At 44.3% G+C, this 143,822-nt stretch overlaps 4 protein-coding genes across 10 annotated transcripts; 2 read left to right on the top strand and 2 right to left on the bottom strand.

The window, feature by feature from the left end:
- Positions 1-4,045: 4,045 nt before the first annotated feature.
- LOC117354554 (zinc finger protein 271-like) lies at positions 4,046-22,347 on the bottom strand. Its single transcript, XM_033932280.1, has 4 exons — positions 22,185-22,347; positions 21,767-21,893; positions 18,793-18,912; positions 4,046-7,244 (listed from the first exon to the last, which is right to left on the bottom strand). Exons 1-4 carry the CDS (start codon positions 22,230-22,232, stop codon positions 4,837-4,839), a joined length of 2,703 nt encoding a protein of 900 aa, XP_033788171.1. The 5' UTR covers positions 22,233-22,347; the 3' UTR covers positions 4,046-4,836.
- Positions 22,348-48,829: 26,482 nt separating this feature from the next.
- Positions 48,830-104,898, bottom strand: LOC117354553 (zinc finger protein 583-like). 4 transcript variants are annotated; one of them, XM_033932276.1, is made up of 5 exons: positions 104,769-104,898; positions 77,630-77,705; positions 76,931-77,057; positions 65,512-66,684; positions 48,831-50,901 (listed from the first exon to the last, which is right to left on the bottom strand). In XM_033932276.1, the coding sequence occupies exons 2-5, from the start codon at positions 77,651-77,653 to the stop codon at positions 49,448-49,450; spliced, it is 2,778 nt and encodes a 925-aa protein (XP_033788167.1). In that variant the 5' UTR covers positions 77,654-77,705; positions 104,769-104,898; the 3' UTR covers positions 48,831-49,447. The 4 variants fall into 4 exon arrangements, with proteins under 4 accessions (XP_033788168.1, XP_033788170.1, XP_033788167.1 ...); XM_033932275.1 differs by lacking the exon at positions 104,769-104,898 and having other exon boundaries at positions 77,630-77,859; XM_033932277.1 differs by lacking the exons at positions 76,931-77,057; positions 104,769-104,898 and having other exon boundaries at positions 48,830-50,901; positions 77,630-77,859.
- LOC117354567 (gastrula zinc finger protein XlCGF26.1-like) lies at positions 86,097-99,915 on the top strand. 3 transcript variants are annotated; one of them, XR_004538217.1, is made up of 5 exons: positions 86,097-86,249; positions 86,824-86,950; positions 92,188-92,307; positions 96,803-98,749; positions 99,389-99,915. XR_004538217.1 is itself a non-coding variant. In XM_033932320.1 (4 exons), exons 1-4 carry the CDS (start codon positions 86,223-86,225, stop codon positions 98,638-98,640), a joined length of 2,112 nt encoding a protein of 703 aa, XP_033788211.1. In that variant the 5' UTR covers positions 86,097-86,222; the 3' UTR covers positions 98,641-98,871. The 3 variants fall into 3 exon arrangements, 2 of the variants coding, with proteins under 2 accessions (XP_033788211.1, XP_033788212.1); XM_033932320.1 differs by lacking the exon at positions 99,389-99,915 and having other exon boundaries at positions 96,803-98,871; XM_033932321.1 differs by lacking the exons at positions 86,824-86,950; positions 99,389-99,915 and having other exon boundaries at positions 86,113-86,249; positions 96,803-98,871.
- Positions 104,899-113,894: 8,996 nt separating the features above from the next.
- Positions 113,895-131,906, top strand: LOC117354552 (oocyte zinc finger protein XlCOF6-like). Of its 2 annotated transcripts, XM_033932274.1 has the most exons (5): positions 113,895-114,004; positions 114,693-114,819; positions 123,236-123,355; positions 128,611-129,985; positions 130,238-131,906. In XM_033932274.1, exons 1-5 carry the CDS (start codon positions 113,978-113,980, stop codon positions 131,208-131,210), a joined length of 2,622 nt encoding a protein of 873 aa, XP_033788165.1. In that variant the 5' UTR covers positions 113,895-113,977; the 3' UTR covers positions 131,211-131,906. The 2 variants fall into 2 exon arrangements, with proteins under 2 accessions (XP_033788165.1, XP_033788164.1); XM_033932273.1 differs by having other exon boundaries at positions 128,611-131,906.
- The last annotated feature ends 11,916 nt before the right edge of the window (positions 131,907-143,822 follow it).

Here is a 143,822-nt window from a genome sequence, read left to right as displayed (position 1 = left end):
TTATTTCATATTTAAATCATTTTATTAACGTATAAAAAGGGACAATATTCTGTTCAACTGTTTGTAAATCACAAATACAGCCTTCCATTTCAACCTGGTTTTGGTACCACTTTCCCAATTCAATTGCTTGTCTTTTAACATCTGGGAACCTAACTGGATTGTCTTTCAACATGGAAACACAAGAGAACCAACACTGTGTAGTGGATGTTGGAAATGCTCCTTGATGCCAGTAACAATGGATGAATCTGTTGCAGTAAGAGTAAGATGAAAAGACGTTGCCGCTTAGACTCCTGTTGCCACATTAAAGGCAGATAAGACACGAGGTTATTTAACAGTAATTTATTTAAATCCAAAGCAGTTTCTTTCCTTGTCACTTCTTTGACTAACTACAAAACTTTGAATATGTGTTAAAAATGAAGTAAATTGAGAGGAGGTATTTTAATTGGTTTTATTGTTTTTCTGGATAACGTCTTCAATCTTAATCTTTTTTACAAAGCCCAATAGCACGGACCTCTGCGGTAACTGCCCTGAAGTCAGCTCGTGGTGCGATGCGGCATTTTCATTGCCGCATCTGAGTGTTTTATCTTCTGGCTGCCTCCCTCCTCCTCATTTATACAGTGTGCTTAAAGCTGCAGGCAGTGGCTCCTCGCGTGTCCCACGCCTCTTCCGGAAGCTTTCCCTCTGACATTGCGACGTCAGAGAGAAGGCTTCCGGTTCAGCACAGAACATGCTTAGGAGCCGCCACCCGTGGCTTGAATGCTATGGAAGTATTTTCCAGCACAGGACAACAATCTGTCACAGCCTGAATGGGAACGAGAGCTTCTGGCTGGCCTGATCGCCTTTGGACATACTCTCAGAACATACTTCATTTCCCAAGGCTGCATTGACACAGAAGACATAAGAGCACAGGTACCTAGGGAAGACCCTCATTCTTCTAATGAAGTCCCTCATCCCATTCCCCCAGGTTTGAACACGTGGAACATCAATGGCTACTAGGATTTCACTACTCATAGCCTAATCCTGCTTAAAGAGCTGAGAAAGCATGTGTGTAGTTGTGACGGAAGACAGATTCTAATGAAGTACAGAAAAGATTATGGCAAGCCTGTGTAGTTTAATTTTCTGGTTAATCATTTTGTGTTGTTAATAAGATTATATTGTGTGTGTATTTATGAAAAATGAATGGAAACATGGTGTTCGGAAAGAAGTAGGGAGATTGTGGATGCCTTTCAAGAGGCTCTGCTCAGACAAATGGTGACGGAACCCACAAGGGAAAAAGCGATATTGGATCTGGTCCTCACAAATGGAGAGAGTATCTCTAATGTTCGAGTGGGTGCTCACCTGGGAAGTAGCGATCATCAAACGGTTTGGTTTGATATAACGGCTAAAGTGGAGAACGACTGCACGATACTTAAAGTCCTAGATTTCAAACGTACGGACTTTTAATGCAATGGGAGAGTACCTGAAAAAAGAGCTGTTAGGATGAGAGGACATAAGAGAAGTGGAAAGACAGTGGTCTAAGCTGAAAGGAGTGATAAAAATGGCTACGGACCTTTATGTGAAGAAAATCAATAAAAACAAGAGAAAAAGGAAGCCGATATGGTTCTCCAACCTAGTGGCTGAGAAAATAAAGGCGAAAGAGTTGGCGTTCGTGAAATATTAAAAAACCCAAGAAGAGGAGAGCAGAAAGGACTACAGGTTGAAACTGAAAGAAGCCAAGAGAGAGATACGTCTGGCAAAAGCACAGGCGAAAGAACAAATGGCTAAAAATGTAAAAAAGGGAAACAAAAATTTTTTCTGATATATTAGTGAAAGGAGGAAGATGAAAAATGGAATTGCTAGGCTAAAAGATGCTGGGAACAAATATGTGGAGAGTGATGAGGAGAAAGCAAATGTGCTAAACAAATACTTCTGTTCTGTGTTCACAGAGGAAAATCCTGGAGAAGGACCGAGATTATCTGGCAAAGTTACACGAGAAAATGGAGTAGATTCTGCGCCGTTCATGGAGGAGGGTGTTTATGAGCAACTTGAAAAACTGAAGGTGGACAAAGCGATGGGACCAGACGGGATCCATCCCAGGATACTAAGGGAGCTCAGAGAGGTTCTGGCGAGTCCTATTAAAGACTTGTTCAACAAATCTCTGGAGACAGGAGTGATTCCTGGGGATTGGAGGAGAGCAGATGTGGTCCCTATTCATAAAAGTGGTCACAGGGATGAAGCAGGAAACTACAGGCCGGTGAGCCTCTCTTCAGTTGTTGGAAAAATAATGGAAGTGTTGCTGAAAGAAAGGATAGTGTACTTCCTTGAATCTAATGGGTTACAGGATCCGAGGCAACATGGCTTTACAAAAGGTAAATCATGCCAAACGAACCTGATTGAATTTTTTGATTGGGTGACCAGAGAGCTGGATCGAGGACATATGCTAGATGTAATTTACTTGGATTTCAGCAAAGCCTTTGATACAGTTCCTCATAGGAGGCTGTTGAACAAACTTGAAGGGCTGAAGTTAGGACCTAAAGTGGTGAACTGGGTCAGAAACTGGCTGTCGGACAGACGCCAGAGGGTGGTGGTTAATGGAAGTCGCTCGAAGGAAGGAAAGGTGAGTAGTGGAGTCCCTCAGGGTTCAGTGCTGGGGCCAATCATGTTCAATATGTTTGTGAGTGACATTGCTGAAGGGTTAGAAGGAAAAGTGTGTCTTTTTGCAGATGATACCAAGATTTGTAACAGAGTAGACACCGAAGAGGGAGTGGAAAATATGAAAAAGGATCTACAAAAGTTAGAGGAATAGTCTAATGCCTGGCAACTAAAATTCAATGCAAAGAAATGCAGAGTAATGCATTTGGGGATTAATAATAGGAAGGAACTGGGAGGAGAGAAGCTGATATGCATGGCCTGGGATAGGGACCTTCGGGTGATCGTGTCCAAAGATCTAAAGGCGAAAAAACAGTGTGATAAGGCAGTGGCTGCTGCCAGAAGGATGCTGGGCTGTATAAAGAGAGGTGTAGTCAGTAGAAGGTGTTGATGCCCCTGTACAGGTCATTGGTAAGACCCCACTTGGAGTATTGTGTTCAGTTTTGGAGACCGTATCAGGCGAAGGATGTAAGAAGACTTGAGGCGGTACAGAGGAGGGCAATTAAAATGAGAGGAAGCTTGCGCCAGAAGACGTATGAGGAGAGACTGGAAGCCCTGAATATGTATACCCTAGAGGAAAGGAGAGACAGGGGAGATATGATTCAGACGTTCAAATACTTGAAGGGTATTAACGTAGAACAAAATCTTTTCCAGAGAAAGAAAAATGGTAAAACCAGAGGACATAATTTGAGGTTGAGGGGTGGTAGATTCAGGGGCAATGTTAGGAAATTCTACTTTACAGAGAGGGTAGTGGATGCCTGGAATGCGCTCCCGAGAGAGGTGGTGGAGAGTAAAACTGTGACAGAGTTCAAAGAAGCATGGGATGAACACAGAAGATTTAGAATCAGAAAATAATATTAAATATTGAACTAGGCCAGTTACTGGGCAGACTTGCACGGTCTGTGTCTGTGTATGGCCGTTTGGAGGAGGATGGGCAGGGGAGGGCTTCAATGGCTGGGAGGGTGTAGATGGGCTGGAATAAGTCTTAACCCTTTCAGGACCATAAGGATCGTAGGCCAATTTTTGTGGTTTTGACGACATTTTTATGGTAAAAAGGGCTTGCAGATGCCAAAAAATTGATTTTTTTGTGAAATATCATTATTTTTTTTTTTTTTAAATCACACTTCTGGCTTATGGACAGTGTGGCAAGTGAATCTTCTCGTCAATCTGGCAACGACGCTAATGAATGAATGTCGGAACCAGTTTGTTTACATAAAGGCAGTATCATATGGAATCCGTACATATCAAATTTAGAACTGTAGACTATCCCAATCAAAATTTATAGGATTTTAAAGTTATGGGACAAATATGTCCCTTGGTCCTGAAAGGGTTAACAGAGATTTCGGCAGTTGGAACCCAAGCACAGTACAGGGTAAAGCTTTGGATTCTTGCCCAGAAATAGTTAAGAAGAAAAAATTAAAAAATTTAAATTGAATCAGGTTGGGAAGACTGGATGGACCATTTGGGTCTTTATCTGCTGTCATCTACTATGTTACAATTAGTACTATTATGGGGGCAGGGTCTGGGATGGAGATTAGGCGTGGTTTGGCCCACGACTTTGCCTGGGTTTTAGATTTCAGCCCCTTAATGGACTTCTTTTCACTGCAGCCACTAGTGCAGCTTTGTAAAGGTGTGTGTGGGGGGGGGGAATATTTGTAAATGCAATGAACTTTGCAAAGGTATTTGTGGTTTATAAACAATAATTGTAATTACAGATTTTTTATATCATTGAATTCAGTTGCCAGTTGTCTAAGATGTGTTAAGTTTTTACGTATTGATACTAGCTTTTTATAGCTGCTGTTCCATCTAGTTGGAACAGCCTGTTCAAGGCTACTAGAGAATGACACAAGGATATAGTTTGTCCCCATGTTTATGGGCTCTGTCACCGTCCCCACCCTACGGTTAACTGCAGATACCAGTCCCGATGTCATTCTCTACCTCTCAGCTTTCAACACAATGCTACCAATGTCAGATTGCAAATTAGAGAAAGTTTAAGGGAAGTGGCCCATAAGGCTTCCATGTTCACTACAGCTGGTTCCTTCCCCCTCCCCAACTCCATTTCTGGAAGATTTAGACACCATTTAAATTTAGGCTCAGGGAATCGCACGGTTCCCAGGTATAAGTGCTATTTTATGAACCAAGCCTAACTTAAAGCTTATAGAATAGATCTTTATTCAGTGCCAATTTTGTGGGTGCTATATACAGAATTTAGCCTTCTGTAAGTGTAAACAATTTGTCTACTATGTGGATCCTCTGGTGATTATTTAGATGTGAAAGCCGAGTGAAGCTTTTATTACACTCAGCACATACATATGGTTTGTCTCCTGTGTGGATGTCCTGGTGAATTTTTAGACTTGAAGGCCGGGTGAAGCTTTTATTACACTCCGTACAGGTAAATGGTTTGTACCCTGTGTGGATCATTTGGTGGTTTTTTAGCTCAGAAAACCGAGAATACCTTTTATTACACTCAGCACATGCAAATGCTTGGTCTCCTGTGTGCACCTTTTGGTGAAATTTTAAACTTGAAATATGAGTGAAGCTCTTATTACACTCAGTGCATGTAAATGGTTTGTCTCCTGTATGGATCCTCTGGTGATTTTTCAGCAATGAAAGCCAAGCAAAGCTTTTATTACACTCAGTACATTTAAATGGTTTGTCTCCTGTGTGGATCCTATGGTGATTTTTCAGCACTGAAACCCAAGCAAAGCTTTTATTACACTCAGTACATGTAAATGGTTTGTCTCCTGTGTGGATCCTCTGGTGATTTTTCAGCAATGAAAGCCAAGCAAAGCTTTTATTACACTCAGTACATGTAAATGGTTTGTATCCTGTGTGGATAATTTGGTGTTTTCTTAGATTTGAGACTTGATTGAAGCTTTTATTACACTCAGCACATGCAAATGCATGGTCTGCTTTATGTATCTTTTGGTGAAATTTTAAACTTGAAATATGAGTGAAGCTCTTATTACACTCAGTACATGTAAATGGTTTGTCTCCTGTGTGGATCTTTTGGTGAAATTTTAAACTTGAAATATGAGTGAAGCTCTTATTACACTCTGTACATGTAAATGGTTTGTCTCCTGTGTGGGTCTTTTGGTGATATTTTAAACTTGAAATATGAGTGAAGCTCTTATTACACTCAGTACATGTAAATGGTTTGTCTCCTGTGTGGATCCTCTGGTGATTTTTCAGCAATGAAAGCCAAGCAAAGCTTTTATTACACTCAGTACATGTAAATGGTTTGTTTCCTGTGTGGATAATTTGGTGTTTTCTTAGATTTGAGACTTGATTGAAACTTTTATTACACTCAGCACATGCAAATGCTTGGTCTGCTTTATGTATCTTTTGGTGAAATTTTAAACTTGAAATATGAGTGAAGCTCTTATTACACTCAGTACATGTAAATGGTTTGTCTCCCTTGTGGGACTTTTGGTGAAATTTTAAACTTGAAATATGAGAGAAGCTCTTATTACACTCAGTACATGTAAATGGTTTGTCTCCTGTATGGATCCTCTGGTGATTTTTCAGCAATGAAAGCCAAGCAAAGCTTTTATTACACTCAGTACATTTAAATGGTTTGTCTCCTGTGTGGATCCTATGGTGATTTTTCAGCACTGAAACCCAAGCAAAGCTTTTATTACACTCAGTACATGTAAATGGTTTGTCTCCTGTGTGGATCCTCTGGTGCTTTTTCAGCAATGAAAGCCAAGCAAAGCTTTTATTACACTCAGTACATGTAAATGGTTTGTACCCTGTGTGGATCATTTGGTGTTTGTTTAGATTTGAAACCTGAGTGAAGCTTTTATTACACTCAGTACATGAAAATGGTTTGTCTTGTCTGTGAATCCTCTGGTGAGTTTTTAAATTCGAAAGCCAAGTGAAGCTTTTATTACACTCAGCACATGCATATGGTTTGACTCCTGTGTGGATGTCCTGGTGAATTTTTAAACTTGAAGGCCGAGTGAAGCTTTTATTACACTCAGCACATGCAAATGCTTTGTCTCCTGTGTGCATCTTTTGGTGAAATTTTAAACTTGAAATATGAGTAAAGCTTTTATTACACTCAGAACATGCATATGGTTTATCTCCTGTGTGGATCTTCTGGTGACTTTTTAGATTTGAAAGCCGAGTGAAGCTTTTATTATACTTCATAGATGTAGATGAGTTTTCATTTTTATGATTTCTTCTGGGCATTTGGAATCCTGAAATCAAGGGTTGGGTCTTATTACCTTTAAGATGAATAATGTTGAGTCTCCTCTTAGATGCAAATCGTGTAAGTTCTTTCTGGTGTTTTTTTCCTTTCCTCTTGCTATGGTGGAATTTAGAAGTCACTATATCACTATTATTCATTTGGAAGGGTCTCTCTCTGAGGGGTCTCTGGTCCTCAGGGATGTTACTGAGCTCTCTGTCATTTCTCTCACACTTAGTGACTCCGTCTGTTGATTCTCCTGCAGGGTCTCTCTGTTCCTTTGATTCCTGCTTACAATTCTTTGTGTTAATCCTCTCAGTTCCCCGACAAACGTTCTCACAGACATTTTCTGATTGTCTTTCTTCTCTTTCTACAGGATGTTCTCCTTGTTTCTTTTCTCTCTTCCTTTCTTGTGTGATCCAATGATCTGTTGGATATAAACAAAAAGTATTAATCATGTGCTGGGTTCTAAGATATTACCAATCTATAAGAAGAAGGACTGGGATTTTCTGTTTGGCTTAAGAATTGATCTGTTCCTAATTTCAAAACCATTTGATGAAGTATTTTTCTACACGCACTACAAGTCTGTGAAATGACAAGATGTTCCTTGGAAATTGTAGAAAAGGCTGACAAGATTTTGTCTTTGACGATGGAGACGAACCTGGCCCAAAATCCATTTTCTGCCTAATTTCATTTTCAGACAAAAGGCTATAGCTATGGTTTACATTTTAGCCGAAACTGGTCATGCATTTTCAGTAGAAGGCAAAATCTGTCCTGTTCCCCCTCAGCTCTCAACATGAGTTGCTGCTTCCCCCATCCACACCATACCTGTAGATGCCGCACTTGGGCCTATCCTGCAATTCCTGGTGGTTCAGGGGTATAGTTAAGCAAGGGTGATCCCCAGTTGAAGGGACACAGTTCTGATACAAGGCCATATCAGCACTCTGATCAGAGGCCCTGTGAAATAATTATGAATCATTCCTCATTCCCTCTCCCCTCTTGACATATAGCCATTCTAAAGCAAGGGAAAATGTTAGCACCTTGTGACAGAATGCTGAAGTATTGCCCCCTCCCCTCTTGTCACAAGACCCCTGTCACACATTAACCCTTATCTAATTTAAGCTGTCCTTATTTGGAAAGGATATCAGCTGACAGGCATTGCATTGCATACGTGCAAAGACTCAGGTTCTATCCATGTGTTAATCAGGCCCTTGCCTACGTGCAGAATTGAGGGATCACGATGTAAAAGCATGTACCTTTGTATCCACTAATCTAAAAGCATGTACCTTTGTATCCACCAATCATCAGATGTGTAAACGAGGGAGTTATTGTGATGTCATTAGCTTAGAAGCATAATTAAAGGGACTCGGAGCTAGCCACTGGCAGCACCTCCATTCCGACTCATATCCTGTGTGTGTGTTCGCTGTGTTACATTCCTACACCCAGTCACTCTTTTGCATGCTGGCTATGCTCTGAAATGGCTGCCGTGACAGTTAGTAGCAATCTCATGAGACTTCTAAAAGAAACCTTTGATTATAGCAAAATAGACTCTAAAACCACAAAAGACCTAGAAATATTAACCTGCAAGGTCACCAACACCCAACTGGAAGAGGCACTAACCATGACAATATTTTATATTCCCCCCAAAAAGTGGACTAATGCCAGAGAAGAGTTCTTCGAATACCTCACTATCAACACCATAAAAGGAACGTACAACCTACTACTGGGAGCAAGTGGAAAAACCTGAAGTAATAGAAATCAACACCTTCTTAAAAACCCTCGGTTTTATAATACCAAAACCAGAAATAACACACGAAAAAGGCCACCAACTAGATATAGTTACTTTTTCCCAAAAAGAAATCCCCGACTCAAAGATCCATCATAACACAAGGACCTAGGAAAAATTCATCTGGTCAGACCACTACATATGTAATTTTGATATATATTGGCAAAAAAAATCACCCCAACAAAAACCCAAAAGAAAAATCCCAAAACCAACCACAATCACCAGAAGAGGAACTATAAATCCAACAGAATTCTGGGCCCACTATGAACTACAAAACATAAAAGAACAAGAGGGCATTTGGAAAAATTAGAAGGGGATAGATTCAAAACAAATGCTAGGAAGTTTTTCTTTACTCAGCGGGTGGTGGACACCTGGAATGCGCTTCCAGAGGATGTAATAGGGCAGAGTACGGTACTGGGGTTTAAGAAAGGATTGGACAATTTCCTGTTGGAAAAGGGGATAGAGGGGTATAGATAGAGGATTATTACGCAGGTTCTGGACCTGTTGGGCCGCCGCATGAGCGGACTGCTGGGCACGATGGACCTCAGGTCTGACCCGGCAGAGGCATTGCTTATGTGCTTATGTACAACCCAAAACAGAAGAAATACAGGACTTCCCGACCAGATGGGCAGAGTTTAACAAAGAAGTGTTAGATCAAATAGCACCATTCCAAACATATAAAAAGAAAGAAAGGGAACTAAATAAATGGTTCGACTCTGAATTACTAACTCTAAAACAAGAACTGAGAAAACTAGAAAGAACCTGGCAAAAAACAAACAAAGAGGAAGACAAAGTAAAATGGAAACAAAAAATGAAAAACTACAAAAATCGGATTAGAGAAAAACGAACAAAACACTATGCACAAAAAATAGGGACACCCGAAACAAATAAGCAAAGAACTGTTCAAACTAGTAAACAGCCTAACTGACACTACCCAAATCTTACTACAGAAAAATGAATGTAAACCCTGGCCTCTTTTTTCAACAACAAAATCTTAGACATAAGAGCGACCATACTTTCACCCTCATCCAACTTCGAATTCCAACTCCGACCCCACGAAAAAGAACCCAGAGTAGACGTGATCTGGAACCATTTCGAACCTCCTAATTGGCACCATTTCCTCACCCTGTTCAATAAATATACTAAATCAAACTGCCTCCTAGACGTATATCCCTCCAAGACCTTGAAAACAGCCACACTAGATTTTAAAAAGGACCACTCTCACGGAAGGAACATTTCACGAGGAAATGGGTCATATACTAATCACACCCATCCTAAAGATCAAAAAATCTCTCTAGCTTTGAAAACCAACTATAGACCCATAGCAAGCATCCCCATATTTACCAAGATACTGCAAGGATGTGCTGAGACTGGAATCGGTCCAGAGAATGGCCACCAGGATGGTCTCGGGACTCAAGGAGCTCCCATACGAGGAGCGGTTAGGGAAGTTGCAGCTCTACTCACTCGAGGAACGTAGAGAGAGGGGAGATATGATCGAGACATTCAAGTATCTCACGGGCCGCATCGAGGTGGAGGAAGATATCTTCTTTTTCAAGGGTCCCGCAGCAACAAGGGGGCATCCGTGGAAAATCAGGGGCGGGAAACTGCACGGTGACACTAGGAAGTTCTTCTTCACTGAAAGGGTGGTTGATCGCTGGAATAGTCTTCCACTTCAGGTTATTGAGGCCAGCAGCGTGCCAGATTTTAAGGCCAGATGGGATAGACATATGGGATCTATCCGCAAAGATAGATAGGGAGGGTCACTGGAGTGGGCAGACTTGATGGGCCGTGGCCCTTATCTGCCGTCTATTTCTATGTTTCTATGAAGGATTGGTCAATGTGGAGCTAGTGAAATATCTTGACAAATTCAATATTCTAAACGAACACCAATCAGGATTCAGGAAAGGCTTTAGCACTGAGACAGTCCTAGCCTCGATCATAAATCACCTATACGGCTTATTCAGCAAAGGAACAAGTGCTCTAATTCTACAGCTAGACTTCAGCAGTGCGTTCGATCTAGTTGATCACGAAATAATTATATACTGCCTAGATGCAATAGGAATCATTGGAAAACCTAGGAACTGGATACAGGGCTTCCTAACCAAGAGATCATACCGAGTGGGTAGTGATGGGACATATTCAAACTCCTGGAAAAACCCCTCGGGAGTACCACAGGGTTCACCACTTTCCCTTACACTATTCAACATTTACATATCATCCCTAGGGCACTTACTGCAAAAACTAAACCTGAACTACTACATATATGCAGATGACATTTCCATTTTAATCCCAGTGAACAGCATAACAAACGAAACCTCAAAATACATTTCTCATATTATGGCCGAAATAGAACTTTGAACAATCAACTTCAAACTGAAACTTAACACAGAAAAAACAAAAATCTTCCTTGCAAGCCCAACGGATAAAATTACCAATACAACGTTACATATAAAAGACCACGATTACCCGATTACCAGCACAATAAAAATATTGGGAGTCACATTGGACACACACTTGACAATGGTTGAACACACGAATATAGTGGCAAAAAAATGTTTCCTGATATTATGGAAATTAAAGACCATCAAAAAATACTTTGACCCATTATCGTTTAGATTACTTAGTGCAATCACTAGTGCTTTCTACTCTGGACTATTGCAATATCGTTTATATGGGTATACCCAAAAAAACAGTGAGGAAACTTAGAATCATTCAGAACACAGCGGTCCACTTGATATATGGATTAAAAAAGAATGACCATGTCACCCCCTACTACAAACTACTGCACTGGCTGTCAGTCGAGGCACGAATAATATTCAAGTTCTCCTGCTTATGTTTCAAGCTAGTTTGGGGACTAGCTCCTACGTACTTGCTACCACACTTTGTATTCTACAGCCCTAAAAGACAAACCAGAAACAGCTATCTTTTTGCAAACCCAAGCATTACCAATTGTAAATACAAAACCTTTCTGGACAGAACCTTCATGCACCAAACAAACAACAACATTGGCTAGACAGTTACATTAATAAAGCTGAACTGATCTACAATGCTTTTAGAAAACTCATAAAAACTACCTTATTCAACAGATATATCACCTAAACAGAATCTCACCAAACACTCTGTTCTTTTCACTTTCCCAATATGCCCTCTGAAATCCTAATCGAATGCTATTTGTAATTTTAGGACCTTTCTTCTAATATGTCCCCTCTGAATCTCTAAACAAACTGTATATTGTAATGTTCGCTGTTTTTGAAATTCACGACCTTACTTTACAAGTCCTCTCTGAAATTCTTAGCAAACAGTATATTTTGTAATTTCGCTTTCTTAAAGTCTCTGTACTCCTACATATTGTAAATCACTGAGGCCCTCGCGGCCGCCTGTCCCATCGCCGACAAGAGGATGCCCAGTCCTCCTGTCGGAACCCCCCTGGAAGCCCCCCTCCCCCTCCAAACTGGTAATCGCGGGCAGGAGGATGCCTAGTCCTCCTGCCGGAAAGCCCGACGACACCCCACCCCCCCAAAACTAACCTTTACATGTTGGTCGGCTGGATGGGTCTTGCTGCCGTCCAGCCGACGGGCCCGCCTCGTGGAAATGAGATGGGCCCGCCCCTTCCCGGCCCATCCCCGCTAAACCTAAGGCCTGATTGGCCCAGGCATAGCGGGTCCGCCCATCCCCACTAATCCTAAGGCCTGATTGGCCCAGGTGCCTAGCCTACTATGTTGCATAGCTGTTTTCCAGTCCAAAGGGACTCTTCCTGTACTTAGGGAAAGATAGAAGAGCGTGGATAACGGTTCCACCAGAACATCTCTCAACTCCCTAAGCACCCTGGGATGTAGTTTGTCTGGTCCCATGGCTTTGTTCACTTTGAGCCTTGATAGTTCATAGTAGACGCTGCTGGATGTAAATTCAAAATTTCGAAACGGGTCTTCCGAGCTTTCCCTTGTCTGCAACTGAGGACCAGATCCCGGCGCCTCGCAGGTAAAGACTGAGCAGAAGTATTCATTTAGTAGTTCAGCTTTATCGGAGTCCAATTCTACATAGTTCCCGTCTGGTTTCCTAAGGCGCAGTATCCCATTTGTGTTCTTTGCTAGATTCTCTTCCATCCAGAGTTTAGCCTCTCTGACTGCTGTTTTGACAACTCTAGACTTGGCCAGATAGTCTTCTTTAGTTTCTAGTTTTTTTGATTGTTTGTAGGAGATAAATGCTTTTTTCTTCTTTTTTGTGAAGTCCGAGATCGCCGCAGAGAACCACTAAGGTTTATTGTTCCTCTGCCGTTTACTTGCTGTTTTTATATAGAGGTTGGTTGCTTCGTGTAGGGTAGATTTCAGAGCTGACCACATTACCTCTACATTATCTGTTGCGGCCTGATTTTGCAGCGCCCCATAGACGAAATTTCCCATGTTTTCGAAGTTAGTGCCCTTAAAGTTGAGGACCTTTGTGGATGTGTTTGATCTAGTGAAACCTTTCTTGAGGTGAAACCATACCATGTTGTAGTTGCTGGAGGCCAACGTATCGCCTACCGATACCTCTGTGACACTATCTCCGTTAGTGAGTACCAGGTCCAGTATCGCCTGATTCCTAGTTGGCTCCAATACCATCTGTTTGAGTTGTGCTCCCCTTATAGAGGTTAGTAGCCTTCTGCTGCCGCTGGTCGTAGCGGAAAGTCTGTTCCAATCTGTGTCAGGCATATTGAAGTCCCCCAACAGTACCGTGTCTCCACGCAGAGTAATGGTCTCTAAGTCTTCAATTAATTCCATGTCTATGTCTTCCTGTTGTCTTGGAGGTCTGTATACAACACCAAATACAGGCACTTGTCATTTCCCCTGGATAGGTTCACCCAAAGGGATTCCCCGGTGTACTTGACATCTGTGATTCTGGTAACTTTGATGTCATCTTTAGTGTATAGTGCTACCCCTCCTCCCGTTTTGCCCTCTCTGTCTCGACAAAGTAAGTTGCATCCCGGTATAGCCATGTCCCACCCATGGGAATCCGTGAACCAGGTCTCAGATATCGCCACCGTTTCTCAAGCAACCGGCCCGCCATACATTGCCACTTGGACCACCAGGGCAGTAACATAAAAACTCTGCCTAAGGAGAGACTCCAACTTATGCAACTTGGTCCCTTAAGGCACAGCCGCCTTCCAACGGTACCGTATGCCGCTTCGCAATGGCCAAGATCATCGCATCCACCACAGGCGACCTCAAGGTGTCCTGATCCCCCTCCAGGATGGGATACTGGTGGGCCACAGAATGTGTAAAGCACAAGGGGGCCACCTGGCTCCTGCCACTGAGTGACCCTAAAATCCCGACTACCCCAAAGCCTAGGGGAAGAGCAGGAAACAGGGCTGATTCCCTAAAGCAAGGGGTCCACCACACGCAGGGGCTCCAATACGATGTCCTCGGACTGGAACACAAGAGGAGACCAGCAAAAGCATCTCATGGGGCTCGTCCCACCAAAAAACGCACCCCATGGATGTGTCGGCACTAGCAGACGGAGCGAAAAGCCACCACTAGCGGGAAAACCATATCCTCCAGAGGATCCTGGAGCACTCCCCAAAGGGTCAAGGGCCTGAGAACCAAAAGACTGCTCCTTCCAAACCAGCAGCGTTTCAAGAGACCCATGGGTGTTGGGACGCGAGAGGAGCAGAGGGGAACAGCACTGTCACTGAATGAGGCCGACCTGTAGAGGATGTCAAGGGCAAACCCCCCCCCCCCCCCGAGACCCCCCAGGGCTGCAGCAATAAAGCATGTAAAATAGGAGGAAAAAACCCCTAACTGCCCCATGGGACTCCCTGCCACAGGCCTACCAGATGGAGCCAGATTTTTCCTACCTCTACCTGTTGGAGACTGAGAAAAGACTCAACTGGTAGAGGGAGCCTCAACTAATATACTACAACCACGTTTTGGTCTCTGTCTCCACCTGCTGGACACAGTGAGATATAACCCATCTGTGAAGAATTGAACTGTACCGGTCTATCAGGCGACAGAGAATTGTCTGCTTCATAAGGACTGGTACAGTTATATGCAAGTGGCTCATTATATTAATTCCATAGAAATCTCATCTTTAAATGAAGATGCAGCAGACTTAATTATAGATACTCTCAGTCTTTCTTGGGAAACTAAAGTGAATCTGTTGTTTTATCAGGCAGGGCTACGCAGCCTGGGAGTGCAATGGGCCTACGAGGAGCCAGTGGCGTATCTAGCATATGTGACACCCGGGGCCCCCCATCTGTACAAAAAACATGATTTTTAATAACAAGCCACACGTCACACATGAGTACCTAGGAAAAGGCAGCATCTTACATATTGCAGTGAGCAGTACATCAATACACCCATTATAAAACTAAACAAACCAGACCAGTACAGATCAATCCTACACTGTCAATCCTAACAGAAAACCATGTCTTTCGAACACACAGAACACAGAAAACACCTTCACCTAGTATGGAATATGTCATCACAAACTAACCCCTCCCCCTTTTACAAAACTGTAGTGTGGATTTTAGCCACGGTGATAACAGCTCTGACGCTCATAGAATTCTGAGCATCATAGCTGCTACCACCACGGCTGGCGCTAAAAAACGCTCCACAGTTTTGTAAAAGGGAGGATAAAATAGAAATACAAAGACAAAGGTTAAATTGAACCAGCAAGAAGCTGGACTCTGCATACAATGCAACACCACAGAAACAGTGACATATGTCTCCTAAAGCAATAAATAAACAGAAAATTTTTGTTCTACCTTTGTCTTCTCTGGTTTCTGCTTTCCTCATCTTCTTGTTACTCTCTTCCTTCCATCCACTGTCTGCCATCTCTATGCCCCTCCCTATATGGCATCTTCTCTCCTTCTATGCCCCTTCCATCTCTCCTCTAGACAACCCCCCCCTTTGGTCTGGCATCCATCATCTTCCCTCTGTTCCCTCATTGTCTGGAATCTTTCTCCTTTCATCTCTCTTTCCCTCCCCCCGGTGGTTTTTAGCATCTCTCTCTTCTCATTTCCTCCGCTCAGATCTGATATCTCTGTCTCCTTCCCCATTCTCTGGCATCTCTCTCGCCTCCCTTTCCTTCTCTGGTCTTCCTTCTTTATTTTCTGCCTCCGTTTAAATTAAATTCTTTCTTACTATGCAGTCCTCAGTTTCCCTCTTTTCACTATCTACCCACAGCATGCCACCCCTTTCCTTCACCCCTCCACTATCTCACTAACTATCTTCTTCCCCCATCCACCATATGTCCTTTTTCTTTATCCCTCCTTCCATCCAGTATGTGTTCTCTTTCTCCACTTCCATTCAGCATTTGCTCTCCCTTCCCCCCACTTCCATCATCTGACCTCTTCTCTCTTCTCTTTCTACCCACTTCCATCATCTGCCCCCTTCTTTCAATCTCTCCATCCACCACAGGCCCATCTTTCTACCTTCCTCACCTTTCTGATTTTGGCAACAAGATCTGCAATGCCCCCCAACCCCAGACAACAGGCACGGTCTGACAAACCTCCCTGTCCTGTGGCCGGCGATGTCTAAACTGCCTTCTTACAGCAGCCGGAGCATTGTAGTTGCATATGGCTGCCATGAAGGTTATCTCTGATGCAACTTCCGGTTGCCACACGTAGCTTCAATGCTCTAGCTCAGGGGTGCCCACACTTTTTGGGCTTGCGAGCTACTTTTAAAATGACCAAGTCAAAATGATCTACCAACAATAAAAAAAAAAACACAAAGCACACTGTACGTTTAGAAAATGTTAATTATCATTCCTATTCTGGGGATTTTTCAAAGAGGTCAAGGCAGATGACTCTATGCACTGTCACCTCAGTAACAATCATACAAAAATAGACAAATATACCCCCTCCCTTTTTACTCAAGCACAATAGCAGTTTTTAGCGCAGGGAGCTGCGCTGAATGCCCAGGGCTGCTCTCGACGCTCATAGGCTCCCTGCGCTAAAAACCACTATTACGGTTTAGTAAAAGGGGGCCATAGTGCAAAATATAGACAGCAGATATAAATTCAGACACATTTTGATCACTAAATTGAAAATAAAATCATTTTTCCTACCTTGTCTGGTGATTTCATGAGTCTCTGGTTGCACTTTTTTCTTCTGTGTATCAAATCTTTCTTCCCTTCTTTCAGCCTGAATGCTTCCTCTCCTCCAGTCCTCAATCCCTCCCCCAACTTTTTCTTCCTCTCTCCCTGCCTCCCTTTCTTTTTTCTCTCTTGATGCCCCCTTTCTTTTTTTCTGTTTCCCTTCTGTCTCCCTGCCTGCCCCCTTTCTTTCTTTCTCCCTGCTCTCCACCAAGCCACTGCTGCCACCATCAGGGAACAGGTCCCAAAGCCACCACTGCGGCTGCCCCAAGCTCTCTCTGCTTCCCTGCGTTGGGCTGACCAGCATTCCTCTCCCCGACGTCAATTTTGCCGTCGGAGAGGAAGTTCCGCCCAGCCAGGCAGCGATTGGCTGGCCCGAACTTCCTCTCCGACAGCAGCCTTAGGGGGGGTGCACAGCTGGCCAGGTCCGGAAAATGGTCTATCGCAAAGGCAAAGTTAGTCGATCACGGAGCCCGGGATGGGCTCCGCGATCGACTCACTTTGTCTTGGCAATCAACCATGTTCCGGACCTGGCCGGCTGTGCACCCCCCCTAAGGTTGCACCCGCGGCAGACCGCCCCTCCCTTGGTACCCAACTGCGAGGAGCTGGCATCTAGATTTTACATGGAATAATTACTGAGTAACAAGCAAATAACTGGAGACAGTACACGTATTTTGGTGGAAAATAAGGAAATTATCTCAATCAGCTCTCTTAATAGAAAAACCATATAAATTCTTAATGAGAACACAGGAAGCTGCCTGAAGTGTGGACAAACAGACAAATAGAGGTTAGGGAATTTCTCACAAAGGGATGAACCTTGGTATGATCATTTTATAAGTTGGATGTTCCTCTGCCACCACACAGATGTTCATGTCCCTGTTCATAACAATGAAATGGAAACGCCTGGATGAAAAAAGGGATCTCAAGAGCGTGGACATTTCAACAAATTGGATGCCAATAAGAGACAACCTTCCACATAGAGCCTGCGCTGATGGGGGGATGGGAGTAATGACCGTCTTTTTTTCTGTTTTCTGTACTAGAAGTAGGAGTCACCATGAATGATTAAAGTGGGCGACACTGGTTTTGTCAGTTGTTTGTAAAGAGAAAACAGCATCATTTGTAGAATACACAGTTTGTAGTCTCTAAGGTAGGGATTGTTGGATGATTTTGAAGTGTTTAATGCAATATGTGATTTATGGTTGAATAAGTAAAAATATTTTCCCATAAAATGGATCTTTGCCCCTCAAATAAGAACCCGAGTATCTCATACATGCTCAGATAAAGATCAGCCAGATTTGGAAATTTAGGTTACAATGCTAGATTTAATCTCAGCAGTTTCACGAATAAAGGATGTCTGCTGCAGTACTCGGAGAGACCACCCAGGAAAGAGACTTGGGAGTACTGGTCGACAAGTCAATGAAGCCGTCTGCGCAATGTGTGGTGGTGGCGAAAAGGGCAAACAGAATGCTGGGAATGATTAAGAAGGGGATCACAAACAGATTGGAGAAGGTTATCATGCAGCTATACCGGGCCATGGTACGCCCTCACCTGGAGTACTACGTCCAGCACTGGTCGCTGTACTTAAAGGAGGACACGGTACTACTTGAAAGGGTCCAGAGAAGAACGACTAAAATTGTTTAAGGGGCTAGAGGAATTGCCGTAAAGCGAGAGATTAGAGAAACTGGGCCTCTTCTTCCCTGAAAAGAGACTGAGAGGGAATATGATCGAAACATTCAGATAATGAAGGGAACAGACTTAGTAGATAGAGACAGGTTGTTCACCCTCTCCAAGAGAGCATGAGAGGGCACTCTCTAAAATTAAAAGGGGATAGATTCCGTACAAACGTAAGAAAGTTCTTCTTCACCCAGAGAGTGGTAGAAAACTGTAGCGTTCTTTCAGAGGCTGTTATAGGGGAAAACACCCTCCAGGGATTCAAGACAAAGTTAGACAAGTTCCTGCTGAACCAGAACGTATGCAGGTAAGGCTAGTCTCAGTTAGGGCACTGGTGTTTGACCTAAGGGCCGCCGCGGGAGCGGAGTGCTGGGCACGATGGACCACTGGTCTGATCCAGCAGCAGCAATTCTTATGTTCCCCCCATCCCTCTTATTACTGCACTTACCTTCGAAGCTGCTTCTCCCAGTTTCTCTTTCCTCTGATCCTGGCTCATCCCTGACGTAGGGCTCTTCCCCTTGCTCAATGCGAGATATAATGTCAGGAGTGACGGAAGAAAAGCCTACTCCTGGGGAAAGAAAATTTTGCATTAGGTTACTCAAAAGTACTTATTGTTGGATTCCCTCAAATTCAAGACTAAACAATTTCAAGCATTAAGAATTTCACCAACTTCAATAAAACAAAAATACTCAAACCTTCAGAGGAACTGTTTTAGATCTCTGAAATCTCAATAAAATCATATAAACCCTCTTTACTCATCTTGCTAGTCTAGTTCCCACTCTAAATAGTCCAAAATATTATCAGCTTAATTTCAATATCAGTGAGCTTCCTTATCCTTTTATACAACATGTGTTCTCCTTCATCTCATCCAGAACACGTGGAATAAGGTGAAATACACCAGAGAACTCTTTCCTGCATTAAAAATCAGCCGTTTCAGAGATTACCGTAAACCAAAGCAGTAAGGATTTCTTTTCAATTCTAAATCTAAGTATTGATATTTTTAGCAACCTGTATCCTATCCCCAATATCGCAAATGACATATTCATCAGACGCAAAGTAAATCTTACCACCTCTGCCTGTCTCTGTGGCTTGTGGATACTTCAAGGCAGCTTGGCTCCACCCCTTTTCTGATGTTTCTAGCCCATAATGCTTACAGCCTAACTAGAGGCAGGATGACCCCAAGGCAGCATCAGGAAAAGGAGCAGCACATAAGAAGGAGACCCCTTAGCATTACCTCTTTGCAGTCTGTAGCTAATACTTTTTAGTCTTTATCGTGGGTTTTATGTTTATACCTTGGAAGGTTTTATCCTCTGTAAATTTTGCTTTGGTTTATTGAGGATGGAGGTAATAATCCACATTTTGTTTTAAGGTGGTTGTTTTATTGTTCTTATTTTGGTGTTGATTATGTGCCTGAAATCAATTAATACAAGTGATTATGGAGAAGGGGAAATATTGTTTCCTCACACTTTAATATTTATTAGGGAAACAGCATCAAGGTTTAAAAAGATAAGTCTTATTTGATGCGAGCTCAACAGGAACCAAAACTTTTGTTAATTTGCAGATTTAGAGCTGTACTGAATAATATATTTTACTATTCGGTGAATATGAATAATGAAAATTATTATTTGGTCAAATACTGAATACAAATAATGGGCATTGAGCCCTTCATTCTTAAGAACGTAAGAAATACCTTACTGCACCAGACCCCAGAAGCAGCTTTCCAAATTTCTGCTCTGCCCTGCCCTGAGCAGCATCAACACATCCATACATACCCTCGGAGCTCCATGACCTACCCCCCCTGCACACACCTTCTGTAACATCATATTTCCCCCATGTACATGCACCCATCCTGTAGCATCAATCCCCCTCTAATAGATACTCTCCAATACAGGAACCACCATTAAGCACCCACCATGTCTTATTGACCCCACCCTCAAAAGGCAGATGAAGTTCAACGTTGAGATATGTAAAGTATTACATGTTGGAAACAGAAACCCGAGGTACAACTATACGACGGGAGGGATATTATTAAATGAGAGTACCCAAGAAAGGGACTTGGGGGTAATGGTGGACATGACAATGAAGCCGACGGCACAGTGCGCAGCAGCCGCTAAGAAGGCAAACAGAATGCTAGGCATAATCAAGAAGGGTATTACAACCAGAATGAAAGAAGTTATCCTGCCATTGTATCAGGCGATGGTGCGTCCGCATCTGGAGTACTGCGTCCAATATTGGACGCCGTACCTCAAGAAGGACATGGTGTTACTCGAGAGAGTTCAGAGGAGAGCGACGCGTCTGATAAAGGGGATGGAAAACCTTTCATATGCTGAGAGATTGGAGAAACTGGGTCTCTTTTCCCTGGAGAAGAGGAGACTTAGAGGGGATATGATACGAGACTTACAAGATCATGAAGGGCATAGAGAGAGTAGAGAGGGACAGATTCTTCAAACTTTCGAATAATAAAAGAACAAGAGGCCATTCGGAAAAGTTGAAAGGGGACAGATTCAAAACGAATGCTAGGAAGTTCTTCTTTACCCAACGTGTGGTGGACACCTGGAATGCGCTTCCTGAGGGCATAATAGGGCAGAAAGGATTGGACAATTTCCTGCTGGAAAAGGGGATAGAGGGGTATAGATAGAGGATTACTGCACAGGTCCTGGACCTGTTGGGCCGCTGCGTGAGCGGACTGCTGGACACGATGGACCTCAAGTCTGACCCAGCAGAGGCACATGTTCTTATGTTATGTTCTTATGGCAGAAGTCCCAAATATACACACCCCATCAGGCCCCTACCCCGATACACTGCCTGGATTTATTAGTCCTTGGGATCTGGGGTCTGGTGGGGTGGAAGTAATGCCCATTCACTCCCATTTTGATGATTCCAGCTCTCAAAATGGCCACCAAAACCTCTAATTGTAATATTAGTTAGGGGTCACATTCTTCTGCAGAGCATTTTGCCCATATAAGAACATCTATCATATATCTAATAATCTATCTGTAAACTGCTCTGGATTCAGCAGGAGATAGATTGGTATATAAGACACCATTAGCACAGCATAACATAGCGTAGTCCCCATCCACAGCAGCCCCTTCCATCTAACCTGTATTTTGATTATCTGTGAATAAAAATAGTTAGGTTTGAAAGTATTTTCATTATTATGATTTTAAGCACCATCATAAGAAGACATTTTCACACATGTAACAAGTTTAACAAAATGAATAAAAGGAATATTTTTTACCTGTGATTGCTGTCTAGTTTATCACTTCTGTGATCAACCATGATGGAGCTTGTGCATAACCTTATTTTTGAGCATTAATATATATATTTTTTATGTGATTTTTTTCCTCTTTCTCCATTTGTTTTTCACCTTTATAATGATGTCTCAATACTGCTAAAAAACAGAAGATAAACTTATCCCTTACCCAGTGAGATGAGGGTCTGATAATTGTCCCTCATCACCTCCCTGTAAAGCTCCTTCTGCTCTTCATCTAAATAAGCCCACTCCTCTTGAGAGAAAGAGACAGAGATATCCTCAAACCTCAGCCGCATCTGAAACACAAACAAGAAATACACTCACAATCTTCTGAATGGCAGGCAAACGTTTGCTGGATGTCTACACTTTAGAACCACCTAAACCATGGGGTGAAATGTCTGGGGCTCAGTAGGTTTTGGGGTGTCTATTGGCCCAGAGGAGGGTTTTATTGATTTGAGAAGACAATTCAGAGTCCCAGAAGAGGAACAAAGCAAGTAGACAGCAGTGACACCAAATCTCCCTTGGGGGGACCTTGTGCCAGTCTCCAGCCCCAGCTCTTGGCCTCCCACATGACCAAACGGCAGGACCTGTTCAGAAGCTCCTGCAGGCATTTCCCTCTTTCTCTGGCCAACCATTTGTCACTTCCGGCGCTGGAGGGAGGCAAAAACTGAGATTTGTTGATGGAGATTTCCGGGTTATCTGCAAACGACTGAACAAAGACAGGAAGTTAAACAGGAGGAAACAGGAAGTTTGTTGGGCACAGGCTGATCACATCAGAACGGAGAGGCGGAGCTTCAGATTTCTTAGTGCTGATTGGTCAGAATGGTCTCTATCTCCGATTGGCAAAGAGAGGGAAGAGAAAGAGGGCGTTTCAGCTCCTTCTGCTACTCATTGGTCAAATGTTCCTGGAGGCGGGAGGACGAAGATTTTGAGCTTTAGCCTGTCCTGGGAGGGAAGAGCCCGGGCTGTGTTGTTTTCTCTAAGAGATAAAGAGATAATGGTTACTGTGGATGGGCAGACTGGATGGGCCATTTGGCCTTTATCTGCCATCATGTTATATGTGGCTGCAGCTGTTATTGTGTTCTATTTGATGGATATTGCACAATTATTTATGTACACTTGAAAAGAAACAATTACAACCACTACAACCCCCCCCCCCAAAAAAAAACAAAACCAAACCCCAACCCAAAACCAGATATCACTGATCCTTCTAAGCTGTGCAGATAAGACTGCCAGAAGTGGGGGGTTTTTTCAGGGGGGAGTCGGCCAGGGTTTTGCTGGCACTCCCGACTCCCCCAACTACCTCCTACCCAGCCACTGCATTGAAACTTAGAAACATGATGGCAGATAAAGGCCAAATGGCCCATCCAGTCTGCCCATCCACAGTAACCATTATCTCTTTCTCGCTCCGAGAGATCCCACGTGCCTATCCCAGGCCCTCTTGAATTCAGACACAGTCTCTGTTTCCACCACCTCTTCCGGGAGACTGTTCCACAAATCTTCGGGGAAGTCAGGCAGCAGCAACGAGGGAAGTCTCCTGCCCCCTTCTCTCGCCCTCCACCCCAATTATATCCAGTATCCTGCCTTCTCTCTCTCTCCTTCCACCCCATGTCCTTCCTGCCCCATCACCTTCCCGCTGCTGCTTCTGCTTTCCCAGAACAGTAGTGGAAGTAAACAAATGCAGCCATCACAGGACCTTCCTGCAACAGCCAACTCTGCTCTAGAACAAGGAAGTTATGTCAGAATGGCCTGATTATCGTGGGGAAATAGAAGAATATCTAGTGATGGCTGGGTTTAAATTTACTACTGCTGCTTCAGGAAAGTAGCAGTGGCAGAGTAGGACGGGAGGTCCCTGTATGCTGGCTACACGCCCCCTAACTTGCACCCAAGGCAGACTGCCCCCCTTGGTATGCCACTGCCCCTATCTGCTTCTTGTCTCTCACCTGCCATTCCACACCCAGTGAGTCACTACACTCTGTCGCTCTGCTGTCTCTGTGTGTCTGTACCCTGAAGAGTGACTGCTGACTGGCACCTGAGTGTGTCTGAAATGTGTGAGGCATGGGGTGCCTGAGTGTGTGTCTGATGACTATGTGCTGGAGCTAGGAGAGCGAGTCCCTGCGTGTCATCTGTCCGGGGAGGGGAGCACTATGGGTGGGAAGTCTAGGTGCACATAGTGGGGATAGTGGTGGGTGATGGATGCACTTAATGTACAAGTGGTGCTGAATGCTATGCTGCATGAGGAAGAGAGTGGTCAGGGAGATACCTCCGCAGGACAGTCTTCAAGCCCCGCACCTGCTTCTTTTTTTTTTGTAATTGTTTATTTAGAACAAAGAATCGCACATCAACACAGCAGTACAGTACCAAAACAGTACAATCAATCAATCAACAGAATATCAACCCCCCCCCCCCCGACACCCCCCCCACCCAGCATACAACACCCATCATTTCCTGTAAGCCAGAAATCCCCCCCCAACGGGCAGCTAAGCACCCGAGGAAAGGAAGGAGAAAAAGAATACATAATTAACAAAGAAAAACTCAAAACCAGAACAAACAGACCCCCAAAACCCGAATCCATATCAGATCCAGCAGGTCAACTGACAGCAGAGTTCTCTACGTCCAATTCCTCCACTGCCAGGTATCTTCCCCAAAGATCATAATATTGCTGCCAACGTCTAGTCAGCAGGGCCGAAAGCCTATAGCGTTCGCAAACCCAGCCCAATTTAGCTCTCATAAGAGGTAGCGTGGGTATAATCGTACTTCGCCAATGGCGAGCCACAGTCAGCCTAGCTGCCGTGAACGCCAACTGTACCAGACTATCCTGAGAAGCATCAACCCCACCCGCAGGAAACCCCAATAAGGCCACCTCCGCTCTTTCAGGGAGGGGCACCTGAAGGAGAGCCCCCACATAGTGAAACACCTGTCTCCAGAAATCTTGAAGTGACTGGCAGCTCCACCACATATGAAAAAAGGTTCCCCGCTGCCCACATCCCCTCCAGCACAAGGCTGAGCCCCGAGTAGACATCTTGCTCATATGAACCGGGGTCATGTACCAGCGGACCAGCATCTTAAGGGCATTCTCCACTAGTACCGGAGCCACCGCTAAATGGTGTATCCGAAGCGATATAGTTTCCCACAAGGCCTCATCGAACTCCTGCCCCAAATCCCGTTCCCAGGCCTCAAGATACGTAGGTTTCCAGGCCCCATCCTTATGCACCCATTTATACAACAGGGAAATGCAGCCTCTGCTCACTGGGGAGCCCAACAACTGCTCAAAGGCCGAACAGGAATAAACCGCAGCATCAGCCCGTTTAGCCCTTTGCAAATAACTTTTCACCTGGAGATATGGGAACAGGTCCCTAGATTCTAGCTGATAAAGGGCCTGGAGCACAGGAAAAGCCCGGATAGTCCCACCCTCCAAGAATTGGCCAAAGTACTGCAACCCGTTCCTTGCCCACCTCACAAATATCCCCCCATCTCTCCCCGGCACAAAATCAGAGGCAAAGCGCAATGGAAGAAAGTGCACCCCCTTACTCTTACCTAACAGTTTGCGAGCTGCTGCTTTCCAAACCCGCAATGTCCAGGAAGTGAATGGATTAGAAACGGTCCCCAGCTCCCTCGCCCCCAAATCCCCCCACAGCAGTGACCCCAGGGTCCGAGCTACCCCCCCCCCCGAATCATCCAGCAATCCCTGTTCCACCTGCACCCATAACTTCACAGAGGGTGCATGCCACTCCACACCCGCTCTTAACTGAGCCGCTCGATAATAATGCTCCAGATGAGGGATCCCCAGACCCCCCTCTGCCTTAAACTTAAACATGGCCCACTGAGCCACCCGGGGACGTCTGCCTCCCCACACAAACCGTAAGAGGCTGCGCTGCCAACGGATAAAATACTTCATAGGAATTTCAATAGGCAAAACTTGAAAAAAATATAAGAACCTAGGTAACACCAACATCCGAGATACCTCCATGCGTCCCATCCAAGACACATATAATTTATCCCACCGATCCATATCCCGAGCCAGGGACGCCACCAGGGGAATATAATTAAGTTGAAATAAGGACGTCCAATCCACCCCCAGCTGGATACCCAAATATTTGATAGGGCCCTTAACCCAACGAAAGGGCACCACCCGCTTTATACCAGGGATATCAGATTCCAGGACTGATATATTAAGGATCTCCGTTTTAGCCATGTTAGCCTTAAAACCCGATAAAGCCCCATAGGTTGCCATAAGTTCCTGAAGGGAACGAAGAGACTCCACGGAACCCTCTATAATTGCTAAGATATCATCAGCGAATAAAGACAACTTGTGTTCCCTCCCCTGAACCGTTACACCCCGCACCCTGGTTGTCAGTCGAATCTTTTGTGCAAGAGGTTCAATCACCAAAGCAAATAACAAGGGCGATAAGTGACAGCCTTGCCTCGTCCCCCGCTGTAATTCAAAGGGAGAGGAGTAGACCCCATTGATTTTCACACACGCCATGGGTCCATTATACAAAGATAGAATCCAGGACACATAGCGGGGCCCCAGGCCAACATGGCGTAGGACCGCCTCCATAAATCGCCAATCCACCCGGTCAAACGCCTTTTCGGCATCCACCGCTACCGCCACCCAGGAACCGCCCGAACGGCGGGCCTGCCAAACCAAGTTCAGAACTTTACGGATCCCATCCGCCGCCTGCCGACCCCCCTATGAACCCCACCTGATTGGGGTGAATAAGTGTCGGCAGATGAGATGCCAACCTATCAGCAAGCACCCGAGCAAAAATTTTTGTGTCAATACCCAGCAGGGAGATCGGCCTACAACTCCCACACTGGGTAGCATCCTTCCCCGGCTTTGGCAAAATCGTGATCCCCGCCAACCGCATGAAGAAAGGTAATTGAGCCCCGTCTCTCAGATCATTATATAAGCGCGCCAATAACGGCACCACCAAGGAAGACAACTTCTTATAAAACAACCCCGTGAACTCATCTAAGCCCGGGGATTTCCCCGGTTTCAACTGTCAGATCACATTATGCACTTCCTCCAAAGAAATATCAGCCTCCAGCCCTTGCATCACCGAAGCCGGAAGGGATGCCAAGCCCAAATCCTGAAGATAAGTCTTAATCTCCTCCTCCGACCCTTGACTCTCTGGCGTATACAGCTGCTGATAAAATTCACAGAAGCGAGCTCCTTCAGCCGTCAATGTCTGACCCGAACCATCCTTAATAGCCATGATATTAGATTGCGTCTGCTTAAGGAGGAGACGATGAGCCAACAATTTCCCCGCTCTATTACCAGATTCAAAAAACCGTAGACGAAGGCGTTCAAGATTGAATTGGACCTCCTCATCCTCCAACTTCCCCAAGTCCGCCCGAACCTCACGAATCCGAAATCCCAGGGCTGCCCCTCCCTGACCCCGCTTATGTTGACCCCACCAAAGCCCATGTCCCCATCATGCACCCCCCTCCCAAAAGTACTGCCCAACACACACACACTGCAACCACTCCCCCCTACAAGATGCCCCTCACCCACACCCCCAGGCATGCCTCCAAACACAGGATACAGTCCATGTTTTCCAAAAGTCTCAGGTCTCCAGGAGTCCTCCATAGGGTAAAACCGCCACGGTCTCAGCTTCGCCTCAAGTCGCTGGCCCTGCTCCACGTCCCGCTGAGGCCCCTATGCCTTCTCCATCTGGCCGTCGTTTGCGGGACCGCGGTGATCTAGCTTGCCACTGGAATCGCTCTGCCGGCTGGCCCAAGAATTTCCCCAGAGGGGGATCCTCCGCGCTCATGAGACCTTCCCTCCGCAGCAGCGCCCCAGCGTCGGACAGGGTTATGACTCTCTTGTGTGCCCCATTGATGGTAATCAGGAGCCCAAATGGAAAGAGCCAGCGGTATTTCAAATTATGCTTTCTCAGAATCTGCACCACAGGACGAAATTCCCGCCTCCTCTGCAGTGTAATTGCTGAAAGATCTTGAAAAACTTCCACTTTATGCCCCTTCCAATCAAACGTGCCCAGCTCTCTGGCGTTCCGCACCATCCGATCCTTGTCCACAAAAGCATGGAGGCAGGCGATGATATCTCGAGGACTATCATCCTTTTTGGGTCCCAGAGCCCGGTGGGCCCTGTCCACCTTCACCGCCCTTGCACCAACCTCTTCCCCCTCCTGCGGGCAAAGGGTCCCAAAGATCTCCTGGACCACATGTACAACATCCTGATACTCAGCCAGCTCAGGCACCCCTCTAATGCGCACATTATTTCTGCGGGACCGGTTCTCCAGGTCCTCAAGGCGGGTAAAACAGTCCTGCCAGTTCTTCCGAGCTGCCGTGAAAGCCCCACTCAGATCTTGCACCACCACCTCTTGGTCCCCAATACGCCTCTCGGTCTCCTCCACTCTCCCCAGGAGGTCAGCAAAGTCCTTCCGGATTTCTTTTACTGCGTCCTTAATCTTACCCTTCACGGCTGCCACCTCTTGTTTAATATCTAAAGCCCACTGCTGAAGATCTGCTTTGGTGACAGCCGCGGCGCATTCCTGCCGTCTCAATCTCGGAGAGGCGCCCCTCTCCGACTCGTCCTCCGATGCGCTCTCCCCTGACTCAAGCTTGGGCGCTCTGGAGGCCCCGCGCACATGACGCAGGCCGCACTGCTCACCGCCCGTGTCGGGCCGACGCCCCTCTGCAGACTGTTTTTTTGACGGCATTGTTCACATGCGATCCGCTCCGGACTTATAATAACTGGGTTCCGGGCCAGGAGGAAGCGCCAAAGCACCTTTGGGAAGGAGGTAAATGCTCACGGAGGTCAGAGCTCTTACTCTAACCATCCACCATGCTTCGTGACGTCACCGGAAGCCCCCCGCACCTGCTTCTTGAACTTCACAAATCAGGAGTACATTAATAGGTAACATAGTAGATGACGGCAGACAAAGACCCGAATGGTCCATCCAGTCTGCCCAACCTGATTCAATTTAAATTTTTTTAATTTTTTCTTCTTAGCTATTTCTGGGCAAGAATCCAAAGCTCTACCCAGTACTGTGCTTGGGTTCCAACTGCCGAAATCTCCATCAAAACCTACTCCAGCCCGTCTACACCCTCCCAGCCATTGAAGCCCTCTCCAGCCAATCCTCCCCTAAACGGCCATATACAGATACAGACCGTGCAAGTCTGCCCAGTACTGGCCTTAGTTCAATATTTAATATTATTTTCTGATTCTAGATCCTCTGTGTTCATCTCACGTTTCTTTGAACTCAGTCACCGTTTTCCTCTCCACCACCTCTCTCGGGAGCGCATTCCAGGCATCCACCACCCTCTCCGTAAAGTAGAATTTCCTAACATTGCTCTTGAATCTACCACCCCTCAACCTCAAATTATGTCCTCTGGTTTTACCATTTTCCTTTCTCTGAAAAAATTTTGTTCTACGTTAATACCCTTCAACATCTGAATCATATCTCCCCTGTCCCTCCTTTCCTCTAGGGTATACATATTCAGGGCTTCCAGTCTCTCCTCATACGTCTTCTGGCGCAAGCCTCCTATCATTTTTGTCATCCTCTGGACCGCTTCAAGTCTTCTTATGTCCTTCGCCAGATACGGTCTCCAAAACTGAACACAATACTCCAAGTGGGGCCTCACCAATGACCTGTACAGGGGCATCAACACCTTCTTCCTTCTACTGACTACGCCTCTCTTTATACAGCCCAGCATCCTTCTGGCAGCAGCCACTGCCTTGTCATACTGTTTTTTCGCCTTTAGATCTTCGGACACTATCACCCCAAGGTCCCTCTCCCCGTCCGTGCATATCAGCTTCTCTCCTCCCAGCATATACAGTTCCTTCCGATTATTAATTCCCAAACGCATTACTCTGCACTTCTTTGCATTGAATTTTAGTTACCAGGCATTAGACCATTCCTCTAACTTTGGTAGATCCTTTTTCATATTTTCCACTCCCTCTTTGGTGTCTATTCTGTTACAAATCTTGGTATCATCTGCAAAAAGGCACACTTTTCCTTCTAACCCTTCAGCAATGTCACTCACAAACATATTGAACAGGATCGGCCCCAGCACCGAACCCTGAGGGACTCCACTAGTCACCTTTCCTTCCTTCGAGCGACTTCCATTAACCACCAGCCAGTTTCTGACCCAGTTCACCACTTTGGGTCCTAACTTCAGCCCTTCAAGTTTGTTCAACAGCCTCCTATGAGGTGTACCTAGCATATGTGACACCCGGTGCCCAATGTTCCCTCTAATTTTTCACAGGCTGTGTGCGCAAAAAATTTCATCTGTGTGCATTTTACAGAAAAACTAAATTTGTGTGCACTGTAAAAATGATTGCCAGAGGGCCCGGAGTTCAGTTATGGGCAGGTCTTTGAGTTTAGTCTGAATTAACGAAAACACAATGTATTTTTAGTTACACTTTATGTAACATAAAGTCTCATTTCAATAAACATAAATTATGTTTCATTGAAATGTTTCATTGAGCGCTACCTATAAATAAGATATCATTCTACTTTATATTTAAAATTTAGAAAATAACAGCAATTTAGTTTTCAAGTTTTTTCCTGCGATCTTTCATATTTATCCAGTCCAAATAAATTCTGTCAAGATCTGTTGAGCCTCCATCTTGAAGGTGACTCTTAACATGCATCAGCATTTCCAAATGCTCTAAATGTAAACGATTCCTTTGTTTAGTCAAATTGTTCATTAGACTAAAACCACTCTCACAATCTGAACTAAATGCTAAGAATGTGGCACCAATGTCCATCAATTTTGCTAAATCTGCAAATTGATCATTCTGAAATGCAAATTTCGTCATATCTGGAAAGCTGTTTATCAGATTGCTTTTGATTTTTTCTACAACAAGGAATTTAAAGTCATTGTATTGCTGAATCATAACACTTTCCTCCGGAAGAGATCTAATATGTCCATTTCCGAAGTCAAAGTCGCATTGTGATATTGCTGTACAGTCAAAAGCAGACCATTCCTCAACTTCATTTTCAGGAAATCTTTCACCCAGATGCAAACATAGGATGTTGATGAAGGTTAATATGGAATTCGTATCCACTGAAACTTTTTCTCCAGACCTCATCCTGTTGTCAAGAAGACTGTTGACTTTATCACTCCACTTAACCTTGTCATCTAAGTATTGCATTCGAAGTTCGTTCAATTTACCCTGTGCAAGATGAAAAGCTTCCAATGGTGTGAAACCATGTTTTTGAAATGCCATGGTTAAGGAAGCCAGGTCTGATAAGACATCATTCAAAACTTCAAGTGTAATATGAAATTAGAAACATAGAAACATAGAAAGATGACGGCAGATAAGGGCTACAGCCCATCAAGTCTGCCCACACCATTTACCCACCCTCTTAAGTCTACTGACCCCCTAAAGTATAATTGTAATTATACTGTCACTCTACTGACCTGCTCATTCAAGTTCATACCCTAGTGACCCTATCCCTTGGCATAACCCTCGTAGGGATCCCACATAGGTATCCCATTTGTTCTTGAAGTCTGGGATGCTGCGTGCCTCGACCACCTGCACTGGAAGCTTGTTCCAATGCTCAATCACTCTCTCCGTGAAGAAGTACTTCCTGGCGTGTCCACGAAACTTCCCTCCCCTGAGTTTGAGCGGATGTCCTCTTGTGGTCGAGGGTCCCTTGAGAAGAAAGACATCATCTTCCACCTCGACCCGTCCTGTGATGTATTTAAATGTCTCAATCATGTCTCCCCTCTCCCTACGCTCTTCGAGAGTGTAGAGCTGCAATTTGCTCAGTCTTTCTTCATACGGGAGACCCTTTAGCCCCGAGACCATCCTGGTGGCCATCCGCTGAACTGATTCAATTCTGAGCACATCCTTACGGTAATGTGGTCTCCAGAATTGCACACAGTATTCCAGATGAGGTCTCACCATGGCTCTGTACAATGGCATTATGACTTCAGGCTTCCTGTTGACGAAGATTCTCTTGATACAACCTATCATCTGCCGTGCTTTAGATGAAGCCTTCTCCACTTGAGTGGCTGCTTTCATGTCAGCACTGATGATTACTCCTAAGTCTCGTTCTGCCGTAGTCCTGGTTAAAGTTTCTCCATTCAGGGTGTAAGTTCTGCAAGGATTTCCGTTACCGCTGTCGGTATGACCTTACATTTCTTGGCGTTGAAGCCCAGCTGCCAGATCGAGGACCAATTTTCTAAAGTACGCAGGTCTTGCTCCATAGCATCCTGTAGATTATAGCCGTTTACTATATTGCATAATTTGGCGTCATCAGCGAATAAGGTTACCTTGCCTTGAAGCCCTTGAGTCAGATCCCCAATGAATATGTTGAAGAGGAGTGGGCCCAGGACTGAACCCTGTGGCACTCCGCTAGTCACCGCCGACATTTTAGAGAGGGTACCGTTAACCACCACCCTCTGAAGTCTGCCACTAAGCCAATCTTTAACCCATGCAGTTAGAGTCTCTCCTAATCCCATCGATTTCATCTTGTTCAGCAGCCTGCGGTGTGGGACGCTGTCAAACGCTTTGCTGAAGTCCAGGTACACGACGTCCAAGGACTCTCCTGAGTCCAGTCTTCTTGTTACCCAGTCAAAGAAGCTGATAAGATTGGACTGGCATGACCTACCCTTGGTGAATCCATGTTGACTGGGATCCCGGAGATTTCCCTCGTTCAGGATCGTATCTTCTTATAGCAGTACTTTGCAATAGGATCATTATTTTTGTCTTCTTCAAAATATTTTAACAGGGGATCATAATTTCAAATAATTACTTTAAGTGCAAAGTGTCTAGATAACCAGCGCACTTCATTCAGAGGTCTAAAAGCAATTGATTCACATTCAAATGCATCTGCTATGTCTTGAAATTTGCATCGTTTAGTAGAAGACCGACAGAACACCGTGTACACAGTTCTCATTACAGTTTCTACTTCGTTCATCAATTTTACTTCTTTCCATGAATCAGAAAGTCCCAAATCTTCTCGATGTGCAACACAATGTTGCTGCACTAAATGTGGAATGTCTTTTCTCAGCTGTGCTGCAACACCATCTATTTTGTCCAACATAACAGAGGCATCATCAGAGGTGAACATAACCATTTTATTCAGGTCAAGTTGATGTTTCCTATAGAATTCCCTAATTGCTGTTACTATTGATGTAGCATCACATGCTTCCAACTGTAGCATCCCACCAAATGATGCCCTATACTCATTTGAATTGACTGGCCGATACTTAAAGTAGAGTATTAAGTACTTGTTGACAGTTAACGTATGATAAGTTGCTAATTTAATGTCTGCCATACGATCATCTTGCACGATGCCACTGATAATTCCAAGAAATCCAAACGCACAGTTTTTGCTTCTCCAGCTATCAGGTATACTAACATACTTCACCATGTGTTCATTGATATCTTGAACAGACAGCATTGAGATATTCATCTTAATGGCCAACACAACACTGTCGACAAGAACCTTAATTTCATCAGGACTGGAACGCTTCCATTCATTACTAATTTGCCTGTTTTCTTTTTTTGGTTGGGCTTTCAAGCAACATGTTAACAACCAGTCCCCCTCTTAAATTCAGATTTTTACTTCTGAGTTTCCTAATACTGTTGGTATGAGATTTACTTGATAGATGGCGTTTCACAAAGTCCAGTTTCCAAACATCATCCCATATTTTTCTAGTAGAGAATTTTCCAGTTGCTTTGACATCTTGACAATAACAACACACAACTCCATTGTCTTTGTCATAAGTAAATATTTCACACAGTCGAAGATGCATTGTATTTCGAGATTCTGGTGTCTCCGTTTCAACAATTTCTTCAAGCCATTCAGACCTAAAAGCTGTTGCAGCTCTCTTGCATTTTACACTTTTCACCATTCATGGTTTAGACGTTTTAAGAGTTATATCTGGTACAATTTAATAAACGAATACAGTTATACAACCGCAGTACCACACTGCACACTACAATTCCACGAAATAAACAATATGGCGGAACTTCAGGAAGTCAAAGAATCGAAAGTGTTTCATATCCTATGGGCCATAGGCTATAGCCCTATGGGGCACGTGACGTGTCAAGTTCAACTGCCAAAGATAATGGAATCACGTGAATGACTTAAAATTTATATTATAGCGCTTCAATAAAAGTGATAAATGGGAAATCAGAACAGCTGGTCTTCTGCAACATTTCATTTTAGCAGTGAAAATCATTTTAGGCAAAAATTTATTTTTTTGTGCGTGCTATTTTAATTTGTGTGTGCAGGTTCGGCAAGTTATGTGCGTGCGCATAAGCGCACAGCTTAGAGGGAACAGTGCCGGGGCCCATCATTTTTTGACACCACCCCATCTATATGAAAAATATTATTTTTAGTAACAATCCACATATCGCACAACAAGAGTGTACCTAGGAAAAGGCAGCATCTTAAACACTGCAGGGAGCACTAGAACACCAACACATACATTGTAAACCTAATCAAGCCAGATCCCGCACAGTCAATTGATCCTGCAGTCAATGCCAACTGAAAACTATGTTCTTTTCACACACACAGAACAGAGATACACCCTCGCCCAATATGGAATAATCACAAACTAAAAATAGAAATATGTAGACAAAAGTTAAACTGAACCGCCAAGAAACCAGAATCTGCATACAATGCAACACCACAAAAACAGTAACACATGTCCTCTAATACTGTGCAAAATATAAAGACAGTAGATGTAAATTTGAAAAAAACTGATACATAACAATCACCACTTTACAAATTAACAAATCAAAATAAAACAAATAATGAGAAATAAGAAAATACCATTTTATTGGACTAATCCATTTTTCAATTGGCTTTCAGAGGCCAAACCTTTCTTCAGAACAGTACTGTTATGGTATCCTGTCCTGACCTGAGGAAAAGGGTTTAGTCAAAAAAATTGCCTTATTTCCATTTCCTATTTATAAAATTTTATCAATACAGTTACAATACTACTTGATTCTAAGTAAAGCAACAAAAATATCTTTCTACCTTTTGTCGTTTCTGCTTTAATCATCTTCACTTTGCTCTCTTCTTTCTATACAGCATTTGTCCTCTCTCCCTTCCATGCATCATCTGCCCTCTCTTTGCCCCTTCCACCCAGCTTGTGCCCTCTCTCTCTCTCTACCCCTTCCATCTACTGTCCACCCTCTCTCTGCCACGTGCATCCACTGTCCACCCTCTCTCTGCCCCTTGCATCCACTATCCACCCTCTCTCTGTTCCAATAGCATCTTCCTTCTATGTCCCTTCAATAAACTGTATATCCTGTGCCCTAATCTCCTTTGTACATGATTCATTTTGGCTTCACCCCCTCCCTATGCTCTGGCATCTCTCTCTTCTTCCTTCCTTCCTTCCCACTCCACCCCATGGTCTGGTATCTCTATCTCCTTCCCTTCTCTCCCCCCATGCCCTGGCATCTCCATCCTATCTCTCCCTTTGGCACCTCCTCTCCTTTCTTTCCCTCTGGTCTGGCATTTTGTCTCCTTTAGTTTCCCTTCCTTCCCCCCATGCCCTGGCATCTCTCTCCTCTACTTCCGTCTCCCCATCCATTATCTAGCATCTCTTCTCCTTCCTTTCTCTCCTTCTTTCCACCTGGTCTGGCATCTGCCTCCTCCCCCTCCCCCCTGAAATCTCTCCCCCCTCCATGGTCTGATAGCTCCTTTCCTTTCTTTTACTTCCATGGTCTTGGCATCTCTTTCCTCTCCCTTCCCTGGTGTTCCTTCTCACCTCTCTCTCCCCAATTGGGTGCAGCAGCAGCACTTCTCTCTTGCCCCCTCCCCAATTGGGTGCAGCAGCAGCATCTCTCTTCCCCCCTCCCCCCCTTGGGTGCAGCAGCAGCAGCATTTCTCTTCCCATCGGTGGAGTCGCAAGCTTCCCTCCATCGCTGACCTCATGCTGCTCTTCCTTGCTACGGGCCTTCTTCGTTGCCGGGTCCTGCCTTCGCGGAAACAGAAAGTAGGCAGGACCTGGCAGCCAGGAAGGCCCGAAGCATGGAAGAGCAGCAAGGTAAGTTTTAAGTTCCCTCCGTCGCTGACCTGTCTCCCTTAGCTTCCCTCTGTCGCTGACCTTAGCCCTAGCAAACTCATGCTCTGGGGCTCGAACATGTGCGTGCCGACTTCTCTTCTCCTCCCCCCGCAGAACGTAACTTCGGGTTTTGGAGAGAAGAGAAGGGAAGCTGGCACGCACACCTTAAAGCCCCGAAGCATGAGTTTGCTATAGGCTAAGGTGGGAAACATAAAAGATGAAGGCAGAAAAGGGCTACAGCCCATCAAGTCTGCCCACTCTGCTTACCCACCCCCTGTCTATGCCCTAATGACCCAATTTCCTTATCTTGACCCTCGTAGGGATCCCACATGGGTATCCCATTTATTCTTAAAATCTGGCACGCTGTCTGCCTCGATCATCTGCACTGGAAGCTTGTTCCAATGATCAACCACTCTCTCTGTGAAGAAATACTTTCTGGTGTCGCCATGAAATTTTCTGCCCCTGAATTTGAGCGGGTGCCCTCTTGTGGCCGAGGGTCCCTTGAGAAAGAAAATATTATTTTCCACTTCGACACGTCCCGTGAGGTACTTAAATGTTTCGATCATGTCTCCCCTCTCCCTACGTTCCTCGAGAGTGTAGAGCTGCAATTTGTTCAGTCTCTCTTTGTATGAGAGACCCTTGAACCCCGAGATCATCCTGATGGCCGTCCGCTGAACCGATTCAATTCTGCGCACATCTTTACTGTAATGTGGCCTCCAGAATTGCACACAGTACTCCAAATGAGGTCTTACCATGGCCCTGTACAACTTCAGGCTTTCGGCTGACGAAACTTCTATTGATACAACCCAATATCTGATTTGCCTTAGATGAAGCCTTCTCCACTTGATTGGCAGTTTTCAACATCTGAGATTTTGGGCTACATTCTAATGTAAACACAGAATGGGGTGCGAGTAACTGCCATCTTTCCGGAGAGAAATTTCATGGTCAGAGAGCTTCTTTGATTCATTCTTAAGAAGGGTACTGGTTAAAATATATCTTTTCTTTCTAAAAACAAGGTTTGCATTTCTTTGGTAAATTGTCAGCTTAAGTATTGCTAAGGAGTTTTTTTTAAGAATATACACATTATAACATTATATGTTAAAGTTTATACTTTGTAAAACTTTTTTCTGTTCAGAACCTAAAGAATATCTTTGTTTAAATAAGTCCTGCCTTTAAGGAGACGTGCTAACTGAACATTGGGAGACTAGAGCGACATGTCTCATTGCAAAATATATAAGTAAGTCCACAGTCTCTGACAAAAGGGGAAGAACCACTCTCCATAAGGACATTTAGTCCTTGGAAAAGATCCCTCATACACACACACAGAATGCTTTACAGAGTTATGGTTTATGGTAATGCATGTAATGTATATAATTAATTGGCAATTTAATTCTAATTTTAATTTCAAGCTTAATTTGATATAAATTGAATATTATTTTTATGACATTACATGTCTGTGTATGAGTTATTAGCATAAAGTACCCTATAGGTTGGGCCGCATTGCAGGAAGCAGACTCAATGGTACAATTGAGCCATCTCTACAGGGGGAATAAAAGGAGATTTTGGAAAATTCTAGTCTTAAATTATTCTCTCTCATATGATTTTCCATAAATTTCAAATACGATTTACAAAAGTTCTTTCTTTCATCAGTCAGTTCAGATTCTTTCATAACTCTTAGCTGTTCTTCATGGTTCCTTAGTTTCTCTTCAGTAGAGAATGACACGGGGTTAAAGATTATCCACCACCCCCACCCCCATCCTGTCTCCTCAGGCTCTGTCTCTATCCTCGCCCCCTACCCGCGGACTCTGTCCTCAACTGCACAAGCCTCAAACACTAATTTCATATTTAAATCATTTTATTAACATATAAAAAGGGACAATATTCTGTTGAACTGTTTGCAAATCACAAATACAATCTTCATTTCGATTTGGTTTTGATACAACTTTCCCAAAAATTCAATTACCTGTGTTTTAACATCTGTGAACATAATTGAATTGTCTTTGAACATGGGAATAAAAGAGAACCAACACTGTGTAATGGATGAACAGGAACATGTTGGAAATGCTCCTTGATGCCAGGAACAATGAATTAATCTGTTGCAGTAAGAGTAAGATGGAAGGACGTTGCCGATAAGACGTCAAAGGCAGACAAGACATAAATGAGGTCATTTAACAGTAATTCATTTAAAACCAAAGCAGTTTCTTTGATTTCTTTTCATATCACTTCTTTGACTAACTACAAAACTTTGAATATGTGAGGGGAGTGGCCAATATGGCGGCATTTATCTGGTGTATGTGAGATCGCTCCTCGTGAATCTGTTGGTGTTTTTATTCCCTGGTTCAATGATGCCGCATAAAAGCAAGGGTAGCGTTAAGGCTGCTTCCTCTGAGATGCCTTTGCTCCCTGCAAGCCAACAGACGATCAAGCGGGTTTATCCCCAGCATCTGTCCAAGGAACAGGGAAGCGCTCCCCACAGCGAGAGAGGATGGAGAAGGCTCTATCTCGCAGGGGCATAAGATCTCGTTTTAACCCCCATTATCATTTCCTCCTTCCTGTCCGGTGGTAGCCACTGCCTAAAGAGGTAAAGACTTGATTCCCGAAATGGCTCCAGGAGTTTTTACCAAGGAGAACGCCAAGGCAGATGAGCTTCTGCCGATGGAAGTTACAGCAGAGGACTCGAATCATCAAGGGTAGGCTACACTTGAGGCAATTTGGAAAATGCTAAAAAAAACCTGAATGCTGTGACATTCTGCCGACGGAGGTAAAGGCTTGGTTCCCAAAGTGGCCCCAGGAGTTTTTACCAACGAGGATCCCAAGGCAGATGAGCTTCTGCCGATGGAAGTTACAGCATAGGATTCGGATCCTCAAGGGAGGTTACACTCGAGGCATTTTGGAAAATGCTGTGACACTGAAAACCTTCCGGAAAGGTACTGGCTCTGGGAGGGAAAATGGACGAAATCTCTAAATTCCTAGAACAGGAGTGCCCAAAACATCGATCGTGATCTACAGATAGATCGCAAATGCAATGTAAGTCAATCACGGAGCCTCTCTCCCTGCCTGCCCCCCGCTGAAGCCGCTACAAGGAAGGGCCAGGCACGTGTGATTGCACACCACTGGCCCACAAGTCTTTGGCCAGACGTCAATTCTGACATCAGAGAGGACGTTCCGGGCCAGCTAGACAGTGATTGGTTGGCCCGGAACGTCCTCTCTGATATCAGAATTGATGTGGGGGGGGGAGGGGAAGGCTTGTGGGCCGGCTTCTTGTGAAGTCACTGCACGCACCTGGCCTTTCCCTGTTGCTGGGGAATGAGGAATGGAGTGTGTCGTGTGGCAGGCAAGTAGAGAGGAAGAAAAAGTTGGATTCAGTGAGGGACAGAGAGATGTTGGTTGGGGAATGGAATGAGGTCTGGAGGAGAGGAAGCATGCAGGAGGCAGAAAGAAAGAAATACTGGATGCACAGTCAGAAGGAAGTGCAATCAGACTCATAAAATCACCTAACAACAAAAGGTAGGAAAAATGATTTTATTTTCAATTTAGTGATCAAAATGCGTCCATTTCGAGAATTTATATCTGCTTTTCTATATTTTGCACTATGGCCCCTTTTTACTAAACCATGATAGCATTTTTAGCACAGGGAGCCGCGCTGAATGCCCCATGCAGCTCCCGATGCTCAAGAGTTCCTATGAGCGTCGGGAGCAGCACGGGGCACTCAGCGTGGTTCCCTGCGCTAAAAAACGCTATCATGGTTTAGTAAAAAGGGGGGGTAATATTTGTCTATTTTTGTTGGTTGTTGCTGAGGTGACATTGCATATTTTATTTCAAAAAAGTTTTTATTGAGGGAAGCACAAAAACAACAATAAACAAACTAATACAGAACATCGCATGTCACTCAGTTTTGTACCACAGAACTCCTTCCCCACCCCTCAACAACAAACAATGGCAAATGGCCAAAAAGGATTAAAACAAAATGAGCCAGCAAGGAAACAAACCCCGTTCGACACCAGAACAGCAAAGTGCAACTATAAACAGCTGACATTGCATATTTTAAAGTCATCTGCCTTGACCTCTTTGAAAAACCCCCGACTATAAATGATAAGAAACATTTTCTCTGCGTATGGTATTTTGTGTTTTTTAAAAATTTTTATTGTTGGTAGATCATTTTGACTTGGTCATTTTAAAAGTCGCTCACAAGCCAAAAAAAGTGTGGGCACCCCTGCCCTAGAACGAATTAATATGGAGACAATATTATGTATCTGGGGTCTCTCAAGAAAACTATTCAAAGACTCCATATCATACAAAACTCAGCTGTGCGACTGATTTTCGGCCTAAAGAAATGGGAACACATAACTCCCTACTATCAAAAACTCCACTGGTTGCCCCTGGAGGCAAGAGTATTGTTCAAATTCGCCTGTCTCTTGTTTCAAATCCATTCTCGGTTTGGCCCCTCTGTACCTGGTCTCCCACTTTAAACTAGACTGCTCCACCAGGTCTACACGCAGAATACACATGTTTAGCCACCCTACAATAAAAACCTGCCGATACAAAAGATTCCTTAACAGAACGCTTGCCTTCCAAGCAAGTCTACAGAACGACTGGTTAAGCAGCATCATCATGCACTCCTCATCCTACTTCAACTTCAGAAAACTTATTAAAACCAACCTGTTCAACCGATTTGTGACCAAGAATTCCTAAAGCACAGTTACTTACCGTAACAGGTGTTATCCAGGGACAGCAGGCATATATTCTCACATGTAGGTGACGTCATCTACGGAGCCCCGATGCGGAAGCATTTTCAAGCAAACTTGATTGAAGATTTAAGTTTGCTCTACTGCTCCACGCATGCGTGCCTTCCTGCTCCACTAGGGGGTGCATCCCCTCGTGGTCTCCAGTTCACTTAACTAGCCAAGAAGCCAACCTCGGGGAGGTGGGCGGGTTGTGAGAATATATGCCTGCTGTCCCTGGATAACACCTGTTACGGTAAGTAACTGTGCTTTATCCCAGGACAAGCAGGCATGATATTCTCACATGTGGGTGACCTCCAAGCTTACTGAAGAGGGATGGAGGGAAGTTGGCAATTTAAGCAAATAGATTTCGCAATACCGATTGGCCGAACCGGCCATCGCTTCTGGACAGGGAGTCCAGACAATAGTGGGAGGTGAAGGTATGAACCGAAGACCATGTGGCAGCCTTGCAGATTTCCTCAATAGGTGTGGACCTGAGGAACGCTACGGAGGCTGCCATCGCTCGGATTTTGTGTCCCGTTACTCGACCGTGTAGTGCGAGACCAGTCTGAGCGTAGCAAAAGGAGATGCAATCGGCCAACCAGTTGGACAAGGTGCGTTTGGAAACTGGGTGGCCTAACCGGTTTGGGTCGAAGGACAGAAACAGTTGTGGGACTTTCCGGTGTGGCTGAGTGCGTTGGAGGTAAAAGGCCAACGCTCTTTTGCAGTCAAGAGTGTGGAGCGCCACTTCTCTGGGGTGAGAGTGGGGCTTGGGGAAAAACACAGGTAAGACAATGGACTGATTGAGATGGAAATCAGACACTACTTTAGGTAGGAACTTTGGATGGGTGCGGAGTACCACCTTGTCGTGATGGAATACCGTGAAGGGTGGGTCCGCTACCAGCGCTTGCAGCTCACTAACCCGCCGTGCGGACGTGAGCGCGAGTAAGAAGATTACCTTCCAGGTGAGGAATTTTGGATGGCATTTGTCTAGTGGCTCAAATGGAGGTTTCATTAGTTGAGCCAGAACCACGTTAAGGTCCCAAACCACCGGGGGAGGTTTGAGAGGGGGGTGGACGTTCAGCAGACCCTTCATGAAGCGAGTGACTAAGGGATGGAGCGAGAGGGCTTTCCCTTCCAGGGGCTGATGAAAGGCCGCAATCGCACTGAGGTGTACTCGAATGGAGTTGGTCTTTAGGCCGGAATGAGATAGTTGAAGTAGATAGTCAAGGACCAGAGGGACGGGGACCGACACCGGGTCCTGGCTGTGGGAGGAGCACCAGGTTGAGAATCTGGTCCACTTTTGGGAGTAGCAGGTTCTCGTCGAGGTTTTTCTGGAGGCCTCCAATATCTCCTTGACTGATTGAGACACGGGGAGAGCAGTCAGGGGGAGAGAAACCAAGCATTCAGATGAAGAGACTGAAGATTGGGATGTAACAGTGAACCCTGACCCTGTGACAGTAGAGAGGGAAACAGAGGCAGAGGCAGTGGATCTCTGACACTGAGTTGAAGTAGCAGGGAAAACCACGGCTGGCGTGGCCAGCGGGGGGCAATCAGGATCAGGGTGGCTTGTACTGTTTTCAGGTGGACAAGCGTCCGCAGTATCAGAGGAAACGGCGGGAACGCGTACAGGAACCTTTGTGAGGGGACGCGAACAGGTCTATTTGAGGCGTCCCCCACCGTTCGAACACTCCTCGTAGGGCCTGAGAGTGTAGTGACCACTCGTGTGGCTGGAGGAGGCGGCTGAGTCTGTCCGCCAGGCAGTTTTGTTCTCCTTGTATGTACACCGCCCGAAGGAAGGTGTTGTTGGAGATTGCCCATTTCCAGAGGCGTAGGGCTTCCCGACAAAGGGGCCAAGACCCTGTGCCCCCTTGTTTGTTTACGTAGTACATCGCTACTTGGTTGTCGGTTCGGATGAGAACCACTCGGTCGCGGAGCAGATGTTGGAAGGCTACAGCTGCGAGGTAGATGGCCCGAAGTTCTAGCACGTTGATGTGGCAGCGACGGTCTTGTGCTGACCACATTCCTTGGGTGCGTAGGCCGTCCAGATGGGCTCCCCAAGCGTACTCCGACGAGTCCGTGGTGAGTACCTTGCTGTGGGGTGGGGTGAGGAAGAGCAAACCTTTGGAAAGATTTGAAGAGTCGGCCCACCAGCGGAGCGATCGTTGCAATGAAGGAGTCACTGTCACGGAGCGGTCGATCGGGTCCCGGTCTTGACGCCATTGGGACGCCAGGGTCCATTGAGGGATTCTCAGATGGAGGCGGGCGAATGGTGTGACATGGACGGTGGAGGCCATGTGGCCCAGAAGGGTCATCATCTGTCGAGCTGATACTGAGGTCAGCCGAGAGATCCTTCGGCTCAGACTTACTAACGCCTCCAGGCGCGGAGGGGGGAGGAAGGAACGGAGGCGAACCGTGTCCAGTGTGGCCCCGATGAACTGTAGGGACTGCGAGGGGCGTAGTTGAGATTTTGGGAAGTTTATTTCGAACCCCAGACTTTGTAGGTAGGTAATAGTCTGTTGGGTCGCTGAGATAACCCCTTCCCTGGACGGGGCTTTGATTAGCCAGTCGTCCAGGTAGGGGAATACCTGGAGGCCCTGGGAACGTAAGGTTGCTGCTACCACCACGAGGCACTTGGTGAAGACCCGAGGTGATGATGCTAGTCCGAAGGGGAGGACTCGGTATTGTAGGTGCCAGTCCCCTACTTGGAAACACAAAAACTTGCGGTGAGCGGGGTGCACTGGGACATGTGTGTACGCCTCCTTGAGATCGAGGGAGCAGAGCCAGTCGCCCTCGTCGATCAAGAGGTAGAGTGTTGGTAGTGAGAGCATCCGAAACTTTTCCCGTACCAGGAATTTGTTGAGGCGTCTCAAGTCTAGTATTGGGCGTAGGTCTCCCGTTTTTTTCGGTACCAGGAAGTAACGGGAGTAGAAGCCCTTCCCCCGTTGGTCGGGGGGGACCTTCTCCACTGCTTTCAGGCGAAGCAGGTCTCGAGCTTCGGAGAGGAGTAGAGGTAGCTGAGTCCGGTTGGGAGGGCAATTCCTTGGGGGATTGTCCGGGGGAATGGCCCGAAAGTTGAGAGAGTACCCTGATGAGATCACGCCAAGGACCCATGCGTCCGACGTGAGTTGTTCCCAGCGAGGGTAAAAGGCTTTGAGTCGACCTCCGATGGGAAGGCGGCCTGGGACTATGGCGGAGGGGGCCCGCCCCCTTCCGCGTGTCCCGTCAAAAGGACGGGGATGGTTTGGTGGTCGCGGGCGGTTGAGACTTGGGCATGGCCCTGTGATGGGCTTGCGGACGTCTGGGTGGGGGCCGCGAGAAAGCAGGGGTGGACTTTTGTGGGTAGCGGCACGGAGGGGCCCTGTATGGCCTGGGCGCTGGCGGTTTGGGCTTTTGCCGGACAAGGGAGGCAAATGAGCGTTCATGTTCGGAGAGGCGTTTTGTCGCCGCCTCGATAGTGTCATCGAACAATTCCTTTCCCACGCAGGGGAGGTTAGCCAACCGGTCCTGTAAGTTGGGGTCCATGTCGACCAGGCGCAGCCAAGCTAGTCGGCGCATGGCGATAGCGAAGGCTGCTTCTCTGGAGGAGAGTTCGAAGCCATCGTAGGCCGCGTGGAATAGGTGAAGGCGCAGGTTGGAGAGGGACTCTAGAAGCAGGCTGAACGTTCCCTGCCGGGAGGCCGGTAGGTCAGTCTCAAAGGCTCTCAATAGTCCAATGAGATGTTTGAGGTATGAAGTGAAGGTGAAAGTGTAGCTTTGCACCCTAGAGGCCATCATTGCGTTTTGGTATAGTCTCCTGCCGAACTTGTCCAGGGTTCGGCCTTCTCGGCCTGGGGGGACCGCTGCTGAGACCCGGGACGGGTGAGCCTTTTTCAAGGAGGATTCCACTAGCAGCGATTGGTGGGAGAGCTGTGGTTGCTCGAATCCGGGGTAAGGTACTGTGCGGTACTTGGCCTCCATTTTGGAGGGTACGGCCGTGACCATGTAAGGGGTCTCCAGGTTCCTGAAGAAGGCCTGTTGGAGTACCGGGTTAGGTGGTAAGCGAAGGGACTCTCTGGGCAATGATGGCATATCCAGCTCCGCCAGGTACTCCTTCGAGTATCTGGAGTCGGACTGGAGGTCTAAGTCCAATGCTTGGCCCATGTCTTGGACAAAGCGAGTGAAGGATGGACGAGATGTCCCCGGGGCCCCGTGCGGGGTCGGGGAACGGGACCTTCGTCGGGTGGAGAAGGATAAGGAGGCTTCCCTCGAGTATCGAGGTTCATGCTCTGATCCATGCTCCGAGGCTGGGGAAGCACTGTGAGAGTGTTCCGGGGTTGTCGATCTTCGGCGTCTCGAGGAGCCCCTCGGGGACGATGCCGGGGTTAGGGGTACCGATCGATGTCGGATTGGTGATCTCGATCCGGACTCCCTCGGAGAGTGCGTCCGAGGGGGAGTTCGGAGGATGTGTGGGTTGGAGAGTGATAACTCAGCCACCCTTAGTGGTCCTGTACGAGGTGTGGGAGAACGGCCTCGTAGGGTTGGTGAACCTCGGGCCTTCTTGGAGGTACGGCGGTTCGAGGTTTCTGTCGTTCTAGCCCGACGTTTTGCCCCTCGGCGGTCCGCAGAGGGGGAACGTCTCGGGCGTCTCGGCGAGGAGTCCGAGGAGGATGGGATGCGGCGAGGATTGCGCACCTTTCCTCGAGGTTGTTCGGTGTGAGGCTCAGGCTGGTCTGGCACATTCGAGGTCGAGGCCGATTGAAACTGGGCCATTGCAGCGGACAGCTCCGACGTGATCATCGCTCGGAGTAGGTCCTGGAAGACGGGCACGGACAGCATCGAAGGCATGTCCCCTGCCTCGGTGCGCTCCACCGGGGGCGACCTCGTATCAGAGTATTCCCGTGTGGTGGAGGCACGGCCCGAAGGCTTGGAGGGTTTAGACGGGGCTGTAAGCATGGGGCTTCCGCCATGCGTCGCCGTTGTCCCTGAGGCTGGCTTCTTCGCTGTTACAGAACCTGAAGAGGGAAGAGGGGACTTACCCGGAGCCGAGGCTTTCTGTTGTCCCGAGGGCTTCGGGGTCGAGTCTCGAGGTGATGCCGAGGTTTCCGGGGCCGAGGTCAAGGCCGGGGCCGAGGCCAGGGCCGACCTCGAGGCCGAGGTGGAGAGTTGGTCCGGGGTGAAGAGATCCGCCATGCGGGCTTTTCTACGGCGGAGGGCCCGGTTTTGGAAAATAGCGCACTGGGGGCAGGAGTCGGTTGGATGAGTCGCCCCCAGGCAAAGGATGCACCGGTGATGCGGGTCTGTGAGAGAAAGAAGCCGCTCGCACCGGGTGCACTTTTTAAAGCTGGTCAAAGGCTGGGACATTAAATCGAAAGTAGCCGCGGCTCGATTAGCCACGCGGCCACGGTGACCCGGAAGCCTCCGGGTCGTTGAAAACGAAGCAGGAATCAAGAAAAAAGGTAAGGAATTCGCGCACAGCGACTTGATCGTGAAAAAACAAGAAAAAAATCGCGGTGCTAGAAGGCAGTTGGGGCAGAGCCTGAAAAACACGTCTTCTAGGCTCGCGGAAAATTTTGAACTGGAGACCACGAGGGGATGCACCCCCTAGTGGAGCAGGAAGGCACGCATGCGTGGAGCAGTAGAGCAAACTTAAATCTTCAATCAAGTTTGCTTGAAAATGCTTCCGCATCGGGGCTCCGTAGATGACGTCACCCACATGTGAGAATATCATGCCTGCTTGTCCTGGGATAAAGTCTTCACTGCTTATCCCTCACTGTATGACCTATCCCTTCTTATCGTAAATCGCCTCTATCTACTTCCCATTGACCAAGAATTCCTAAAGTCTTCACTGCTTATTCCCTCACTGTATGACCTATCCCTTCTTATCGTAAATCGCCTCTATCTACTTCCCATTGACCAAGAATTCCTAAAGTCTTCACTGCTTATTCCCTCACTGTATGACCTGCTCTTCCTGTTGTAAATCGCCTCGACTTACTTTTACTGTAAACCCACATCCAGAATGTTACCATACTCTGTACAAATATTCATGTACTCAAAGACTTCATTGTTTTTTCGCTGTATGTCCGGCTCTTCTTTATTGTAAACCGCCTCGAACTACTTTGGCTTTGGCGGTATATAAACAATAAAATTATTATTAAAAAAAATTATTATAATTATTATTAAAGATATGCAATGTTGCAAAGAGAAATTGAGAATATTATAAACTATAACCGAAGATTAACTCCCTCTTTTACAAACGGTGTGCTATGCTTTTTAGCGCGCGGTATTATCACGCGCTAAGCGCTAACGCGTGCATACTATCCTATGGATGCGTTAGGGGTTAGCGCATGCGTTAATTCAGCACACGCTAAATCCACGCTATAACGCTTAGTGCGCCTTTGTAAAAGAGGCCCTAAACGTATGTATTCTGAACTTCCCTAAAACTCCCGGGATACCTTCTTTTGAAATGTTTAAAAGTTATTTGGTGGAGATACTTATTCATTAACATCTATTCCTCCACTTAATAAGATTTATTATCTTTCAGTATCCGCTAAACCAGTGTTCTTCAACCACCGGTCCATGGACCAGTGCCGGTCCACAGAAATTTCCTGCCGGTCCACAGGGCCAGCACGTACATCAGGCCCAAGACAGTGTTCTTCAACCACCGGTCCACGGTGCGATCGATGCGGTGTTATCTTCGAGACTGCTCCCTCTTCCTAACTGATTCAGTGCACAAAGCCACGGGCAGTGGCTCCTATGGGTATCCTGCGTCTGAACCGGAAGCCTTCATTGATGTTACAACGTCAGAGGGAAGGCTTCCAGATGAGGCACGGGACGTGCAAGGTGCAATTAGTACTATTATGGGGGCGGGATCTGGGGTGGAGATTGGGTAGAGATGGGGTGGTCTGGCCCACAACTTAGCCCCATGTTCTTCAACCGCCGGTCCACGGACCGATGCCGGTCGACAGAATAATTCTTTTATTTCTGCCGGTCCATAGCTGTAAAAAGGTTGAAAAACATTGCGCTAAACAGTCCCAGGGAGTAATGGAAGATGAAAATATTCAATCTTCCCAAATGGATCTGAAAAATATTTCAGCTATTCTGGAAGAATCTGTTACAGAATCTTCGGTGAAGACAACTTTATTGGCTTCCTTTGTTTTTGAGCAGGACTTAAATGCCTTGATGAAACAATATTTCCGTCATTCTAAAGAACTATTCCATGGTAAAAGAATTTGGGCTTATTTAGATGTCACCAAAGCCACACTAGAACGAAGAAAGCAATTTCTTGTACGTCTTTTTTTCTCCCAGCACAACCGAAGGCCTTTCTGGAATTAAAGAAAATTACCTCCAGTGTATATACCTTTCCTATTAAAAGTATAATTTAAAAAAAACCGACCTTCTCTTTCTCTTGATAACTACTCTTAATTGTGGTCTAAGGAAGGGGAAAAAGTTGTGATATTAAGATATGTTATCCTTACTGTATTTCTCTAACAAGAAGTTCTTCTTGTATATTTATGTTGAAAACTTTGAATATGTGTTAAAAATGATGTAAATTGAGTTGAGATATTTTAATTGGTTTTATATTGTTTGTCTGGATAGCGTCTTCAGTCTTAATCCCCCTCTTTTACAAAGCCCGATAGTATGGACATCTGTAGTAACTGCCCTGAAGCCCATAGGGATGATTTCAAGGGTTTTGGGGCTTTGGCTGCAGGGCAGCCACTAGCACAGCTTATTTGTAAACACAATGAACCAGTAATTGTAATTACAGATTTAAAAAAATCATTGAATTCAGTTGCCAGTTGTCTAACATGTGTTCAGTTTTTACATTTTAAACATAGAAACACAGAAATAGACGGCAGATAAGGGCCACGGCCCATCTAGTCTGCCCACCCCAATGACCCTCCCCTACCTATCTACTTTGAATAGATCCCACGTGTCTATCCCATTTGGCCTTAAAATCAGGCACACTGCTGGCCTCAATCACCTGAAGTGGAAGACTATTCCAGCGATCAACCACCCTTTCAGTGAAAAAGAATTTCCTGGTGTCCCCGTGCAGTTTCCCGCCTCTGATTTTCCACGGATGCCCCCTTGTTGCCGCGGGACCCTTGAAAAAGAAGATATCTTCTTCCACCTCGATGCGACCCTTGAGATACTTGAATGTCTCCATTATGTCACCCCTCTCTCTGCGTTCCTCGAGTGATACTGCCATTTCATAGATGCTGTCCCATCTCGCTGGAACAGCCTGTTTAACCCTTTCAGGACCATAAGGATCGTAGGCCAATTTTTGTGGTTTTGATGACATTTTTATGGTAAAAAGGGCTTGCAGATGCCAAAAAATTGATTTTTGTTGTGAAATATCATTATTATTTTTTTTTTTTTAAATCACACTTCTGGCTTATGGACAGTGTGGCAAGTGAATCTTCTCGTCCATCTGGCAACGACGCTAATGAATGAATGTCGGAACCAGTTTGTTTACATAAAGGCAGTATCCTATGGAATCCGTACATATCAAATTTAGAACTGTAGACTATCCCAATCAAAATGTATAGGATTTTAAAGTTAGGGGACAAATATGTCCCTTGGTCCTGAAAGGGTTAAGGCTACTAGAGAATGACACAGGGACATAGTTTGTCCCCGTGTTTATGGGCTCTATCACCGTCCCCACCCTGCGGTTAACTGCAAGTTCCAGACCCTGTGTCATTCAATCTCAGATTGCAAATTAAAGAAATCAAGTTTAAGGGAGGAGCCCATAAGACTTCCATATTTTTTATTTATTTATTTATTCAATTTTCTATACCGTTCTCACAGGGGAGCTCAGAACTGTTTACATGCATTTATTCAGGTACTCAAGCAGTTTTCCCTCTCTGTCCCCAGTGGGCTCACAATCTTTCTAACGTACCTGGGGCAACGGGGGGGATTAAGTGACTTGCCCAGGGTCACAAGGAGCAGCGTGGGTTTGAACCTACTACAACTGGGGTTCCTCCCTACCCCTACCCCAACTCCTTTTCTGGAAGATTTAGCCACAATTTAAATTTAGGCTCAGGGATTCGCACCATCTTTTCACTGGCATGGATCCCAGGAGTTAAGTGCTTATAGAAGAGCTCCTTATTCACTGCTGATGTTGTGGGTGCTATATAGAGAATTTAGCCCTCGGTGAGTATAAATGGTTTGTCTCTGGTGTGGAGGCTCTGGTGAATTTTGAGAGATGAAAGCCGAGTGAAATTTTTATTACACTCGGTACATGTAAATGGTTTGTGCCCTGTGTGGGTCATTTCGTGTCTTTTTAGATTTGAAACCTGAGTGAAGCTTTTATTACACTCAGTACATGTAAATGGTTTATGGCCGGTGTGGATCATTTGGTGTGTTCTTAGATTTGAAACCCGACTGAAGTTTTTATTACACTCAGTACATGTATATGGTTTATCTCCCGTGTGGATCCTCTGGTGATCTTTTAGAACTGAAAGGCGTGTAAAGCTTTTATTACACTCAGTACATGTAAATGGTTTGTCTCCCGTGTGGGTGATCTGGTGAAATTTTAGATCTGAAAGCCGAGTGAAGCTTTTATCACATTCAATACATGTATATGGTTTATCTCCCGTGTGGATCCTCTGGTGAATTTTTAGAACTGAAAGCCGTGTGAAGCTTTTATTACACTCGGTACATGTAAATGATTTGTCTCCCGTGTGGATACTCAGGTGAAATTTTAGATCTGAAAGCCGAGTGAAGCTTTTATTACACTCCATACATGTAAATGGTTTGTACCCTGTGTGGATCATTTGGTGTCTTTTTAGAGTTGAAACATGAGTGAAGCTTTTATCACACTCAGTGCATTTAAATGGTATGTCTCCTCTATGAATCCTCTGGTGAGTTTTTAAATTTGAAAGCCGAGTGAAGCTTTTATTACACTCAGCACATGCATATGGTTTGTCTCCTGTATGAATGTCCTGGTGAGTTTTTAAATTTGAAAGCCGAGTGAAGCTTCTATTACACTCAGCACATGTAAATCGTTTTTGCCCTGTGTGGATCATTTGGTGTCTTTTTAGAGTTGAAACATGAGTGAAGCTTTTATTACACTCAGTACATGTAAATGGTTTGTCTCCTGTGTGGATGTCCTGGTGAATTTTTAGATTTGATGTAGATGTTAGATTTTTATGATTCCTTCTGTGCATTTGGAATTCTGAAAACAAGGGTTGGCTCGTATTACATTTAAGATTAATAAAGTTGATTCTCCTCTTAGATGCAATACGTGTAAGTTCTTTCTGGTGTTTTTGTCCTTTCCTCTTGCTATGGTGGAATTTAGAAGTCACTGTATCACTATGATTCATTTGGAAGGGTCTCTCTCCAAGGTGTCTCTGGTCCTCAGAGATGGTACTGAGCTCTCCGTCATTTCTCTCACACTTAGTGACTCCATCCCTTGAGTCTCCTGCAGGTTCTCTCTGATCCTTTGATTCCTGCTTATAATTCTTTGTGTTAATCCTCTCAGTTCCCTGAGAAATATTCTCACAGACATTTTCTGATTGTCTTTGCCTTTCTTTTCTTTCTATGAGATGTTCTCCTTGTTTCTTTTCTCTCTTCCGTTTTTGTGTGATCCAATGATCTGTTGGATATAAACAAAAGGTATTAATCATGTGCAGGGTTCTAAGATATTACCAATCTATAAGAAGGACTGGGATTTTCTATGTGTGGCTTAAGAATGGATCTGTTCCTTATTTCCAAACCATTTGTTGAAATGTTTTTCTACACATACTGCAAGTCTGTGAAATGGTAAGATGTTTCTTGGAAATAGCAGGAGCAGAGGCTGATCAGATTTTGGCTTTGGCGATGGAGCCGAAACAGCCCAAAATCCATTTTCTGCCCAATTTCATTTTCAGCCAAAAGGCTATGGCCATGGTTTACATTTTAGCTGAAACTGGCCATGCGTTTTCAGTGGTAGCCAAAATCTGTCTTTTGACCTGCTCCCCCCCATCCTCACCACACTTGTAGATGCCCCACTTAGGCCTATCTTGCAAATCCTGGTAGTTCAGGGCTGTAGCCAAGGAAGGGTGATCCCCAGTTGCTCCTTTGCATGCTGGCTATGCCCTGAAATGGCTGCCATGAACACGAGTAGCAATCTCATGAGACTGCCGCAAGAGGTCGTGAGAGCAATTTTGAGAGTTGAGCTGACATGGGCAAGAATAACTGGGATTCACTCATGCTCTTATCCTGATAATACCACTATTTATTTAAAACACTTGTAATCCGCATATCAACCATCTATGCGGTTAACAAATAATACATATATAATAAAACAAAACATGAGAAGCTAAACAATTAAAGGATTACAAAGTAACCAAATTTGAAAAGGCAAGTCGAAAAAGATTGGCTTTCCAAACTTTTCCGAAATGCCAAAAAAATCAGAGGTCAAGCGGAGAGCATCTGGAACCGAGTTCCATAGTAAAGGTCCAGCTACTTGGAACATATGAGATCGATTTGCACTTTGGTGACAGAACGAAGTGTGGAAACAGCCCAAAAAGCTCTGTTTTGTGATCTCAAAGAATGAGAAGGCACCTAAGTCTGCAACAGAGAAGCAATCACCTAGGGCAATAGTTCCCGGACAGATTGAAATACAAGGGTCAGAAGCTTAAGTTGTATTCTCCAAACAACCGGCAACCAGTAAAGTTCAGCCTGCACCAGATTACCAGGGATTGTTCGGGAAGGCTGGGGGGGAGGGGAGGGCTTCCCTTTGCATTCCTTTCTTTGTGTTTGTGTGTTCAATTTAATTGCAAGTAACGCAATTATGGTCTCTTATGGTAGTTTATATGGTAAACAGAGTGTTCCAAATACATGCTTTTGATACAAAAGTTTAGCAGGAATTTATGTCCGTAAATTTGGGATGATAAGATCTTTAGGAAATATCATCCCTGGAGATATATCAGCTGTCTCTCAAAATGTGGTGCAAAGTCAGCTACTGTAACAGCATTGTGGATTTTAGTTTCAGTTTTCATTAGCTGAGGTCCATATGTGAGGAGGTTATTTCGTTTGGAAGTAAAATATGGTCTTTCACTATTTAAATTATTATGCGAGTACTGTATATTTTGCCTTGGATACTATTTGGGTGCTTCTAAGAATTGCCAGGCTCTGTTGGGTGTGATGAAGATAAAGCATTATAGACCAGTGAGTCTGATGTCACTGTCGGGCAAAATAGTAGACTATTATAAAGAAGAAAATGACAGAACATTTACGTAAGCATGGGTTAATGAGAGAAAGCCAACATGGTTTTAGTTAAGGGAAATCTTGACTCACCAATCTACTACATTTCACTGAAGGAGTGAATGATTATGTGGATAAAAGTGAACCGGTTGGGAGTGACATCATCCTAATGAATGGCTGCCTGATTTAAGAGCTCCGTAGGGGCAGAAGAGGAAAAAAGTTTTTCGGCTTCCACCGCGATTCCGCTTTCGGCGCTGAGTTCGCTACTTGGTTGCCGTGGAGATGGCGATGCGAAAGAAACTAGATAAGTTTAAGTATTTTAACGAAGCGGGTGATAAAGCAGCGGGAGAAGCGCAGGGTGGTGCGGGAGACATGTCCAAGATGGCGGCGGGGCCCGCAATGCCGGCAGAGCCGGCAGAGGCTGGAGACGAGGAGCTGCCAGCGGAGCCTGGGGGGACAGCGCACAAATCTTTCCATGCTTGGTTTAAGGAGCTGAAGGATGAAATGGTTGGAGTCCAGGTAGATGCAAAAGCCGCATTGGCAGAACTCCACGTGGATGTGGGGGAGCTGGGGGTCCGAGTATCGGCCTCAGAGGACCACGTGGCAACGCTGTCTGCATCGGTGTCAGGGGTTAAAGAATCATCAGCTCGCCTCTCCTCTGAGTTACAAGATTTACAGGCACAAGTGGAGGATCTTGAGAATAGATCGCGCCGCTGTAATTTGAGATTCAAAGGAATACCGGAGGGGGAGGCATACCGTGACTGCAAACAAGTGGTGAGAGAATTTTGTCGCAGCCTGCTTGAACTGGATGGTGCTGAGGTACCCAGCGAGATTCATCTTCAGAGGGCACATCGGAGTTTGAGTCCAGTGAGAGGTCCTGGCTTCAAAGATATCATAGCCTGCTTTGCTGACTTCACGCTCAAAGAACGGGTCTTGCAGATGGCTAGGCGCCATCCCCGTTTCCGTTGGAAGGAGCTGGAGGTGGGAATATACCAAGATTTGGCCTGGTCTACACTACAGAAGCGTAGAGCTTTTAAGGAGGTCACCCAGGTCCTGCGGGAAGGGGGTCACAAGTATCGTTGGCTTTTCCCCTTTGGGGTCTGGATTACAGTAAATGGAAGGTCACGGAGAGTGTCTACTGTGGTGGAGGCCTGGTCTGCTATGAAAGAGCTGGGGTGTGTGAATATTCCTGAACCAGCGCTGGGGACGGAGGCGGCCAGTACCTCGGGGCTCCAAGGAGCCTGGTCCACGGTCTTGCGCTCTGGAAAGCGTGCAGCTAAATCGGGGACCTGATGATTCGTCCATACTACTCTATCAATGGATTGATTGAACTGTCTGGCCGGGAGCTTCACTGAGTAGTGTGCTGACTCCGGTCTTACATGGGTATTGGACTCTGCAATTGTTGCTGTTTCCTACTGCCATTCTTTGTTGTTTGACCTGTTATAATTCTAGGTTTTGTTTTGGATTTCAGGGAAGCAGCTAGGGTTAGTCACCTGGGGTAACTTTCACTTTCTACGGATTGGCTGGTCCTTCATTGAGGGGGTCAGTTTCTGGGGGGGAGGGGGTGGGGGAATTTGGGGGGGAATACTTGTAAACTTCTAACTATAGGATCCTGGAATGTGAATGGTTTGAACAGTCCAGGTAAACGGAGTATAGTGTATCGTGAATTGAATAGATTGAAATGGGACATCTGTATGCTTCAGGAAACCCATTTGAGGCCCAGACATGTGGGGGTATTGAGGTCCTCTCACTTTGAACAGGTATGGACTCATCAAAGTGCAAAGTCTGCTAAAAAAGTGGGAGGACTGGCAATTCTGGTTCGCAAGGGATTGGGCTTTACAGTTCTGAAGGTATATAGAGATTCAGGGGGACGATGTCTAGCTCTGCAGGGTACCTTGCAGGGCCGTCACATTACTGTGATTAATGTTTATGGTCCAAACGGGGGTCAAGCGGCCTTTTATGGTTCTCTTAAAGAAGATTTGGTCAACTTTGTTGGGGGGTCAGTATATTTGGGTGGGGATTTCAATGTAACGCCTGATGTGGAGCTTGATCACTCTCAGGGAGGACCTCGGCCATTTTCCCGAGCCTCTCGCAAAGCTTTTCTTGCCTTGATGTCCTCCATGGGCTTGATTGATAGCTGGCGTTTGCACCACCCTACTCAGAGGTCATATACACATTATTCATCTGTTCACAGTTCCTATGCTAGGATTGATAGTAGACCTATGAAGACTGAGACAAACCAAATTAATTCAAATGTTAATTTACTCCCTACTAAAACAACCTCCCCTGCTTATTCCAACCCTCCACAATTTCAAAAAACCAGGCCTTTAAATATAGGTCTAATCAATACTCGTTCTATGAAAACAAAATATCACCTTATTAGAGATCTTATTTTACAACAATCCTTAGATATACTATTTCTAACAGAAACTTGGCTTTCGGATGGTGAAGAAGCCTATCTTACTTTTGCCTGCCCAAATGGTTTCTCTTGTCTCTATAACCATCGTCCCAACAAAAAAGGTGGAGGTTTGGCTGCAATATTTAAAGAATCTCTATTAACACAAGTGGATAAGTCTACAGGCAACGCATCTATTGAATATTTACAATTTTCCATACAAACAAAACCAAAAACGGACGTTCTACTAATTTACTTACCTCCTCCGATAAATTCTGACAACATTACACACCTTCAGTCCTTACTTTTTGAATTTGGTAGCTCCACTTTAAATCCGTTAATCTTGGGGGACTTTAATATCCATTTTGATGATCAGAACAACAGCTATACTAAAACAATTCTTTCTCATATTAGGCAATTAGACTTATGTTCATTAATAACACAACCAACACATCAAGCTGGTCATACTATTGACACAGCTCTTATAACAGCATCTGCAAAAAACAACTTTTCTTTAAATTGTTGTCTCCCAGTCCCATGGTCAGATCATCACATGATTTCATTAGCCTATACTAGTCCAAGTATCAAATCTAAAATTAAACAACAAACAATCACTTTTAGGAATTTTAAAGAACTTTCTTCCGAGTCAATACAAGCAACACTTAAATTAGACTTTTCTGAATCAGTCACTAATTCAATTGATGATTTAACCAATCTTTGGAATATGGCCATACAATCTACCATAAATAAACTTGCTCCAATACAAAGTAAAATCATCTCTGTTCGTAAAATCCATAATCCCTGGTTTACTTCAGAACTTTTACTTCTTAAAAAACAATTAAGATCTCTCGAACGAAAGTGGAGAAAAGATAAAACCGAAAACAATTTACTAATATACAGTGAACATTCGAAGTTCTATAAAGCAAAAATAAATCAAACCAAAATGAAATATTATTCCGATAAAATATTAAAAGCTAAAAATCCTTCTCTTCTTTATACCATCCTCAACAATATAACACCAAATAATAAAAAACAATGTGAATCAAATAATACAGTTCCCACTGCTCAAGAACTGGCGGATTACTTTACTGAAAAAATTACTAACATTAGGAAATTATTTAAAAATAACTTACTACTTTTAAAAGATCTTGAACAGGTTAATCCAGATTCACTATCTTCCAAATGTTCCAAATTTAAAATACCTAGTCTAAATGAGATTGAAGCTATTCTTAAAACTCTGAATATCAAAGGTTCTAAAGCTGATCAGATACCACCACTTATTCTTAAACAATATTTTGACATCTTTGGACCTTTGATTCATACATTAGTTACCGAAAGTTTAAACCAACACATTGTACCTCTGGATTGGAAAAAGTCATACATCCGTCCCATTATTAAAGATAAAAATATCGGTCATGATGACCTATCCAATTATAGACCTATATCTAACATCCCCTTTTTAGCAAAATTAACAGAGAAAATTGTTTTCAACCAAATTTCAGAGTTTGTAGAAAAAACTAACGTGTTACATCCGAATCAAACTGGTTTTAGACAGCACCATAGCACAGAACACTCCCTGATTGGCATGACAACTTCCATTCAATATTTCTTAGATCATCATCAATCGGTGCTGTTAATTTCTATTGATCTTTCAGCAGCATTTGACACGATTGATCATCAACTTCTTCTCAATAGACTCCAATCTATTGGGGTTACAGATGAAGTTCTTGCGTGGTTTACATCCTATTTCAGTAATCGCACATCCACAGTTTTTTTCAATGAATCTTCCTCTAAACCATCACACATTGCACATGGGGTTCCCCAAGGATCTATTCTTTCTCCTTTACTTTTCAATATTTTTCTGGCACCACTGTTGACATTATGCCAATCTGTAGGCTTTCATGTTTTTGCCTATGCTGATGACATTCAGCTACTGCATCCTCTAAATAATAATGATGTACTTGAAATTTCGGATATTAATAGGAAACTTGACTAAATTTATCATTGGCTGGATGAAAACAGATTGGCACTTAATATCAAAAAAACTAATATCATGCTTTTTCCATGGAAGGATAGTTTCCCTCTTGTTACTCCTGTCGCTATTCAAAACGTTCCGCTACAATTAGTCCAAAATATTAAAATTTTAGGGGTAATTTTCGATAATAAACTTACTTTTCATGACCATATTAGTAACATCATGAAAACTACCTTTTACAGATTACGTAAAATTCGCTCTATTTCAAAATTTCTATGTCCCAAATCACTCAACATTCTGATTCACTCTTTGGTGATGCTAAAATAGACTATTGCAATTCTCTATTTAAAGGAATTGCTTTACATGAAATAAAACGTCTCCAAATCATACAAAATGCATCAATTAAATTAATAACCAAATCCAGAAAATTCGACCATGTAACACCGCTTCTTAAAAATGCTCACTGGCTTCCAGTTATTCACAGAATAAGAACATAAGTAAGAACACAAGTAGTCGCCTCCGCCGGGGCAGACCAGAGGTCCATCTCGCCCAGCGGTCCGCTCACGCGGCGGCCCATCAGGCATATTGCCTGAGCAGCGGTCCCTGACTAATTTTATACCTACCTCTACACTTAGCTCTAAACCTTCCACTGCTCTTATCTGTACCCCTCAATCCCTTTGTCCTCTAGGAACCTATCCAGGTCTTCCTTGAAACCCTGTACTGTGCTATTTCCTATCACAGCCTCCGGAAGGGTGTTCCATGTGTCCACCATCCTCTGTGTGAAAAAGAATTTCCTTGCGTTTGTTCTAAACCTGTCCCCCTTCAATTTCATCGAGTGTCCCCTTGTTCTTGTGGTTTCTTTCAAATTGAAAAATCTGTCCTTGTCAACCTTTTCGAAGCCCCTCAGGATCTTGACGGTCTCTATCATATCTCCTCTGAGTCTCCGCTTTTCCAGCTTCTTCAGTCTGTCAGTGTATGTAAGGTTTTCCATACCCTTAATCAGTTTAGTTGCTCTTCTCTGGACTCCCTCAAGCATTGCCATGTCCTTTTTGAGGTACGGTGACCAGTACTGTATAACTTTTAAACTTTGTATAATCATCTTCAAAACTCTAAATAATATGACCCCCGCTTTTTTATTTAAATTATTAATTCCATATTCTGCAAGGAGAATTTTAAGATCCAACGAACAAAACTTATTGTCTATTCCTTCATTAAAAAGTATAAATACGAGAAGGCAATTTATTTTTTCATGTACTGCACCTCAGACTTGGAATGCCCTCCCTATTTTTTTAAGGGAGGAGAAGGAATTCGGAAAATTTAAAAGTAACTTAAAAACTTTTCTTTTTAAAGATGCCTTTGCAAACTGATTTTTTTATGTTACTACTCCATTGTACTTTATTATATTTGTTTTTAACTATTACCCTTGTGTTTTTTCCCTGAATGTCTCTTCTTTACTTTGATGAATTGTATTTCATCCCTCCTTACCTAATGTCAAGAGTATGTTAAACAGTGTAATTTATTTATTTATTTATTTTTAAATATTCGTATGTATTGTACTGTTACCTAACAAATGTAAATTTTAATGTGTACATCACTTTGAAGTTTGATTAAGCGATTCATCAAGATACCTAATAAACTTGAAACTTGAACTTGAAACTTTGGACCCATTGTAATCAGTGGGGGGGGGAATACGGGCAGCTGAAATTGAAGCTATACATATCTCTGATCATGCCCCTGTCTGGATAGCTTGTGCAGGCTATTGGGATGTGGGACATCGCCGGGCCTTTTGGAGGCTTAATGAATCACTGTTAAAGCGTACGGAGGTGGACAGAGAGGTGGGGGAGGCTATTACTAACTATCTGCACGACAATGATAATGACACGGTTGGGGACTCCATGTTGTGGGACGCTCTCAAGGCTGTGATCCGAGGGGTTTTTATTAAATGGGGGGCCCGCCTTAAACGACAGCGAGAGCATAGAGCACTATTCCTTCGGGAGAGTTTGATTTCCCTGGGGAGGCAACACCAGTGTTCTCCTGACCCAGAGGTATTTGCACAGCTTTTGAGAGTGCGACATGAGCTTTCTCTTCTACAGATGGAGGATATTGACTATTATAGACTCCGATTGCATCAGACGATATATGAAGATAGTAATAAAGCGGGCTCGTGACTCGCTCGGTACATTAAATTGAAACAAGCCCGATCCGCAATTACACGGATTAGAGATAAGGAAGGGAAGATGCAGTGTACTGATGGGGCTATTAAGAAGGTTTTTCTTTCCTTTTACACTAAACTATATGGGAAAGTGGAGGGGGTACAAGTGGAATCTATCACGGCGTATTTAGATAAAGTGACATTGCCACGCCTGGAAGACTCTGATATAGCATATCTTAATAGTCCTGTCTCCTTGGGGGAGGTACTAGGGGTTATTACCAGATTGAAATTGGGCAAGTCCACGGGTTTAGATGGGTATACCAATAGTTTTTACAAACAGTATCGAGTGGTTCTAGCTCCTTTATTGGTACGGGTTATTAATGGGGTGAGGGGAGGTAACATGCTGCCACCATCGATGGGAGACGCGGGTATTTCTATATTGCTTAAACCGGGGAGGGATCCTGCTAATTGTGGAGCGTATCGGCCCATTTCACTATTGAACACCGATGCAAAAATTTTAGCAAAAGTTTTGGCACTTCGGCTGGGGAAGTGTTTGCCTAAACTGATTCATATGGATCAGTCGGGGTTTATTCAGCGCCGTCAAGTTAGTGACAATATTCGAAGAACGTTGCATCTTATTTGGGAGGCGCAGCAAACTTTGGATAAAGTAGCTCTCTTAGCAGTTGATGCGGAGAAAGCTTTTGATCAGGTGGGCTGGGATTTTTTATGGCAGGTCATGGAGTGGACGGGGTGTGGGGATTTCTTCCTGGCATGGGTGCGGGCGTTCTACCGCTCTCCGAGGGCGACCATTAGAGTAAATGGGGGTTACACGGAGTTTTTTTCAATTGAACGGGGTACACGTCAAGGCTGCCCTCTCTCTCCGCTCTTGTTCGCATTGTCTATTGAGCCCTTGGCCATCCGTATACGTGAGCATCCAGATTTTAGAGGAGTATGGATTGGGACTCAGGAACACAGGCTCGCGTTATTTGCTGATGATGTTTTGTTATATGTGCGTGACCCAGGGGTTTCCCTTCCTATCTTGTTAGACCTTTTTGCTGAATTTGGTTTGGTGTCGGGTTTTACTGTTAATCCGGATAAGTCGGAATTGTTGGGAATCACCTTGACTGCTGATGATGAACGGGGATTATCGGGGAGATTTACGTTTCGTTGGGCTTCTGGGGCACTTAAGTATTTGGGGATTTATATTTCTCGAGATATTTCTCGAGCTATATACTTTGAATTACACCCCCATAATTCGGCAGATTAGGGCGGATTTACAGCGGTGGTCTGGGTTGTGGTTGTCTTGGTGGGGACGGATCGCGGTTATTAAAATGAACATTCTGCCTCGTTTACTATTTCTTTTTCAAACATTGCCTATACAGCTCCCGTCGGTGGTGTTAAAAGACCTTCATGCCTTATTCTTTAGATTTATTTGGAAGGGGAAACCGCCTCGGATTTCTCGCCAGTGTATGTGGTTGCCTCGTGAGTCTGGGGGGCGAGCGCTTCCCAATTTGTTCTGGTATTATAGGGCGGCGCAGTTGAGACTATTGTTGGATTGGGATATAGCTGAACAGAAACGTGTGGTTCAATTGGAACAGCAATTACTGGGTACTCGGGTTTTACGATCCTTCATTTGGTCTTCTTTGTCAGCGCGTGGGGTATTTAGAACTTTGAGCAATCCTATTTTGAATCAATGATACTTTGGTTTAAGTTTACTGGGGCTGGGGGACTTGGGGGATTGTGGTTGTGGGGATAACTGCCTGAAGGAACAACAGGGAGTTGTCCACTTTGAATATTTCAATTTGTTTGGGAGGGGTGGGGGGATTTGCGATTCATTGCAGGGGATATCTGTCTGTCAATGATGTTTTCTTCTTGCTTTATGGCGATTGCTGATTTTGCTGTGTTTTTTTGTTTTGTTACATATTATGGGGTGATTGAGCTCTGGTATCCACCTTTTGCTTGTATAACACAAAACTTTTAATAAAGATTTCAAGTTAAAAAAAAAAAAAAAAGTGAACCGGTTGATATTGTACATTTGACAAAGTACTTCATGAAAGACTTCTGAGGAAATTATAAAGTCTTGGGATAGGAGGTAATGTCCTTTTATGGATTGAGAACTGGCTGAAAAACTGAAAATAGAGTGGGTTTAAATGGTTAATATTCTCAATGAAGAAGGGTAAATAGTGGGGTTCCTCAGGGGTCTGTGCTGGGACTGCTGCTTTTAAACATATTTACTTATGATCTAGAGCAGGGGTGCCCAATATGTCGATCGTGATCAACCAGTCGATTGCTCAGGCAACCCCGGTCGATCGCGGAGCCATGCGATTTCCTTTCTGTCCCTTCTGCGGCTTTCTCTCTGGCCTCCCACACATCCCTTTACTCAATTTTAGCAAAGCAGCCTGCAGAGAGGATTGCCAGTACTTTAGCGATCCTTGCAGGTTGCCATAGGCCTCAGGAACTGTCTTCCCTCTGCCGCAATCCTGCCTCTGACGTCAGAGATGGGGTGGGACCTTGGCAGAGGGACGACAGCTCCTGAAGCCTATAACAACCTGCAAGGATCGCTAAAGTACTGGCAATCCTCTCTGCAGGCTGCTCTCTGCTAAAATTAGGTATAGGGATGTGCAAGAGATCAGGGAGGAACACGCAGGCCTTCCGGGGGGGGGGGGGGGGGTTAACATGCCTTCCATCAGGGGTTCAAGGTTGACAAGGTATCAAATTAAACCGCAAAAAGAATAAACATGAGCCTATATAAATTGGATAAAATCATTGACCAAAAGTCTCTTTATAAACTAACTAAGTAGCAAGAAAGTACGCCGTGGAAAAATAAAAAATGATTTACACTAAAATCAACCAGATCTAACAGCTTTAAACTAGTTATTCCAATCTCGAGATCAGGGATCTCAAAGTCCCTCCTTGAGGGCCGCAATCCAGTTTTGTTCTCAGGATTTCCCCAATGAATATGCATGAGATCTATGTGCATGCACTGCTTTCAATGCATATTCATTGGGGAAATCCTGAAAACCTGGGATATATAGACTCCAAATTCAATGAGTTTTTACATACTAAATGGGCCCATTATCAAGTGCATGATGAAGAACATAGGTCCGATCCTATTCTTTTTTGGGAAGCAAGTAAAGAGGTTCTCAGAGGGGAGATCTTGTCCTATGGGTGTCACACAAGAAAAGCTCAGAATCATGAAATATTACAGCTCGAACAACAACTATATGCTACCCGCAAAATAAATGGCCAGCACCCTACCACAATGCTCTGATCTCAGTTGTTGACCACCAAATATGCCCTGCAAGAATTGCTTCATGAACAAACCAAAAAATCTCTAACATACTATAAATATCAATTCCATCGCTATGGTAACCACCGGGGTCGTTTTTTGGCAAGGGCGATACGTCACGTCACAGGACCATCAAAGATATTACAACTGCACACGCCGAATTGGCATATGGCAAGGACGGACAAAGAGAAACACCATATTTTATGAGTATTAATATAACATTTATGCTGTACAGCCAGATCTACTTGATAGTAAGGTTTACCTCAAAGGTCTATCTTTACCCCGTTTGCCAGTCATGTGGAGATTCTTAATGCGCCATTTACTGAAAAGGAGGTGGTGATGGTTATATGAGAAGGACCCCTTGTTGAAGGCCCCAGGGCTGGATGGTTTTCATATGGAATTCTACAAACTTCTACAGAAGATGGTTACTTTGATTTTGGCAGATACGTTTAACGCTTTGGTACGGTAGGGCCGTCTCCTTGAATCACTTACCACTGCACAAATCATAGTGTTTCTGAAGCTTGATAAGGATCCCACTCAGTCATCATCATACCACCCCATCTCGTTATTAAATGTCAAAACCAACTTGTTCGTCAAACTCCTAGCGAATATTGTCTCACTATTTGCCATCCTTGATAGCTACACTGCAAGTGGGGTTTGTTGAGGGATGGACTAGCGCCCGTAAATTTTTATCAATTTTAGCTTCTATGGAATATGTTGAATGTTTGCAAATCACAACTGTTTTAATCAGTTTTGATGCTGAAAAAGCATTTTGACAGGGTGTCTTGGTAATTTGTTTGCCGTTTTAGAACACTACAGTCTGATGGTCTTCTTTCTAGATGCAGTTCAGACCCTTTATCATACTCCTAATTTTTTTGTGTGGGCTAATAGATGTTGCTCCTCCCAGGGATGCCCCTGATACCATTATTGTTCATGCTAGCACTAGATCCTTTGATTTGAGACATCCTTAATAACGGGACAATCACAAGAGTCAACATTGGAACTGCAGAATTTAAGATTTCAGTTTTTGCGGATGACCAATTGGTCTGCCTTTCTGATCCAGTCTAGTCTCTATCTGTTTTGATGGAAACATTTTGAGACTATGGACTTTCTCCCGGTCGGAGAGAAGTTATGTGTGTGCTCCCTGCAAAGAGCTCCTAGCTCTCAGAGAACAAGTATGTTCCCTTGAGGCTAGAGTAGCAGACTTGGAGGAGCTGAGGGAGACAGAAGTACAAAGAGGAGACCTATAGGGATGTTGTAGAGAAGTCCCACCTCCAGTCTGGTAGCTCTTGTGCTGCCTTGGAGGAGAGAGGTCTCCTAGAAGGAGAGCATCACCCTGGTGAAGTAGGAAATAATCCTGTAGCTAGGACCCGCCCACCAGGGGATGCAATATCTGCTGCCCAGGAGGGAAAAGTTAGGGCAGCGGTTGTAGTTGGTGATTCAGTTATTAGGCATATAGATAGCTGGGTGGCTGGTGGACGTGAGGATCGCCTGGTCTCTTGCCTGCCTGGTGCGAAGGTGGTGGATCTCATGCGTCACATAGATAGGATTTTAGAGAGTGCTGGGGAGGAGACTCTGTCCTGGTATATGTAGATACCATTGACATAGGAAAATGTGAGAGGGAGGTTCTGGAAGCCAAATTTAGGCTCTTAGATAGAAAGCTGAAATCCAGAACCTCCAGGGTTGCATTTTCAGAAATGCTCCCAGTTCCACGCACAGGACCCAAGAGGCAGGTAGAGCTCCAAAGTCTCAATGCATGGTTGACACGATGGTGCAGGGATGAGGGATTTAGATTTGTTAGGAACTGGGCAACCTTCTGAGGAAGGGGGAGCTTGTTCCGAAAAGGAGAGACTTCACCTTAACTGGGATGGAACCAGGCTGCTGGAGATAACTTTTAAAAAGGATATAGAGCAGCTTTTAAACCGAGACAGGGGGGAAAGCCAACAGTCGCCCGGGAGCGGATGGTTCGGTGTGAGAGAGGTTCCAATAATGGTGAAAAAAAGCCAGGACGGTTTAATAGGAAGGCAGAATAAAAGACTCAAATTTTCTGTCTTCTCAGCAGCCTGTAATTGCAAGGAAAAAATACAATTTGAAGTGTCTATGCAAATGCAAGAAGCCTAAAAAAATAAAATAGGAGAGTTTAGAGTATTTAGCACTGAATGATGGGATAGATATAATAGGCATCTTGGAGACCTGGTGGAAGGAGGACAATCAATGGGACACTGTGTTACCTGGGTACAAATTATATCGCAAGGATAGAGTAGATCAAATTTTTTTTTTTTTGGGGGGGGGGGTTGCGCTATATGTTAAAGAGGGAATTGAATCAAATAAAATAAACATTCTGCATGACATAGATAGCAGTGTGGAATCCTTATGGATAGAAATTCCATATGTGAAGGGAAAGAATATAAAGGTAGGGTTATACTACCGTCCCCAGGGACAAAATGAGCAGACAGATGAAGAAATGTTTTCAGAGATTAGGAAAATTGGAAAAATAGGCGACACTATAATAATGGGTGATTTCAATTACTCAAAGTATGTAATCTTACTACAGTGGTACCTTGGATTACGAGCATAATCCGTTCCAGGAGCATGTTCGTAATCCAAAATGCTCATTTATCAAAGCGAGTTTCCCCATAGAAAATAATGGAAACTCGCTTTGATATGTCCCCACCCCCGATAACTGGCATCGCTCCTCCCCGCTCGCAAAGGCCCCCTCGCTCCAACCGGCCCCCCCACCTGAACAACTTAAACTTACCTCCCCCTGTCTAGCGCAGGCACAGATCGTGTGCCTAGAAGAACTTCCGGCTTCTGCCTGCCTGCCTTGAGCATGCATCTGCGCAAGCTCAAGGACTTCTAATTCTCCCTCTCGCGAGTCAAAAGTTTGCTGAGTGTTTTGCTCATCTTGCAAAACACTCGCAAACCGGGTTACTCGCAAACCAAAGTTTGACTGTATTTGAAAAATTGAGAAGCATATGATGTTTCACCAACATACCGTATTTTTCGCTCTATAAGACAAGCACGACCATAAGACGTACCCACCTGTAGAGGAGGAAAACCCACCCTGCCCTTTACTCCCTCTTGTGGTCTAGTGGTAGGCCAGGACAGGGTCTTATAAAGCGAAAAACCCGTAGGCAAGGTATACTCCCCCCCCCCCGTAGGTAGCAGAGGCCCCCTCTCCCTAGGCAGCAGAGGCTCCCCCGGTACCTTTTTCTGAAGTCTGTTGGAGCTTTCCCTGCTCCTGCCTGTCTCCCTCGCTGGACGGCTCTTCATCTGTTCGGGCGAGTATTCGCGTTCCTGCCTGGTCTGGCGCCGCTCCCTGACTGGCTGCAGTAAGTTCTCGTGAGTCTCTGGTGTGGATGCTCTGGTGAATTTTGAGAGATGAAAGCCAAGTGAAGCTTTTATTACACTCAGTACATGTAAATGGTTTGTGCCCTGTGTGGATCATTTGGTGTCTTTTTAGATTTGAAACCTGAGTGAAGCTTTTATTACACTCAGTACATGTAAATGGTTTATGGCCGGTGTGGATCATTTGGTGTGTTTTTAGATGTGAAACCCGAGTGAAGCTTTTATTACACTCAGTACATGCAAATGGTTTGTCTCCCGTGTGGATCCTCTGGTGAACTTTTAGAACTGAAAGCCAGGTAAAGCTTTTATGACACTCCGTACATGTATACGGTTTGTCTCCCGTGTGAATCCTCTGGTGAACTTTTAGATCTGAAAGCCGAGTGAAGCTTTTATCACACTCCGTACATGTAAATGGTTTGTACCCTGTGTGGATCATTTGGTGATATTTTAGAGTCGAGACATGAGTAAAGCTTTTATCACACTCAGTGCATTTAAATGGTTTGCCTTCTCTGTAAATCCTCTGGTGAGTTTTTAAATTTGAATTCCAAGTGAAGCTTTTATTATACTTCATAGATGTAGACGAGTTTTCATTTTTATGAGTCCTTCTGTGCTTTTGGAATTCTGAAAACAAGGGGTGGCTATTACCTTTAAGATGAATAAAGTTGATTCTCCTCTTAGATGCAATACTTGTAAGTTCTTTCTGGTGTTTATTTCCTTTCCTCTTGCTATGGTGGAATTTAGAAGTCACTATATCACTATCATTCATTTGGAAGGATTTCTTTCCGAGGTGTCTTTGGCACTCAGCAATGTTACTGAGCTCCCTGTCATTTCTCTTAGTGACTCCATCCCTTGAGTCTCCTGCAGGGTCTCTCTGATCCTTTGATTCCTGCTTACAATTCTTTGTGTTAATCCTCTCGGTTCCCTGAGAAATATTCTCATAGACATTTTCTGATTGTCTTTGGCTTTCTTCTCTTTCTATGGGATGTTCTCCTTGTTTCTTTTCTCTCTTCATTTCTTGTGTGAGCCAATGATCTGTTGGATATAAACAAAAGGTATTAATCACGTGCTGGGTTCTAAGATATTACTGGCGTATAAGAAGAAGGACTAGTTATCTTACACTGGGATTGTCTATGTGTGGCTTAAGAATTGATCTGTTCCTTATTTCCAAACCATTTGTTGAAGTGTATTTCTAAACACTGCAAGTCTGTGAAATGACAAGATTTTTCTTGGAAATGGCAGGAGAAGGCTGACCAGATTTTGACTTTGATGATAGAGCCAAAACAGGCCAAAATTGGTTTTCTGCCCAATTTCATTTTCAGCCAAAAGGCTATGGCCATGTTTTACATTTTAGCTGAAACTGGCCATGTGTTTTCAGTGGTAGCCAAAATCTGTGCTTTGTCCTGCTCCCCCTCCCCTCTCAACAGGAGTTGCTGTTTCCCCCATCCTCACCATATCTGTAGATGCCCCAATTGGGCCTATCCTGGAATTCCTGGTGGTTCAGGGGTGTAGTCAAGGCAGGAGTGATCCCCAGTTGCTCCTTTGCATGCTGGCAATGCTCTGAAATGGCTGCCTTGAACTCTAGTACCAATCTTATGAGACGTCATGAGAGCAATTTTGAGATTTGAGCTGGCATGGGCAAGAATAACTGGGATTCACTCATGCTCTTATCCTGATACCACTATTTATTTAAAACACTTGTAATCCGCATATCAACCATCTATGCGGTTAACAAATAATACATATATAATAAAACAAAACATAACAAATTATTAAAATGACCACATACAATAAACAACTTAAACATTATACCTTAAAATGAGAAGCCAAACAATTACAGGATTACAAAGTAACCAAATTTGAAAAGGCAAGTTGAAAAAGATTGGCTTTCAAACTTTTCCGAAATGCCAAAAAATCAGAGGTCAAACGGAGAGAATCTGGAACTGAGTTCCATAGTAAAGGTCCAGCTACTTGGAACATACGAGATCGATTTGCACTTTGGTGACAGAACGAAGTGTGGAAACAGCCCAAAAAGCTCTGTTTTGTGATCTCAAAGAATGAGAAGGCACCTAAGTCTGCAACAGAGAAGCAATCACCTTGGGCAATAGTTCCCGGACAGATTGAAATACAAGGGTCAGAAGCTTAAGTTGTATTCTCCAAACAACCGGCAACCAGTAAAGTTCAGCCTGCACCAGATTACCAGGGATTATTCGGGAAGGCTGGGGGGGGAGGGGAGGGCTTCCATTTGCATTCCCTTCTTTGTGTTTGTGTGTTTAATTTAATTGCAAGTAAAGCAATTATGGTCTCTTATGGTAGTTTATATGGTAAACAGAGTGTTCCAAATACATGCTTTTGATACAAAAGTTTAGCAGGAATTTATGTCTGTAAATTTGGGATAAGATCTTTAGGAAATATCATCCCTGGAGATATATCAGCTGTCTCTCAAAATGTGGTGCAAAGTCAGCTACTGTAACAGCATTGTGGATTTTAGTTTCAGTTTTCATTAGCTGAGGTCCATGTGTGAGGAAGCTGTTTCGTTTGGAAATAAAATATGGTCTTTCACTATTTAAATTATTATATACTGTATATAATAAATAATAATACATTTTTATACCGCCAATACCTCTCTGTTCTATGAGGCTTACAATAATGAAAAGCTGGACAAAACTAGCCACAGCACAGCAATAGCATTAAAATTTGTGATAACATCAGACAAATTTATCAAAAAGATAAGTTTTAACATTTTTCCTAAAGGTTTGGTAGTGTGAGAAAAGGCACTGCCCACAAGATGAGTAAGACTCTGAGAGACTTTGAGTAAAGTAAGCAATATAATTTATTTACATTTTGGGCCCAAAATGGGTGCCCTCTATGCACTGAAATTGGCAAGATGGACACACCTGGCATAGTACATTCATTGATTATATAGTCTGTATAATCTTTAATTAGTCCCTCCTGCCTGTCTGCTCATTGGGTAGAGCAGAACAGTTCACAAACTCTCAAATCCTTCTCACCTGTTTCCTATTTCTCCACCCCTTATTCTTCAGACCCTGGCCATATTTAGAGCTGCCCATATTTGGGCACTGTTTCCCCCTTTCACATACTCGCCCCTCACATGACATACTTAGACCATCTTTTTAAACAATAGTCCTTATGGTAAATTCTGCTGATACCTCGATACAATGTTCATTTGACTGTAGGCATTGTATTCAGGGCTCCTTTTACGAAGCCGCGTTAGCGGTTTTAGTGCACGCAGCTTTTTAGCGAGCGCTAAACCCACGCTACGCGGCTAGAACTAATGCCTGCTCAATGCTGGTATTAGCGCAGGGGTAGGCAATTCTGGTCCTCGAGAGCCAGAGCCAGGTCAGGTTTTCAGGATATCCACAATGAATATGTATGAGATGGATTTGCATGCACTGCCTCCTTGAGATGCAAATCTATCTCATGCATATTTATTGTGGATATCCTGAAAACCTGACCTGCCTGTGGCTCTCGAGGACTGGAATTGCCTATCCCTGGTGTAGGGTTACCATATGACTCCAGAAAAAGGAGGACGGATTGAGACATCCGGGTTTTACTTCTAATGGACACAATGAGGACAGATAGAAAGCAATGGAAGTAAAACCCGGATGTCTCAATCCACAAAATAAATTATTTTATTTCCGCCGGTCCATAGGTGTCAAAAGATTGAAGAACACTCATCTACAGAATGCTGAGCAGACTTCACTCTTAAAGGGACAGGCACACAAACAGGTATTAGTGAAAATCCTGTCTTTTCTTTGGGACAAACCCTGAGCTGGCAATGGGTTTGTCACAATGGGTCACCTCCTAAGTTTCCAAGTTTTATTTAAAATTTGATTAAACACTTATAAAAATTTCTAAGCAATTTACAATTAAAAGAACCAGGGTAAAAAAAACACTCAAGTCATACAAGACTAAAAGAAGACAGTCACTGACGGGAACAAAATGGACGGAGGGTAGAACTACAATTGTAACAGAAAAGTGACATTAAATGGGCAAACACGAAACAATTGCTTGGCTATTTTGCATCAGGTTTTATTATTGTCAAACCCGACTGCTGCAGACCTGTCGGTAACTGGTTTTAAATTTTTTTTTAATGACACTGATATTTTGCATGTATTACACATGCAAAATATCAGCCTGATTAAAAAGGAAAAAGCCCCCTCCCCCTGCCGATGCCAACCACCATAACTACTTCAAAATCATGGCAGGAGGGATTCCAACTCCCTCCTACCATCAGGTCGACTCCCAACTCCCCTCCCCCCGGCCGACTCCCCCCCTAAAAACAAATGGCAGGAGGGATATTGACTCCCTCCTGCCACCGGACGCCCCTACACCCTGTTTCTCCTCCTCGTACCTGTTTGGAGCAGGAGGGGTGCTCAGTCCCTCCTGCTCGTATGCCTCCAATGATGTGTCTGGGCCTTAGGCCCTGCCATGCACCGAGGCAGGGCTTAAGGCCCAGACGCATCACTGGAGGCATACAAGGAGGGACTGAGCACCCCTCCTGCTCCAAACAGGTACGGGGAAGGAGGGAGGGGAACAGGGAGTCAGCATCCCTCCTGCCTTTAGTTGTTTTTTTTTTTTTTTTTGGGGGGGGGAGAGTGAGTCGGGAGTGGGAATCCCTCCTGCTATGATTTTGAAGCGGTGACGGCGGCAGGCATCAGCAGGGGGGTGCTTGCTTTTTTTTTTTTTAAATCAGGTTGATATTTTGCATGTGTAATACATGCAAAAAAATTTTTTTAAACCCGGCAGAAGCCCTGACAGCAGTGACAGGAGACTGCTTCTCCTGTCACTCCTATCAGGGCTCTGCCCCGACTCAATCGCTCACTGAGTGATTGAGTTGGGAGTTTGCGTGCAAATCATTTGCATGCAAAAAAGATAGTGAATCAACTACTGTTTTAAAAATCGGCCAACAGTAATCGAATCGCTATCTTTAGTGAATCTGGGCCAAAGAGATCAATGCCATATTTTATGTTTGCAAATCCCAAATGTTTTAATTGGCTTTGACACTGAAAAAGCATTTGACAGGTTGTCTTGGCAATTTATGTTTGCCGTTTTAGATCACTACAGTCTTCTTTCAAGATGCAGTTCGGACCCTTTACCATACTACTAATTCTTTTGTGTGGGCTAATAGATGTTGCTCTTCCCTATTTGAGATCCATTGAGGAATGCGCCAGGGTTGCCCCAGTCTCCATTATTGTTCGCACAAGCATTAGACCCTTTGATTTGAAATTGAGACATCCTTAATAACGGGACTACCAGAGGAGTCAACATTGGAGCCACAGAATTTAAGATTTCGTGGATGACCTCTTAGTCCACCTTTCTGATCCAGTCCAGTCTCTTATCTGTTTTGATGGAAACATTTCGAGAGTATGCAGACTACTCTGGCTTGAAGTTAAATTTAGAGAAATCGTTGGCTCTCCCTACCTTCCCACAGATGAAGGCCTCCTGGCCTGGAGTTTTTTCTTTACAGAGGACAGCGACTTCTTTTCGATGTCTTGGTATTGTCCTTACTGCCACGACTTCTACGTTGTACTGTAGCAATGCAGACCACCTGTTACAGTATACAGAAGACGGTTTAGCTCGATGGTCCCCACTTCCTATCTCTTTATATGGTAGGGTGCAATTATTTAGTATGATACTTTTTCGTAAATGGCTTTATATGTTAAAATTGCTGCCGATTTGGCTCTTGGAAAAAAGATATCAATCGTTTGAACTATTTAATTTCACGCTTCTGCTGGACGGGGAAAAAACCAAAGATGGCCCTAAAATAGTTGGGTGGTCCATGGAGGCCTGGGACTCCCAGATTTCCAATAGTACAATCTGTCCTGTTTGATGCGCTACCTGGGTGACTGGTTTTCTGATACACAGGACTTTACCTCTAAGGTGTTAGAGGCGGCATTGTTCGCCCCTTGGCGCATCCTATTTTTAATTCAGGCATCATGTGTACAAATTCCGCCTCCAATTTAAAAATAGTTTACTTCTTAGATCGCTAAGGGCGATTGGTTCCTTTTTGCTAGGCGTTGGCATGGGAACTCTCGGGTCACTGGTTATCTGTCATCCAGGGTAACTCACAGTTTCTGACATTTAAAGTCTCAGGGCCTAACCTTATTGACCCATGTATTACAGGATGATGGTTCATTGTTGTCCTGGGCTGATCTTCAATCTCAATGCCTTCTTTCGGTGGAGGATTTTTTGGCCTACAGCTTCAGCATTACTTCCAATCCTTGGACTCTACAGATTTATCATTTGATGTTGATGCTAAATTCCGTGAACTTTTAGATCCTTATCTGGAGGACGGATTCACCATTTCAGGATTATATAAAAACCTACAATGCCTAGGCTCCCCCATAGCCAGAGATGCGTTACAAATCTGTTGGTGTCAAGATTTGGGCCTCCCTGAGTACTCCCTGGATCTCCTGAATATGATTAATAGGATCCCCAAGATACTGGTCAGTGCACTGCAGAACTCTGCGAATGTCAATATTGGGTTCTTCACTGGGCATATTTTACACAGAGCCAGCTCCATCATTTGGGCTATGCACCATCACTAATTTGCCAGAAATGCTTACAACAGAACCACTCATATTTTCATGCCTTCTGGTCCTGCCCAAACATTAGGTGGTTTTGGAAGATGATCCTGAAGTATGTAGAGAGTATTCTCGATCACCCACTCCTGTTGTCAGCGGTGGGCCTCCTATTGGACAAGTATGAGGCTTTTCGGTTCCCTCTCCATGGCCGTCAATTTATGAGGAAAGTAGGAGTCCTGGGAAAAAAAGGTGATTTTATCAGTATTGGTCACCCCCTACTCTCCCATCTTTTTGGGTCTGGAGAAATCGTCTACATAACCTAACGCTCTTGGAACGTAGGACAGCACCTACCAGCTATAATCGTAAATGACAATTTTTATGCATCTGGGACCCCTATATTCAATCATGAACTGCAAAGGTATGACAGGCTATAAATAGCTATTATTATTATCATCATGTCTCCCCTGGCTTAGAGTGACATTTTGAACGCCCTTTAACTGATGGTGGAAGAGGGGAAAAACCTGGCGTCCCCATGGGACTCCCTGCCACAGCAGGGGACCCAGTAAAAAAACTGTCCCTGTGACACCAATACAGGGGTGAGGTCACCTGAGGCTACAGAAAAATGGAGGTGCTTCCCACCAAAATCGGAGCTGAAACCACCAAAATTGGAGCTCCAGAGGCCTGCAGCGGCTGTGAGGCCTGAATTGCCCCAGCCAGTAAAGCAGGCAAGCCAGCAGCAGTGGAAAGAGAGTCCCCAGCAGCGTCAGCAGTAAGGGAATCCTTTTTGCCCTGACCGGCGGCGGGGGAAGCACGGGCTTCCTCGCCATCAGCTGCCGACTCGCGAGGCACTGTTGAAGAGTATCTCTGGATGCTGGCACTCGATGCTGACGAGGATCCCCCCTCCAGCCTGCACAACGCTTGCACACGCCGTCCGCGAGTGCCTTGCTTCTGGAGCACAATGAGCACTTTTTCCTTTGAAAAGTTCTCATTGAGCAATATGCGACCTAGCTAGAAGAAAAGTGCCAGTTAGCAATAAAATACAGTACTCCCCCAAAATTTGCGGGGGTTCATTCCAGGAGCACCCGCGAATTGAGAAAAACCGCAAATATTGTTTGCAGTACAAAATGGAGTGGAAGAAGCTTTTGGAGCCAGGAGACCGGTGCGCCTGAGAGAGTTTCCGTATAGAAAGGAAAGAGAAAAAAAGCAAACATACCCAGCACTGCCCAGAAGCACTGGAGCCACGGAGGAAATAGAAGCAGGTCAGGTTTTACTTTTTGCCCCCAGAGGAGACTCGGGACTCACTGTCGTTGGCTGTCACTCTCCGTACAAATCCAATCACAGCAGGTCTAGTCTGCGACTCAAACACCCCCACCCCCAACCTGTTTCTGCGTACTACAGTCAGCTCCAAACATAACCATCACTGCCCAGAAGCACTGGAGCCACAGAGAAGTTGCAGCCATCCGTTCCTGTTTTCAACAAGCAGAATGTGACACGCTAAAGGAAAAACCGCAAATAACCGGGACCGCGAACACTGAACCATGAGTTTGCGGGGGTATACTGTACAGCAAAATACAGTAAATTTAAAGGGAAAGTACCCTTTAGACCGGCACAGCTTCAGGATTTTTTTTTTTGGGGGGGGGGGTTATTTTCAGAACAGATTCCATTGACTTTCTAAGCTGGAGGCCAGGCTGCCAGCTGAGACACCTCTACAAAAACTTGGGGAGGTAGAGGAAGGAACCCATTGAGACCTGGTTGGACGGATAGCATCCCAAACAGGACCTGTCCAAACTTCATCCGGCACCAGAAAGGGGACCAGGGGCCCTAAACAAATTCCAACAACTCTAACAAGGAGAGCTTAAATTTTTTCAGCTTACTACCTGTTTGGAGACTGAGCAAGACTGGTTTAGGAGGGAGAGCTTCAGCTAATATATTACAACCAAAGTTTGGTCTCAGTCTCCACCTCCTAGTCATAGTGAGCTATTACTCATCAGTCAAGAACTGTGTCGGTCTAGAGCAGTGTTTTTCAACCTTTTTACACTTATGGACCGGCAGAAATAAAATAATTATTCTATGGACTGACATCGGTCCGTGAACTGGCGGTTGAAGAACACTGGGCTAAGTCATGGGCCAGACCCTCCCCATCTCTACCAAATCTCCACTCCAGACCCTGCCCCCATAATAGTACTAATTGTAACACTATTTTTCCATTCATTTTTCACAGATACACAATATAGTCTTATTAATAACACATAATGGTTAACCACAAAATTAAACTATACAAAACACACTGATAGCAGTATAAATTCTCAAAATTGACATAATTCAATCACTAAATTCAAAAATAAAATCATTCCCCCCTACCTTTGTTGTCTCCCTCCCTCCATGCTATGCCTTATCTTCTGGCCTGCTCCCGCCTGGCCATTTTATGCCGCCCCCGGTATTATCTTCAGGCCGGCTCCCTCTTCCTCACCTCTGCGGGCAGCGGCTCCTTGCATGCCCCGTGCCTCATCTGGAAGCCTTCCCTCTGACGTTGCAACGTCAGAGAGAAGGCTTCCTGTTCAGGTGCAGGACGCACGTAAAAGCCACTGCCCGTGGCTTTGTGCACTGAATCAGTGAGGAAGAGGGAGCTGGCTCGAAGATAACGCCGCATTGATCACACCGTGGACCGGCGGTTGAAGAACACTGTTTTGGGCCTGATGCACGTGCTGGCCCTGTGGACCGGCAGGAAATTTCTGTGGACTGGCACCAGTCCACGGACGGTGGTTGAAGAACACTGGTCTAGAGCACAGGCGTCAAAGTCGGTCCTCAAGGGCTGGAATCCAGTTGGGTTTTCAGGATTTCCCCAATTAATATGCATTGAAAGCAGTGCATGCAAATAGATCTCATCATATTCATTGGGGAAATCCTGAAAACCCGACTGGATCCCAGCCCTCGAGGAGGGACTTTTGACACCCTTGGTCTAGAGAGTGACAAAGAACGGCATTTATTTTTTACATACTACCTAAAAAGGTTTCTAACAGAGAGTTGTATGGAGACAGAAATCAAACCCTTCCCCGTCCGTCCCCATAAGCTTCACAAATAGTTATTTCATTTAATTATGCTACTGAATTAAAGACTCTGGTAGAGACCCATTTACAAAGTATGTATTCTTTCCAATTAATATTTCAAAATTATAAAGTGTCTTTGCTTATTTGCAAATGGGTGTCTACAAAAGCCTCTAATATAAATATAAAATATAAATACTCCAAGCTGATGAAGACCCTCAAGATATGTCAGCTGAGGACTTCTTTTGAAGGTGGTCGGGGGGGGGGGTCCCCTTTGCCAAGCTTGGCAGACAGCAGCAGCAGCGTCCCTGAGTTACAGATGCTGGCACCTCAGTGGCTCAGGGATGCTGCCAGTGACTGCTACACTTAGTGGAGAGAAATTCTGGCCACCTTTGGAGGAGGTCCTCAGCTAGCAGTGCTTGTGGATCCTCACCAGCCATAGCAAAGTACTTCAACACTGGAGAAATAAAACCAGAAATGCATTTCCTTTTCTGTTGAAGACAATATAAAGACATCTGCTATATATATTTCCCAAAGTTACATGTCACTCAAAAAATTCCTTTTTTTTCATCTTTGTTGTCTGGAGATTTATTTTTCAATCAAGTTGGTTACAATTTCTCTTTTTTCTGCTTTTTGTCTTCTGCAAATTCTTCTTCAAGCAGTTTTTGTCCATTGATTCCTCCTACCATGACCCACCATTTCTCTCTTTCTTTCCTCCCCTCCCATAGTACAGCATCCTCGCTCCCTTCTATCCTGGATCATTCTCCCTCTTTTTCCTCTCCCCACTCCTGCACAGCAATACCTTCTCTCTCCTCCACCTCCATAGGAGGGGCCTTAAACAACCTGGGTCAATCAGAAACTTAGGCCCCTCCCCGAGGCATTCCTGGATGCTCTGAGGAGGGCAAGGCCCGCCATTTTGAAAAGACAGGCCTGCTGGCCAGAAGGAATAGGCATCCGTATGACCAGATATCGTAAACAAGATAAGGGGGAGGGGCAGGGCAGTTGCGTGGTGGCCAGAGTGGGCATTTCTCCTGCTGCCAGGGCTTTTTCTTGCAGATCATTTTGTCCATAAATGAAAATCAGTTATATATCTAATCATCTGTCTGTAAACCACTCAGAATCCAGGAGGAAATAGAGCGGTATATAAAATACCATTAGCACAGCATAACATAGTGAAATATAGTCCAATCCAGGACACTCTCTTCCTTATAACCTGTATTTTGATTATCCATGATTAAAATTAAAGTTAGGTTGAGGATTTTTGTTACAGATTTCCTATTGGTTTTATTAACTTATTGTTTATTGATCTTGCATATATCCTTATCAGGTTCGCTGAAACAGGTCAATGGGTTTTTGTATGTTCTAAAACACAATAAAGATTATTGAACTAAAAAAAAAAAATTAAGTTTGAAAGTACCGGTATTTTCATTACTTATGAGTTTAAGTACCATCATAAGAAGACATTTTCCTTTAACATATGTAACAAGTTTAATAAAAGGAATATATTTTACCTTTGAAGATGCAAATTGCTGTCTATTTTAGCACTGAGGTGATCAACGGCGTGTGATGGTGCTTGTGCATAACATTTTTTTGAGCAGCAATATATTTTTGTTTTATGTGATTTTTTTCCCTCTTTATAATGTCTCAATACTGCTAAAAAAAAAAAAAAAGGGTAAACTTATCCCTTACCCAGTGAGATGAGGGTCTGATAATTGTCCCTCATCACCTCCCTGTAAAGCTCCTTCTGCTCTTCATCTAAATAAGCCCACTCCTCTTGAGAGAAAGAGACAGAGATATCCTCAAACCTCACCGGCACCTGAAACACAAACAAGAAACACATTCACAATCTTCTGAATCGCATAGATCAGGGGTGTCCAACCTGTGGCCCGAGGGCCGCATGCGGCCCAGTGAAGTATTTTGTGCGGCCCTGGTCGAGGGAGATGCAGTGTTTTCCTTTGCTGCCCCTGAGTGTTTACCATCTTGCCGGCTCCCTCCTCCGTCTTGCTGCAGCGTTTGCGCGGCCCCAGAAACATTTTTTTCAGCCAATGCGGCCCAGGGAAGCCAAAAGGTTGGACACCCCTGGCATAGATGGCATCAACTGGCGCAGAGAAAAGTTTGCTGGATGTCTACAATTTAGAATCATGTAAAACACCGTCACACAATAGGGTTAAATGTCAGAACACCCAGTGCTGGGGCTCAGCAGAGCAGGGGGGGACAGGTTTTTGTGTGTATATAGGCCCAGAGGAGGGTGATGTTGATTTGAGAAGACAATTCAGAGTCCCAGAAGAGGAGCAAAGCAAGTAGACGGCAGTGACACCAAATCTCCAGCCCCAGCTCTTGGCCTCCCACGTGACCAAACGGCAGGACATCGGGGGGCCAGACTCCCACCTGCTCAGAAGCTCCTGCAGGCATTTTCCCCGAACTGGAGGCTCTTTCGACGGCCAACGATTTGTCTCTTCCAGCGCTGGAGGGAGAAAAGGGCAGAAACTGAGATTTGGAGCTGGATATTTCCGGGTTATCAGCAAACGATGAAACAAAGAAAGGAAACAGGAAGTCTCCTGTAGGGCGCAGGCTGACACGTCACTAAAGAGAGACGGAGCATCGCACTGAGGGATGAGACGCACTTGGTAATGCTGATTGGTCAGAATGGTCCCCGGGGCGGGTTTGCCCCTCTAATTACTGATAGGCGGAGGGAGTGGAAAAAAAAGAACGCGTTTCAACTCCTTCTGCTACTCATTGGTCAGAATGTTCCTGGGCGTGGGGAGAGGAGGAACTTATGCTGGAAGGGTGGGAGGAGTCAGGGCTGTGTTGCTGGGCGGGAAGTGGGCGGCAGTCTCCCTTCCCCCAACGCTGCTTCTAGTGACCCTGGCCAAGGCATTTATACCCTCTAGTCCCCCAATTCTAAGGTTACCATATAATTCCCAAACAAGAAGGTCCTCCTTTTGCTGGAGCCATATGGGAACCCTAAAAGGGAAGGCGGCTTTCTATGATTTTTTTTTTCCTTAACAGTGTTGTCGGTTTTTTTTTGCAATGATTGGTTTTATCTAGGGTTTTCAGGCTAGCCCTAATGAATATGCATGAGAGAGATTTGCATATGATGGAAGTGATAGGCATGCAAATTTGCTTCATGCATATTCATTAGGACTAGCCTGAAAACCCAATTGGCCTGGTGTTCCTCCAGGACAGGGTTGGGAACCACTGATCTAGGGCATGAGGCTGCAGCTATTACTCTCTCTCCATCCTGCCCCATCACCTCCCCACTGCTGCTGCTTTCCCGAAACAGCCGCAGTAGTAAACAAACGCGGCCGTGGCAGCACCTTCCCGCGGCTGCCAGCTCTGCTCCAGAACGAGGAAGTGACGTCAGAATGGCCTGGCAGCCGCGGGAAAATGTAGGAAACCACGCTGTGTCTGTGCTGTCAATTAGAGAATGACACGGTGACAAAATTCATCACCGTCCCCGTGGGAAATAATCCCATGTCATTTTCTAGTGTCTATTTCAACCTCAATCCTTCTACACCAGTATTCTTCACAGCAAAGCTTGAGGGTCAGTGGTTGTGGCCATTCATACTCTGATTCTTCCCTCTCTCCTTAAAGAATGACATGAAGATGGTTACAGGGACGGTGATGAATTTTGTCACAGTGTCATTCTCTACTGTCAATGTGTGTCTGCACCCTGTGCTAAGAGCTGAAGAGTGATTGTGTCACCTGAGTGTGTCTGGAATGTGTGAGGAGTGAGGTGCCTTTCTATCCCTGTGACAGAATGCTGAATCATTCCCTCTCCCCCTTCCTTGTCACAAATTAATCTTTATCTTATTTAAGTAGTCCTTATATGAAAAAGGACATTGGCAGACCTGCATTGACTATGTGACTACGTGCAGAAACACAGACATTGACTACGTGTAAAAACAGGCATTGTCTACATCAGGGGTGCCCAACGCATCGATCGCGATCGACCGGTAGCTCAGGAAGGCAACATGAGTCGATCGCAGAGCCCATCCCGGGCTCTGTGATAGACTCGTGTTGCCGTCCCGATCTACTGGGCCTATCAGCCTTCCTCTCCCCGAAGTCAAAGACGCCGACGCCGGGCATTAGGCTGTTTTTATCATTTCGGGGGGGGAGAGGGGCGTGGCGGCGTGGCGGCGGCAGCAACAGCCTGAAAAAGAAATCATCCTGGCCCAGGTCGGTGTCATACTACGGAACTTCTACCTCTTCCAGCAGCCCTCTCCCTTCTACCTACTTCCAGCCACACCCCCTGCTCCGCGGCTCTCTTCGGCAACTCAGCAGCAGCGATCGACACAAGCTTCTGACGTTGGGGCCTACCCTCTGCGAGTCCCGCTTGTTTCAACTTCCTTTTTCCACAAAGGCGGGACTCATAGAGGGAAGGCCTCGATGTCGGCAGCTTGTCTTGATCACCGCTGCTGACGAGTTGCTTAAGAGAGCCGCGGAGCAGGGGGGTTTTGCCAGGTGCAGGTAGAAGGGAGAGGGCCAGATGCAGGACTCGTGGGTGAGGGAGCAGAAGAGAGAGAGAAAGAGAGAGGAGAGGGAAACAAAAGGAAATATTTCATACTGGGTTGGGCCGGAGTGGAGGGAGGGTGGAAAGATTCTGGCTACAGGGTGCATTAACAAAGGAAAAGGGGGGAAAGCTGAAAAAGGAGATAGTGACACAAAGAAGAGAAAGAGTAAGCAGGACCTACTGAATAAGGATAGAGATACAGAGGGGATATGAAGAGGAGGTGAAATAGAGACAGAAGTAATGCTGAAAAAGTGTGTGGGGGAGATAATGACATTGAAAGGGTAAATGGTGAACATGGGGTAAAGACAAGGACAGAGACAAATGAAGATTCTGAAAAAGTGGTGAGATAGGGATATAGATGAGATGGACACAAAGAAGGGTGATGCTGGAAAATAGGTGGAATGGTAATTCTGACAGACACAGAAGGGAAATGCTGGATCAAGGAGAGATGGGGCTCAGGCTGGATGGAATGAGGAGAAATGCCTTGTTGGCCCGGAACTTCCTCTCCTACGTCAGAATTGACGTCAGGGAGTGGAATGCTGGTTAGCGCGATGCTTCTGCAGGGAAAGCTTGGGACGGCGGTGGCTTGGGGGCTGTTCCCCGATGGCGGTGGCAGCAAACCGAGTGGCTTGGGGGAGGGCACGGAGAAAGAAAGAAAGGGGGCAGACAGGGAGACAGAAAGAAGGGGGAACAGGGAGACAGAAAGAAAAAGTTGGGGGAGATAATGAGGTCTGGAGGAGAGGAAACATACAGGAGGCTGAAAGAAAGGATGAAAGATTGGATGCATAGTCAGAAGAAGAAAGTGCAACCAGAGACTCATGAAATCACCAAACAGCAAAGGTAGGAAAAATGATTTTATTTTCAATTTAGTGATCAAAATGTGTCGGTTTTGAGAATTTATATCTGCTGTCTATATTTTGCACTATGGCTCCCTTTTACTAAACCGCAATAGCGTTTTTTAGTACAGGGAGCCTATGAGCATTGAGAGCAGCACGAGGCATTCAGCATAACTCCCTGTGCTAAACCTACTATTGTGGTTTAGTAAAAAGGGAGGGGGTGTATTTGTCTATTTTTGTATTTTGTTACTGAGGTGACATTGCATAGAGTCATCTGCCGTGACCTCTTTGAATAAACCCGGAATATGAATAATTAACATTTTCTCTGCCTTTCAGTGTGCTTTGTGTTTTTTTTTTTATTTTATTGTTGGTAGATCATTTTAACTTAGTCATTATAAAAGTAGCTCGCAAGCCCATAAAGTGTGGGCACCCCTGGTCTACATGCTGAGTTGAGGGTGATCACGATATAAAAGCATGTACCTTTGTATCCACCAATCATTAGATATGGTCACAAGGGAGTTACTATGATGTCATTAGCATAGAAGCATAATAAAAGGGCTCGAAGCTTGCCACAAGCAACGTCTCCGCCTAACTTGAATCCTGTGTGTGTGTGCTGTGTTCCATCCCTACTCCTTTCCATCCATCCCACCACACCCAACATTACTTCCTCTTATCTCTCTCTTCCCAATGCATCTCTACCTCACTCCTCTCCCACCACCATGTCCAATAATTCTCTCTCCCTTCCTCCCTAAGCCCAACAATTCTCCTCTTTCTTCATCTCTCTTTCCCTCTCACTCAGACACTCAATTCTCCCTTTCTAGTCCCTCCTCCACCTCAGCATCTCTGTCCCTCTCTCCCTCCATTCTTCTATCCCATGTCCCAAGTTCATGCTCCCCTCCCTCCTTCCATTCTTGTCCGAAGTTTGTGCTTTCTCCCTCCCATGTCCCAATACGCCCCTTTCTCTCCATCCCTCCATTCTGTGCTCCCAAGTATGTGCTTTATAACTGAACTTGGGAAGATCTTTGGCTACTTCACCTCAACTCCAGTGGGGAATGTTAAAAAACAAACAAACAAAACCAAAACAAAATTACGGGTTCTTTTACTAAGGTATGTTAGCCGTTTTAGCGCGCGCTAAAATTCCTAACACACCTTTGTAAAAGAGGGGGTTAGACTCTATGGGGGGGTCAATATTAGAAACATAGAAACATAGAAATCGACGGCAGATAAGGGCCACGGCCCATCCAGTCTGCCCACCCTAATGACCCTCCCCTGCCGTTACTTTGCGAATAGAACCCACGTGTCAATCCCATTTGGCCTTAAAATCAGGCACGCTGCTGGCCTCAATCACCTGAAGTGGAAGACCATTCCAGCGATCCACCACCCTTTCGGTGAAAAAGAATTTCCTGGTGTCACCGTGCAGTTTCCCGCCTCTGATTTTCCACGGGTGTCCTCTTGTTGCTGTGGGACCCCTGAAAAAGAATATATCTTCTTCTACCTCGATGCGGCCCGTGAGATACTTGAACGTCTCGATCATGTCTCCCCTTAACCACCCCACCCCCACCCTTCCCTTACTATGCCACTGGGCACCCTTTATATAAAGCTCAAAACGGTTCCCCTAAGGTGCCTTACTGCCCTGTTGGCATATCTGTGTGGCCAGTCCTTGTCCCTCCCACGTTCAAACGGGCCTGAATTGGACATTTTGAACTTGGACGTTTTTGTATTCGAAAATGGCCATAAAAGTTAGGCACCTTAAGGGTCAAGACATCTACCCTCTTTCCCCGAAAATAAGACTTATCCTGAAAATAAGCTCTAGTTAAGATCAACACCTGAAGATCCCCCACCGAATGTCCCCAACACTCCCCGACTCCATCCCTGATTCACCAAAAAAATCGGACTCGTCAATTCAGCGATCGCCACCCCGGTGAGACCTGACATGCCTCCGCTCTGAGTCCTCCCAGAACAACTGCTGTCGCTGCTGTTTTTGGAGGCCTCGGAGCAGAGGTATGTCAGTGGGGTTCTGCTGCACTAGGGGTGATGGAAGGAAAAATGCTGCACATGGGGAAGGGGGGTGGGAGAAAGGAAAGAGGAATAATTGGGGTGTAGGAGAGGAAGAGAGAGATGATTGTTGTACATGAAAAAAATAAGACATCCCCCGAAAATAAGCTGTAATGCAGGGGTCTCCAAAGTCCCTCCTTGAGGGCTAAATCCAGTCGGGTTTTCAGGATTTCCCCAATGAATATGCATGAGATCTATGTGCATGCACTGCTTTCAATGCATATTCATTGAGGAAATCATGAAAACCCGACTGGATTCAGCCCTCAAGGAGGGACTTTGGAGACCCCTGCCCTAATGCATTTTCAGGGAAACCCGGTATGTGTAATCAATTTTTATTTTCAGAAATAAAATCCAACCAAGAAAGAACAGTCAACAGAAGAAATACAAAAAAATAGAACCATTATACTGGCACAGAGACCCGGCACACAATCCCCCCCCCCCACCCCCCATCCCCCGATTCCCACCCGTACAGCCCCAGATCCATAGTCAAAGCAGTGGGCTTGGACTCCGATAGCCCACTGCCAAAGAATGAAAAACCCACCCCTATCATCCCCACGCTAAAGAATTGAGACCAGAAAATGAAAAGGTAAAAAAGCAAAAAAAAGATAAATCAATAAATTATAATATTCCTCTCACGCACCCCGGAGGGTCAAGACATCTAAATAGAGAATTTTTAAATATAAAATTTGGATGTCTAACGGTTTCGAAAATGGTCATTTTCCCGTCTCAACTTTTAGACTTTTTGTGGGAAATGTCCAAAGTTGGACTTAGACACACAATCCAAAATGCTCCTCCATAAGTACAAAGTAGTAACATAGTAGATCAGGGCAGATAAAGACCTGAATGATGTTGTTGGTTTCAGTGCGGTAATCTTGCTCCACAGACTCCAGAAAAAGGACGAATTGAGACATCCGGGTTTTACTTCCATTGCTTTCTATCTGTCCTCATTACATCCATTAGAAGTAAAACCTGGATGTCTCAATCCGTCCTCTGTTTTCTGGAGCCTTATGGTAACCCTACACCAGGGGTAGGCAATTCCAATCCTCAAGAGCCACAGGCAGGTCAGGTTTTTAGGATATCCACAATAAATATGCATGAGATAGATTTGCATCTCATGCAAATCCATCTCATACATATTCATTGTGGATATTCTGAAAACCTGACCTGCCTATGGCTCTCGAGGACCGGAATTGCCTACCCCTGCCCTACATTGACCTACATTGAGTGAAGTTCTGGCTGAACCACTATCCATGCTCTTCAATCTTTCCATGCGCACGGGAAAAGTACCCCTGGACTGGAAAACAGCTAACGTAATTCCACTCCACAAAAAGGGCTGCAGAACAGAGACAGAAAATTACAGACCGGTGAGTCTTACATCCATAGTGTGCAAACTCATGGAAACACTGATCAAACAGAAACTCGACAAAATTCTAGACGAAGAAAATTTACGTGATCCACACCAACACGGATTTACCAGGGGAAGGTCCTGCCAATCCAATCTGATTGACTTCTTTGACTGGGTGACCAGTCATCTGGATGCCGGGGAGTCCCTGGATGTGATATATTTGGACTTCAGCAAAGCTTTTGATAGCGTTCCACACCGCAGGCTGTTGAACAAACTAAAATCGATGGGATTAGGGGATACATTCACTACATGGATAAGGGATTGGCTAGATGGTAGGCTTCAAAGGGTGATAGTAAACGGTACCCCCTCCAAAACGTCAGCAGTGACAAGTGGAGTACCTCAGGGCTCCGTCTTAGGGCCGATTCTTTTCAATTTATTCATAGAAGATTTGACCCAAGGGCTTAGAGGAAAAGTATCACTGTTTGCCGACGACGCCAAACTATACAACATAGTAGACAAAAGCAGTGTGCCTGACTTTATGACGCAGGACCTACGGCAGCTGGAACAGTGGTCATCAACTTGGCAGCTAGACTTCAATGCTAAAAAATGTAAAGTAATGCACCTAGGCAAAAAAAATCCACACAGAACTTACACACTAAATGGTGAAACCTTGTCCAGGACCACGGTGGAACGTGATTTAGGAGTGATCATTAGCAATGATATGAAGGCTGCCAATCATGTGGAGAAGGCTTCGTCCAAGGCAAGACAAATGATGGGCTGCATCCATAGGGGTTTTGTCAGCAGAAAACCTGAAGTCATAATGCCACTATACAGATCCATGGTGAGACCTCATCTCGAGTATTGTGTTCAATTCTGGAGACCACACTATCGGAAAGATGTGTTGAGAATTGAGTCGGTTCAGCGAATGACTACCAGGATGGTCTTGGGGCTCAGGGATCTCACGTATGAAGAAAGGCTAAAAAAACTGCGGATGTACTCACTGGAGGAGCGAAGAGAGAGGGGGGACATGATTGAGACCTTTAAGTATATCACGGGGCGCATAGAGGTGAAAAATGATATCTTCAGTCTTACAGGGCCCTCGGTAACCAGAGGACACTCGCTGAAAATCAGGGGAGGGAAATTTCAAGGTGATGCTAAAAAGTACTTCTTCACCGAAAGGGTGGTTGATCATTGGAACGAGCTGCCTCAGCAGGTGATTGAGGCCACAGCGTGTCAGATTTTAAGAGAAAATGGGATATTCACGTGGGATCTATAGGGGAGTAAAAGTCGGGGAGTGGGTCATTGGTATGGGCAGACTCGATGGGCTATGGCCCTTTTCTGCCGTCAATTTCTATGTTTCTATGATCCAGCAACGAGTGTCTGGCAAAGAGTTAATCTGAAATGTTACAAGTCCTAGTGTAACCCAAGAATCCAGGTGGCTAGGTTGGTCTGACAGGCCACAATGGTCGAACTAAACAGCAACTGAGTCTAAACCAGTGGTCTCAAACTCGCGGCCCGGGGGCCACATGCGGCCCGCCAAGTACTATTTTGAGGCCCTCAGCATGTTTATCATAATCACAAAAGTAAAATAAAACAGTTTCTTGATCATATGTGTCTTTAGCTATAAATGACAATATTATTATCAAGACTTAGCCAACAAGAAAGATTTATAAACTATAAAGAGTTTTACCCATGCAAAATTGTCATTTCTTTAATAAGACATTAACTATTTTTTTCTGAGGCCCTCCAAGTACCTACAAATCCAAAATGTGGCCCTGCAAAGGGATTGAGTTTGAGACCACTGGTCTAAACTAAAGCTGCTGTTTCTCCCCCTTCCCCCATGAGCAGACAGAGTTTTCCCTTCTTATTTCTTTTTTAATTTTCTTAATTATTGCGTAATGAACATATCTAACTGCTCCTTCTCTTCTGGGTTTTTTTTTCCCTTTTTTTGCTCTGTCTCCAGCCTCTTCTCTATCTCCAAACAGAATTGTGTTTCCTTTGAATAAAATTACAGTAGTGTACTGCATACCAATAGGACTACATTTCCCAGCATCCACCCTCAGCTGCAAGCTCCCCCTCCCTGTGACATCACCTCCTTGTGGAAGGGGTGGTGCTTGTTATACTGTACTGTACGCTGCTGAGGCCCAGCAAAGCACAAAGCTGTGCTGAGGGAGCCCTGCAAGGAGGGAGAGAGACAGAGCTGGATCTGGGGCTCTGGAGAAGGGCGGAATAATGGCTGCAGGGCTTTCTGCTCAGCAGGTAGGAGACTGGCAGGAAGTGGGCAGCAGGGCATGCAGTGCCAGACAATGCCATCCAGTCTCTTTCGCTCTCTCTCTCACACACATGTTGCATGAGGCAAGCAGAATAAATGAGCCTGGCACTGCTCAATCCATTCCTGGGGGCTCTTCTTCCTGATTCTCCTCCCCTCCTGCTTTAGGATACTGTCTGCATCCTGGCATCTCTTTCAGGTCCTGGGCAGGGCTGGCCTCACCTACGGACCAGTCCACTCTACCTTCAGATTTTGAGGGACAGATGCAGGACTGAGATTTTGGCACCCTTTATCTTCAGTGCCCTGAGCCAGTGTGTGTCACCTGGTCCAGCAGGAGGGGGGAGAAGGAAAGATACCAGATTCCAGGAGGGTGGTGCCAATACAAAAGTTGGCTTAGAGTGCCAGAGCCCCTTTAGCCGGCTTACGTCCTGGGGAGAGAGATCCTTGGTGTCCTCTTCTTCCCGTGATTAAATGTCAGAACTCTCAGGAGAATGAAGCCAGCTGAAATCTAATGCATTCTGAGCACCTTCACATGTCCCTGAGTGTTTCTGGTTTGTGTTTTAGGTGCAGGAGACATTTGAGGACATCGCTGTCTCTTTCTCCCAGGAGGAGTGGGGGTATTTAGATGAAGAGCAGAAGGAGCTTTACAGGGAGGTGATGAGGGAGAATTATCAGACCCTGCTCTCACTAGGTATTTATTTATTCATTCAATTTTCTATACTGTTCTCTCAGGGGGGGGGGGGGCTCAGAACGGTTGACATTAATTTATTCAGGTATTCAATCATTTTTCCCTGTCTGTTCCAGTGGGCTCACACTCCATCTAATGTACCTGGGGCATTGGAAGGATTAAGTGACTTGCCCAGGGTCACAAGGATTGCGAGATTCTGGATGATAATGAGGGGCGGTTAGTTTTTGACCAGAATCTATTCCAATCTATCATTAAATCTGTAGCAGAAATTTCTGTCAATCATTGTTGTGCCACCTTCTTTGAGAATTGGTAATGTGAGTCTCGCAGAATGTGGTATATGAAGGAAACAGCTATCCCTTGGGTAATGGCTAAATCACATCATTTTTCAATAGTAGTGGAAGAGTCAAGAACATAAGAATTGCCATCTCCGGATCAGACCCTGGGTCCATCAAGTCCGGTGGTCCGCACACGCGGACGCCCCGGCAGGTCTACCCTGGCATAGTTTTAGTCCCCATATCACTATATGCTTCTCAAGGGAGATGTGCATCTAATTTACCCTTAAGTCTATGACATGAAATTGCAGGTTCTTAGAGTCAATAGCAGAAGTTAATAATTCCCATTGTCAGTAGTAATGTTGGATACCAGGAAATTGTAGAATTATGGATTGAAAGGGTATCACAGTTTGCGAAGCAAAAAGTTGATGTACTTGCCAGAGCCCTGCTTTTTGCCATGTTTTCCATGAAAATGGTTTATTTTTTAATTTAAGAGCTGGATTGTTCTAGAGAGACATAGAGGGCAGATTAAACATTGATACATCCGCAGACTTATTCAAAAAAACAGAGAGCCTGCTGTGTTGCACTCAAAAGCGTAAAAATTTTTAGTTTTTTAGGGATGTCCATAGTAAGTAGAGATCTCAAAGGTATTGGTGAGCATATAAACTGTTCAGTTTCAAACCAAGCTGTGGAGTTCAGTTGGGTACAATCTTGTGTCCAATGTGCTCCATATTTAACTAGAGATGCTATATGGTAATGGTGGAAATCAGGGAAATTTACTCCTCCACTTTCTTTAGAGGCTCTCAATTTACTAATAGAAATTCTTGGTTTTTTATTTGCCCAAATAAAGTTAGAGAGCTTTGTGTTTATCCATTGATATACTGAAGGGGAACAGAGACAAGGTAACATGGATAATATGTATGTAATTTGAGGTGTTGGGGTCATTTTAATTGATGATATTCGACCCCACCAGGAGAGGTATGAAGGGTATCATCTAGTAATCGATTGAAGATGTTCGATTCTAGATATGTTTAAATCCATCACATGGGAGGCATCTTTATGAATTAGAATGCCCAAATATTTATGTTTAAATGATTTTTATTATTCCAGCAGTAAGAAGCAAATCCGAACAGTAGTACCATTCAGGAAATAACATTTTCAACAATATAATCAGTTCCCCTCCCATCCTCCCCTCCCCAAGAATCCATGGCCAGTCCAACAGCTGAGAGTGGGAATAAAATCTTAAAGTTTCAAAAGTCTACTGCGAGCACGCGGTGTGAGGTCCTGCCAGAAGTGCTCCCACACCTGACAAAATTTGCGACCCGGGCCAAGAGTCAAGTCTCCCACCATGTGTCTCTCCAGTGTTGCGTGCACTATCATTAGGGATCTCCATTGTGCATATGACGGGGGATCACGGGAGAGCCAGTTGGTGAGGATGGCTTTTTTTCCCATCAAAAGGGCTCTGGAGATAAATGTTGACATTCCCCTGGGTTTGGGCGAGGCTATATTATAAAATCCAAATAACGCTCTCGGTTGCGGAAGCCATCGCCTTCCCCAAAGCGATGTGGTATATAGGCCAAGATGTCTCCAAAACTGTTGGATTGCGGGGCAGGCCCAAAACATGTGACTCAAAGATGCATGAGCCTGATTGCATTTCGGGCAAGAATGCGATGCAGTAATCCCCATCCGGGCTGCACGTTCCGGTGGAATGTAAAGTCTAAGAACAATTTTCAATTGCATTTCCCAGTGAGTAATATTGGGTGACACCTTCTGAATGTTCTTCAGGACCCATTGTAACTGTTGAGCAGTCAACTGGCAATGCAAGTCCTCAGCCCACGCAGTCGCTAATATATCCAGATTCGTACTTGGTTGGCAATCCCAGATCCCCACAATATGAAATCGTAGAGGAATCCTCTGTTGGGCTGAAAGGCTGAAGAGTTCCGAAAGCGCCTCCCTGCAAACTTCAGTAAGGGCAGCCACTGGGAGGGACTGAACATAGTGACGGATCTGGTAATAGGCGAAGAGATTATTAGCCTGTAGGTCAAAAGTTCGTTGCAGCTCGGCAAATGTGTCAAATATTTAATAGCATGAGAAGACCAAGAAAATTGAAATTGAGCTATATCTGATGGGAAGACCAAATCATTCAGTGGGAATATCTCTGTCTTTTCCCAGTTGACTGACTATCCAGAATGTATCGAGTAAGTACGCACTTGTTGGATGAAAGCTGGTATAGAAAGAAGGGGGTTGCGCAGGAAGAGGAGGACATCATCTGCATATGCCGCTAATTTAATTTATCTGTGACCTATGTATACCTTGAATCTGGGGGCATTGTCGTATTGAAAGTAGGAATGGTTCTAAAGCCCTGCCGAGTATCTTTGGATAAAGAAAAGGGTTTGGATAAGGTATTATTAATTAAGAGTCTTGAAGAAGGGTGGCAATATAATGTTTCAATCCATTTAATTAAATAATTTCCAAAATTGAACCACCTCAGAACCTGCAGCAGGAAAGACTGCTCAACACGATCAAAATCTTGCTCTGCATCAATGGCCAATCCTATTACAGGCTCTGAGGTGGACTTGGCTAGATTGTTAATATGATGGAATAATCTAAGATTATCTCCTATATACCTATGTTTAATGAAGCCAACTTGATCGGTGTGAATGATGGAATGTATTGCATTATTCAAACGTGTGGACAAAATTTTAGCCAAGATCTTATAATCTAGATTTAGTAAGGAGATTGGCCTATAATTTTTAACTAGAGTGGGATCTTAATCTGGTTTAGGAAAAATTATGATAGTGGCTTCGGCAAAATTATATTGTATCTCGGGGCAAAAGTGAACGTAATTAAAGTAAGACAAAAGTTGAGGAGCCATGATAGTATTAAAGGTTTTATAGAATTCACTAGGTAATCCATCGGGACCTGGGGCTTTGTTAGTAGTCATAGAGGATATAGCGTTTTTTATTTCCTCTATCGATATTGAAGTGTAGGATGGGATATCTGGTCCAAATATGTGTCAATATCCGATGTAGAGGAGCGCGATTCTGATTTATATAAATTAGAGTAGAATTTTTCAAAATGTGAGGATATTAGCGTTTGATCTGTTTCCGGATGTCCATTGTCAAACTGTATGGATGGTATATGGAATTTATTTTGTTTAGTTTTGAGATATTTCGCTAGGGACTTTCCCATGAGATTGTCTCCTACATAGTGCCCAGACGCCTGAACAAATAGATCCCTTCTAGCTTTATATGAGAGCAAGGAGTTATATTCATATTTTTGCTTTATACGGGTGAGCTAGGGGAAGGGTCAGACATATGTTGTGATTCTAAATGTTTAATGGATTGCTCCAATGTCTTCTCCTTTTGAAGGGCTGATTTAGTCTTCCATGCAGAGAGCTTGATGAATTCTCCTCGAAGAATGATGTATAACATGTGGAGTGGTTACTGGAGAATGATAGTTTTGCTATGGGGGAGTGTCTTGAAGAGTCAACTGGATGCTCCCACTGTGAGATTTGCTGTACAACAGGGGGAGGGTGGGGGCTCTTTTATAGAGCTCTTGTGTCATATTTGTTGATTGCATTAGATTCTATGTCGGACACAATTAGGTTTATATCCTGATGTTACTTCTTGTTTGCTGCTGTTAGTATTATCAATCGAAAATATTAATAAAAATTTAATGTGGAAAAAAAATGGAAGGTCTAATCTAATCTTTGATTTATATACTGGGTCATCTCCCAATGGAGTTCGACTCGGTTCACATATAATTAAGACTAGAGTACATAGCAGAAAACATAAAAGAAGGAAGAACTAATTTAAAACTAAAGTATATAAGAAAAGCATAAGAAAAATTACTATAATATTATCATTTCATTGAGGCTGTAGTTAAACCATTTAAAAATTGCGACAACAAAAAAGTTTTCAGGAATTTACGAAATAATTGCAGCTGGCCTAAAAGCCTAATGGAGTCGGGAAGTTCATTCCAGATCTCTACAAATTTGAAAACAAAAGATCAACTGAGCTTCCCAGCAGATTTAATTCCCTTAAAGGAAGGTAATCCAACTATATGGAACGAATGGTCAAACAAAAGGATAAACACAATTGGTGACAAGTTGATAAAAATATCAAGAAATACCTAGATTTAGAATTGAAAAGAAATTCTTACTGCTTTGGTTGAGGGTAATCTCTGAAATGGTTAACACTTACTGCAGGAAAGTTCTCTCTGGAGGGGGGATGTAGGAAAATTATTTTGGCTTCCTGAGGTTTCTCTGAGCTCACATCGGTTTGGATGAGATGAAGGAGACCTTATTACATTAAAATCCATTTCTAGACCGCAATACCTTCCATATCGATGTGATTTCCATCATCAAGAGACTGTACACCACAGTGAAATATAAAAGAAATATCATCTTCTTTACTTTCCTAAAAATCTTACGTAAAGGGAAGTCTTCAATAGTTTTCGGAAATCCAAGAAGCAAACAAAATACGCAGTTCCGAATTCCAACTGGCAGCCTGATATGCAATTGTTCGATGCAAAAATTTCTTGTAAAGACATCCTCACAATGGAGGAGACACAAACAATGAAGTTATCCTTAGTGGACAAACCACCTTAAAAAATGTAAATTACTCCAAAAAATAACCAGGTGCCTGACTGTGTTTGGCTTTGTAACAAAGAGTCCCAAATTTAAACCAAACCTTGGCCTCAAGGAAGAGATAGTTCAAACATAATGAAATGAGGCTGATAATGTTTTATATTATCTAGAATGGGACATAGATTATAAAGATAAGTAAAGAGGATTTATGGGACTTTTGCAGGGCTTGAAATGATTCCTTTAACCGAGTGTTTGGATATTTTTGCTCACTGAAGTTGGTGAAATTCTTTATGCTAGACATTTCTCCTACGTCTTAAATTTGAGGGACTCGGTCAGTAAATAATTTGGGGAAACCTAATGCAGTTTTCTTACCCCAGGAACAGGATCTCTGACCGTCGCTCCTGACATCATATGCCGCATTGAACGAGGGGAAGAGCCGTACATCAAGGATGAGCCAGGATCAGAGGAAAGAGAACCTGGGAGAAGCAGCTGCTCAGGTGAGTGCAATAATAAGAGGGACGGGGGTGAAACCGCTGAGATAAAGTCTGGCATTGTAACCTAAATTTCCAAACCAGGCTCATCTTTATCTGAGCATGCATGAGATACTCGGGTTCTTATATGAGGGGCAAAGATCCATTTTATGGCACAATACCTTATTGTCACACAGAGTGAACATTAACTTAACTAACATTTTATTCTCCCCAACCTCTTAACTCTTCCTATATCAAACACCTTCACATTTCCTTCTATACTGGCGCAGTGGTTAGAGCTACGTCCACAGCACCCTGAGGTTGTGGGTTCAAAGCCACACTGCTCCTTGTGACTCTGGGCAAGTCACTTAATCCCCCCATTCCCCCAGGGACATTAGATAGAGTGTGATCCCAACAGGACAGATAGGGATAAACACTTGAGAACCTGACTGTAAGCCACTTAGACTATAAGTTGTATTATAAATACTAAAAATAAATAAATATTTCTGGAATATTATTTCTCTTATAATGTAAGGTGTATGTTTCAAAGAACATTTCATTATTTTCCATAAATGTTTTTCTCCCCCCCACCCTCCCTAAAAAAAAAATCATTTTAATAGCCTTCTTCTGGACCAACTCCATCCTTTTTGTATCTTTTTGAAGGTACGTTCTCCAGAATTGTACACAATATTCTAAATGAGGTCTCACCAGAGTCTTATACAGGGGCATCAATACCTCCTTTTTCCTACTGGCCATACATCTCCCTATGCAACCTAGTATCCTTCTGGCTTTCACCGTCAGCTTTTCAACCTGTTTGATGATCTTAAGGTGGCCAAACAGGTTGAAAAGGTGATAGTGAAAGCTAGAAGAATGCTAGGGTGCATAGGGAGAGGTATGGCCAGTAGGAAAAAGGAGGTATTGATGCCTCTGCATAAGACTCTGGTGAGACCTTATTTAGAATATTGTGTACAATTCTGGAGGCCGAACCTTCAAAAAGTTATAAAAAGGATGGAGTCAGTACAGAGGAAGGCTACCAAAATTATGTGTGGCCTTCATGATAAGGCGTATGGGGACAGACTTAAAGATCTCAATCTGTATACTTTGGAGGAAAGGCGGGAGAGGGGAGATATGATAGAGACGTTTAAATACCTATGTAATGTAAATGTGCATGAGTCGAGTCTCTTTAATTTGAAAGGAAACTGCAATGAGAGGGCATCACGGAAACATGGTGGAACGAGGACAACATCTGGGCCACTGTGCCTCCAGGATACAAACTATACTGCAGAGACAGAATAGGACACAAAGGTATTGTCCTATACATAAAAGAGGGAATTGAGTCTAACAGAGAGAATACACCGGAAACGAACAATAAGGTAGAGTCTCTATGGGCCAAAATACTGAGAACAAATGGAACGGATACGAAGATTGGCATCTACTACCGACTACTACTACTACTACTGATGAAGAAATGACAGACGAGATTAAAAACGAATGCAAGGGAGGCAACGACTTCATGGATGACTTCAATTATCCGGGGATAGATTAGAACCTAGGCAACTCCAGCTGGATGCTGTAGGCGATTGCTTCCTGGAACAACTTGTCATGGAAAATATGAGAGGAAATGCAATTCTAGACTTAATTCTAAATGGACTATGAGGACCGGCACAAGGTATAGAAGTAGAAGGGATGCTGAGAAACAATGATCACAACATGATCCACTTCAACCTAGACATAGGAACAAAAAATTGATCCAGAACGATGGCTATGGCACTGAACTTCCGAAAAGGGAACTACGAAGGGATGAGAGTCATGGAGAGGAAGAAGATTAGGAAGAGGATAAGCACTGTAAATACGCTAGAGCAAGCATGGTCCCTTTTTAAGGACACAGTTACAGAGGTGCAAAATTTATATATACCGCATATCAACAAGGGTTCCAAGAGGAAGAAGAACAAGAAACTGGTGTGGCTCACTGTAGCAGTGAAGGAAGCGAATAGAGACAAGAAGATTTCGTTTAAGGAATGGAAAAGGACAAAAATGGAAGAAAACTGGAAAAAGCAAAAACAACATCAAAGCAGGTGCCATAAAGAGGTAAGAGGGGCTAAAGAGACTACGAAGAACAAATAGCCAAGGAGGCCAAAAACTTTAAGCCGTTCTTTCAAGATATTAAGGGGAAAGGCAAAGGAAGCGGTGGGGCCGCTAGATGACCAGGGGATGAAGGGAGTGCTAAAGGAGGACAAAGCCATCGCCGACAAACTGAACACATTTTTTGTGTCTGTATTTACCAAAGAGGATATACACAACATACCAGAAGCTGACAGGCTATAAGCGGGAAACGAAGAGGGGAAACTGACAGGGATGATGGTCAGTCTAGAAGAGGTATGCAGACAGATTGATAGACTTAAAAATGATAAATCCCTGGGACCGGACAGCATCCACCCAAGGGTAATCAAGGAATTGAAAAGGGTTATAGCTGAACTGCTTCAACTAATAGCCAATCTGTGGATCAAATCAGGAAAGATTCCGGAAGACTGGAAAGTGGCAAATGTTACGCCAATCTTCAAGAAAGGTTCGAAGGGAGATCCGGGAAACTATAGACCAGTGAGTCTGATGGTAGAGGCCCTAATAAAGGACCGCATTATCAATCACCTTGACGGACACAAACTGATGAGGACCAGCCAGCATGTCTTCAGCAAAGGAAGATCTTGCTTGACAAACTTACTGCACTTCTTCGAAGGAGTGAGGGTGACCCGGTCGACATCGGTGAATAGGGCAAACAGAATGCTAGGAATGATTAAGAAGGGGATCACAAACGGATCTGAAAAGGTTATCATGCCGTTATACCAGGCCCTCACCTGGAATACTGCATCCAACACTGGTCACTGTACATGAAAAAGGACATAGTACTACTCGAAAGGGTCTAGAGAAGAGCGACAAAAAATGGTTAAGGGATTGGAGGAGTTGCCATACAACGAGAGGCTATAGAAACTGGGCCTCTTCTCCCTTGAGAAGAGAAGACAGAGGAGACATGATAGAAACATTCAAGATATTGAAGGGAATTGACTTAGTAGAGAAAGAGAGATTGTTCACCTTGGAGATTCCGTACAAACGTAAGGAAGTTCTTCTTCACCCAGAGAGTGGTAGAAATCTGGAACGCTCTTCCGGAGGCTGTTTTAAGAGAAAGCAACCTTCAGGGATTCAAGACAAGGATGGATAAGTTCTACTGGAACAGAAAATACACAAGTAAGGCTAGATTTAAATAGGATACTGGTCGTTGACCTAAGGTCTGCCACGTGAGCGGACTGCTGGGCACGATGAACCACTGGTCTGACCCAGTAACGGCAAATCTTATGTTCTTATAGGATGGAGTAATCTAAGGAAATACTTTTTTACAGAAAGGGTGGTAAATGCATTGAACATTCTCCCAGTAAAGATGGTGGAGACAGAGACTGCGTCTGAATTCAAGAAAACTTGGGATAGACACGTGGGATCTCTTAGGAAGAGGAGATAATGGATGCTGCGGATGGGCAGCCTGGAGGAGCCATTTGGTCTTTATCTGCCATCATGTTTCTTTGTTTAATATAAGTGGTTTTATTCCAGCCATCAAAGGTTTTTCTGTAGAATGAATTATTGCCTGAAAAAAAGGTCTCATCGACAGCTTTAGCCATTTAAAGTATTTAACAATATACTTGTCATTCTACAAGTTTGGGAATCCAAAAATGTGGTCCACATTTTTTATGAAATAGCTATTTCCAGTGCAATAGGTGTGTCATTCTGGACAAGCGGGTAATCTCCCCATGGCTGCGAGCCTTTGCAGAAGAAATCCACTCTGTAAGCCTCCTACTTCACTGGGAGCTCTACTGCCACCTACAGTTCTTCCCTTCTGCACGCGAGCCCGGCTATTCTACATTGGTTTGCTAAGGTTTTACAGAGTAGATGTGACGGCAAGGGAGGACTCTATCTTTGGGTCCTCAGTACTACATCCTGGGGCAGTCATCCCGCCCTAGATTTCTGGGACGGCTTTTGTATGTCCCACTTGTCCAGAATGACACACCTATTGCATTAGAAAAAGAGATTAGGCACTTACCTTGCTAATACCTTTTCTAGGAGATAGGTGTGTCATTCTGGTCCCCCACCCTGTCATTTATTTCCTGCACCTGCCTACTGTCTCACTCAGAATGTTCCTCTTCCAGCCTATAACTTGGATGCCAGTCAGACCTTAAGTACATGAAGAGGAGTCTATTACTGGGGTAATTTGGGGGTACTACTTGAGCTCCCTTAATGCTTCTGTTGGCATGCTTGTTTCCACGTTTGATTGTTGTTGGCTCAAATATTTATTTTATTTAGAGCAGAAAAATATATTAGCAAGGTAAAACCTAATCTCTTTATAGGAAAGAACCTTGGTTCTTAAGACATTCGTAGTTCATTGCTACATTAGCTATCCTTCTTCTTATTAAACACGGTTAATATCTTAGCATCACTGTCTTCTAACACTTGATTAATATCTTCTGTTTATGTCCGGTAGGTCATCAGATCATGCAAGAAAAGAAGAGAGAAAAGAATCAACAAGAACCGATTCAAAGCCAATTAGAACATGTCTTTGAGAATATTTCTCAGGGAACTAAGAGGAGAAATAGAAGGAATCGTCAGCAGGAATCAGAGGAGCAGAGAAACAGTGCAGGAGACTCAGCAGATGGAGTGACTGAGTGTGACAGGAGTAACAGGGAGCTCAATATCATCCCCGAGCAGCAGAGACACCTAGCAGAGAAACCCTTCCAAAATAATAATAGTGATCAAGTGACTTCTAAATGTAATCAGGGAGAAAAGAAAGGAAAAAAACAACAGAAAGAATTTACACGTACTCCATATAATAAGAAAACCAATTTTATTTGGAGTAAGAGTAATAGGAGATTTGATCTGTTTTCAGAGCGCCAAATGCACCAGAGGAGTCAAATAAATAAGAAACCATTAACAGCTAGTGAGCCCAATAAAAGCCTCACTGGACTTTCCAATCTAAAAAGTAATCAACTTATTCACCAAGGAAACAAAATATTTACATGTGCTCATTGTAATAAAAGCTTCATTTGGCTTTCACAACTTAAAATTCACCAAATGATCCACACAGCAGACAAACCAGTTACATGTACTGAGTGCAATAAAAGCTTCACTCGGCTTTCACAACTAAAAAGCCACCAAAAGATTCATACAGGTGAGAAGCCATTTGCATGTACTGAGTGTAATAAAAACTTCACTTGGCTTTCACAACTAAAACTCCACCAAAAGATTCATACAGGTGAGAAGCCATTTGCATGTACTGAGTGTAATAAAAGCTTCCCTCGGCTTTCACATCTAAAAGATCACAACAAAATTCATACAGGTGAGAAGCCACATACATGTGCTGAGTGTAATAAATGTTTCTCTCATCTTACATGTCTAAAAAATCACCAAATGCTTCACACAGGTGAGAAGCCATTTGCATGTAATGAGTGTAATAAAAGCTTCACTCTGCTTTCAACTTTAAAAAGGCACCAAATGATTCATACAGGTGAGAAGCCATTTACGTGTACTGAGTGTAATAAAAGCTTCACTAATATTTCACATTTAAAAAGGCACCAAAAGATTCATACAGGTGAGAAGCCATTTACATGTACTGAGTGTAATAGAAGCTTCACTAATATTTCATATCTAAAAAGGCACCAAAAGATTCATACAGGTGAGAAGTCATTTGCATGTACTGAGTGTAATAAAAGATTCACTCTTCTTTCACATCTACAAAGGCACCAAAAGATTCATACAGGTGAGAAGCCATTTACGTGTACTGAGTGTAATAAAAGATTCAATAATCTTTCACATCTAAAAAGGCACCAAACAATTCATACAAGTGAGAAGCCATTTACGTGTACTGAGTGTAATAAAAGCTTCCTACGGTTTTCACAACTAAAAAGTCACCAAAACAATCATATAGCTGAGAAGCCATTTTCATGTACTGAGTGTAATAAATGTTTCCCTTATCTTTCATGTCTAAAAACTCACCAAATGATTCATACAGGTGAGAAACCATTTGCGTGTACTGAGTGTAAGAAAAAATTCACTCAGCTTTCACATCTAAAAAGACACCAAAAGATTCACACAGGTGAGAAGCCATATACATGTACTGAGTGTAATAAAAGCTTCACTCTTCTTTCACAACTAAAAATTCACCAAAAGATTCATACAGGTGAGAAGCCATATAGATGTACTGAGTGTAATAAATGTTTTTCTTATCTTTCATGTCTAAAATCTCACCAAAAGCTTCACACAGGTGAAAAGCCATTTTCACGTACTGAGTGTAATAAAAGCTTCACTCAGCTCTCACATCTATAATGACACCAAATGAACCACACGGGAGACCAGTTTAAATGTAGTGAATGTAATAAGTTTTACTCGCCTTTCATATCTAAAAATTCATCTAATGATCCACACTATATTTAAATGTACAGTGGTGCCTCGCATAACGGACGCCTCGCACAGCGAACGCTGCGCATAACGAACTTTTTGTCTTGCTCCCTATAACGAACTTCATTTCACACAACGAAGTCGCCCGAGGGGCCCGGGGGGGGCGGAACTACTCTCGCCGCTTCCTAATGTGAGCCGGGAACAGCAGCACCCTCCTGTCTGAATGCAGTGTTCCATCATCTCCCTCCACCTTACCTTAGATGCCGAGTTTTCCGGCTTTCTTTTTCGGCCAGCCACACACTTTCAAAGAGCAGCACATGCGCGCATGCTCTGTTGTTCAATCTTCTCCTCTGACGCAACCGGAAACCGGAAGTTGCAGGAGAGGAGAACATTGATCAACTTCAGCAGCTGCGCGTGCACAGCTTTTTGAAAGCGTGCGGCTGGGTGAAAAAGAAAGCTGGCAAACTCTGCATATAAGGTGAGGTGGAGGGAGGGAAATGTAGGGCTGCAGAACGAATTATTTTGTTTTACATGTATTCTTATGGGAAAACAGGGCTGCAGAACGAATTATTTTGTTTTACATGTATTCTTATGGGAAAACGCGTTTCACACAACGAACGTTTCACATAACAAACTTGCTCCTGGAACGGATTAAGTTCGTTGTGTGAGGCACCACTGTAATAAGTGTAATAGTAGCTGTAGATGGCTTTCAGATCTAAAAATTCACCAAAAGAGTCACACAGGAGACAAACCATTTACATGTAATCTAATATAATAAAACGCTAGGCCGCGCATGCGCACTTCCTATGTGTGCGCCGGTTTTCCGTGAGCTGTAGCGACACATAGGAAGTGCGCTTGCGCGGCTTACAATCTGTCCTGCTCCCTCTTCAAAGACGCAGCGGTCGCCGCCTCTCCGCTCTCTCTCTTCCTCCCCCCCCGAGCTGGATTTCGACCGCCCTTACGGGTTTTAAGTTGGGCACTGCTTCTCCTGCGGCGCGGCGGCCCGAGTCGGGTGGCGGCCCGAGTCGGATGTCGGCCGCGGCGGCCCGAGTCAAATGTCGGTCGCGGTGACTGCAGGCCGCAGCAGCCAAACCCAGAAAACACATAAGTAGGGCATGGAGTTAAGAAGTAATGTATGGGGGGGAGGCAAATACTGCACAGGGAAGTGGGGCTGGGAGGGAAATGCTGCAACACACGGAAATGGAGGGCAGAAAAGGGGTTGATGGACAGGGGAAGAGGTGCTGATGAACAGGGAGGGGGGGCAGAAAAATAAAGACAGGCCTACTGCTGGACAGGGGGAGCAGGAAGGAGGTGATGATGGACAGGGGGAGGTAAAACAAAGGGAGAAGGGCTTCTGATGGATAAGGTGGACAGTGATAGGGTGGTGGAGGACACAGGGGAGGTAAAAGGAAGGGAGAATGGACAGGGGGAGCAGGCAAGGGGTGGTAGTGGACAGCTAAGGAAAAAAAAATAAAAAAAACAGACAGAAATACAGAAAGCGACTAAGGAGAGAGAAAAAAAAAAAAAAAAACCAGACACACACATATATATTCTAGCACTCATAAACATATTGAACAGGATTGGACCTAACACTGATCCCTGAGGGACTCCACTACTCACCTTTCCTTCCTTCGAGCGACTTCCATTAACCACCAGCCAGTTTCTGACCCAGTTCACCACTTTGGGTCCTAACTTCAGCCCTTCAAGTTTGTTCAACAGTCTCCTATGAGGAACTGTATCAAAGGCTTTGCTGAAATCCAAGTAAATTACATCTAGCATATGTCCTCGATCCAGCTCTCTGGTCACCCAATCAAAAAATTCAATCAGGTTCGTTTGGCACGATTTACCTTTTGTAAAGCCATGTTGCCTCGGATCCTGTAACCCATTAGATTCAAGAAAATATACTATCCTTTCTTTCAGCAACACTTCCATTATTTTTCCAACAACTGAAGTGAGGCTCACTGGCCTGTAGTTTCCTGCTTCATCCCTGTGACCACTTTTATGAATAGGGACCACATCCGCTCTCCTCCAATCCCCAGGAATCACTCCCATCTCCAGAGATTTGTTGAACAAGTCTTTAATAGGACTCGCCAGAACCTCTCTGAGCTCCCTTAGTATCCTGGGATGGATCCCGTCTGGTCCCATCGCTTTGTCCACCTTCAGTTTTTCAAGTTGCTCATAAACACCCTCCTCCGTGAATGGCGCAGAATCTACTCCATTTTCTCGTGTAACTTTGCCAGACAATCTCGGTCCTTCTCCAGGATTTTCTTCTGTGAACACAGAACAGAAGTATTTGTTTAGCACATTTGCTTTCTCCTCATCACTCTCCACATATTGGTTCCCAGCATCTTTTAGCCTAGCAATTCCATTTTTCATCTTCCTCCTTTCACTAATATATCTGAAAAACTTTTTGTCTCCCATTTTTACATTGTTAGCCATTTGTGCTTTCGCCAGACGTATCTCTCTCTTGGCTTCTTTCAGTTTCACCCTGTAGTCATTTCTGCTCCCCTCTTCTTGGGTTTTTTAATATTTCACGAACGTCAACTCTTTCGCCTTTATTTTCTCAGCCACTAGATTGGAGAACCATATTGGCTTCCTTTTTCTCTTGTTTTTATTGATTTTCTTCACATAAAGGTCCGTAGCCATTTTTATCGCTCCTTTCAGCTTAGACCACTGTCTTTCCACTTCTCTTATGTCCTCCCATCCTAACAGCTCTTTCTTCAGGTACTCTCCCATTGCATTAAAGTCCGTACGTTTGAAATCTAGGACTTTAAGTATCGTGCGGCCGCTCTCTACTTTAGCCATTATATCAAGCCAAACCATTTGATGATCACTACTTCCCAGGTGAGCACCCACTCGAACATTAGAGATACTGTCTCCATTTTAATTATGAGAAATCTACGTAAAATAAGAAAATTCTTCGACCCAGCACAATTCAGGCTAATTGTCCAATCCCTAGTCTTAGATCTACTGGACTATTGCAATTCCCTCTATCTACCTTGTCCTGCCAACATGATAAAACAACTTCAGACTATACAAAACACTGCCCTCAGACTGATCTACTCCCTGAGAAAATATGATCATATTACAACTGCCTTCCTAGATTCTCACTGGCTACCTATGCAAGCACGAATTCAATTCAAATTCTACTGCTATTATTCAAAGCATTAAATGGCTCCGCCCCCCCTATCTAAACAACCGCCTAAACCAGATCCTCACCTCAAGACAAAGAAGAACTCCGAACCCTTTTGCCTTCCCTCCACTCAAGGGCACTCAGCGCAAAAAGATGTTTGATAACCTTCTGGCGACGCAAGCAGCAAAACTTAACCACTCCATCTCCAACCTGTTGACAGCAACGGGCAACTTCAAAACTTTTCGAAAAGAAATCAAAACCCTACTTTTCAAAAAATTTATCCAGATATCTTAACCCAACCCTTCCCCCTCCTCCTAGATAAATTCTCCTTCAAAACCTCCACTTAAATAATCTCTTCCTCCCCAAAACACCAACCAAGTATTCGGATCCCTGAAATGTAACGTAATCTTATTTGTACTCTGTAATCTATTTGTTATATCACACAGTAACGTACAGTCAATTTAATATCCAATTTGCAAGTTTTTCCGGAATTAATCCAGGTACCTCTCCTCCCTTGTAACCAAAAAAAACCCCAAAAAACCCAAAAACTGTTGTAACTTCACTGGAAATGTCCAGTTAGCTCTTTTGTAATCCGCCTTGAACTGCAAGGTATAGGAGGAATAGAAGTCCCTAATGTAATGTAATGTAATGTAATCAGAACTGTCCCAAGCATCACCTGCAACTACTCCATATGTACTTCTGATGTCATGACAATTCAGACATAATTTATATTATTTTTGGAATAATGGTTACATATATGAGGTTCAATAAAAGAAAATTTTCACTGCCTGTTTCTATTATGACCATTTATTCCGTTTCATGGTTATTACAAAAAATATTTTTTTACATTGGGGGGTGTCAAAAAATGATGGGCCCCAGGTGCCATATACCCTAGGTACGACACTGACTGGTGTCTAACTCAATCCACCTCCTAACTCCATCTGAGGACACAATACTACTCGAAAGGGTTCAGAGAAGAGCGACTAAAATGGTTAAGGGGCTGGAGGAGTTGCCGTACAGGGAGAGATTGGAGAAACTGGGCCTCTTCTCCCTTGAAAAGAGGAGATTGAGAGGGGACATGATCGAAACATTCAAGATAATGAAGGGAATTGTTCACCCTCTCCAAGATAGGGAGATCGAGAGGACACTCTAAAGATAAAAGGGGATAGATTCCGTACAAATGTAAGGAAGTTCTTCTACACCCAGAGTGTGGTAGAAAACTGGAACGCTCTTCCGGAGGCTGTTATAGGGGAAAAGACCCTCCAGGGATTCAAGACAAAGTTAGACAAGTTCCTGCTGAACCGGAGCATATGCAGGTAGGGCTGGTCTCTGTTAGGGCGCTGGTCTTTGACCAGAGGGCCAACATGTGAGCGGACTACTGGGCACGATGAACCACTGGTCTGACCCAGCAGTGGCAATTCTTAAGTTCTTACAATCTCAGCTCTGGAATGTTGCTACTCCTTGGGTTTTGGCCAGGTACTAGTGACCTGATTGGCTACCGTGAGAACGGGCTACTGGGCTTGATGGACCATTGGTCTGACCCAGTAAGGCTATTCTTATTGATTACAAATAATCTCTCTACCCCTACTCCTTGACTCCCCCCGACAGCCATACTTAATTTCACAAAACAAATGGTGTTTTAATTGGGTTTTTAAAAAAAGTTAATCAAATCCCCTTGTTGGCATATATAATGCATGAGCTTATTCCTTACCTCTGGACCAGCACAGGAAAATGTGCCTGCCCTCATCGTCTGCAATCAAATTTCCTTCCTAGATGGGACAGGTAAGTCCTTATGTCCTGAGGAACGCAATGTTGTGCCTCATCTTTAACTTTAGCTGATATGTTGCTTCCTAGCTGTAAAGAGATGTGGAGCAGGGGTTAAAGCTACAGCCTCAACACCCTGAGGTTGTGGGTTCAAATCCACACTGCTCCTTGTGACCTTGGGCAAGTCACTTAATCCCTCCATTGCCCAAGGTACATTAGATAGAGTGTGAGCCCACTGGGACAGACAGGGAAAAATGCTCAAGTACCTAAATAAATTAATGTCAACCCTTCTGAGCCCCCCCCCCCTGGGAGAACAGTTTAGAAAATTGAATTAATAAATAAATACCCAGTGAGATCAGGGTCTGTTAATTCTCCTTCATCACCTCCCTGTAAAGCTCCTTCTGCTCTTTATCTAAATACCCCCACTCCTCCTGGGAGAAAGAGACAGCGATGTGCTCAAATGTCTCCCGCATCTAAAACACAAACCAGAAACACTCAGGGACATGTGAAGTGCTCAGAATGCATTAGATTTCAGCTGGCTTCATTCTCCTGAGAGTCCTGACATTTAATCACGGGAAGAAGAGGACACCAAGGATCTCTCTCCCCAGGACGTAAGCTGGCTAAAGGGGCTGTGGCACTCTAAGCCAAAATTTTATATTGGCACCACCCTCCTGGAATCTGGTATCTTTCCTTCTCCCCTCCCCCCCCCCCCCTTTGATCTGGTATCTTCCCCCTCCTGCTGGACCAGGTCATGCACTGGCTCAGGACACTGATGATAAAGGGTGCCAAAATCTCAGTCCAGCATCTGTCCCTCAAAATTTTGGGATTTTGGTGCCCTCTATCACCGGCGCCCTGAGCCAGGCCCTCACCTAGTACATAGGTGAGGCCAGCACTGCCCAGGACCTGAAAGGGGAAGAGGAGAGAAAAGAGAATATAAGAGATGCCAGGATGCAGACAGTATTCTAAAGCAGGAGGAACAGCTGCATTTGAGGGGAGGAGAATCAGGAAGAAGAGCCCCAGGAATGGATTGAGCAGTGCCAGGCTCATTTCTTCTTCTGCTTGCCTCATGCAACATGTGTGTGAGAGAGAGAGAGAAAGAGACTGGATGGCATTGTCTGGCACTGCATGCCCTGCTGCCCACTTCCTGCCAGTCTCCTACCTGCTGAGCAGAAAGCCCTGCAGCCATTATTCCGCCCTTCTCCAGAGCCCCAGATCCAGCTCTGTCTCTCTCCCTCCTTGCAGGGCTCCCTCAGCACAGCTTTGTACTTTTCTGGGCGTCAGCACCATACAGTACAGTATAACAAGCACCACCCCTTCCACAAGGAGGTGATGTCACAGGAAGGGGGAGCTTGCAGCTGAGGGTGGATGCTGGGAAATGTAGTTCTACTGGTATGCAGTAGTACACTACTGTAATTTTATTGAAAGGAAACACAATTCTGTTTGGAGATAGAGAAGAGGCTGGAGACAGAGCAAAGAAAGGAAAAAAAAGAACAGAAGAGAAGAGAAGGAGCAGACAGTCAGAGATGTTCATTACCCAATAATTAAGAAAATTAAAAGAAATAAGCAGGAAAAACTCTGGATGCTCTTGGGGAAAGGAGGAGGAACAGCAGCTTTAGTTTAGACCCTGTTGCTGTTTAGTTCGACCATTGTGGCCTGTCAGACCAACCCAGCCACCTGGATTCTTGGGTTACACTAGGACAGGGATCTCAAAGTCCCTCCTTGAGGGCCGCAATCCAGTCGGGTTTTCAGGATTTCTCCAATGAATATGCATTGAAAGCAGTACATGCACATAGGTCTCATGCATATTCATTGGGGAAATCCTGAAAACCCGACTGGATTGCGGCCCTCAAGGAGGGACTTTGAGACCCCTGCACTAGGACTTGTAACATTTCAAATTAACTCTTTGCCAGACACTCGTTGCTGGATCAGGTCAGTGTAGGGCAGGGGTAGACAATTCCGGTCCTCGAGAGCCACAGGCAGGTCAGGGTTTCAGGATATCCACAATGAATATGTATGAGATGGATTTGCATGCACTGCCTCCTTGAGATGCAAATCTATCTCATGCATATTTATTGTGGCTATCCTGAAAACCTGACCTGCCTGTGGCTCTCGAGGACTGGAATTGCCAACTCCTGGTGTAGGGTCACCTTACGCCTCCAGAAAAAGAAGTACGGTTTGAGACATTCAGGTTTTACTCTAATGGATGCAATGAGGACAGATAGAAAGCAATGGAAGTCTCAATTCGTCCTTCTTTTTCCGGAGTCTGTGGAGCAAGATCACCGCACTGAAACCAACAACATCGTTCAGGTCTTTATCTGCCCCGATCTACTATGTTACTACTTTGTACTTATGGAGGGGCATTTTGGATTGTCCAACTTTGGACGTTTCTCACAAAAAGTCTAAAAGGTAAGGCGGGGAAATGGCCATTTTCGAAACCGTTAGACATCCAAATTTTATATTTAAAAATTCTCTATTTAGATGTCTTGACCCTCCAGGGTGTGTGAGAGGAATATTATAATTTATTGATTTATCTTTTTTTTTTGCCTTTTCATTTTCAGGTCTGAGTTCATTAGAGTGGGGGTGATAGGGGTGGGTTTTTCATTCTTCTGCAGTGGGCCATCGGAGTCCAAGCCCACTGCTTTGACTATGGATCTGGGGCTGGGGATGTACGGGGGGGGGGGAGCTTGGGTGCCGGGTCTGTGTGTCAGTATAATGGTTCTATTTTTTTGTATTTCTTCTGTTGACTGTTCTTTCTTGGTTGGATTTTATTTCTGAAAATAAAAATTGATTACACATACCGGGTTTCCCTGAAAATGCATTAGGGCAGGGGTCTCCAAAGTCCCTCCTTGAGGGCCGAATCCAGTCGGGTTTTCAGGATTTCTCCAATTAATATGCATTGAAAGCAGTGCATGCACATAGATCTCATGCATATTCATTGGGGAAATCCTGAAAACCCGACTGGATTAGCCCTCAAGGAGGGACTTTGGAGACCCCTGCATTAGGGCTTATTTTCGGGGGATGTCTTATTTTTTTCATGTACAACAATCATCTCTCCCTTCCTCTCCTACACCCTAGTTATTCCTCTTTCCTTTCTCTCCACCCCCCCTTCCCCATGGCAGCATTTTTCCTCCCGTCACCCCTAGTGCAGCAGAACTCCACTGACCCTCCACACCGTGAGACTGACATACCTCTGCTCCGAGGCCTCCAAAAACAGCAGCGACAGCAGTTGTTCTGGAAGGACTCAGAGCAGAGGCATGTCAGGTCTCACCGGGGTGGCGATCGCTGAATTGACGAGTCCGATTTTTTTTGGTGAATCAGGGATGGAGTCGGGGAGTGTTGGGGACATTCGGTGGGGGATCTTCAGGGGTTGATCTTAACTAGAGCTTATTTTCAGGATAAGTCTTATTTTCGGAGAAACAGGGTAGATGTCTTGACCCTTAAGGTGCCTAACTTTTATGGCCATTTTCGAATACAAAAACGTCCAAGTTCAAAATGTCCAATTCAGGCCCGTTTGAACGTGGGAGGGACAAGGACTGGCCACATAGATATGCCAACAGGGCAGTAAGGCACCTTAGGGGAACCGTTGTGAGCTTTATATAAAGGGTGCCCAGTGGCATAGTAAGGGAAGGGTGGGGGTGGGGTGGTCCGCCTTGGGCGCATTCTTGGTAGGGGCACCGGCCCCCACCTGCTCCTTCCTGAACCCCCCTGCCACATGCGTGCGCACCTTCCCTCGTACCTCTTGAATTATCCCTGCGCGAGCCGCATTACGAACTTTCTGCCTGCGTCAGGGTTGCCTCTCTCTGACTTTACTTCCGGGCCCTGCGCTTTTCTGGAGGCATATGGTAACCCTACATCAGGGGTAGGCAATTCCAGTCCTAATATGCATGAGATAGATTTGCATCTCATGCAAATCCATCTCATACATATTCATTGTGGATATCCTGAAACCCTGACCTGCCTGTGGCTCTCGAGGACCGGATTTGCCTACCCCTGCCCTACAATGACCTGATCCAGCAACAAGTGTCTGGCAAAGAGTTAATATGAAATGTTACAAGTCCTAGTGTAACCCAAGAATCCAGGTGGCTGGGTTGGTCTGACAGGCCACAATGGTCGAACTAAACAGCAACTGGGTCTAAACTAAAGCTGCTGTTTCTCCCCCTTTCCCCAAGAGCATCCAGAGTTTTTCCTGCTTATTTCTTTTAATTTTCTTAATTATTCTGTCTGTCTACTCCTTCTCTTCTGGGTTTTTTTTTTCCTTTCTTTGCTCTGTCTCCAGCCTCTTCTCTATCTCCAAACAGAATTGTGTTTCCTTTCAAGTTTCAAGTTTATTACAAATTTGATAAAACGCTAGTCATAAATTCTAAGCGTTTAACAGTATAAAATTTAAAATAGGGGACGTCACCTCACTGAATGGCAGCGTGAAGCAGAAGCTCCGTCGGGCTTTTGTGATAATCTGCGAGTGGCGCTTTCACAGTGTTGTTTCTTTGCCGCTATTTTCGGCTGCCGGGGTCCCCCTGCTAATGGCGACTCGTAAACGCCTAGACAAATTTAAATTTTTCGGCGATCCGCCGGAAAAATCGGGCCCGGAGGTGATGAGCGGCACGGGAGAGAAAAAAAGATGGCGGTCGGGCCGGTGACTCAGTCCGAGTCGGAAGACGAAGGCATATCTGATAAGTGGGGGGAGGCTGGAGAGGCACCGAAAAAGTCTATGGCTGCCTGGTTTACAGAGCTGAAAGCTGAAATAATTGGGGTGAGGGGAGATGTGTGGGCGGCGATTGCAGAGCTCCGTACGGAGGTCAGTGAGCTGGGAACTCGGGTTTCGGCCTCCGAGGACCACGTGACTGATCTTACTACCACAGTATCCACTACCTCCGATGTTACGGGTCGCCTATCGACTGAGCTCCGGGAACTGCAGGCACAAGTTGAAGACTTGGAGAACCGCTCTCGGAGATGCAACCTGCGGTTCAAAGGCATCCCTGAAACGGAAGCTTTTCAGGACAGTAAAGAGGTGGTAAGAGCCTTTTGTGCACATCTACTGAGGGCTGATGGAGCTGAAGTCCCTGAGTCTATCGTTTTGGTGCGGGCCCACCGCAGTCTGGGAGCTCCCAGGGCCCAGGGCGCAAGAGATATAATAGCCTGCTTTGGGGAGTTTACACTGAAGGAATGTATTTTATTGGCTGGCCGCAGACAAGCAGCTCTCCGATGGAAAGATCTGGCCGTGGGAGTTTTCCAGGATTTGGCGTGGTCTACTTTGCAGAAGCGCAGAGCGTTTAAAGATGTTACACAAGTGCTGCGCTCGGGGGGCCATAAATATCGGTGGCTATTCCCCTTTGGCATATGGATGACCATTAATGGCACATCTCGGCGAGTGACCACAGTGTCGGAAGCTTGGGCGGAGATGAGAGCTCTGGGCTGCGGAACTCCGATGGAAGGGAACAGACCTCCGGCAGTAGCATCAACTTCTGCACAAGGCGAGCCTTGGAGTATGGCGTTGCGCTCTGGCAAGAAATCTGTGAAATCCCAGACCTGAACGTGTTTGGACACTGGTACAACTATTTTGATCTGCCTCGCTGCTGGGCTTTGACTGGGACTGTTGAGCGCAGGCCCTTGGAACTGCCTGGGAGAATTGGAGACATTGGTTTGAAACTGCTCCCTTTGATTGGGGCTTTTTCGTTTCTTACGTACTGTTCTCATGGTGTATGTTTGAGGTTGTATGGTTCTCTGGTTGTTGGGGTTTGGGATCTGGTGGGCTCAGAGAATGCAAGTATGGGGTATGAGGGGTTGGGGGAGTGCTAGGATGATGAGTGCAGGATGGAGAGGGGTGGAGTGGCATATGGTGACTGTGGGGGAATTCATTTGTTGGAAGTTTCATTGACTTTATGGATGAGTGATGATTGCCTTTGGGGGAGGATTGCACTTTCTACACGCTGGCGAATCCTGAGGCTCGGGATTCGAAACAGCGCAGGGGAGGGGGGAGGGGGGTGGGATCTGGGGGGGTTAGGGGGGATAGAAAGGGGAAGGAGGGTAATAAGCTCTTTATTCTAGGTTCGTGGAATGTTAATGGACTTAATAGTCCGGGTAAGTGCAGTATTGTATTTAAAGAGTTGGTACGCTTGCAATGGGATGTTTGTTTACTCCAGGAAATACATTTAAGGCCTCGAGATGTAGCAGTCCTACAATCTCCCTATTTTGATCAAATCTGGACCCACCAGGGGTTGGTGCCGGGGAAGAGGGTGGGAGGGGTGGCCATATTGGTTAGAAAGGGACTGGGTCTAGTGGTTCAACAAGTCTTTCGGGATGGGGCAGGGAGATGTTTGGCTCTAGTGGCTACCTTACAGGGCCGTCCCATCACTATTATAAATCTGTATGGTCCCAACACTGGTCAAGCAAAATATTTTGGGTCCCTTAGAACTGAATTGGTGGGTTTTGTGAAAGGCTCTGTTTATCTGGGTGGAGATTTTAATGTTACCCCGGATGTTCATCTGGATCACTCTGTGGGAGGGACTCGTTCTCCGACTAGGGCCGCTAGAAAGGCTCTTCTATCTTTGTTTTCTTCTCTGGGCTTGGTAGACAGTTGGAGGTTGTCTCATCCAGCGCAGCGCTCTTACACTCACTACTCTCATGCACATAGATCGTATGCGCGCATTGATGGGGTATGGGTTCATCGTAATTCCTGGGGCGGGATTCGACAGGCCGAAATTGTTGCTATCCAACTTTCTGACCACGCACCAGTGTGGGTAGCCTGCGCGGGTTATTGGGAGGGGGTGGGACGTCGTTTTTGGCGACTTAATGAGTCTTTATTAAAAGATCCAGCTGTAATTCGAGAGGTGGGTGCGACCGTGGCTCAGTACCTTCAACATAATGATAACAATACGGTCACTGATGCGACTCTGTGGGATGCACTGAAGGTGGTGGTACGGGGCGTTTTTATTAAATGGGGTGCTCGCCGAAAGCGTTTGCGGGCGCAGCGTTCTTTGGCACTTCATGAACAGCTGGAGCGATTGACGAAGTTGCATCAGAGACATCAGGACCCCTTAGTATGTGAACATCTTGTTAAGGTTCGTGCAGAACTTTCCTTACTACAGATGGAGGAGTACGAGTTCTTGCGGTTGCGCCTACGCCAAACTATTTATGAGTATAATAACACACCTGGATCTCGCTTAGCTCGACTTATTAAGCTGAAGCAGGTGAGAGCGACTATTACAAAGATTCGGGATTCTGCGGGCACTGTGCATTGTACTGATTCGGCTATTAGCTCAGTTTTTCTTGATTTTTATTTAGACTTGTATCGGCCATCGGTGGGGCGAGATTCCACTGCCATTGAGGGGTACCTTTCTGCGATGCGGCTGCCGCAGCTTTCGGACTCTGATAGAGATTTGCTTAATGAGCCTATTGAATTAGGGGAAGTTTTGGGAGTCATTGCTAATTTGAAGTTGGGTAAATCGCCTGGGCTAGATGGGTATACTAATCAATTTTATAAACTTTTTCGTGAGATTCTGGCTCCATTATTGGTCCGTGTAGCGAATGGAGTACGGGGAGGTTCCCCGTTGCCCAATTCAATGGGGGAGGCAGGGATTTCGGTCTTGCTTAAGCCGGGCAGAGATCCTATTGGGTGTGGGTCGTATAGACCGATTTCGTTATTGAATACTGATGCAAAAGTTTTGGCTCTTCGTTTGGGTAAGGTACTGCCCTCTCTGGTACATTTGGATCAATCTGGTTTTGTTCAAAAGCGGCAGGTATGTGATAATATTAGACGAACGTTGCATCTTTTGTGGGCTGCACAGCGGACTTCTGCAAAAATTGCCTTTTTGGCGATTGATGCAGAGAAGGCTTTCGATCAAGTGGCATGGGAATTTTTATGGCAGGTGATGCATCGGATGGGGCTGGGCTCTTTCTTTTTGGCTTGGGTGCAAGCCTTTTATAGGGCTCCTAAGGCTACTGTGCGTATTAATGGGATTTATAGCGAATTTTTTTCCATAGGGAGAGGCACTCGACAAGGCTGTCCTTTATCTCCCTTGTTGTTTGCTCTCTCTATGGAACCCTTAGCCATTCGTATACGGGAACATGGGGATCTATTGGGGGTGAAGGTGGGAGATTTTGAACATCGTTTAGCACTGTTCGCCGATGATGTGTTGTTGTATGTTCGGGACCCGGAGGTTTCATTGCCGATTCTTGTTGATCTTTTTTTGGAGTATGGGAGGGTTTCGGGATTTACGGTGAATATGGATAAATCTGAACTGTTGAGTGTTACCTTGGGAGACGAAGACCAACGTCGTTTGGCTGTCCGGTTTCCTTTCCGTTGGGCGCCTGGGGTTATCCGTTACTTGGGGATTCGTTTACCTGCGGACTTATCCCAATTGTTTACTGTTAACTATGCGCGGCTTATTCAACAGATCAGGAATGATATTCAACGCTGGAATGGGTTTTGGTTGTCATGGTGGGATCGCATAGCAGTTCTTAAAATGAATGTTTTACCCCGCTTGCTTTTTCTTTTCCAAACATTACCGATTTCGGTCCCTTCTCTAGTTTTGAAACAGTTGCATACTCTGTTTTTTCGCTTTATTTGGCAGGGGAGGCCTTCTCGTATCTCTAGGGCCGCTCTGTGGGCGGCTAGGACCAGTGGGGGGGCGTGCGGTCCCGAATTTATTTTGGTATTTCCGAGCCGCTCAATTGAGACTTTTGTTGGATTGGGAGATTGCTGATTATAAGTTGGCGGTCCGTCTGGAACAACAATTTGTGGGGCGCCCCTGTTTGAAGTATTTGCTGTGGTCTTCTTCCATTGGTGCTAGGAGGTTTGTGGTTCTGGGAAACCCGTTTCTGGAACATCTTTTGAAAGTGTGGTGTGATACCCGTCGCCGTTGGGGGGGGGGGGGTGGTTCGATCGATTTTGGGCGCAGTGCGGGAGGAACCCCTGTTCCCAGCTGGAGGGGAGAGTTCTGCATTTGGGCGGTGGGCACAATTAGGATTGCATAATTTTCGGGATGTGCTTCAAAAGGGGGTCCTGATGTCTTTTGAAACCTTCCGGCTTAGTGCTGCCTTGCCCAGAGGAGATTTTCTAGCCTATTCTCAAATACGTCATTTTCTTCATTCTCGGGAGTGGGATCGGGGGTCCTTTCAGTCTATTGATCCCTTTGCTCACATGTGGTACACTCTTAAGAGTCTTCCTAAGCCTATCTCTGTTCTTTACCAATATATTCGGGGCTCCCATTCCTTTCCGTCTCTTTATCAGCGAGCTTGGGAGGTAGATTTAAACTGTACATTTTCTGTTCAGGAGTGGGCTCTGATCACTACTGAAGTAGGCAAGGCCACCTCTTGTGCACTCATTAAGGAAAATGCCTACAAAGTGGTACTGAGGTGGTATTATATGCCGGAACGTCTTCACCGTATGTATCCAGGTGTTTCAGCTTTGTGTTGGAGATGTGGGATGGCATTGGGGACATTTTTGCATATCTGGTGGGCCTGTCCCGTTCTACAGTCTTTCTGGAGACAGGTGGTGGGGTGTTTGTCACAATTGTTACAAATATTATTGCCTTTTTCTCCGCAGGGGTGCTTGCTAGGCCTTTACAATGTATGTTTATATTCATGGCAAACTAAGATCTGACGTTGGGGCCTGGTGGCGGCTAAATTCTTGATAGCTGCTCATTGGAAGCAGGGGCAGGCGCCCTCTCAATTGGAATGGATTTTTAAACTTCAGTTTATTTGTAATATGGAACTGTCTATAGCAAAGCGTCATGGCTATTATTATACTTATACCCGGACTTGGACACGAATACTTGATAAAATTGCATCTTTATCTTGAGCTTATTTCTGTGTGTGTGTGGGGGGGGGGGGGTTGAGGACTGAGGGGGCTCTCCTGAAGAACCAACTGGGGGGCCCTCTTTGTTAGAGGTGGAGCTTGGGGGTGGGGGGGAGGGATTTGTGGAGTTCTGGTTGCTGCTGGGTATCAGGGGCTTGATTGTATAGTTGGGGGTAATTCTGTGATTTGTAGATCTATTGCTGTGCTCTCTGATTGCTGGCTGTATGTTCTGTTGTCCATGATATTCATGGTATGGTTTGTATATTTCTAAAAAAAAATTTCAATAAACATTTATTGATTAAAAAAAAAAAAATTTAAAATAGGGTCCAGTTAACAAACTCTTAATGACATAACATTACTTACTGAACTACCAGGAGGACTACATTTCCCAGCATCCACCCTCAGCTGCAAGCTCCCCCTTCCTGTGACATCACCTCCTTGAGGAAGGGGTGGTGCTTGTTATACTGTACTGTATGGTGCTGACGCCCAGCAAAGTACAAAGCTGTGCTCAGGGAGCCCTGCAAGGAGTGAGAGAGACAGCTGGATCTGGGGCTCTGGAGAAGGGCGGAATAATGGCTGCAGGGCTTTCTGCTCAACAGGTAGGAGACTTGCAGGAAGTGGGCAGCAGGGCATGCAGTGCCAGACAATGCCATCCAGCCTCTCTCTCTCTCACACATGTGTTGCATGAGGCAAGCAGAAGAAGAAATGAGTCTGGCACTGCTCAATCCATTCCTGGGGCTCTTCTTCCTGATTGTCCTCCCCTCAAATGCAGCTGTTCCTCCTGCTTTAGGATACTGTCTGCATCCTGGCATCTCTTATATTCTCTATTCTCTCCCTTTCCCCTTTCAGGTCCTGGGCAGTGCTGGCTTCACCTACGGACCACGTGAGGCCCTGTCCCAGGGCACCGGTGATAGAGGGCACTAAAATCCCAGTCCGCTTTACCTTCAGATTTTGAGGGACAGATGCTGGACTGAGATTTTGGCACCCTTTATCATCAGTGCCCTGAGCCAGTGCATGACCTGGTCCAGCAGGAGGGGGAGATACCATATCACAGGGGGGGAGGGGAGAAGGAAAGATACCAGATTACAGGAGGGTGGTGCCAATATAAAATTTTGGCTTAGAGTGCCAGAGTCCCTTTAGCCGGCTTACGTCCTGGGGAGAGAGATCCTTGGTGTCCTCTTCTTCCCATTATTAAATGTCAGGACTCTCAGGAGAATGAAGCCAGCTGAAATCTAATGCATTCTGAGCACTTCACATGTCCCTGAGTGTTTCTGGTTTGTGTTTTAGGTGCAGGAGACATTTGAGGACATCGCTGTCTCTTTCTCCCAGGATGAGTGGGAGTATTTAGATGAAGAGCAGAAGGAGCTTTACAGGGAGGTGATGAGGGAGAATTATCAGACCCTGCTCTCACTGGGTATTTATTTATTCATTCAATTTTCTATACTGTTCTCCTAGGGGAGCTCAGAATGGTTTACATTAATTTAGTCAGGTACTCAAGCTTTTTTCCCTGTCTGTCCCAGTAGGCTCACACTCTATCTAATGTACCTGGGGCAATGGAGGGATTAAGTGACTTGCCCAGGGTCACAAGGAGCAGCGTGGGTTTGAACCCACAACCTCAGGGTGTTGAGGCTGTAGCTTTAACCCCTGCGCCACATCTCTTTACAGGACATAAGGACTTATCCGTCCTGCCTAGGAAAGAGATTCGATTGCAGACAATGAGGGCAGGAACATTTTCCTGTGCTGGTCCTGAGGCATAGAACAAGCTTGCGCTGTTTATATGCCAACAAGGGGATTTGATGAACTTTTTTTAAAACCCCCCAATTAAAACACCATCTCTTTTGTGAAGGAAGGAATAGAGGTAGAGAGTTTATTCGTAATCAACAAGAATAGCCTTACTGGGTCAGACCAATGGTCCATCAAGCCCAGTAGCCCGTTCTCACGGTGGCCAATCAGGTCACTAGTACCTGGCCAAAACCCAAGGAGTAGGAACATTCCAGAACTGAGATTGTAAGAACTTAAGAATTGCCGCTGCTGGGTCAAACCAGTGGTTCATCGTGCCCAGCAGGCTGCCTCTGCAGCATCCCTTAGGTCAAAGCCCAGCGCCCTAACCGAGACCAGCCCTACCTGCATACGCTCCGGTTCAGCAGGAAGTTGTCTAACTTTGTCTTGAATCCCTGGAGGGTCTTTTCCCCTACGACAGACTCCAGAAGAGCGTTCCAGTTTTCCGCCACTCTCTGGGTGTAGAAGAACTTCCTTACGTTTGTACGGAATCTATCTCCTTTTATCTTTAGAGCGTGTCCTCTGGTTCTCCCTACCTTTATCTGCTAAGTCTATTCCCCTCATTATCTTGAATGTTTCGATCATGTCCCCTCTGAGTCTCCTCTTTTCAAGGGAGAAGAGGCCCAGTTTCTCCAATCTCTCCTTGTACGGCAACTCCTCCAGCCCCTTAACCATCTTAGTCGCTCTTCTCTGGACCCTTTCGAGTAGTATTGTGTCCTCAGATGGAGTTAGGGGGTGGATTGAGTTAGACACCAGTAGGTGTTTACTTTAGGCACTGGTTTATTAGGCCAAGAAAACCCTCTCTTCAATATACTGGCGCCTAACAAGTTAATTTAGACGCCGCTAGGCACCTAACTTCAGTTGATGTGTGGTAGGTTCCGCTTTGCTAAGCACCTGCCCAGTTTGGCGCTTTTTATATAGGGTTACCAGATTTCCTCTTTAAAAAAAGAAGACACCTGGTCCTGCCCCATTCTGGCCCCAGCTCCGCCCTCAAACAAACCTCTCATCTCCTTCCCTGAGCATGTGCGAATGTCGACACGATGACATCCTACGCGCATGTATGTGACATCATCACAGCATCCACACACCCATAGGTGCCCTCCAGATGCAGGACTTGAGCTCGGGGGACTCGGGGGACTGCCAGGTTTTGGAAATCCCTCCGGAGGTGAATTTCTGGGTTTTGAGGATGAAGATTCAAAGGTACCTGACTACAGCGTTCCCTAGTTACATTTTTTGTAGACATAAATAACTATAAAATTAGTACAGTAAATCATTATGGAAATTCATGAAAAAATATAGAAAATGATTTTTTATTCTTAAAAATGTATGTAGGGGGGTCACGTGATGCCGTGTTCTTGAATGGACGTGCCTCCGTACAGCTCCGGGCCGGGCCGACCTAAATCTGCTTTTCATTCCTTGCTTTTTTGCACGACTCGTTTCTGTGATACTCCGGTGACTCCCAGGAGTTGGCTGGCGCATGTAGAAACATAGAAAGATGACGGCAGAAAAGGGCTATAGCCCATCAAGTCTGCCCACTCTACTGTCCCACCCCATTAAGTCAGAGTGCTGCTCGACCCACGTAGAGCTATTCCCTGGTATATTCCCGACCGATACCAGATATCTGACTTCCTACTATTTAACTAATTTAACTGTCAATTCATCTGTTGTTATTGAATCTGATCTAGGGCTATCTGATTCACTGTTAATTAATTATCCTAGAAACGGGAAGTAACAGAAACACCAAATAGCCATTAGGACAAGAAGGAGTCAGTTTAACCTACAAGAATGCATCTCCATGAACTTATTGAAAGTATTGGCAGTGTTGCAATCCTCCCATGCCCCGCATGATTGGGCTTTAATTATGAGCTTGGATGTCGAAAAAGCCTTTGATATGGTGTCATGGGCCCACCTTTTTGGGGTCATGGGACGCTTTGGTTTCCAGGGGGATTTTCTTGCCTGGGTGGGTGCCCTGTATTCTAATCCCCAATCGCAACTGCTGGTGAATGGCGGAGTTTCTGATCCCTTTCCATTGGGCCGGGGTTACGCGTCAGGGCTGCCCTCTCTCCCCTCTTCTTTTTCTTTTGTCTCTGGAGCCCTTGGCGATTCGTATATGAGGGGATCCCGCGTTGGAAGGACTGCAAGCGGGCACCCATGAATATCATATCAACATGTTTGCCGACGATATGTTGTTGTATGTCCGGCACGCAGATAGGACTGTCCCGGCCCTTATGTCCCTCATTAAGCTCTATGGCAACTTTTCTGGGCTCCGCATTAACTGCGATAAGACGGAGCCTTTGATACTGGGTTCCCCCCTCTTGCTGAGTGTTGTTTGCCGTATTCCTTTTCTTACTTTCTTCATAGCGGCGGACAGGGCTTTGAAGGACCTGGTGCAATCTTCCCCTCTTTTTCTTTCTTACAGCCCTTTCACCAAGCTTGGCGGTGGTGGTGTCTCCGGCAGGGCCGGGTGCCCACGGCCTCCCCTCTCCCGTCCCTGCTGCATAATCCTGATTTCGTTCCTGGGTTGCATGGCCTTGCTGGTTTGAGGGGCCGGGCGGAGAGGGATCTCCTGGCCGCAGTGGGGGGGGGGGGGCGGGTCTTTTCCCGTCCCTTCAACAGCTGAGAGATGCTTGGGAGCTGCCTGGTGCCATCTTTTTACATCTATACTCGAATCCATCATTATTATCTGTCTGTGCTCAGGGCCCACGGGGATCGCTGGACCCTGGGTAAATTGGATGAGATCTTTGTGTCCACTCCTGATCCCTCTAATAGAATCTCTACATGGTATGCGGCGGGTAGATTGTGTCCAGGTGAGGATTGTGTAACATCTCTGGCACGGGAGTGGTCCCGCAACTTGGGGCTGGAGGTTACGTCTCATGACCTCCATCAGTTTTTACAGTCCCTCTATTTTCACATAAAAGCAGTTTCCCTTCAAGAGTCCCAAATTAAAATACTGCACAGGGCCTACCTCACTTGTTCTCGGGGGAACATTATGGGCCTCTGGGATACCAGTCTCTGTCTTAGATGCAAGCTTCAGTGGGGCACCTATCTGCACTCCTTTTTCGAGTGCCCTAAACTGTAGTTTTGGACCCCGGGGCAAGCTTGTGATATCCCCTGGAATGCCTCTGCTTTATTACTGGGGGATGTCCAGGAGTGGACTCAGCATGGCCTGGAGTCGCCCTCTTTGAAATTTGCTCTACATGCCATCTTGCTGGGGGGAAACCTTATCTTACAACAGTGGGCCTCTGCAGAAGCTCCCATTTATGCTCGATGGCTTGCTCTGCTGAAACAACAGGCCCGCTATAAACTGGACTTTTACTCGTCCTGACCGCAGGAACCGTGGAAGGTGGGCTGTGGGCTGCTTGTTTATCACTCTGATGCTATGCTATACCTCCTTACCTCTGAGGTGAGATGGGATTCCAAGCTTCTTTTGTTTTTGAATTTTTTCGACTGTATGTCCAGTGGAGCTGTCTACCTTACCTTCTTTTTCTTTTTTCTTAACTGCTCCTGAGGATTTACGTGCAGTGTGTTGCGGTTTGTGACTGTTTGTTTGCGAGTAAGTGGCGTGGCTGTTGTGTGCATGGATATCTGGTTGCTTTGAATCGTTTGGGGATTCTGTTTCGCTTACTTTTGCTAAAATGACAGAGATACCGGTGCTGCCTCTACGGTATTGCTTTATTCATATGTTGAGCTCATTCTGTTACTGATCTTTATGTGGTTTTCTTGTACGGGTATTCCCACCAGTAGATACTGAGTTGTTAGACTGTATGCATTTGATTTCCTCTAGGGCACTCTGTGTCCACCTTGTTTTCTCGCTCTTCTTGGCTGTGTATTTTTGCGCAATGGATCCCAATGAATCCTTCTGTTACTGTATTTTTATTTCTTTGTACTGTACCCGGTTTTTCTCTGCCTCAATAAAAATGATATTTTAAAAAAAAATGTATATAAAAAAGGGAGGGCGTCTTATATGCCGCTGCGTCCTATATGCTGGCAAATGTGGTAATTGTTTTATTTTTGGGTGGGTCTCGAGACTACAACGGGAACTCACGGCAGTCATTTTGATGACGGCTCTGCACGGGGCAGGAGTGCAGAAAGATTGCTCCTTCCCCGCGTCACTGCTAGACCACCAGGTAAGGTCGGGGACACAGGAGGGAAGCGGGGGTGGGTCAGAGTCGGCCCAAAAACTTATTTTCAATTTTTCCCTCTTCGCGGGCTGGCTCTGCACCTAACCCCCGCGAATATGGAGGGCCCGATGTATATCCTGGAAGAGAGTTCCATAGCTGTGGTGCGGTTACTGAGAAGATTTCTGTCCGTCTTGTGCCTACGTACTTAAGAGATGGGATAGAAAGGAGGGTTTGATCAGATGAACGTAGAATGGTTCTTGAGGGAGTATATGGAATCAGTAATCTATCGAGAAAAGTTGGAAGATTAACCTGGCGAATCTTAAGACAGTAATACAATTTGATAAGAAATACGGTGCGGTATTTGTAGCCAATGAGCGATTTCTAATAGAGGCGTCATATGGTTGTACTTTTTTGAATTGGTTATGATTTTTATAGTGGTATTTTGGATTACTTGTAATCCATTCCATTTTCATTAGCACCTTTGTCAGCCAATCGTGGTCCTTCTCCAGGATTTTCACAGGATGTTTGAAATTATCCTCTTTGGAATGATGTATAACATGTGGAGTGGTTACTGGGGAATGATAGTTTTGCTGTGGGGGAGCATCTTGAAGAGTCAACTGGATGCTCCCACTGTGAGATTTGCTGTACAGCAGGGGGAGGGTGGGGGGACTTCTATGCATTCTATTGTCATATTTGTTGATGGCATTAGATTCTATGTCGGACATGATTAGGGTTATATCCCGATGTTACTTCTTGTTTGCTGCTGTTAGTATTATTGAAAATATTAATAAAAATTTAATGTGGAAAAAAAAATGGAAGGTCTAATCTAATCTTTGATTTATATACCGGGTCATCTCCCAATGGAGTTCGACTCGGTTCACATATAATTAAGACTAGAGTACATAGCAGAAAACATAAGAGAAGGAAGAACTAATTAAAAACTAAAGTAGATAAGAAAAGCATATGAAAAATAATTATAATATTATCATTTCGTTGAGGCTGTAGTTAAACCATTTAAAAATTGCGAGAACAACAAAGTTTTCAGGAATTTATGAAATAACTAGTCTTTAAGCCCGTTACATTAACGGGTGCTAGAATATATGTATGTCTGTCTTTCTTTCTTTCTGTCTCTCTCCCTGTTCTTGTGTCTTTCTTCTTTTCTTTCTGTCTCCCTCCCTCCTACTATTTGTCTTTGTTTCTATTTGTCTTTCTTCCTGCCCCCTATGCAGCATTTATCTCCCCCTCTCCACTTTCCTGTACAGTAGCCATATCGGCATTCCCTCCCCCTCTATTTGCCTGTGCAGCAGCATTTCCCTCCTCCCCACTTCCCTGTGCAGCATTTTCCTCCCTCTCCACTTCCCTGTGCAGCAGCTGCAGCAGCATTCCTTTCCCTGTCCATTTTCCTGTGCAGCAGTTTGTATTTTTTTGAGACCGCGAGAAGGGAAGGTGGGGGCTAGCAAGGAATTAAGAGAGCTGGCCACCCTCCCCCTCCATTTCTCTGTGCAGCAGCATTTCCCCTCTCCCCACTTCCCTGTGCATCATTTTCCTCCCCCCCTCCACTTCCCTGTACAGCAGCTGCAGCAGCATTTCTTCCCCTGTCCATTTTCTTGTGCAGCAGTTTGTATTTTTTTGAGAACGCGAGAAGGGAAGGTGGAGGCGCCGGCAAGAAATTAAGCGAGCTAGCCAGATCGCGGAAAGGGAGGTTTGGATGGGATTGTCAGACCACGGTGGGAATGTCAGATGGGAGGTTCAATGGGGGTTCAGGTGTAGAGTAAGTTGTTTGTAGTAAATTGGCAGAGTATAAATGGTACAAAGTATGAAATAGGCACAGAGTGACTTGTGTAGTCAAACCGCCACTTGACACTCATTTAAATGCGATAGTTCACACGTGGAACGCGCCTATTATTAACCGGATGCAATATTATTATGGCGACCGTCTAACGCGCCTGCTATTTAAAAAAATACATGGCACAGTTGCTTAAACTCCTTCAGTACAGATCCGCAAATTTACTTTAACTTTGGCAACGTTTTTTTAGACTTACCTCAAATTAAGAGGGAGCTGCTTAAAGGCTAACGGCTCCCTCAGTTATTTTTATAATTATTTTTTTGAGTTCAAACCCGTCGTCGCGGCTCCGCGCCTCCATGTATGAACAGCCTTTATTTGGCAGTGGGAGTAGCTGAGAGGGAGCATTAGAGGTGGATTGCCAGCCGCACCGTGGGAGAGGCAGGAAAGGAAGGCCGCCGCAGCCTGTTTGATGGTTTATCTGGGTAGAGATGCACCCCTGGCAATTTTTAGGGTGGGGAGTCGTTAGCATTTATCCTAACTTTGTTCCTTTAGGCAGCTTCGGTCAGCATTAGTGTTTCGCCGGTCGCCAGCGCTCAGCCGCACCGTGAGAGGCTCATTTTTAAGTTCAAAACCGCCGCCGCAGCTCCTCTCTCGATCCCCGCCTGGTGCGGTTCGAGAGAGGAGCCGTGGCGGCAGCTTGAGCATAAGCCCGATGCGCCCAGAATTTAATAGACCTCGGCTTGGATTCAGTGTCAGCATTTAGGGTTTTGCCGGCCTCATGGCTTCCCCTTCTTTTTTTGTAATTATCTTCGCTCAGCCGCACCGTGAGAGCTAAGTGAGGAAGGCCGCCGCAGCCTTGCGGCTTCCCCCCAGCCTCGCGGCTTCCCTTCTTTTTTTTTTTTTTTTCTTTTTTTGTAATTATTTTTATTAACAATTGCAAAGCATTTTTTAGTTCAGGCGGCGGCTTGAGCATAAGCCCGATGCGCAGACCTCGGCTGGCGGCAGTGGTAGTAAACCCGATGCATGTAAGCGCGCATGCGCACTCTCATGGCCGCGACGGATCAGGGAACACGGCTTTAGAGTGCGCATGCGCGGCTAACATTTTATTATTATAGATTGCAGCTGGCCTAAAAACCTAATGGAGTCGGGAAGTTTATTCCAGATCTCTACAAACTTGAAAACAAAAGATCGACTGAGCTTCCCAGCAGATTTAATTCCCTTAAAGGAAGGTAATCCAACTATATGGAACGAATGGTCAAACAAAGGGATAAACACAATTGGTGACAAGTTGATAAAAATATCAAGAAATACCTAGATTTAGAATTGAAAAGAAATTCTTACTGCTTTGGTTGAGGGTAATCTCTGAAATGGTTGACTCTTACTGCAGGAAATTCTCTCTGGAGGGGGGATGTAGGAAAATAATTTTGGCTTCCTGAGGTTTCTCTGAGCTCACATCGGTTTGGATGAGATGAAGGAGACCTTATTACATTAAAATCCATTTCTAGACCGCAATACCTTCCAGATCGATGTGATTTCCATTATCAAGAGACTGTACACCACAGTGAAATACAAAAGAAATATCATCTTCTTTACTTTCCTAAAAATCTTACGTAAAGGGAAGTCTTCAATAGTTTTCGGAAATCCAAGAAGCAAACAAAATACGCAGTTCCGAATCCCAACTGGCAGCCTGATATGCAATTGTTCGATGCAAAAATTTCTTGTAAAGACATCCTCACACTGGAGGGGACACAAACAATGAAGTTACCCTTAGTGGACAAACCACCTTAAAAAATGTAAATTACTCCAAAAAATAACCAGGTGCCTCACTGTGTTTGGCTTTGTAACAAAGAGTCCCAAATTTAAACCAAACCTTGGCCTCAAGGAAGAGGAAGTTCACACATAATGAAATGAGGCTGATAATGTTTTATATTATCTAGAATAGGAAATAGATTATAAAGATAAGTAAAGAGGATTTATGGGACTTTTGCAGGGCTTGAAATGATTCCTTTAACCGAGTGTTTGGATATTTTTGCTCACTGAAGTTGGTGAAATTCTTTATGCTAGACATTTCTCCTACGTCTTAAATTTGAGGGACTCGGTCAGTAAATAATTTGGGGAAACCTAATGCAGTTTTCTTACCCCAGGAACAGGATCTCTGACCGTCGCTCCTGACATCATATGCCGCATTGAACGAGGGGAAGAGCCGTACATCAAGGATGAGCCAGGATCAGAGGAAAGAGAACCTGGGAGAAGCAGCTGCTCAGGTGAGTGCAGTAATAAGAGGGACAGGGGTGAAACCGCTGAGATAAAGTCTGGCATTGTAACCTAAATTTCCAAACCAGGCTCATCTTTAGCATGCATGAGATACTCGGGTTCTTATATGAGGGGCAAAGATCCATTTTATGGCACAATACCTTATTGTCACACAGAGTGAACATTAACTTAACTAACATTTTATTCTCCCCAACCTCTTAACTCTTCCTATATCAAACACCCTCACATTTCCTTCTATACTGGCGCAGTGGTTAGAGCTACGTCCACAGCACCCTGAGGTTGTGGGTTCAAAGCCACACTGCTCCTTGTGACTCTGGGCAAGTCACTTAATCCCCCCATTCCCCCAGAGACATTAGATAAGAGTGTGAGCCCAACAGGACAGATAGGGATAAACACTTGAGAACCTGACTGTAAGCCACCCAGATCAAGGAGAACTCAGAACCTATTCACCTTCCCCCCTCATAATGGTACCCGACGTAAGAAACTTTACGACAGCCTTCTAACGACACAGGCAGCGAAAATTGACCCCACCATCACCAAACTGATGATCAAAACAACAGACATCAAAGTGTTTCGAAAAGAAATCAAAACATTTCTATTCAAAAAACACGTCCCTACTAACTAATCTCCTCCCCTTTCGCACATGCTCTCCCCCCTGTGAATAACACATTAGTCAACTCCTAGAACCATACCTTCCAAAAATATTCTGATTCCTAAATAAGCATCTACCTTCAATATCCAACAAACTTCTTCCTTCATTGTTTGGTAACTTTTCCTCTGTAACCTGTATATACTGATATTCTCCACTGTATCCTGTTATCACTTGATTCTTTGCTATGTAATTCTCTCGGTAATGTCCATATCTCTTCTAATTTGTAATCCGCTTAGAACCGCAAGGCACAGGCGGAATAGAAATCACTAATGTAATGTAATGTAATGTAAGATGTATTATAAGTACTAAAATAAATAAATATTTCTGGAATATTATTTCTCTTACAATGTAAGGTGTATGTTTCAAAGAACGTTTCATTATTTTCCATAAATGTTTCCCTCCTCCCCACCCTCCCTAAAAAAAATCATTTTAGTAGCCGTCTTCTGGACCAACTCCATCCTTTTTGTATCTTTTTGAAGGTGCGTTCTCCAGAATTGTACACAATATTCTAAATGAGGTCTCACCAGAGCCTTATACAGGGGCATCAATACCTCCTTTTTCCTACTGGCCATACCTCTCCCTATGCACCCTAACATCCTTCTAGCTTTCGCTAACACCTTTTCAATCTGTTTGATGATCTTAAGCTTGTCAAACAGTGATAGCGAAAGCTAGAAAGGTGCATAGGGAGAGGTATGGCCAGTAGGAAAAAGGAGGTATTGATACCTCTGCATAAGACTCTGGTGAGAACTCATTTAGAATATTGTGTACAATTCTGGAGACCGCACCTTCAAAAAAATAGAAAAAGGATGGAGTCGGTCCAGAGGAAGGCTACTAAAATGGTGTGTGGCCTTCATGATAAGGCGTATGGGGACAGACTTAAAGATCTCAATCTGTATACTTTGGAGGAAAGGCAGGAGAGGAGAGATATGATAGAGATGTTTAAATACCTACGTAATGTAAATGCACATGATTCGAGTCTCTTTAATTTGAAAGGAAACTCTGCAATGAGAGGGCAACATGGAAATATGGTGGAACGAGGACAACATCTGGGACACTGTGCCTCTGGGATACAAGCTATACCGCAGAGACAGAATAGAACACAAAAGTGGGGGTATTGCCCTATACATAAAAGAGGTTAATTGAATCTACCAGAGAGAATACACCAGAAACGAACAATAAGGTAGAGTCTCTATGGGTCAAAATACCGAGAACAAATGGATACAAAGATTGGCATCTACTACCGACCCCCAGGGCAATCCGAAGAGACTAATGAAGAAATGACGGACGAGATTAAACACGAATACAAGGGAGGCAACGCAGTTATTGTTGGCGACTTCAGTTATCCGGGGATAGATTGAAACCTAGGCAACTTCAGCTGCAGTAGAGAGACCAAGTTCCTGGATGCTGTAAGTGATTGCTTCCTGGAACAACTTGTCATGGGAAAAATTAGAGGAAATGCAATTCTAGACTTAATTATAAATGGACTACGAGGCACAAGGTATAAAAGTAGAAGGGACATTAGGAAACAGTGATCACAACATGATCCACTTCAACCTAGACACAGGAACAAAAATAGATCCAGAACGACGGCTACGGCAGGGAACTACGAAGTGATGAGAGTCATGGTGAGGAAGAACATTAAGAAGAGGATAAGCATTGTAAATATGCTAGAGCAAGCATGGTCCCTTTTTAAGGACACAGTCACAAAGGTGCAAAATTTATATATACCGCATATCAACAAGGGTTCCAAGAGAAAGAAGAACAAGGAACCGGCGTGGCTCACTGTTTAGGGAAGGACGCGATTAAGGAATGGAAAAGGACAAAGATGGAAGAAAACTGGAAAAAGTACAAACAACATCAAAGCAGGTGCCATAAGGCGGTAAGAGAGGCTAAAGAGACTAGGAAGAACAAATAGCCAAGGAGGCCAAAAACTTTAAGCCATTTTTTCGATATATTAAGGGGAAACAACTCACGAAGGAAGCGGTGGGGCCTTTAGATGTCCAGGGGATAAAAGGAGTGCTAAAGGAGGACAAAGCCATCGCCGACAAACTGAACACATTTTTTGTGTCTGTATTTACCGAAGAGGATATACACAACATACCAGAAGCCGACAGGCTATAAGCGGGAAATGAAGAGGGGAAACTGACAGGGATGACAGTCAGTCTAGAAGAGGTATGCAGACAGATTGATAGGCTTTAAAACGATAAATCCCTGGGACCGGACAGCATCCACCCGAGGGTAATCAAGGAACTGAAAGGGGTTAAAGCTGAACTGCTTCAACTAATAGCCAATCTGTTGATCAAATCAGGAAAGATTCCGGAAGACTGGAAAGTGACGAATGTTATGCCAATCTTCAAGAAAGGTTCAAAGGGAGATCCGGGAAACTACAGACCAGTGAGTCTGACTTCGGTACCGGGAAAGATGGTAGAGGCGCATCATCGATTACCTTGTCGGACACAAACTGATGAGGACCAGACAGCACGACTTCAGCAATGGAAGATCATCTTTGACAAACTTACTGCAGTTCTTCGAAGGAGTAAATGGGCGGATATACAACGGTGATCTGGTTGACATCGGTGAAAAGGGCAAACAGAATGCTAGGAATGATTAAGAAGGGGATCACAAACAGATCTGAAAAGGTTATCATGCCTTTATACCAGGCCATGGTACGCCCCCACCTGGAATACTGTATCCAACACTGGTCGCCATACATGAAAAAGGACAAAGTACTACTTGAAAGGGTCCAGAGAAGAGCGACAAAAAAAATGGTTAAGGGACTGGGGGAGTTGCCATACAACGAGAGGCAACTCTTCTCCCTTGAGAAGAGAAGACTGAGAGGGGACATGATGAAAACATTCAAGATATTGAAGGGAATTGACTTAGTAGAGAAAGAGAGATTGTTCACCCTCTCCAAGATGAAGAGAACGAGAGGGAACTTGCTAAAGTTAGAAGGGAAAAGATTCCGTACAAACGTAAGGAAATTCTTCTTCACCCAGAGAGTGGTAGAAATCTGGAACGCTCTTCCAGAAGCTGTTATAGGGGAAAGTACCCTTCAGGGATTCAAGACAAGGATGGATAAGTTCCTACTGGAATAGAACATACGCAAGTAAGGCTTGACTCAAATAGGACACTGGTCTTTGACCTAAGGTCTGCCACGTGAGCAGACTGTTGGGCATGATGGACCACTGGTCTGACCCAGCAATGGCAAATCTTATGTTCCTATAGGAAGGAGTAATCTAAGGAAATACCTTTTTACAGAAAGGGTGGTAAATGCATGGAACATTCTCTCAGTAAAGATGGTGGAGACAGAGACTGCATCTGAATTCAAGAAAGATTGGGATAGACACGTGGGATCTCTTAGGAAGAGGAGATAATGGATGCTGTGGATGGGCAGCCTGGAGAAGCCATTCGGTCTTTATCTGCCATCATGTTTCTATGTTTAATATAAGTGGTTTTATTCCAGCCATCAAAGGTCTTTCTGTAGAATGAATTATTGCCTGAAAAAAAGGTCTCATCGACAGCTTTAGCCATTTAAAGTATTTAACAATATACTTGTCATTCTACAAGTTTGGGAATCCAAAAATGTGGTCCACGTTTTTTATGAAATAGCTATTTCCAGTGCAATAGGTGTGTCATTCTGGACAAGCGGGTAATCTCCCCATGGCCGCGAGCCTTTGCAGAAGAAATCCACTCTGTAACCCTCCTACTTCACTGGGAGCTCTACTGCCACCTACAGTTCTTCCCTTCTGCACGCGAGCCCGATCTACTCTACATTGGTTTGCTAAGGTTTTACAGAGTAGATGTGACGGCAAGGGAGGACTCTATCTTTGGGTCCTCAGTACTATGTCCCGGGGCAGTCATCCCGCCCTAGATTTCTGGGACGGCTTTTGTATGTCCCGCTTGTCCAGAATGACACACCTATTGCATTAGAAAAATAGATTAGGCACTTACCTTGCTAATACCTTTTCTAGGAGATAGGTGTGTCATTCTGGACCCCCACCCTGTCATTTATTTCCTGCACCTGCCTACTGTCTCACTCAGAATGTTCCTCTTTCAGCCTATAACTTGGATGCCAGTCACACCTTAAGTACATGAAGAGGAGTCTATTACTGGGGTAATTTGGGGGTACTACTTGAGCTCCCTTAATGCTTCTGTTGGCATGCTTGTTTCCACGTTTGATTGTTGTTGGCTCAAATATTTCTTTTATTTAGAGCAGAAAAGACTTGTTACTTTGAGACGTTTCTCCATACGCTGCCTAAGTTTCAGAGTGGCTCTTGCCTGCTTGGGAACCAACTGTAGGTGGCAGTAGAGCCCTCTGTGAAGTAGGAGAGACAAAGAAAAGATCCGGAGTGGATTCTTTCTGCAAGGCTCATGGCTATGGGGAAATTGCTCACTTGTCCAGAATGACTCATCTATTGCACTAGAAAATATATTAGCAAGGTAAAACCTAATCTCTTTATAGGAAAGAACCTTGGTTCTTAAGACATTCGTAGTCCAATGCTACATTAGCTATCCTTCTCCTTATTAAACACGGTTAATATCTTAGTATCGCTGTCTTCTAACACTTGATTAATACCTTCTGTTTATATCCAGCAGGTCATCAGATCATTCAAGAAAGGAAGAGAGAAAAGAATCAACGAGAACAAATTCAAAGCCAATTAGAACATGTCTGTGAGAATATTTCTCAGGGAACTAAGAGGCGAAATAGAAGGAATCGTCAGCAGGAATCAGAGGAGCAGAGAAACAGTGCAGGAGACTCAGCAGATGGAGTCACTGAGTGTGACAGGAGTAACAGGGAGCTCAATATCATCCCCGAGCACCAGAGACACCTAGCAGAGAAACCCTTCCAAAATAATAATAGTGATCAAGTGACTTCTAAATGTAATCAGGGAGAAAGGAAAGGAAAAGAACAACAGAAAGAATTTACACGTACTCCATACAATAAGAAAACCAATTTTATTTGTAGTAAAAGTAATAGGAGATTTGACTTGTTTTCAGAGCGCCAAATGCACCAGAGGAGTCAAATAAATAAGAAACCAATAACAGGTAGTGAGTCCAATAAAAGCCTCATTGGACTTTCCAATCTAAAAAGTAATCAAATAATTCACCAAGGAAACAAAAAATTTACATGTACTGAGTGTAATAAAAGCTTCACTCGGCTTTCATATCTAAAATGGCACCAAAAGATTCACATGGGTGAGAAGTCATTTGCATGTACTGAGTGTAATAAAAGCTTCACTTGGCTTTCACATCTAAAAAGTCACCAAAAGATTCATAAAGGTGAGAATCCATTTGCATGTACTGAGTGTAATAAAAGCTTCACTTGGCTTTCACAACTAAAACGCCACCAAAAGATTCATACAGGTGAGAAGCCATTTGCATGTACTGAGTGTAATAAAAGCTTCACTTGGCTTTCACAACTAAAACGCCACCAAAAGATTCATACAGGTGAGAAGCCATTTGCATGTACTGAGTGTAATAAAAGCTTTCGTTGGCTTTCACATCTAAAAATTCACCAAAACATTCATAAAGGTGAGAAGTCATTTGCATGTACTGAGTGTAATAAAAGCTTCACTCGGCTTTCATATCTAAAATGGCACCAAAAGATTCACACAGGTGAGAAGCCATTTGCATGTACTGAGTGTAATAAAAGCTTCACTTGCCTTTCACAACTAAAACGCCACCTAAAGATTCATACGGGTGAGAAGCCATTTGCATGTACTGAGTGTAATAAAATCTTCATTCAGCTTTCACAACTAAAACGCCACCAAAAGATTCATACAGGTGAGAAGCCATTTGCATGTACTGAGTGTAATAAAAGATTCATTCAGCTTTCACAACTAAAAAGCCACCAAACGTTTCATACAGGTGAGAAGTCATTTGCATGTACTGAGTGTAATAAAAGCTTCACTAGTGTTTCAGATCTAAAAAGACACCAAATGATCCACACAGGATACAAACCATTTACATGTACTGAGTGTAATAAAAGCTTCCTTCGGCTTTCAAACCTAAAAAGTCACCAAAAGATTCATACACGTAAGAAGCCATTTGCATGTACTGAGTGTAATAAAAGCTTCACTAAGCTTTCACAACTAAAAAGTCACCACAGAATTCACACAGGTGAGAAGCCATATACATGTACTGAGTGTAATAAATGTTTCCCTCACCTTAAATGTCTAAAAAGTCACCAAATGATTCACACAGGTGAGAAGCCATTTACATGTACTGAGTGTAATAAAAGCTTCCTTTGGCTTTCACAACTAAAAAGTCACCACAGAATTCACACAGGTGAGAAGCCATATACATGTACTGAGTGTAATAAATGTTTCCCTCACCTTAAATGCCTAAAAAGTCACCAAAAGATCCACACAGGTGAGAAGCCATTTACATGTACTGAGTGTAATAAAAGCTTCACTTATATTTCACATTTAAAAAGGCACCAAAAGATTCATACAGGTGAGAAGCCATTTACATGTACTGAGTGTAATAAAAGCTTCAATAATCTTCCACATCTAAAAAGACACCAAAAGATTCATACAGGTGAGAAGCCATTTACATGTACTGAGTGTAATAAAAGCTTCCTTCGGCTTTCAAACCTAAAAAGTCACCAAAAGATTCATACACGTAAGAAGCCATTTGCATGTACTGAGTGTAATAAAAGCTTCACTAAGCTTTCACAACTAAAAAGTCACCACAGAATTCACACAGGTGAGAAGCCATATACATGTACTGAGTGTAATAAATGTTTCCCTCACCTTAAATGTCTAAAAAGTCACCAAATGATTCACACAGGTGAGAAGCCATTTACATGTACTGAGTGTAATAAAAGCTTCACTTATATTTCACATTTAAAAAGGCACCAAAAGATTCATACAGGTGAAAAGCCATTTACATGTACTGAGTGTAATAAAAGCTTCAATAATCTTTCAAGTCTAAAAAGACACCAAATGATCCACACAGGATACAAACCATTTACGTGTACTGAGTGTAATAAAAGCTTCCTTCGGCTTTCACACCTAAAAAATCACCAAAACATTCATACAGGTGAGAAGCCATTTACATGTACTGAGTGTAATAAAAACTTCAATAATCTTTCACATCTAAAAAGACACCAAAAGATTCACACAGGTAAAAAGCCATTTACACGTACTGAGTGTAATAAAAGCTTCATTCAGCTTTCACATCTAAAATGACACCAAATGATCCACACGGGAGACCGATTTAAGTGTAATTAAGGTAATAAAAGATTCACATACCTTTCAAGTCTAAAAAAAACAAAAAATAAATCCACATGGAAAACGAGCCATTTACATGTACAGAGTGTAATAAAAATTTCACTTGTCTTTCACATATAAAATGTTACTTAATGATCCACAATGGAGACAAATCATTTACATGTAATAACTATAATAAAAGTTTCACTCTGCTTTCAAAATCTAAAAAGTTACCAAAAAATTCACTCCGATGACAAACCATTTAAATTTAGTGAGTGTAATAAAAGCTTTAGACAACTTTCATATCTAAAAAGCACCAAACAACCCATACGGGGGACAAACCATTTATATGTATGTAAAAAGTGTAATAAAAGCTTCACACGGCTTTTAAAGCTTTAAAGTTCACCACAATATTCACACAAGAGACAAACCATCTACATATAGAGAGTGTGGTAAAAGCTTCACTTGGCATACAGATTCAATAAGTCACCAAAGATTCACACAAATGACAAACCATTTAAATGTACTGAGTGGAACGAAAGCTTTAGACACCTTTCAAATCTAAAATATTACATTAGGGATTTCTATTCCGCCATTACCTTGCAGTTGAAGGCGGATTACAAAAGAATAATCCAGGATGTATTACAACAAGAACTTACAAAAAAAAAAAAAAAATTGGTCATTTTCAAAGAGAGTAAGAAATGGGTAAGATTATTTGTTTGGGGTAGTTGGCTTTAGTGAGAGGTGGAGTTTGAAACTTGTGGTATTATTTCTTTTTTTCAGGGCTTTCTTGAAGAGTATGGTCTTTATTTCTTTTCTAAAAGTCTTGTAGTCGAGGGATGCCGTCAGTAGATTGGCGATTTGGTTGTCTAGTTTGGCTGCTTGAGTGGCCAGGAGGCCATCATATAGATTATTCCGTTTGACCTCCTTAATTGGGGGGTATGAGAATGGGGTGTGAGTTTTCCTATGTCTGGTTGAGGTGTTGTGGATGAGGCGGTTATTCAGGTAGTTTGGACTGTCTCCGTATAAAGTCTTAAATAGTAGACAGTAGAATTTAAATTGTATTCTTACTGGGATCGGAAGCCAATGCGATTGGAGATATGCTTCTGTAATGTGGTCATGTTTCTTTAATGAGTAGATGAGTCTTAGTGCTGTGTTTTGGATAGTTTGTAGTTGTTTTGTTATGGTTGTAGGGCATGGGAGGTAGAGGATGTTACAGTAGTCAAGTAGGCCTAGTATTAAGGATTGAACTATGAGCTGGAATTGTGTTTTCTCGAAGAATTTCCGAACTCGTCTTAAGTTTCTCATGACTGAGAATGACTTTTGTATTGTTTTATTGATTCGTGGTTGCATGGTGCAGCATCTGTCGATAGTTATTCCTAGAAGTTTTAGGGTGGCTTGTATGGGGTAGTTGATTGCGTTGATTTCAATGTTGGTTATGGTTGGTATTTTGTTGTTTTCAAGGAGGATGAATTTAGTTTTATCTGGGTTCAATTTCAGTTTGTGATCTTTCATCCGGGTTGCTATTGATTTTAGAGTTTGGTATATTGTGTTTGTCATGGAGAGTTCTGGTTGATCGAAGGGTATGAGAATGGTAATGTCATCGGCATAGCTGTAGGAGGTTATGCCTTGTTTGTCCAGGTGAGAGCTGAGGGAGGCTGTATAGAGATTGAAGAGAGTCGGGGATAGAGGGGATCCTTGGGGAACTCCACAGGGGTTTGACCAAGGTTCAGATTTTTGTTTGTCTGATTTTACTCTATAGGTTCTTGATTTAAGGAATCCTTCAAACCATGTGTATACTTTATCTGTGATACCTATTGTATCTAGGATTTGTAGTAGTATGTTATGGTCCACCAAGTCGAATGCAGCGGTCAGGTCTAGTTGTATGAGCATCATTTTTTTTTCCTGTGCTGAGATGTTGTCTGGCTGTGTCCAAGAGAGATCCTAGTAGTGTTTCCGTGCTGAAGTTGTTTCTGAAGCCGGATTGTGTGGGATGTTATGGTTTTCTAGGTAATTGGAGAGGAGTTTGGCAACAAGTCCTTCTATTATTTTGACGTAGAGTGGAATAGAGGCAATGGGTCTGTAGTTGGCTGTTTAGTCAATCGGTCCTTTGGGGTCTTTGAGGATCGGGGTGATAATGATTTCGCTGAGATTGGTAGGGTAATGGCCGTTTATTAGTGAGGTTTGTATCCAGTTTAGAAGAAGAGCGCGGAATTTTGTGCTGGATATTTTTAGGAGATATGGTGGACAGTTGTTGAGGTCACAGGATGCATGGCTGTATTTTTTTGCAGTATTTGTTGAATTCAAGCCATTGTATGTTGGGGAATTGAGACCATATTCTATCTGCTGCAGTAGAATCTCTATCTGTGGGGAGAATTGTGAATTCGTTAGGATGGGTAGAGATGTCATTGAGGGTAGCTCTTGCATTAGTAATTTTATTTTGGAAGTGTTCTGCTAATAGAGTGGCTGAGGGGGGGTTAGTATTGTTAGTGGTCAGGTAGGGTTTGGTGTCAGTTAGGGTTTTTAGAATTTGGAATAGTTTTTTGGTGTCTTGGGTTTCAGTGCCTATTAGGTTGGTGTAGTGTGCTTTTCTCTTGTCCTTTAATTGTGATTTGTATTGTTTGTTGATTTTTTTCCAGGCAGATTTTGTATGATCCGAGTTCGATTTTCTCCATTTTCTCTCTAGTCATCTACATTGTCTTTTGAGTTGTAGCAGTTCGGAGTCAAACCATTTATCTGATCTCCTGCTGGTTCTGGTTTTGGTTTGCATTGGGGCTAAATCATCAAGGGAGTTGGAGCATAGTCTTTGCCAATGTAAGATGAAGTCCTTGGGGTTGTTTTCTAGAATAGTTTCATCTATTTTAGACCAGAATATGGAGGGTTCAAAGTGTTTGCGTGAGGTGTATGTTACTTTATTGAGTTTCGTTATAGTTTTTTTGTTTTTGGTCCAGTTGATGTTGAAAGTGTAGGTGTAGTGGTCTGATCAGATGGATCTGGACCATGTTCTGTTAGATGTATGAATTTCTGTTAAGGATGGTTGGAGGGTCATAAAGGTTGCAATATCAAGTTGGTGGCCTTTTTCATGAGTTGTATGTGGATTTAGCATTTGGAACAATAAGGCTTTGAGAAATGAGAGAAAGTTGTCTACTTGTTTGGATGATTGATCATCTAGGTGTAGATTTAGGTCTCCTAGGAGTAGGTTGTAGGATGCTATTAGTGAGTTTTGGTATATGAAGTAGAGAATGACACAGGGAAAAAAATCTGTCCCTGTCACCGCTCCATCCCCGGCCCACCATCCTCTGCACCGCTCTGTCACCGCCGTTCCCTTCACCGCCCCGTCACTGCCACTGCCATCCCATTCACCGCACCGTCACCATCCCCACAGTATCCATATAAGCCTTAGTACTGTAATATTTAGCTTATTCCTTTCTTATAAATCAAAGTTCCTGCTGCTGAACTAGAGAAAGAGATGTTCAGCTGGCAGGGCTTTGTTTATAAATTTTTATCAACACAACTAATATACTACTTTATCCTAAAGCAAAAAATAAATAAATAAATATATATTTTTTTTCTACCTTTGTTGTCTGGTTTCTGCTTTCCACATCTTCTCATTCAATTCCTTCCATTCACTGTGTGTCTTCTCTCTGCGTCTTCCATTTGCTGTTACTGTGCCTCTCCCTTCACCCCCCCCCAATTGGTCTAGCACCCATCTTCCCTCCGCTCCCCCATAGTCTGGCATCTGTCTTCTTCCCTTCAAGCATCTTCTCCCCACTCTGTCTTCCACATTTCCCTTCAGGGTCTGTTCCTCTCCACCCTCCTTCAATATCTGTTCTATTCCTTTCCACCACCACCCTTCCCTCCCTCCTTTACCATCTGTTCTTTTCTACCACCCTTCAGCTCCTCTCGCGTGGCCTATCTATCTACCTTCCTCCCTCTTATTTTCGTGGCACGTTACAATGTAATTTGTGCAAGCCACTGGAGCCTGCGAGCTCGGTCCCTGTCCCATCCCCACAAACCATCTCGCTTCTGTGCTCCTATTTTCCCCATTTCTAATATCTCCCCTATGTATCTGCCATTGCCCCCCCCCCTGTGTCCATATACCATCACCATGGCATGTCTCCTTTATGTCTCTGTCCCTATGCCCCATGCACATAATTTCCCCTCTTTCTGTTACCTTCCTGTGTCCAGATTTCCCCTATCTTCCTCTTCCATACTAGTGTGTCTCTTCTTTTGAACCCCATCTAGCTTCTTTACCTCTTTCTTCCCCCCTACTGCTTCCAGCTTCTGGCTCACCTGCCTGTCCTCCCCTTTCTTTCCTGCTATGGGGTTTTTCTTTCCCTCTTCATCCCCTTGGCCCAGAATCCTTTTCCCTTTCACTCCCTCCTTCCAGTGTGAGCTGGGAACACGCGCGATCCCCGCAGCCCCCACCCGCCTGCCCGATCAATCGTAGCGTTTAGCCAGCTCCCTCCCTTCACCTCACCTTAGTTTGCAGGCTTTCTTTTTCGGCAACCTGCATGCTTTCAAAGAGCTGCGCACGCGCGGCTGCTCAGTGTTCAGTCTTCTGCTCTGCTGCAACTTCCTGTTTCCGGTTGCATCAGAGCAGAAGATTGAACACTGAGCAGCTGCGTGTGCGGGTCGCCGAAAAAGAAAGCCTGCAAACTAAGGTGAGGTGAAGGGAGGGAGCTGGCTAAGATCAATTGGGCAGGTAGGGGCTGCGGGGACCGCGCGATCCTTGATGCCTCACTGCGGAGACAAGACCATTCACCACTCCACGGGGCGGTGAATGGCCTTGTCCCCGTCCCCGCAGCAGCTGCTATTTTTCTTTCCCCGTTTCGGCGGGTTACCCGCGGCTAAATGCAGCTAGCTGCGGGTAACCGCCACCGTGTCATTCTCTAATATGAAGTCTTCCACTTCAGTTCTTGCTAAAGACCAGTTTCACGGCGCTATGTAGCAGAGCATGCAGTTTAGTGTGTCTTGTAGTGTGGTGCTTGAGAGTTGGCAAGCTAATAGGTCCATGTACGGGTTAGATGTTTTCTCAATTGTATTAAGGGTTAGGTCTTGTTTGATTAAGATTGCTAGGCCTCCGCCTCTTTTTTTTCTCTGCAGACCACTGTAATTTTGTATCCTTGTGGGCAGACTTCAGTTATTCTGGGGTCTGAGTCGGAGGTTAGCCAAGTTTCTGTGAGGAAAAGACAGTCCAGGTTTTTGTGTGTTATCCAGGTTTTTATAAGCTCTGTTTTTGGACCTAGCGCTGTGATATTTAAGTAGGCGCATTTGAGTGTGGATATCTCTGTTTGATAGTTGTGAGTTGTGTTTGGGTATATAAGTGATTTGGGGTGTCGGTGTGGTTTAGTCTTAGTGTGTGTTGGTCTTCTTCCCCATGCTGTGGTAATGGAGTGTAGAGTGTTAGATTGTAGGTTTGAGTTTCTGTCACTTGATGTTCTCCTATTTTGGAAGAGAGATTTATTTATATCTGTAGCGGGTGTAGGGAGGAGGTTATTTGCTGCTGTCTTCCCGCTGGTTAAAAGAAGGATTAACAGTATGAAGTGCTGGGCTCGTGAGGTTAGCTTCATTTTGGTTTGTTGTTTGTTTTTTTTGTTGGTTGGTGGTTGGTGAAAGTTGGTGGAAGGGTCTTTGGTGGTTTGCTGCTGTTTTTCAGTTGGTTTTACTTTTGGTAGTGTTGTGGGGGTGGATCGCTTCTTGGTTGCTTCACAAAGGTGCTAAGAGCGTCTTCGACTACGCACCGTTAGGCACTGAATCTTTTATTGGTTCAGCGTAGTCCCGTCGGGTGAGGGTGAGGGGCGGAGTACGCTCCCACACCGGCAAGCCCCCCTGTCTTCTTCTGGGTCCAGCGATGTCGGCCAGTAAAGTAAATTAAATTAAAACAAACAAAACAAACAACAACAAAAAAATAAAACCCCAAAACAAACAAACAGAAAACGGGTGCTGGGAGACTCACTGAGCCTTCCAACTGGCTCAGTATAGTCCCTTCGGGTGGGGGAGGGGCGGAGTGCGCTCCCACGCCACAAGCCTCCCTGCTTGCTCCTGGGTCCAGCGATGTCGGCCAAAGTGAGTTCAATTAAAACAAAAAAGAAACAAACAAAAAACGGGTGTTCAAGTTCAAGTTCAGGTTTATTTTGATTAATCGCCTATATAAGACTTTCTAGGCGATGTACAATAAAATACAGATTATAAAAAACATAATATCATATTAATATTACAAAACATCCAAAACATCAGCACAAGTAATTATTAATTAATTAAATAAAGTAGAGAAGATTTCTCTTTACCTAAAAATTAACAAAACATAACAGGGAGGAAAGGAGGGAAGTGGTTACAATATTTCTCTTAATAGAGGGTAAGGACATATGGAAGGGAAAGACAATATAAAGGAGAAAAAAAAAAAAAAAAAAAAGGAAATTAATCGTTAAAAGCATCGTTAAATAAAAAAGTTTTCAACAATTTTTTAAAGGAAATAAGATCTTTTTCCTTTCTGATAAAAAGTGGCAGGGTGTTCCAGAGTTGGGGAGCTAGTACAGAGAACATATCATTTCTCCTTGTTCCAACAATTTTTAGTGAAGGGACCAATAATAAGTCTTGCTGGGAAGATCGAAGGAGTCGAGTTGTACAATAAGGGGTTATCATTCTAGATATGAATAATGGCGTATTGAACAATAGTACCTTGAAGACTAAGAAAGCTATTTTAAATGTTATCCGATGATTGATAGGTAGCCAGTGCGATTTGATAATGCTGGGAGATTTGATGGGTGCTGGGAGACTCACTGAGCCTTCCAACCCAAAGACTCACCTGGGAGACAAATTAGGGTGAACACATGGAGAGAGGGAAGATCCTCAAGTACCAATAAATGTATTTATTTTGTATTTACTATGGGGGAAGAGTGTGGCACAGTGGTTAAAGCTACAGCCTCAGCTCAAACCCACACTGCTCCTTGTGACCTTGAGTAAGTTACCTAATCTCCCCATTGCCCTAATTGGGACAGACAAGGAAAAATGCTTGAGGACCTGAATAAATTCATATAAACAATATAAAAAATTGAATAAATACTGTGAAAAGTTTCAGCCTCTGATAACCAGAGCTGGCATTGTGACATCATAATGCCTCATTCCACCAATGCCTAAGAGCCAACCTCATCAGTGATGTCACAATGGCTCACTTCTACAAGGGTCATTTCATAAATAATGCACACTATGTTGGTTTTTTATTACGTTGTTTTTTTTCAAGTATTTCTTTACAAGTAATTTCTTATGTAACTCTTATGACAACTCTTATGCTATGTCACAATAATTGTAAACCTCTTGAAAACCTTTATGTAATCCGCCTTCAACCGCAAGGTATTGGCGGAATAGAAATCACTAATGTAATGTAATGTACAATCCTTCAATATAGTCTCCCTGCTTTGCATTGACCAAGTCCCAACGTCCAGGAAGCTTCATTATTCCATCCAAGACACCGTTTTTGTTCAGTTGCCGAATGGCTCAGGTACCAGCGGAAAAAAGGTCTTCCAGAGATGCAAAATGATGTCCACGCATAGGTTGTTTCAACTTTGGAAAAAGGTTGAAGTTTGGTGGACTGTAGGGCACATGAGGTAACACCTCCCAGCTGTATTCGCGAAGTTTTTCAATGACGACATTCCCTAAGTGCGGGCGAGTATTGTCGTGAAGAAAGAGTGACCTAGCCAAGAGTCTTCCACTGCAGGTGATTGAGGCCAGCAGCGTGCCTGATTTTAAGGCCAAATGGGATCGGCACATGGGATCTATTCACAAGGCATAGGTAGGGGAGGGTCATTAGGGTGGGCAGACTAGATGGGCCGTGGCCCTTACCTGCCGTCTGTTTCTATGTTTCTATGAGGTCGGTTTTTGTGCATTTTTCTGTGCATTTTTTGCAAACCATCACGATAATACACTGCTGTGACACTTCTTCCACATGGAACTTTGTCTGTGATGATGATGCCTTCATAATCATAAGCAAAATCATTATTTGTTTGACTTTTGAGTGAGCTCGTCAAAATTTTTTTGGCCGTGGGGAAGATGGACAAATGCGTCTGGGAGGTGTTACCTCATGCTCCCTAAAGTCCAGATATAAGTCCACCAGACTTCGACCTTTTTCTAAAGTTGAAACAACAATGCGTAGACATCGTTTTGCATCTCTGGAGATCTTTTATCTGCCAGTACCCGAGCCATTGGGCAACTGAACAAAAACGTAAATTTGACCATGTGACCCCTTTGCTTTAGAGTCTTCATTGGCTCCTGGTTTATTTTAGAATTCAATTTAAATGTGCTTGTATTTCTTTTAAAATTCTACATGGTATCTTTAATCCTCTTATTCCTTTATTTTGGAATGTTTACCGATTCTCCTTTGCAAGAGGTATCCAACAATTTAAATTCTCCCTTCCTTCTGAAAAAAGGGATCAAAGAACTCAAGATCTTCAGTCAATCTTTGGTCTTTAAACTATCTCAGCTCTGGAATGATCTCCCCCTTTTTTTTAAGGAGTTCCAGTTCATTTCAATTTTTCCATAAATCTTTAAAAACTACTCTATTTGCCAAATATTTTGAAAATTAATTCTTTTGAAATGTTGCTATTATCTTCTATTTATCATTTGTAAATCATTTCCTGTTTATTTAATTGCTGTAAACCGAGTCGAGCCTTCTCAGAATGATGACTATGTATACAAAATTAAGCTTTAGTTTAGTTTAATAAAGAAAGGAGTTACAATAGTTGGATAGAATAATATTCAAACCAGCTAGCATACCAGCAAAACAAGAGACAAAACAGAAGGGTACAGAGAAAGGAAGATAATTCAGCTCTGTAGAAGGCAGAGCTTCCCGATGTCAGCACTGACATCGGAGGGAGGGAGGGCTTTGCTTAAGCCCTCCCTCCGACGTCAGTGCTGACATCGTGGAAGACTTCCGTTCCGATCGGCTGTGTGCTGCGACAGGGCAGGTAGGGAGAAGACGAGTCTCGCATCCAACCCCGCAGGAACCCAGCAACCCTCGGAGGCGTCCCCATGGGATCCCCGCGACCCTAGGGGGCGTCCTCATGGGATCCCTGTGACCCAAAGGGGGAACCCTCGGGATTCCCGTTGTCCCTGTTCCCGTGCAGCTCTCTACTGTAGAGCAAGCCTGGTCTTTATTCAAGGACACGGTGATCGAGGCGCAAAATCTGCATATCCCAAGATTCAGAAAAGGGTACAAAACACCCTTGTTTTACACAGTCTAACTGTCCTCCTAAACTCATTGATGCAATGTTTGTGACTGCCCTTATGCACATCTTGAAAAATTGGAAGTCCTCTTCATTACTAAACTATACCTTCTGGTGGAATTCTTTGAGCATGTATCATAAATTTGAATCATATGCTTATGAAAAGAAAAATATAATTCGACTTTCCAAAAATTTGATACAATGTAAATCACCCTGGAAATTCCTAGACTCATATGTTCAATCTATTTCATAGACACTCCTCTCTTCTTCTTCTTCCTCTTCCTCTTCTTTTTCTTTACCTTCATCTTTTTCCTCATTTTATTCTTTTTCTTTCTTCCTTCAATTTCTCTTTCCTCTTATCTTTTCTTTTATTATTTTTTCATGAACAGTCCTAGTACTTTAGATCTTTTAAAACGATTCAATTCTACATTGCTCAATGTAACTGAATATTTGTTATTCTAAATGTTTTGTTTTATATTTTGATACCATGTACTTGAACTGTTTCCTATATTTTTTCAAAAAACTCAATAAAAAATATTGAACTGAAAAAAAAAAAAAAAAAGGGTACAAAAAGAATCGAACAAAAGACCCGCCGTGGATAACCAAAGAAGTGAAGAAAGCGATAGGTGATAAGAAGAATTCATTCAGGAAATGGAAAAAAGGCAAAACTGAGGAGAACTGGAAAGAGCACAGGAAGTATCAAAAAGAATGTCACCGTGTGGTTAGAAAAGCCAAAAGAGAATATGAAGAAAGGCTAGTAAGGAAACATGAAATTTCAAACCGTTCTTCAGATATGTTAAAGGGAAGCAGCCGGCTAGGGAGGAGGTGGGACCGCTGGATGACGGAGACAGGAAGGGAGTGGTGAAGGAAGAGAAAGAAGTGGCGGAAGACTACAGATGTTCTTTTCATCAGTATTTACAAAAGAACATAAGAACATAAGCATTGCTCCCGCCGCGGCCCTCCAGGTCCATGACCTGAAAGTTTTCCCTACCTAACCTAAAATGTCCATACCCTATTCGCTCATACCGGAACCTGAGCAAATCTTCAAAGGAGACCAAACAGATAAATTAACATCCATGGAAGTAAGCCTTGAAGACATACATAGGCAGTTAGAAAAATTAAAAACCAACAAATCGCCGGGCCCGGACAGAATCCACCCTATGGTACTGAAAGAACTAAAGGAGGAAATAGCGGAACTACTACAGCAAGTTTGCAATCTATCCCTGAAAACAGGAGTGATCCCGGAGGATTGGAAGATAATTAATGTTACGCCCATCTTTAAAAAAAGGATCAAGAGGTGACTCGGGGAATTACAGACTGGTGAGTCTGACCTCAGTCCCGGGGAAAATAGCGGAAGCACTGATAAAAGACAGCATCGATGAGCATTTCGAAAGAAATAAACTTCTGATCACAAGCCAACATGGCTTCTGCAAGGGGAGATCGTACCTAACAAACTTACTGCACTTCTTCGAAGGAATTAACAAATGAATGGACAAAGGGGACCCCCATAGACATCGTATATTTAGTTTCCAAAAAGCCTTTGACAAGGTACCCCATGAACGCCTACTGAAGAACCATGGGGTGGAAGGAGACATACACAGATGGATCAGAAATTGGTTATCAGGTAGGAAGCAGAGGGTAGGAGTGAAGGGCCACTACTAGGACTGGAGGAGGGTCACGAGTGGTGTTCCGCAGGGGTCAGTGCTTGGACCACTGATATTCAATATATTTATAAATGATATAGAAACAGGGACGAAGTGCAAAATAATAAAATTTGCAGACGACACCAAACTATTTAGTGGTGCTCGGACTGAAGAGGACTGCAAAGAATTACAAAGGGACCTGAACGAGCTAGGGGAGTGGGCGACGAGATGGCAGATGAAGTTCAATGTAGAGAAATGTAAAGTATTGCATGAAGGAAGCAAAAATCCAAGGTACAGCTATATGATGGGAGGGATGTTATTGAGTGAGAGTACCCAAGAAAGGGACTTGGGGGTAATAGTGGATAAGACAATGAAGCCATCGGCACAATGCGCAGCAGCCGCAAAGAGAGCAAATAGAATGCTAGGTATAATCAAGAAGGGTATTACAACCAGAACGAAAGTAATTATCCTACCGTTGTATTAGATGATGGTGCGTCCGCATCTGGAATACTGCGTCCAATATTGGTCGCCATACCTTAAGAAGGATATGGCAATACTCGAGAGGGTTCAGAGGAGAGTGACATGTTTGATAAAAGGTATGGAAAACCTTTCATAGGCTGAGAGATTTGAGACACTGGGGCTCTTTTCCCTGGAGAAGAGGAGAATTAGAGGGGATATGATAGAGACTTACAAGATCATGAGGGCATAGAGAAAGTGGAGAGGGACAGATTCTTCAAACTTTTGAAAACTACAAGAACGAGAGGGCATTCGGCAAAGTTGAAAGGGGACAGATTCAAAACCAATGCTAGGAAGTTTTTCTTCACCCAACGGGTGGTGGATACCTGGAATGCGCTATCAGAGGGCGTGAAAGGACAGAGTACGGTATTAGGGTTCATGAAGGGATCGGACAATTTTCTGGAGGAAAAGAGGAAAGAGGGGTGAAACGAATGGGGTCCGTTTCTTGGTCCCGAAACCACCTTGCACACACTCTGTTGCCTTTCAGATATCTGGAGGCAGTCCTTTTAGGAAGGAAGGATACTCAGACTTGTCCCAAAGAGATTGCCTATTTATTATTAGTTTTACATCCAGTTTTATACCTTTTTACATGGGTCAGTGGTATCAGCAGATGACATGAGTACAAACCATATTTGGAACAGGGTACATAAACTACAAAAAAGTAACCAACACGAGGAAAAGGGGGGGTGAGCAGTATATGTGCTTCATTGTCTAAAATCTAAAGGTGCTGTCTTAGCAACAGTGTCTTATCTAAAGCTTCCCTTAACTCTCTCAACCAGAACACAGCTGTGGGGGGTCGAACCTCCATTGTCCCAAGCAGCTAGCTTTAAAACAAGATAAAATGACCTTATCTCAGAACATATCAGCAGAATCAAAACAAACTGTGTCTGTGTTTGTGTTTCCCAGCACAAACAGAGTTAGAAAACTTTACAAGATATAAGTGTGTCCCTTCAATCACCTCTTACATCATGAAAATGACATCATAAATGCACAGCATGAGCGTGGAGGGAGAGATATTCTAGATATGTCTCTTGAGGAGGGGGTTTAGGAGCTGTAATATGAGTAAAGCAACACAGGATCAGTCTAAAAACTACATAAGCGACGAGAATGCAGATAATAATAAAGATTATAACAATAAGAAGGTCTTTTATCTGTCCCTGCATCCAACTAAAATACTGATCCCAAGGATTAGATAAACCAGAATTACATTT

The sequence above is a fragment of the Geotrypetes seraphini genome, chromosome 2 (assembly GCF_902459505.1).
Source record: "Geotrypetes seraphini chromosome 2, aGeoSer1.1, whole genome shotgun sequence".
Lineage (NCBI taxonomy): Eukaryota > Metazoa > Chordata > Amphibia > Gymnophiona > Dermophiidae > Geotrypetes > Geotrypetes seraphini.
Note: the sequence above shows the minus strand (reverse complement) of the source record. Positions and strands in the feature narration are given on the sequence as shown.

Excerpts from the sequence above, each read along its gene's own strand:
- LOC117354554 (XM_033932280.1), bottom strand. The coding sequence starts at position 22,232 with ATGGTTGGCCAGAGAAAGAGGGAAATGCCTGCAGGAGCTTCTGAACAG. Across the intron at positions 21,894-22,184 it reads CTGCAGGAGCTTCTGAACAG|ATGCGGCTGAGGTTTGAGGA; the intron begins GTCCTGCCGTTT and ends TTTGTGTTTCAG. Across the intron at positions 18,913-21,766 it reads TCAGACCCTCATCTCACTGG|GAGTAGGCTTTTCTTCCGTC; the intron begins GTAAGGGATAAG and ends TTCTTTCCCCAG.
- LOC117354553 (XM_033932276.1), bottom strand. The coding sequence starts at position 77,653 with ATGCCTGCAGGAGCTTCTGAGCAG. Across the intron at positions 77,058-77,629 it reads CTGCAGGAGCTTCTGAGCAG|GTGCCGGTGAGGTTTGAGGA; the intron begins GTGGGAGTCTGG and ends TTTGTGTTTCAG. Across the intron at positions 66,685-76,930 it reads TCAGACCCTCATCTCACTGG|ATCATTGGCTCACACAAGAA; the intron begins GTAAGGGATAAG and ends TATATCCAACAG.
- LOC117354567 (XM_033932320.1), top strand. The coding sequence starts at position 86,223 with ATGGCTGCAGGGCTTTCTGCTCAGCAG. Across the intron at positions 86,951-92,187 it reads TCAGACCCTGCTCTCACTAG|GAACAGGATCTCTGACCGTC; the intron begins GTATTTATTTAT and ends TTCTTACCCCAG. Across the intron at positions 92,308-96,802 it reads TGGGAGAAGCAGCTGCTCAG|GTCATCAGATCATGCAAGAA; the intron begins GTGAGTGCAATA and ends TATGTCCGGTAG.
- LOC117354552 (XM_033932273.1), top strand. The coding sequence starts at position 113,978 with ATGGCTGCAGGGCTTTCTGCTCAACAG. Across the intron at positions 114,005-114,692 it reads CAGGGCTTTCTGCTCAACAG|GTGCAGGAGACATTTGAGGA; the intron begins GTAGGAGACTTG and ends TTTGTGTTTTAG. Across the intron at positions 114,820-123,235 it reads TCAGACCCTGCTCTCACTGG|GAACAGGATCTCTGACCGTC; the intron begins GTATTTATTTAT and ends TTCTTACCCCAG.